At 41.7% G+C, this 144,179-nt stretch overlaps 1 protein-coding gene across 2 annotated transcripts; it reads left to right on the top strand.

The window, feature by feature from the left end:
• The first annotated feature begins 29,641 nt into the window (after window positions 1-29,641).
• Window positions 29,642-137,907, top strand: GRM3 (glutamate metabotropic receptor 3). Of its 2 annotated transcripts, XM_068400996.1 has the most exons (7): window positions 29,642-29,721; window positions 30,401-30,521; window positions 91,271-91,874; window positions 104,255-105,110; window positions 125,288-126,354; window positions 132,325-132,499; window positions 137,834-137,907. In XM_068400996.1, exons 3-7 carry the CDS (start codon window positions 91,377-91,379, stop codon window positions 137,905-137,907), a joined length of 2,670 nt encoding a protein of 889 aa, XP_068257097.1. In that variant the 5' UTR covers window positions 29,642-29,721; window positions 30,401-30,521; window positions 91,271-91,376. The 2 variants fall into 2 exon arrangements, with proteins under 2 accessions (XP_068257097.1, XP_068257098.1); XM_068400997.1 differs by lacking the exons at window positions 29,642-29,721; window positions 30,401-30,521; window positions 125,288-126,354 and having other exon boundaries at window positions 91,407-91,874; window positions 137,834-137,843.
• The last annotated feature ends 6,272 nt before the right edge of the window (window positions 137,908-144,179 follow it).

Here is a 144,179-nt window from a genome sequence, read left to right as displayed (position 1 = left end):
TTTGTAGCTCTTACTACTGCTGTGGAACTGACACTGTCAGGCAGACACCTTGTAGGCTTAGTCCCACCTTGCATCAGACTAAGTCCTAAATAAGAAGAAAGACTAAAAAAAAAAAGTGAAAGGAGGAAAAAAGTTACTTTTGAAGCAGAATTTCACTGGCTGCAGCACTCCCTAGTGGGACTGAGGGTCTGAATCAAACCCCTGTGGAGGTGGTCTTTTACCCCATAGTCTGGAAAGTGTATATGGAGATACAAAAGATACCTCAACACAAATCCCGTTTCTTTGTGAATAGAAATTGATCCCCATCCGCAAAGTAAGCTTTAAGCATCACTCTGAGGCAAGTAGGGAGAGCGCTTCAGTCGAGAACTGCTTTACCTGCCTGAGTCAAAGACTCCTCCCAACTTTTTATTTCCATATCAGTCATCCATCAATGGTCCCATGAGGAACCTTCAGAACTTCAGAAGATACCTTTCCTGATACTTCTCTCCTCTGCCTCTGAAGGTATGGTGGTAGTATATATTCCTCATACATGACAGCTGCAAGTTCATCTCTCTCAGAGAGTGGAGGCATTCGAGCCTAAACAGCCTTTCTACACTTCATCTGAATACAATCAAGTTATTGGGAAACAAGAAACACTCCATTCTTGCTGCTTATCTGTATATTGGGGGTGCATAAGGACTGCTGCCACACTGGGCTAGGTTAGAGATAGGTGCCAAGATTCGGTGTTCTTCCCAGCACTGTTTTTTTGTATGCTGAGTACCACAAACACATGGGCTTGACAGACTCTTCCAGTAGGAAGCTGAGCTATCAATGACTTCAGTCATCCACTGGTTTAAGAACATGAGATCTTAAGGTTAATATCTTTGTCATAGATACCAGAGCATCTAATAGTTTTACATCTAGGCACATGTGCCGTTTTGGAAATTAACTTCTGGATGACCTAAATCTTACTGAAAGCCACTGAGGTTTGTTTTCCTAAATGCTTCGGTCACATTTAAATACACTCTACACTTCTAAATTGTGTTGGCAGGTCTAAAAATTTTGCTGAGGAGCTCTGCAAAAATATGTGATGTGTATTTAAAAATGGCAGTGTGGAAGAGTTTGCTGAAGATATAAATCTGTCCAGGTTTCAGAAGCTAAAAACATTGTTATTGACTAGCTAGGCAGAATAAAATTTAAATGCCAACTTTCCTCCACAAAAATCAAGACACCTTCAAATCCAGCTATTACAGTTAATTCCAGATGTGTTCTGTTGAGAATAAAGTTGGAAAGGAGACAAATCCCATATATAGGTCACCATTTGCTTGCAGCTGTTTGTCAAAATGAGAATGCTGGTTTTCACATGTAGCATTAAATTTAAATAAATATATTGATCACAGGACTGCAGTATAACCAGAAGAATATGCTGATTTCCCCTGTGGAGAGGAGTTAGCTAGTACTGCAGAATTTCTCCTCTTAGTCTAAAGATATTACAAATCTCTTCTTGGCAGCAATACTGTGAACCATCAAGTGAATCCATTGCTCAAGGAGATTACTTGGATTCAGAGCAGTCCCAGAAGGAGCCATGCAATTTCAAGACGTACTCTTGCGGCTTCACAGCTCTAAGAGAAAAGCTGGTACTGGTCAGTCCTCTCAGGCGACACTTAGAGTATTTATTTATTGAACAGCTAGATATTTCCGTATCCCCACTCTTACAACTAGTATCAGATTCAATCAGTATAAGCACAAATGGCCTAATAAAACACTTCATGGCACATGGAGAATTGAGCATGGTTATCCTAACAGAGATGTCAAAAGGTCATAAATACAAAACAGGGTTCATAAAATAGAATGAAAATCAATCCTGCAAGCAGTAATATGTTTGTTTTCACTATCATAATAATCATTTCCCATGACTGAGCATTTTATTTCTCTTTGTTTTGTACTCTGGGATTTTCATTTTCTAACCCCCCCCTCCTTAGTCTGCTCCCCTGATGTGTAGTGCTCTAAATTCAATCTGTTTTCATTCATTTTAACTACGTGGGAAGTCTGTAGAATTCCTGAATTTAATTGCTTTGCTGATGCTGCAGCTCTGGAATAATGGACCCTTACTCACTTGGGCTGAGAGGAACAGTCTGGCTCCATCAGACACGCCAGCTCCCATTCGCCTCTTGCTTGCACCAGGAATTTGTCAGCATAATCCCATTGGTCTGACTTTTTTCTGTTTTACACAGATGCAAATTAGTATTACCCAGAGGGAAAAAAAAAAAAAAAAGAAAAGAAAATAATAGACAGCCCTAGCAAATCACTTATTTGTCCTACACAAAAGAGGTTTTCAGGAATCCAAACCATCACTTTTACAACACTCATGACTGGAAAGAAAAAACCTCTTGAACATTGAAATATTTTGTTTTGACATTTTCACAATAGTACGTTATTATCTGGGAGGCAAGATCTAGAAAAATACGTACTAATAACAAAACTGGAGTCTATTTGCACAGTACACTTCAGATACTGGAATATCCTGCAGTGTGTGGAAAGCCCACATCCAAACTGCTTCCTACCTGACTTGGAGCATGGACAGGACCTCTCTGGATCTCAGTTTACACTACTCAAGCCTCAAAGAAATTTGACCCTTTACTTCTTGGATAAACATGTTTTCTACTGCAAGACACAAAAAAACTCATTTGGCACAACTAATGGCATCAAAGTTCCTGTATTCAGCCTAAGATTTTGCCTTTTTTTTTTGTCTTTTTATCTTATTTTTTTAGACAATGACCTACACAGCCAACAATTTGCACAATTTTAATTGGGACTAACTACAAGGAAGCCAGAGGGCAGAAAGAAGCGTGTTAAATGAATTCAGTGAAGTTACTCCTGATTAACACTGACATAAGTGAGAAGAAAATCAGGCACTCAGCTTTCAACACTTCTGTCATTTGCATCCATATATTAAAAAATTTCAAGTACCAATAGCCAGATCCCCTGTTTCTGTAATTCAGCAAATCTCCACTGAGCTTTGTAAATCTGCACCACCTGTGGTTCTGGACCAACTGTCTAAACCAGTTAGCACCATGCTATGTGGGCTTGTTTTTCCATGGTCTTCACTTTTGATTGATTCATTCTAGGAAGTGATGTGCCACACATCTGCCCTGAGAACGTCCTCTGGCAATGGCCCTTCTTCTGTTTGAACCACCAATATGTTTCACCTGACCCTTCCATTCATTTTTAAGTAAATGTTTTATCCTGAAGTGTTCGAATCTCTGGATAAAATTTCTAGTGTGACAATGTTTGCTTGATCTTTTATATTCAATGACTATTCTAAGAAGCCATGGTGTTATTTTGTTCTCTTTCTTACATGGTTTCAATTATTTTCAATTAAATTATTAGGCATAAGGCTATCAAATATTCACATAGAGCTTTCCTAAATGAAACTTTCACTTAGTCTTAAAGTATGTTTCTCTATGTAACCCATCATGTATATGGATGATTTATTAGACATCTATGACTTTTAAAAAATTTATATGTGAGCTATCTTATTAAAAACAATACAGCACAGAAAGGATTATAATTCAAATTCTCAAATAAAAGCAGTCATCCTTTAGCAAGTCACTTCCACACCCTGGCTGGGTACCCAGAAGGCAGATTCTTCTCTGTACACAGTTTCTGCTCAGTGCAGCAAAGGGAAAAAGTCACTGCAGGGCAGTCACAGCCCTCTGCCTGAACGGATTGGTCTCAGCTAGCATGAACTAAGAATCACCAATAGACTCTTAAACCAGCTAAAAATATGGTGAAGATTCATATTGTGCCCATCTCTTACCTCCACCCCTCCCATCAAATTGTGAGGACAGGAAGCAACTCTATGCCAGTTGAAAGCTGGCCATAATGTAAGAATTCCTTGTAGGTCAGCAAGAATCAGAATCCATCTCTCTTCCTGCATTTAAGCAAGGAAATATCTGCAAAGCTTTATGAGCCGAGGTGTTCATTTCAGAACTTATGTTTGTCCTAACCTCTCCTCTCTGGGCGGTACCCTCTTCCACAGGGGATTTCAGTCCATTTAAAATAAGGGCAACAGTATCAAGCCCCAGCTGAGGATGGGTCAGACTCTGGGTCTTATGAGGATATACAGTACTATTTTCTTTGCGTAGAAGCGTGGGAGAATTGCAGTCCCCAAGTTCAAGCAGATTTATGAACCTCTCCTTCCTTCACCCAGGAAGCCAAAAAAGAAAAAAGTGGAGAAGGACCATCTATCAGCCTAGACCAAGATGAACTACTCCTAGGCAGGAAGCCTAGAAGAAAAAGTGCCAGACTAGACATACAAGATGTGAAGAGGCAATATACAGGAGGGGAGAAAGCTCCCTTTTTACTACCCCTTCCTTGCAAATGTCACATCTTAAGTCTTATGAAATATTACTCTTCCTTAATGATAAAGATATCTCCCCAGATCTCAATCCACCATTTCAAATGGGGTTACTCCTAACTTAAAAATGGTGTGGATAAGGTCAGAACAAGGCCAGGTTTATTACACTTGCTTAAGTCTGGAGTATAGTTGGGATAAGCTCAAAGACCTTTGCTGCTTCTTAACTTTTCTTTCCTCTTCAAGTAATTTCCTTTTATGTTCCTTGCACACTCCTCTCCTTCCAAGTTTTCAAGCTTTGGCCAGAATAACAGTAATTGATGGGTGTATGTCCTGGTTTGGACTAGGACAGACTTTTCAGTTAAGTTCCTTTCAAGTGACTACTTTTCTGAAGTTGACTACACATGCCTATTGCACCAGGAACTAGCGTCCTTGTTGGGTCTCTTTGTCTCACAGAGGAAGGGACCGTAGAGTGCCCCACCTGTGGGGAGGGGCGGACGGGACAGGTGACCCAAACTGACTAATGGGGTATTCCATCCCACCCATGTGATATACTCAGTTAAAAGCTGGGGGACCACGAGAGTCACGCTTTCTTCCCCTACTGCCAACATCCTGAGAGGACTCTGCCGTCGCTCCTGCCATCACTCCTGAACCCAGTTCCCGCTGCTGCCGCGTGTGCTTCAGGACTGTCCAGTGACTGCCCTGCAGCGTCAGCGGGGACATGGGCGTCATCGGGAGGAGATCAGTACCAGTTTTGTATACAGTTCATTATTTATTGTGCTCCTTCTTTTCCTTCTTACTGTTCATTAAAGCTTTTAACTTTCCATCCGTCTCTCTCCCTTTTCTCTTTTCCTTTCCCCTCTGGAGAAGGAGGAGATTAACAGAGAGCGTCTGCCGTCCGTTTAACCACCCATTCAGCCTTAAATGGTGACAGCGTAAAAACAAAAGCAGACATAGCTCACTTGTAGTTCAAAAACATAACCAATAGGTAACTAAATACTAGTCTAAATGATGCAGACAGGTGTATTGGGTCTGGCTGAGACAGAGCTAATTTTCCCCATAGCAGCCCTCATAGTGCTGTGCTTTGTATCGACAGCTAGAAAGGTGTTGATAACACAACCAGTGTTTTGGCTACTGCTGAGCAGTGCTCCATAGCGTCAAGGCTGTCTCTCCAACATCCCCCGCCTCCCCCCATGAGCAGGCTGGGGTTGGGCAAAATCTTGGGAGGAGACAGCCAGGACAGCTGACCCAAACTGACCAAAGAGATATTCCATAACATATGGCATCTGATCAGCAATAAAAAGCTAAAAGAAAGGAGGAAGAAGGGGGGGCATTTTTTATTTACGACACTTGTCTTCCAGAGCAACTGCTACCTCTACTCAAGCCCTGCTTCCTGGGAAGCAGCTGGACATCGCCTGTTGATGGGAAGTAGAGAATAAATCTGTTGTTTTCCTTTGCTTCCATGCATGGCCTTTGCTTTTTCTTCATTAAACTGCCTTCATATTGACCTACAAGGTTTTTTTCCATCTTATTTTTCTCCTTCCTTATCCTGCTGAGGAAGGTAATGATGGGCACCTGGCATCCAGCCAAAGCCAACCCACCACACAGGTAAAGGCACTGTATCCAGACACAGCACTGGGAAGTGAATACAGATCATCCCAAGAAGCACATTGATGTGCACATCACCCAAATGTCTGTTACAGAGGTAGCACAGTCAGATTTCAGAAACGAAAACGATAAAGCTACGTTTATTTTGTTCTTATCCCTATTACGGTTTGTTCCGCATCAACAATAACCGCCTATTGCTTTTGTGTTCCAGATGCAATAAAGCATTTTTACGAGAGATTAGTACCTCAACTTTGCTTCTGCATTTGATCAGCCAGAGCAGCTGTTCATTATTTTGTGTATTTCAAGGCAGCAGAGATTATCACTTAAATAGACATTAAAACTTGTGGTGGGGTGAGTAATCACTTCAGCTGTTGGAAAACAGATTTGTTTGCTCTCTTAAAATATTGTAAAGTGTTCAAATGTTTCTTTGACAAATGTGCTGTTTTGACAGCACACTCTATCACTTTGGTTTAGTGTATAGGCAGTAGCTACCACCCTTCTGATGGTCTGGTAGGTGTCAGAGGCTTGTGGGAAAACCCAGATGTTGGTTTTAATAGAAGTCAAGACTCCTGCCATAGAACACTATACTAGGACTCCAAAATCTGGATTTAATTCCTGGCTCTTTGTGTTACTTTGCACGAGTCACGCAGGTCCAGCTATCCTAACATATTGAGCAATAAAAGGAATTTTGGAGAATCTAAAGTTTAATCTCACTGTGCACCATATCTCTCCAAAACAGGGTAACAGATTCCTTTAAGAGCTAGCTGCAGACTTTGAACTTGAAAATCAGCATCGTTTACTGGTTGAAATACCATGACCTCTCTTATATAGGAAAGCAAATTAGATGATCATGATGAAAACTTCTGGGTTTGAAATCTGTTCATCATCTATTCATTCCCAGTGAAGTGTTTAGATACTGAGACAGTTATTTGTCTTCCCAGCCATAACATTAAAGAACATAAATTCATAAAAATGCAAGTTTGCCATCAGATGTGCCTAGAGAATGAAAACAAAGCCCTACTCCATAAATGTTTTCAAAAGTTAAGGGTCTGCTGTGTTCTGGTTCCAGAATTCACTAAGGTCACAGATCTCCAAATGAGAGGAATCTCTTCATTTCCAATTCATGAAGGCTGAAAGTGCAGTTGAAAACACGTGTTTAGAAATTGTGTTGATTGGAGACAATCTTCTTGCTCCCAAATCTTATGGTCATCCAATCAATTGCAGAAACATTGTTCACTTTTATTACAGAAGTCCTGTTGCCTCCTTGTGCTGTCCTGCCTGCACATGTATATAAAAAGAGAAAGATAGTTTCTACTCTGCTAATTTTCTAAAGACTAAGATCATCTAAAGACAGGTGTTTTATTGAGAAATTAAGGGCAAAGCAGTCTGATAAAGATAGGCATTTTGTGATATTTTCAGTTGTGCATATATATAAGCATCTAAAGTATATAAGTCTGAGTGAAATCATGGAGGCAAAAGTACTTTAAGCTAGTAGACTTGAAAATCTTGCTGGAACGTATACTTACTTTCAGGGGTCTGAATACCTTTGAAGATCTGGTCCAAGACTAGGTTTGCAAAAGAACAATCACAGAATCAACCAGGTTGGAAGAGACCTCAGGGATCATCGAGTCCAAACACTGCCCTGACACCACCATGGCAACTAGACCATGGCACTAAGTGCCATGTCCAGTCTTTTCTTAAACACATCCAGAGATGGTGACTCCACCACCTCCCTGGGCAGCCCATTCCAATGTCTTTTCTGTAAAGAAATTCTTCCTGATGTCCAACCTGAACCTCCCCTGGCAAAGCTTGAGGCTGTGTCCTCTTGTCCTATCGCTAGTTGCCCGGGAGAAGAGGCCAACTCCCACTTCACTACAACCTCCCTTCAGGTAGTTGTAGACTGCAATAAGGTCACCTCGGAGCCTTCTCTTCTCCAAGCTAAACAACCCCAGCTCCCTCAGCCATTCCTCGTAGGTCAGACCCTCCAGACCCTTCACCAGCTTGGTCGCCCTCCTCTGGACTCGCTCCAACACCTCAACATCTTTCTTGAAGTGCGGGGCCCAGAACTGGACACAGTACTCAAGATGCGGCCTCACCAGTGCCGAGTACAGAGGGACGATCACTTCCCTAGACCGGCTGGCTACACTATTCCTAATAGAGGCCAGGATGCCATTGGCCTTCTTGGCCACCTGGGCACACTGCTGGCTCATGTTTAGCTGGCTGTCGATTAGCACCCCCAGGTCTCTTTCCACAGGGCCGCTTTCTAACCACTCTTCCCCCAGCCTGTAGAGCTGCATGGGGTTGTTGTGGCCGAAGTGTAAGACCCGGCACTTGTTCTTGCTGAACCTCATGCCGTTGGTCTCGGCCCATCTATCTAACCTGTCCAAATCCCTCTGTAGGGCCTTCCTACCCTCCAGCAGATCGACACTCCCACCCAGCTTGGTGTCATCTGTAAATTTACTGAGGGTGCACTCAATCCCTATGTCTAGATCATCTATAAAGATATTGAACAGCAACTGAACAGCAATGGCCACGTGTCTCCTGTGTCATATCAAGCATTTTACCCACAGGACTATCAAGCAATGACTATAAGGCGCAATATTTTGTAAAAGGAGGCTATGAAAGTGTCATGAAGAAAAAGGGAAAAATAAAGTTCTTGTTAAAATGCAAATCCTCATTGATCACTTTCCTGGGTGAGAAAGTCTAAAGGAAGCTACTCGGAAAATCTGGCAACATCCACATGAGCCTTCCTAGCTCTCAGAAGCTGGGGATCAGAAATGCTCTCTTTGGTAGGTTTCCTTCTAACAGCTTCCTTGTCCCTGTGCATAAACTACCAGCTGAGGGGCAGGGATAACACATCCAAATCTTGATCCTTTCTGGCAGCATGGTGTAATGAGGTGAAATCAATTGAATTTAACACACATCTCTCTATTTTTCTTCTCTTGCTTATATGGAGAGGCAGCTGAGCTTGCAGATGTCACCCTTTGTGTGCTAGCATATGGCTGGAAAACCAGCAGAAAGTCCCTGCTGGACTTTTGTTCTGGCATAACTAACCTTCAAAGGCATAGGGAATCTCATAATATAGAACATTACAAGTCAGACTGGGCATTGTGTCACCTGGGCAAAATAACTTTGCGGACCGCCCATCTTTTTGTCTCTTCCTTCTCTAAGATTGTAAATCACAGACTTCTACTCCTGTCCCTGAGTAATATGTTAGGACCTGTTTTAAAATACATTGAGCATTTTTATTCATGAGGGGATTGAAATTTGGTCAATGTAAATTATAAATTCTCAAAGAATGTTATTTCCCATCTTATCACATTGCTATATCTCTGAGCAGATTTCATGGCACAGTTCCTTTCAGAGCTCTTTAATTTACATTCCATGAGCGTAATGCATCCTTCCATTCAGTGCACCCTCTAGGTTCAACGTACCTTGAAAAGTCCAAGTCCATCCTAACACGTAATTAATTTCTCACCACAGTAAGGTATTGTTTATTTAAGTACAATTTAAATTTCTGTATCATTCTGGAGTCATCAGGTTATCTTTATCTGAAAAAATTGTGAGCTTGCAATGAAGTATTAGTAGCTATCCTATAATTAATACAGTTTCATCAACATAGGAGCTGACAGGAATGTTTTTCCTCCAATGTCAATCTTATTTCCCCTTTTTTTTTAAAAAATAAAAATCATTAATTCAGAACCTCATATCTGAATAATCCCTGGTGCATAGGATGCTAATCTGAAAATACAGCAAATTAAACTTTTTTTTTCCCATTTATTGGTTGGTTTGTTGCATTAAAAAGAAAACTGATAAGTTTAATTACTTTTATGAAAATGAAAGGGAACTATCATTATTTTGCTAAAGCGCTAATGGTAGTGCCACTTTAAACTAAACTAAAGCATACCACAGGCTAAGTGACATGCTTGGTAGGGAGCATATCAAGCAATGGAAGAGAATTCTTATTTATTAGGACAACATTAGCATTTTATGGTACAGAGATTGATTACCCAACACTGATTTGTTTGCTTCTTGCCTGCCATGCAGTGTTCTCCTTTAGGCTCTTGTATAATTCCCTGTTTCCCAACAGTAATAGTTTATTTGATTCAATGACAGATTATGTAGTCTGTCTGTAATCAAGAGGTGGTAGCAATTACATTCCAAATGTAAAGACTTTTGAAAAGGTGTTTACATGGCAGATTTAAAATAATATAAATTAAATGTCATGGTTTTCCTCCTTGAGAACAGAGTGAGGGATTCTTGTTTGTGTTTTGATTCTGTAAAGAATCCACTGTCATTCATATCATGCACATTTTATTGATGAATTATTAAACCAGCTTCTCCCTTGTTAAAATTGCAGGGTTTTTACCCTCATTCACATTGTCCAGGTGTGAATTAGGAAGTCATTCTGCCTAGGGTACACTCCCACATAAACGTAACTCACTTGTGTAATTCCATTAACGTCTCAAGGGTTACTTCTGACTTCACACTGGTAGAAGTTAGAGGGGAATTCATTCCAGAGACTTCACTGAGTAGGTCATCTGTCACCAAAAACTCCATTGTTCCTCCACGACAACTTCAATTTCCACAACAGATCAAGAGGAGGGAAAAATCAAAAGCATCATATTACAGCCTAAAATAAATTTGAAGGCCGTTTTGAATTTGGGTCATGAGCAGCAGTTGGGGCTTTAACCATCTCTGAACATTTTTAATGGCACAACTTTTCTTTGTCACTGCAAGAGTTAATTTAGTATTTAAGGTTGAAAGATATAGATGCAGTCCTTGTCTTCTTATATTTTCTCTAAGTGACCTGGTTAGTCTTTGGGCATATCCACACCAAGTCAACTGGCATGATTTCATTGATTTTTGACCAAAGGCATAGTAGTTTATATAGCTGAAGATGAAGCCAAGAGATAGGCCTTAGATAGAAGGAGGTGGGCAAGATCTTTTCTCCTTTGGTTGCCTGGGATTTTTTGAACAACTTTTCAGAAACAAAGCAAAAGCATCCATACTTTCCATCACTAACAGGACTGCAAAAGTTAATTTTTGTAATTATTTATATCAAAGTGCTATCCAGCAGAGAGATGGGGTAGGATTCCTCTTGACTAAGTTCAAGATAAGGGGTTCCTGCAGTATAGGGGTGCAAAACAGCCGTCTGAATACAGGTTTCTGTAGTATTCTGACTGGCCTGTAGCTGCTGCTCCAAAAAGGTATGGGTCTCCAGTAGTTCCTGTGTCTTACAGACATGAAGGTAGCTCAGATGTTCTAGAGTATCTCAAATGATACTCTATGCCTTCATTTGGGTGACTGACATACCCCAGATACCTACATTCAGTCAGATGCCTACATTCAAGGCAGATGTCTATTTCCTGTTCTAGTCGAAGAAGGTCAAATCAAAATAGTCCATAATGTCAAGGGAACGAGTCCTCCCACTGTTACATTCTGCAAAAGGTCAGAAAAATGCTGTTCAAGAGCTTACTTCCTCCCTATAAACAGACTGCACAGTCAGGCGTAGCCATCCATGCTGTAGGCACTGTAAGCTCCCACCTTTCCCGCCTGGGATGTTGCTGACTGTAAGTATAGCAATTTCGACCTCTGGTAGTACAGTTCATCTCAAGAGTAAAGGAGCTGATGTAGTCTCACAGTGGTGAGTGCTTAGAGAAATAATACTTCAGGCTTTGGAATAAAACTCAGGAAATAACATTTTAGGTCCTGGCTCTGTCAGAGACTTTGTATGAAATCTCTTCAACAGAATAGGGGATTATTCATACACAAAAATTTAGAGTCAAAACTGTCAAGAAACAATTTTATAGATAAACTGGTGTGCTGGTTTTTACACACAGCCCTTTTTCTGCTGAGCAGCATGGGCAACAGCTGCCACTAAGAGCCATTAACTACAAATTAAGCAGAAGGAAGAACAAAGTCGAAATATTTTGTAATTTGAAGTTGCATGGTTTGTGGTCATGGCCTGAGTCGAGGTGGTGTGACCTCTCCATTCTGGCAATAGGATCAAAAAAAAGGTCCTGAAATAGGGTGAAGGAGTGCAGTAACCTCCTCCTCATCTTGTTCCTTGATTAGGTGTTATTTTTAAGTTGCCTCATTTGATTTAAACACAGTAGATCCTATCTGAAGACAGAAATAGGGACCAATGAACTTCTGAGGTCACTTTGGAGCTTTTTCTCCATGGTTTGGTGGTCATACTCCCAGTTTCCTTTCATACTAGAAAGATATGGATAATTTAGTCTCCTTGGGATGCCTTCCTGTCTGACTTACTTTCATAGACGGTTGTGTCTAAAAGGCTGAGGTGAACTTTTCTTACATGTGAAAACTGAAAGTCAGGCCGCATCTGTGCAACAGCACCTAAAGACTATTTACTTACAAAATACCTAGGTGAGTAAATGGTATATGTACTTTGAAAGTCTTCTGCTTAGCCTCTGGGCCAAACCTAGGAAAATGTTTAGATGACTACATTCCCTCTGAGAGAAATATAAATTAAGCATGCAAGTACTTTGATGTATCCACCTCTGTGCCTAATCCACTAGTTTATATAAAGGAACAATTTCTTTATTGTTCTTCCATCTTTTGTCTCCCTTAGATAGAAGTCTGATAACTGTGTTCTCAGGCAATCCACAGGGAATTGAACCACAGGCATCCAAGGCTTAAAAGCAAACTACTAGAACTTGAAGGCACAAGCAGAACTTCTAGGTCAAGTTGGATCATCCTGGGACAGACAAGAAAGGATAACTAGCCCCAGGTAATTTAGTAAGGTAATTGTTCTCTGCACTTGTTTTTTCTGTGTGGTCCTATTATAATGTCTCACTCAAATAGAGCTGTCATTTTAATGTGGCTTCTCTACACCTTACCAAAATGCACATAATAAGAAATTACAGCTCTTCTCTCTGTCTGCTATGCTTGTTATCAATGGTCCGGCTGATTAGCAGTGTGAACTTGCACAGCAGAGAAAATATGCTGGTTGCACTTCTTTCTGGGAAGAAAACAACTGTTTGGAAACATGTCAGCTTGTAAATTTTATGTTTCATGTGTACAACTTTATATTGCTATTCAAAGAAGGAAAGAACAGAAGGGGGAACAGGAGGGTCTCCTCTTATCCCCTAAAACACTAAAGAAACAAGTTGTATAGAATTTTCAAATACCATTAAGCAAAGCATTGGGTATCTGCGGATTCATCAATTACACCGGCTCATTAATCAAACTGAAATGAGGTGTCACCTCAAGAGCACTCCTATTTTCAAGTATTTGTGGTGCTAATCTCCCCATCCAAACAAAAGCATGGGATGGAAAAAAGACTGAGAAGCTTTTCTGCCATAGTAATATAAGAAAAGGTGATTGTTCCCAGCATCAAAATGAGCTTTTGAGACCCGTTACTAAGGTTTGTTCTTCTACATCCTTTTATGTACAAGTAAATGTACCGCAGATGAAGACTGTTGATTTAAATACATGCTTGGAGAGAATGATTTTCTATAGAATAGTCTCCGTGAAAATGAGACAAATGAACCTTCGGCAAGAGGAGAAGCATGAAGAAGTAAGGCTTAGTGGAGAACAGGAAAGTTATTATAACAAACCTGCCTCAGGCTTTCCAAAACCAGGAGGCCAAGCTCAAACATTTTATGATTAAGAAATACTGAGTTCTTTTGCAGTTGCCTCCTGATCTCAGAGCTGCTAAAGAGGACATCAAGGTCCAAGACATCTATTCAGGCACTGAAGTATAGTGACATCTGAAAATTCAGCAGCTATTCTAACTAGGTATCTAGGCTTTCTATGCAGCCACTCAGAGCAAGGAAGGTGACTCTGAAGAGTGATACAGAGAATTAACATGCTGAATGGAGCCACAGAAAAAGACCCAACCAAACCCCAAACCCTCAAAACCCAGCCAACCAATCAAAACAAAACAAAATAACCCAGAAGGCATTATTGGAATGATTAGATAATAATTTTCTGCAGGTTGATTCCTGACCAAGACTAGCCCTCAGCAATGCCTCCACTCAGGGTTCAGCCCAGTTCAGAGGTTTCACACCCACACTATGGGACGCTCCATCATACTGCTAAAATGATGTTTCAAAGGTGGGGAAGGCATAACAAAAGGTGGCTTTATAGTTAAACAGTGGTGGCACTCAGCTGAAAAGGAGCCACCTCCACTACTTCTTTGTCAGTTCTTTGGGGCAGGAAATGTATTTTGATCTGATTATGAACAGGTCCTAGCTGAAGCGACTCAGGGCTACTAAGATATAGTTAATCTACAGAGCGAGGGCAAATAATTGAAATATTAAAAAAAAAATAAAAAATGGCAAGTGACTGATGCATAGCAAGACATAAATTCAGGAAATAAATATTTTGGGGATGAAGGCCAGAGGCTTTTTAAAGTCATGGAATGACTTTGAAGTAATTTAAAGTCATGCCAATGAACCTGAAAAGGCAGTCAGTAGGAAGGATGGGGAGCCTTGCAGAGGCTAAGGGAACATAAAAGTCCTACCCCAGAGGTAAAAGGATGGAAGAAAGGGGAAAGTGACAGAGCCTAAAAATATGGCAAATCCTCTAAATGACTGTTTCTGTATAACTTGTCTAAGACAAATAATAATTTTCAGTGTGACAAGGCCTGAAATGATCACTACACACTGCTTTTCTGTCTTTCGTGTGTCCTATTGCAAATTAATATATGATCTATATATATGGTCTATATCCTGTAATGGGAAAGTTATCAGTTATTTTCCAGAAGAAAGTGGAAGTACCACAAGCCTGAACACAGTATGAGTGAGTCCATTTCTAGAGATAAGGGCAGACCTGTCTGCCTGCTTCTGCAGGCTGCACCCATGGAGGAAGCATGGGTGCATATGCGTAACCCTGCAAATGTGAGCAGCCCCGTAGCATATCCCATACATAAGCGTTTGGAGGAACAAACTATCGTTACTGGGGATGGAGTCAATCTCTCCTAATTCTACAGGATAGACATCTTCACCTGAGCTGGTTGCCGGAGGCTGCCTTCGGAGGCAGTGGAGAGGAAAAGGCACCTTCAGAAGCCACCTCACCTCATCCTAAGGTAGAGATATGGAAGGTAATCTCAGGGCGAGCAGCTCAGAAAAATATGTCTACATGATCAATATCTGTCTTTAATCAGATGAATCCCACCTATTCTGTCAGTGTCCTCAGATAGAAGCTCACAAACCAGAGATCCAAGGGGAAATCAGGGATTGCACCTGTCAACGGTGCAGGAGCTGCTGTCTCGATGTCTGCAGGATTTGCAGATGCAGAGGAAGCACGTCACAAGCTCCCTGTAATATGCATCGGTCATGATAGGCTCTGGAGCAATGGCTTTGCAAGAGGTCACAAACAAAGCAGGTTTGGATCAGGCTTCACAGCTAATGGAGAGAATGTTTAGCAAATGGATATTATTTCACTGGTGCCAACAGAACTCAAGCAAGAGGTGGGTGCTGGGTTGATCCACACCGGGCAGCCACTACAGCACTGCAGATTCCAGAGTTCCTTGCAGACACATTCAAAATTAGGGATTTTTAGGTGCAGTGAGATGAGGTTTTATGAATACCAAGGGAATCTACATTAATGTCTCAGTATATCTTCAAACACTTAATTTCCATTTGCAAATCTCACCTCCAAACCCCCAAAATACCTAAAATAAGTCTTCTTTGAATAAGTCAAGGCCATAAAAACTGAAATACTTAGAAATCTCCTATACTAACATAAGTGGTAAGTCTTATCAGAAAGCTGTAAGTGTCTTTCTCACAGTACAAACTTCCCTTCCACCTTAAAAAGAGACATTAATTCTGAAAATAGAACGATCAGGGTAGGGGACCATGTGTAAAACAACATAATGAAGGTAGAATGTGGTTCCTGTTGGATCTTGCTTTTTCTAGGTTTGAGACAAGAGAAATTCCAAGGACAGAGAAAAAAAGTGAAAAGTCTTCATTTAAAAGAAAGCCGCTTTTGTGTTTAGTTGAGTTAATTTGAGTTTTATTTTGCAGTGTTTGTTACGTTTCTATTAGGACCATCTCAGAGGTTTACAGTACTAGTGTCTGAGCAAAATGGTTTAGGAAACAGCACAAGTGAAAGACTGCAAAGTTCATTTTATATGCAGTCACCAAATGGCTTTGCAATATATCCCATTCATATTGTATCACAGGTATGTATTTGACATTGGTATATATGCAGAATTTTTAGCACTATAAGAAATAACATAGATAAGCAGAGTTTGTCCACAAAAATGTGTTTTTACTGAAAGAATAGCTGTTGCCAACATTAAAATTTGAACACAGATGTGTCATTCAGAGCAAAACAGTACAAAAATATTTACTACTCCATTCCTAAGGCGAACAGGACATAAATGAAAAATAAAACCTGTACAATCTGTAGTTTTTATTTCCCCCTTCAATGTTATTTCCTCACATTTGCTGAAGGAATGCCTTCAGTTACATGGAAATGAATTTTAGGTTTAGAGTAGGTGAGGTTTTACAAATCCTAAAAAGGACGGCTTTTTTTTTTTTTTACCTCCTTTTTTTAATAAGCCTTATAAATGTATAATTAAAATTTGCAGCCCAGACTTTTGAACTTCCTGCTGGCACAAAAGGATTAAATACATGAGACTGACTAGGAAGCCACTCTATAAATCAAGGTGATCCTGGCGTGTCCGTTACTGCGGTCCTCTGCTGCCCCAAGGCAAAAAAACAGTAGGGATTTTCTTTATTTGTGTTTTTCCTAATCCTCTCAGTTTCAGTAAGTGACAGTGCTAATAACACTGCAGGGGAAGGGAATGGTTTTGTGGCCGTGCTGTGGCCATGGGAGCTGCAGGGCTGAGTATCACAGGGCGGCTGCTGCGTGATGTGAAGGGAGGATGCGGACCTTCCCTCCTTCACGGCGAGATGCAGACCCCTCTGAGCACCTCGCCATGTACATCCCCACATCTGTCAGGGCTTATTTTAGGGTTCAGACACAGACATCAACTACAGCATTTATAGAGGTGTTCATCTGGTCAAGCGTCTAGAGTCCAACTCTATTTGAGTCAACCCCCAAGACTCATTTTACAATTAGCAGAGGGAAACGGGCAATTTAAGATGTGAATCATCTAACACTACTTCTAAAAAGATGTCTAAAATGGGTAAGATTGATTACACTCCTTAAATAAAAAAAAAGGAAAAAAAAAAGTGTTGTTTCTATCTGTCAGCTATATAGTGATCCAAAACTGTCTAGTCCACTGCACCCATTTACGCCATAGATGTTCCAGACTCTTGAGGTCTAATTCTCAGTGCTATAATTCACAGCTGATGTGTCAACTGGGTTTCTAACCTTTTCATTCTGTCTCAGTCTCTTGGATTGTAATCTATGACAAATCAAATCTTTGCCTGTCTCATCTGCTTCATCGGTGGCAGTGTTTATCTCTTCCTGCACCTACGGCCTCTGCAGTGCCAACCTGAGGCAGCTGCACCTCAGCCATTCACTTTGACTTATCGCCACTCAGATAGGAGATGCTACATGTGATTTGATGCCTGCATTTTCACATTGTTCTTCCTCGTGTGTGCAGTAATCGCCTCTGGAGCCAAGAGCTGTGGTTCTCAACATTACCGTAAAGTTCATGACTTGGGTGACAGTTTTTAGAAGGAGCAAAAGGGAACCTTGGAAAGCATGTGGAAGATTAGCATGACTTACTGTAGGGGTACAAACAAGCATCAGCATATATTGAGAGGTTGTGATACTAGTTATGGAGTTACACTCACATGTTTTGCATCCTGTCCCTCTTTGGAGCCATCCAATTTGAAATACAAGCACCACTACATTGTACAAGCAATTGTATTTGTGTGTTTTGACACAATATAACTGCAGAAAAGACGAGTCCCAGTAACATATAAAGCATTTATTGTGATGGTGCCACATCTCAGCTAAGGCTTCTATCCACCATGTTTGTGCATTATGTGTAACATATACATAACATATATTATCCATACATTTGGAAGTGTTCGAGGCCAGGCTGAAAGTGTTCAAGGCCAGGCTGGATGGGGCTTTGAGCAACGTGGTCTAGTGTAAAGGTATCCCTGCCCATGGCAGGGAGGTTGGAACTAGATGATCATTAAGGTCCCTACCAACACAAACCATTCTATGATTCTATGATTAATTATGCATAATCTTAGTTATAACAATCTTTGTAATAACATAAGCTTGAGAACTATTATAAACCGTAGCCTTAGGATTACATCAGCTGCAGCTCTGACTCCAGCTTTGTCCCTCAACATGCTTTCCTTCTAAAGCAATGTCATCTCTTTGACATACATTGCCACTTGGAGATATTCTGGTTGCCTGTGGGAGCATCAGCAAGTCCTTCAGAAATACCTTTTCTTGGTTTCCTTGTGTTCATATGTGTTTATATGTTTGACTAGCTTTTTATTACTTTGTGACTAGCAAGTTAGAAAAGTTAAAATTATTCTGACAGTCACCTCTGATCATAGGGTTGTCTCAAGTACTTAGGAATATGTGCTTATATGTTATATAGAGGTAGTTGTGAGTTGATGTTTGTAATAAATCTGCCAGGCCTTTTGCAAGCACTTAGTGTCAGTTTTCCTCTTTCTCTAGTTGAGCTATGTCAACAAGACTCATTATGTTGGAACCAGAGGGAAGCGCCTTTTCTCTGCAGATGTCCTCAAGCCTTTTTATTCATTAGCATGCACAGGTTTCCTTTGGGTCTGCCTAGCCTGAAGTAAAAAAAGTTAGTTGCAAGCTATGAAACCAACTAAGCCAACTTCATCTTTCTACTGTAGTGAAAAAAAAAGACATATATTGATCAGTCCAGTGTAATAAGTTAGACATTTCACTTCCCATTCTCCTTTTCTGCTCTCATAAAAGCAATTCAGGAAATATGAAACAGAGACAGAAGAAAAAAGGTCTTTTTTGCTGCTAGGGTAATATCTCTGACACTCTTAATGTTTAGAAGTATGACCAGAAAGTTGAGGGAGTCAGAAATGAAACAGACAGTCCAAAGAATGACCATTCTTTTGAGCAGGGTCAGCAAAGTATTTCCCATTTATTTCTTTGCAAGGCTTACTGTAGAAAGATAAGAATTGATGAAGTAAACCTGTGTTGCTGGACCAATGGAAGAGGTAGCTGGAAGTGTACTTTGACATTCCACTAAACTGGCCTTAGGAGTCCTGGCATCTACCTCACACTTGTACAAGTCACTTCAGATGCCATCCAAATAGCCACAAATATCCCTGCCTTCACGAATAGTTGGGAAGCTCATCCTCAGCATAGCTTAGTTGCATTTTTCCCTCTTCTGCAGTGGATTACCTATTGGTCTTAAAGATAGGATTTAGGTAGTTGCTTTATGATATATAAAACCTTCAGTGTCATACATTAAACAGAAAAAGCATTTGAGGTGCAATGTGCAAAAAAAAGCATAAAGGTAAACAGCTTTTTTTTTTTTACTACGTCAGAAAAAAGCTGCCAGAGTCAAGGGGTCAATAAATAGTCCAGGTACAGAAGAAGCACCAAAGGATGTTAAGACTATAACAGAAAACACAAATGATTTTTTTGCATCAGTGTTCACCATAGCCTTTCTTTACAGGTAACAAGTCTGAAGGACTCTCTCAAATCTAGTTGTCAAGAGCAGGGATATATAAAAAAATGATAAAATGAACAATAAAAATTTGCCAGACCCAAGTGATAAAGGGATTCAGATATGAAACTGCTGACCTGCTGCCTGTGGTCTGTAACCTATTTATTAAATCAGCCCTGTTACCAAAGGAATAGAATAGGTCAGGAGTTGTTTAAAAGGATTTTGGGGGTGATCTGAAGAAATACAGACGTATAAATCTGTCTGTCATAGCAGAAAATTGCTAAAACTATGGTAAGGAATGGTATTAACTAATGTGTGGAAAAATCTATTGGGAATAGGTTCTTGATATGGAGAAAGCCATGCTGCACATGGCTGCAAGGGCACGTCAGAGCTCATAAGCAAACAGATACAGGTGACCTATATCTGGATTTTTGCAACATTTTTGACAAATTTCCACATAAAAGATGCTCAAGGAAACTTAGCGAATACAAGAGGAGGTGGAGGTGCCTGAAAATGAGGAAGCAAAGGGCAGGGATTCATGTTCACTTCTCATTACGAAGAAGAACCTCCACACTGAGATCCCCAAATGTCTGTTCTGGGATCTATATTGCTTAACACAGTCTGGAAAGATCTGGAAAATGATTGACTAACGAGACATGAGACTGTTACTCATATACAGAGTTATTCATAATAGTAAAATGTAAAACTAACAGCTAGCAGGCACAAAAGGATCTCACAATATTGACTGACTGGACAATAAAATTGCAGATGAAAGTCACTGTCGATGAATGTGAAAAAATGCAGATAAGACAAAAAATAACTCGAGCTATGCATACGTTACAATGGACTCTAAATTAGCTATTACTGCTTAGGATAGTTCTCTGAAAATGCCAGCTCAGCTGTCAAAATGACAAAGAAAATGTTAGAAATTATTAGGAAGGAACAGCAAAAAAATAAAGAAAACCAGTATCATCATTATGATACTGTCATAATAGGTTTGTCCCAAACTTTAAGGGCTCCAAATGGTGGTCTGCTGATCTCAGAAAAAGGTACTGTGAAGCTAAAAAGAGAATAGGTGGTCAGAAAATGTGATCAGAAGCAGATCTTGAGAAAGGAAAACTAGCCAGCCTAGAATTCTTCAACTTCCATGCAGAGGAGGGATATGGCAAATCTCTGAAGCCATAAACAGTGTGAAGAGGATGAGGAAGGAAAAAGCATTCATGGATTCTTAGAATACAGTAAATCAAGGTTCTCACTGAGGCAGATTTAAAATGCAAAAAATGGAAGTGCTTTTCACGTACTACCTAATTCAGTGAGGGAATTCCCCGCAGCAGGGTTTTGTAAAGGCAAACAGAATAATGGTATCAAAAGAAGATTAAAGTCCCTAAAGCACAGGTTACTGGAAGCCATAAGTGGTGTATCAAGAGAAAAATTTTCTGCTTTGTCCAGTTCCCATGTTTTTCTAAGCGTGTGCTACTGACCATGACTAGACAGAAAATACTGTCCTGGATGGATATTTGGCATGATCCCATCATACTGTTCTTAGAAAGTTAGTTCTGTTCCCAGGACAGGCTCTGATGACTGTCACCACATGAGGTGATTCTTCCACATCATAGGAAAGATACCAGGGCATAATCCATCTAGGACCTGTACTTTGGGAATCTTCTAACTCTTCATTTCTTTTCCCTCCCAAAACCCTTCCTCCACAATAGTCCGAAGTCCAGACCTTTTAGACCATGCTGTAAAGTTAACCAGGTGACATAAGGACATACTAGCGTGAGATGTTTTGATGTTGGTTGCCATTTATTACTTGGAAAATTAATGGGTTTTCCTTCATTAAGGCTTTACATGGTAAATTAGGATGTGTAAACGGAATTACTGTCATGTATCTGCAGTCAGACTGATGCACAGCTTGGGCCTTATAGCTACATAACAGCCAGCACAGGCAGCTCCCTCTAACAGGAAGTCTGAACAAAGTCCACCATCTCTAGCAACTATCTGCAGATGATCTCAGCCTTCCCTTATTTGGGGACCCACAGAGATACGTCCTGATAAAGCTTGAAAATAACATATATTTGTCAAAGCACCTGTAAGAGACAGAGACCAATAAAAGAGCAAGCTGCCTGCCCCCCGGCCATCTCACAGGACTCCTGAAATTGGCTTTGCAGAGTGAAGGTATCAATAAGCTTTGTATAATGTATGATCATTACCTCAATGATGCCAATTGGTATTTTAAACCAAATTCTCTTAATTATTTAATGCCAAGTTATTGGAGTTAGAATTCGAGGATTAATACCAAGTGGTAGTCTAACTACTGAGCTTTTCCCGTCATGAACCTCTGATTATAATGGCTTATTCCTTTGCCAAAATTTAGTTGTCGGCATGGATTTTTCCATGTTGATTGTCTGTCTCTATGTGTAATTTCATACAAAAAGACTTTGTCACTTATGAGATTGAATCTAAGAAAACTATATTGTTCTTCCAGCCAAGCTGTAGAACCCCATAAAACCCAAAAACTGGGAATACAGACTTAAAATAAGGTAAGCAACAGCCATAGTTTCAAGATATAATGTAAATTATTTATGAAGTGTATACCTCCTAAACGTGAAAAATCAGGCACTCAGAAGTCACGAACACTGTCAGGTTTTAATGCCTATGTCCCATCTGTGAAATGGAAAACCAAAGTACCAGCCCTTACCTCAGGAAAGTAGTAAAACTAAATTAAAAAAGAAAAAAATGTTTGTAAAACACTTGAATGCTTTTCTGGAGAAGAGATGGACCATTCTCTCTGTAACACAGGGTAAGAATAGTGCGTATTATACAAGGCAGAGTCACTGAGCAGTGCAAAGAAATCAAACTATAGACAAAGTCCTGTTTCTTTAGGGTGCTGAATGTGTCAGGATTTTCTGAAAAAGCAATTAACCAGTATTAAACCAATTAAAGAGTGTATCAACATGCACATGCACAAGGGAGCTGAATTAAGATTCCACCGTCAATGCTAATTCTCATATTTCCTAAATTTGGATTGCTTTGCAACCTTAAGTTATTCTCCTAACCACATTTACTGGTGTACAATTTAAACAGAACAAGACAAAAAAAAAAATACAGCTCTCTCAATTTTCCTGTATTTCCTCTCTTTTCTTAAATTATAGGGGACAACAGTGTTCTGATTAAAAAAAAAAAAAAAAAAAGAGGTATTCAATAAAAGGCTTTAAAACAACCCAAGTTCTATTTTCGTCACCATCTGCTCAATTATATTTTGTGCTATTAGCAGTTTTCCAAGCACAGGTATGTCTTCCTTGTTGGCAAATGGTTTGTCTTTGTTAAGGGAAAGTTGAGATCCTTCACTTGTGACTGGTTTGGTTTTTTTTTTTCCTTTTTTTTTTTCCCAGTCTCATTTCCAGGAACTTCATTCCTTTTATTTCAGCTTTCTAACTCCGGACTTACTGTTCCTTTCAGGAGTGCTAGTAAAATGAAATGGTTGGGATAGAGAAAAAAAAAAAAACACAATAACAAAAAAACACCACCAAGAAAAATCCCAGCCAAGATAAAATCCAGAATATCTTTTTTCAGACAAACACAATAAACTTCCTGTTTATAAATTTAGCCATTCATTTTTAACTAGTGGCAAAGCAGAATCTCAGCAGGACATTTAGACAGTAGTATATCCAGATGGACTCTCAGTGTGAAGGGAGTCTGAAATACACTCACTGACATAATAAAAATAGGGTTTTCAGCCTTGGAAAGCAGTGGCACAGGGGGTCTGAGTAAATTTATTGCACAGGAAGCCCGTATCTTGAGCTAATGGGAAAATGTAGGTCTTTTGCCTTGCTCTGTATGTGGTAGGTCACAGATATGGTACGATTAAAAAGGAAATGGATCTACGTGCCACAGCCCCTGACAGCGCTGTGCTACATTTCTTGGCCCGTGCCCTAATTCAGAGCCACAAGCAATCCCTTCTATCAGCCAGTCAATGCTTTAAGTGGCTCACAGCTTGCCTGTGTCGCATAACCCCTCAGGGGCAAAGCAAACTTGTCAATAATTCCTAAGCACCTTAAACAAAATATGTAAATGCAGTAATTCCTACAGAGAAGAGAGATGGGGGAAGGGAAAGTGTTTCAGAAGAGAAGAAATGTTGTTAGGGGATTTTTCAAGGGGGAGGAAGGAGTAGTTTGAAGAAGCCAGATTGCTAGCAGCTGAAATACTAATAAAGATAATAATAATGCACAGAAACGTAAAGGTTATTTAAGTCAAAAGCAAAATGTGTTAGGTGATTCCGGTATCTGATACCCAATTATTCACGTTAGGAAAAAGAGGTAACAGTTGGGATTTTGTAGAATGGGGTCATCTGCACGTGTTAATTTAAAGAATATGGTAGAGGCTGGAACTTGCTACTGTGCCATGCCCTGTCCCCTTATGAGGAAGACCCCTGCTCCTTCTGGGAAAGACTAGTCTCCTCTCAGAAGACAAATATCACCTCCTACATCACAGATTTAGGGGAGGATGGAGTGCTGATGCAGGCTAATGGTGGAACTTGGCTCCAGAGTAATGAGCAATGGAAATCAGAGGTGGCTCAAAGCGTGTTGCACATACCATGCATACAACAGGCAGAGCCTGAGTGATGCTCATCCCTGCACCTGCACAAACTGAGGTAGGATTTTGGTTAGGGAAGGGTTGTGGGGTGCAAGTGGAGTGTGGATGTTTGCATGTCTGACAGGGACCTGGAAAGAGCCTTGCTTGTTCATGGATTTTTATGAAGAAGCCCCACTTGGACGACAGCTGGGTGTTGTGTGTGTCCCCAGCAGTATGTTGAGAAACCTGATTTCTGAGTAGGAAGCAGAGGTGGAAAGAGGGCAGCTAGCTCCCACAGTGAAGCCAGACCTTTTTGCCTGTTGTAGCTGATGAAGATGAACAACAGCTGCTGGGTTTTTTCCATGGAAAGAGGTCTCTTTGCTGAGAAGGGGCAAGGAAACCTGGGGTTAACTAGAGACATGGCCAACAAGCATGAGTAGGCAGCCAACTGTCTAAAGAGTCAAAGGGAAGAAGGTGAGAAAGGCAAAGGGAAACTGAAGGAAATGGGAAAATTGGCTGGAGAAAGGGGAGCTAAGGAGAAGGAGCAGATAGATACACTGATGGTGATGGGAGGTGGAGGCAGAAGGGAGGATGCTACTGCATGTGCACAGACGGTGTTGAATGCAGCTTTCCTTCCATGTGCCATACCGCACCACATGAAGCCCAGGGTTTTGTTGTGTTGAGCCTTGTAGTCAGAGTTTCCACAGTCCTTGTGGCTGAGAAAGGCTCAGGCTATCCAAGAAATGCCTGAGCACGTCATGGTGTATTCTCCGTGTTGGTGCTAAGCCAATATCCCCTCAATCAGCTGAAAAAGTCATCACTGGACCTCTGACAGGAAATAGCAACATGGCTGAAGTCCCAATGGGTGCCACACGAATCAGCTGTAAGAGGGTAAGCATTGTTAGTAGTAACGTACATGAGGACTTTTTCCACTATGTGTATTATAGTGGTGGACTTGGCAGTGCTAGGATAACGGCTGGACTTGATGATCTTAAAGGTCTTTTCCAATCAAAATGATTCTCTGATTCTACGACCTAAAATCTCTTCAAAACCACTTAGCAATAAGAAAAGAAGACATTCCATTTTGATGATGAGCTTCATAATGAAGTTAATCAACCATCAGTGTTGTTAAGAGAGAAGAAAGTATCTATTTGTCCCAGGAGAAACTCACTAGATTGCCACTTCTTGGTACAGTCCATAATTTTCCACAGCGATCCATGAGGCCCTTGAGTATGACAGAGTGACACCCCTTACACTTTTCATAGCTGTGGATCTCCTCTAGGAATTACCTGATGGGGACACATGTTCCCCTGAAAGTCCTGTGCCTTTGGGCTGTTCCTTTGGAGTATGTCAGTGTCACCTACAATTGACAGGTAGGGATAAGCCAGACAGTGTGGGGCTTTGTAGATCTCTGCATCAGCCAGTACGAACTTTTTGCCTTTGTATCTCCAAAGATGGACACTGCCATGGCCACAGTGTGGTGAAGACACATCTAGACCCCTGTGGCTACCCAAAATTGGGAGAGTAGCCATTCTGTTCCATCCAACTGCTGTTTTGCACCCTGAGATTGGCAGACTCCCAGGAGAACATGGTATTAACTCTAGGTGCTGCTGATATGTGCCCCAAACCACTGAGATGTGCTAGGCTTGTCCTGTGGTGATGATGACAACTGTGTTAGCTCAGGACAACTGCCGCAGAATGGGATTATGCCCAGTCACACACAAAGGAAGCAGCTGCAGAGCTGTTGGAAATCAGGTGGTAGGGAGCAATTTGCTGGAAAAAACTCATTGATCCATGGCCCTATTCCCTGTCCATTTCTGTAAGGTCCCCAGGAAAGGAGGAAAGATCACAGGCCTCATGAATTATTCAGATAGGCTGGTCCCAATCCATAGATCACTCACTGGCTGTGCATGCACCCTTGCAATTTTTCTAAAGCATCGCTTTAGGCTTTAATCTGCAAATAACTTGAGTGTGTTTCAAAACAGCTGCTTATAGCAAGTCAGGGAATCCTACAAAGTGTTTTGCTGGAACAGTATCTTGCCATCAAATGTAAAACTGGAAAGTTCCCACATGTGTATTCTTGAAGTTTATGCTAAAATTCCATGCAAGAGAAAGATGCGCATCTGTTTATTTGTGGTTGTGAGCCTGTTAATTAATCACTTTCATAAATTTTATAAAAACAAATTCTTCTGCTCATCAAAGCTTTCTATGAAGTCAGTTTGGTGTGATGTGGGAACTCAATTTGAAAGGAATCTATTTTTTAACTAGCTATAACTGTTATTTCACTAACAGATAATTCACAAAGGCAAAATATTCCTATTTCAGAAAATTTTAATGCTGCTTTAATATCTTTGCATTAGAGACAATAATTAAATAAATAAATAAATTTCAAATTAAGACTCCTTCTTTGGATCCAGGTCAAAGACATTGAGGGCTGTTGATTGTTTTCTCAAAGCTGTCCCCTGGCAGAACTTATACTGCCTGATTGCTCTGCCTAACCGTGGGTATACCTACAATCAAGCGTCGCGTAAGGTGCACAATTTAGCCTCAAGTGAGTAATTTGCCTAGTAACGCCCAAACACAGCTTATGACAGAGCTTCACTGAGATCTTTGGGTAGCCCTGCATTGCACCACTGTGTGTACCTGTAAGTCTTAGCATCTGACTGACTGAAAACACACGCTCAGTATGGGACTGCATCTTCACAACACCCTCTGGATGTAGCATGTGCTAGCCCAATAGGGAATTGAGGGACAGTTGTTTTCCCTGTAAAAATAAAGATAGTTCTGCCAGAGTCATACACTGAAATAAGGTCTCCAGAATCCTGCTTTGGAAAGACTGGGGTAAGTGCTCTCGTTGCTAAAAGGAGACTCCATTGTGCTAGGAGAATCAACTGAGGAAGAGCACTGGCAGAAAGTGGGACTGAAACCCTTGTGCCTTTGACTACAGTTTGGTCAGCTGGTCAGGCTTGTTTCCATTCTTCTCACCATAAATCAGGTGTAAATGCAAGTAGTAGTAGTAGTGTTAGGGACCGTTATCAGGCATTGCACAGCAGCAGGCATGGAAAAAGAGTGAACCATCAATGCCAAGGATGCTTCCTGAAGCAAAGGCATGAATGACCAGGTCACCTTCTTGCCCCTTAAGTGGCCTGCTGCAAATCATACAACATGTCTCAGCCAAATTCCACTTGGTGCCTGTGGTGACCAATTTCATACACAGTGGGTTTTATATCCTACAGAACCAAGAAGTTACTTTCATAGTCACTTTGAGCCATGACTGCTGTGTACAAGGCAATGCAGAATCAGATCCTTCCTTCCACTAGTCTCTCCTGACAATCAGCCTGCAAGACCATGAAAAGAAGTATTCCAGACCTGTTTGTCAAATTGTGCTATGATTTAAAAGACATGGGACTGATTTCCCATTCATTCCAGTTTACCCTGTTTTTATTGCAATGTGTCATGTACATTTTAATCCAACTTACAGTAGGGTAACCCTGGGAGGAACTAGACTCTCTCATTTTGCTCCCTGCTTAACTTTGAAGTCCTTAATGAAACAGTTTAACATGCACATCTTAGTAAATGTCCTTGGCTTCCAAGAAAAAAAACTCATAAAATTAGCCAAGAAGCTCAAATATAATGGGTAGATCACAAAAGTAAGCAGACATTAAATAACTTAACATAAAATATTAAAAAGCAGAAACAGATTTTTTAATTTTATTTCATTTTACTTTGGCTTAATTCGTCACTGGAATCAGGGCTGCTGAAGCGATAGTGGCCCCATGTGAGTTGCTGGACTGCAGCTCCTGACTGCAGTGCCTCTTTCTTTGCTTTACCCGAGTACTGATGGTACACAAGTGGGGAGCTGGGCTGAGGGCAAGTCTGAAGGTGGGGGAAGCATTCAGGGAGAAGTGGATGGTGGTTTTTTCCCTGCTGAAGAGTCAGAGGTGAGAAATTCACAGTGTCCCAACCAGAGCAGTGATGGAAAAGGGAGGTATTGCGATTTTATGGACACCTTCTCCATACTACCTTCACCCAGCAGGAAGCAGCTGCTCGCAGTTCCCCATAGCAGAGAATGAGCAATGAAGCCGCATGTAGTACCAGCGGTGCCCCATGCAGCACAGCTTAAACTCACCCTCTCTGAAGTCAGAGCATCCACCCTCACTGACTGTTACAGCACACTCACCTCACGGTGTTTAATTCTCTCTTTAGGAACACGACCTCCTGTTAACCTTTGGTTTTCAAACGTGTGTAACACAAAAAGTAGCTTTCTTTTTCCTTTTGCGTCCAGCTTTGCTTCACTCTGGAGTGATCTTTCCCCAGTAACTATTTTTCTTCTGTCGTCCCATATGGGGGAGTTAGAATATAGAGATATAAAGTAAAGAATATAGATAATACAGATAGCATGTATAGAATATATATGTTTACTTATATAAATATATATATAAACACATAGATTTGTATAATTTATAACTATATAGATACACAAATACATTATTTTTCTAGGAGATGCAGAAGCAAATTGATCAAGCCAGGGAAGAGAGAAGGCAGGAGGATGGTGACACACCACCCTGAACTGCCTCGGCTCTCCCTCCTGCTCTCAGTCCCCCCTGCCCGCTCCCGGCTTTTTGAGGCTGCGACAAGTCGCAGTGCCAGAGCGCAGCATCCTCGGAGGGGCGTCGTCCGTCCCCTCGTCTGCGCCCCGCCCCCCCCCCCCCCCGGCCCCTGGCCCGTCCAATCCGGGCGCTGAGGGAGGGATGCTCGGGGGAGGGATGCAGCGTTGCCAGGCGACAGCAGCGTCCCCGTGTCCCGTCCCCCCCTCCCTCCTTCCTCCGTGTCCTCCCCCCGGGGCCGCGCTGCGCTCCTGCCCGCGCTGCCGGCGCAGTTAAACCGCGGCGGGGAGCGCCGCGCCGCGCAGCCCCGCGGCATGGGGGCAGCGGCTCGCCTCCGTCCGAGGGCTCCCTGCCACAGCCCTCCGCTCCCGGACGTGCCAAGAGCAATAGCCAGCTTCAAAGTTACAACTAGAAACGCAGTAAAAGAATAAAGGGTAGGAACAAGGCTCGGCCAGCCCCTCCGCGCAGCGCCGGCTGCGGAGCCACCGCAAGCCCCGAGAGCCGGGAGAGGCAGCCTGCAAATGCCAGCCGGCTCTCCCTCCTTGTCTTTGCAACTCTAGGTCGCCTCCTAATTTAAAGCTTTGCACCAATCCCCTTTGCCCGGAAAGGAGAGGAAATCTAGAAAGATGCCAGGCTGCGAAAGGGGACCCCAATTAACAGCGCTGGTACCAGGCGCTGCCTGGCCAAGGAGAGCCAAAGTTGCTCAGAGGAACGGGAAGCGGGTGCTCCAGAAAAGAGGGGAAGGGAAGGGGACCATTGCTTCGTGATCGCAGTCACTCCCTCCTGTTCTCCCCCTCTCCTTCTCCTCCTTCCCAGCCTTACCCCTGACTGCTTAGGAGGGCCTTGATGAGTTTCCATCGGGATCAGATCCAAGGTGGGGGGGAGAAAGTGTGACTGTTCCCAGAGGAAGCAGCTCACACAAGTTTGGGGGGTGAGGCTCCCCAGTGGATGTTTAACGAGCACATCGGGAGGCCCGCGATGCCCGGAAGCGGCTGGAGACCTTCGCTGGGACCTACCTTCATTGCACGGTAAGGAGCTGGGCACTGGTATCCCGCGTTCTCATCCCTGCATCCCACATGCCGGTCCCTGCATCCTGCATTTCGGATCTGTGCATCCCGGTCCTCACATCCGTGCATCCTGCATCCCAGTCCTCGCATCCCACACCCTGCAGCCTTGATCCCTACATCTCGGATCCCTGAAACCCGCATCCCGCATCCTGCCCTCCCGCGGAGATGCAGCCACTGCCCGGGGGGCTGCGGGTTGTGCAGCCGGGGAAAAAGTTTATAGTGGGGGGTTTGCAGAGTCAGGGGCCAAGAGAAGGGGGGCAGGAGGTGGGGGGCAAGGGCTTTCACACCTGCAGAGGGCAGGTAGAGTGTAGGGGGACCCCCGTAGTCCTCAGCTGGGAGGGAAGAGGGCGGGCAGAAAGAGGGTTGCTCGCCCAGGGCAGAGCAGTTCTGTCCAGAGGTTGCCCAGAGGTTCCTGCTCCTGCAGAGGCAGGCTTTGGGGGTGAATGGAGGAGAACTTAAGCTTGCTGTCTTCTACCCTTCCTTAAGCTGAGGTGGAAAGTGCCAAGCCAGCATATGGGCAAGCCGTGCTGGGTACCCAGCTCATCTCCCTGGATCTGTTGCTGGGAGAGAGTGGGAGAAAGGTGGGGAACATTAAAGAAACTGGAAGTGCTTTGTTCCTCCTGAGGTATCTCCCCTGCAGAGACCTGGCTCACTCCAGGATCCTAACATTGGAAGGCTTCAAAAAGAAAGGAGAAATTAGCAGGGATCATAGAGCCAAAATAAACTCTCCCTCATGTATGCCTGTATATCTATCTGTCCATGTGAGTATGCATCCAGCTGTACAGGTATTTGTGTGTGCTTCTAGAGTTGTTTGTGCCTATGTATGTGCCTTGCCTACGTTCCTATGTCTCTGGGTGTGTATGTGTGTATGTCTGTGCTTGTGTTTGCTTGGATGCATATAGATGTATTACATGTATAGATTTATAGGAATGTGTTTTTATTTAGACAGTGTTTATCTAACTGTGTGTGTAGTCCTAGAGGTGTGTGGGTACACACCTTTCATCTGTGTGTGTGTCAGGCACACATGTCTGCTGAGATATGCATGTGGGTGTGAGAAATTGTACCTCTATGCCAGTGTGTAGGTAGGATTTGGGGAGTGTGATGGATTTGGGGTCCCCCCCCCGAGTTACTGTAGCGTTTCCATGGATAATTTTATGCATACATCCCTGTATTTCAGCAATCTTTATAAAACCCAGGCAATTCTTGAAAAACTAGACGTCTTACTGATACTGCATTGAACTGAGCTAAGGATTTGATGGTAGTTTCTGAGTTATTTGGCTTTTTCTCAGTTTATGCCACCTGCTGAAGATTATTTTAATTCTTTTTTTTTAAATAAATAATTCAGCTTTAAAAAAATCTCCATCTGTGAAACAGAACAGCCTGGGACACAGACTGGTACCTACTTCAGCTTGCATAAGTATTTGTCTCAGGTTGATTAAATATGCATGAAAACAATTTGAAAAGCACACAACCCACCTGATCAAATACGTATTTTAGGAAAATGACTTTTTTAATTTTCTTCAAATATACCTAAATCATTATGATTACTTCTGCTGTTGTTTATGTTGATAAATGCAGGTATTACTAGGAAATGTAATTTCACCAGTTATATTGGGGAAAAAATGCACATTAAGCTACTTTTATTCACAATTAGAGTAATAGAAAAATTGTACTTTTGTAATGTTCACTCTTTGAGTGAAATCAGTAACAACCCATGCAAATCCTTCTTAATAAACTGATTACTTGAAGAGCAATGCAAGCTAATTTGTCCCCTGCTAGAATATTTCATACTTTAATTTCTGTTCCTTTTTTTTTTTGTTGCCTTTTCTTAAAGAATGATGCCATTCACCGCTACTCTCAATATTTCTGGAGTCCCGCATTATATATAAAACATAAAACACACTTCAAAATAGAAAATCCACCAATTGTATTACTGTTCTATAACTTAAAAACATGTAAAATGGCACCGGTATCAAGTACACTAAAACAAGACTTTCGTCCCAGAGCCTAGATGCTTTTCTAATTGCTGTTGATGTTTGTCTGGGTTACTTGTGATGTTGACCTACTTAGGAGCTTCTACAAATAAAGTTTTTTAGGCAAATGTTGACACTTTCTCTAGGAGAAAGATTCTGATTTTATCATTGAAAGAGTGAATCTAAAGCAAGATGCAGGGGTAAAGTATCTTTCTGGATTTACTTAACGTTTTTATACTTAATTAAATTGTGATGAAGCAAAGTACTAAATAAGATAGGAAAGCCAAAAGAAAATAAATACATTTCAAATAGTGGTATAATTCAGTTCAGTTGTATGCATTACATGAGCAGAGCTGAATCTGGAAATGAAGGAAGTGTAAGGAGATGCACTGGCATTTAAAAAAAGAGTTATTCAGATGTTTTGATCAAACACAATGCTCCCCTGTAAGTGTCCTACAGAACTCAAATTATTCTGAAGCTTTCAGAGTCCTATATAGAATATTATAAGACCTGAATGACCTGGTTCTAATGTCATTTATGCTGGGGTCACATCGCAATTGTTCTTTTAAACCTGGTGGGCTGAATTGTCTACAAGAACTCAGCAGGGTCACATGAAGTGTACACCAACGAAGAGTCTGGTTTAGCAGTGTGATTTGAGAATCCAGCCTAAAGCTTTTACAGGGTGCAAGATCCTGTCTATGAGACTGTTGAACTTGCCAATGGTGTCCTGCAGAAGGGACTTCACTCCCTGTTCAGTTTTTGAAAGCTGTCTCCAAAGCCCTATAAAGTGTTTATCAGGATTTGTGTACCTTGTTTCTTACAACTTGTTGTACTATAGTTATTGATCAGTTAGTATGAATTTTTCTGGTTGATAAAATTTTAGGCGTCGTATCACTCTCAGGATGCCACAGAACAACACAGAGATGTTTGACACACTCCAGGATCAGACAGCTTTACTGCTTGTGTGTGAATACTTACAACTACAGAAACTACATAAGCTCTTGTGAAGAAAATCATGTAATATTGACTGGCTTTTTGTCAACTTGTTGATATAAAACTGACAGCTGGCTTAAAGCTTACTCAGGAACTTAGCCCAAGTCAGAGAGTTAAAGAGAAGATTGTCTTCTTGCTCTCCACTATTGTGGAGAATAAGCTTGTGCTTTAATCCCTGGATGTGTTGCATTTGCAATGGAGGGGTATCCACAGCCAGCAAGAAGGGGTGACCAGAAGGACGATTAGACACCCTGTCCCTGCACCCAGTGCTGAATGTCCAGACCACGGTAGTGGTGGCCCTGGGCTCCAAAGGTGGCAGGGAAGGAGCATAGTCTTCGGCTGGTACCATCTTCCTAAATCTCTGCCTGTGACTGTTCTTGGCTATAAACTTAATAAGGCCAACTTTCACTGTGATAATCTAGCCCTAAACTGGCAGGAAAATCTGGGGCACATTTCATTTTATGAAAATACAGATTAACTTGAAAATCGTGAGTTTATTTTAGTAGTAGGAGTAAAATGACAAAAAAATAAGAATTCCTCCTGGGCACAATGATGTCTGGGAACAGCCTCACTGTAATTGTCAGATACTTCCACTGAGACAAAAACTCAGTTCATTGTTAGAAGTGTTTTAACTATTACAGATTAGTGCAACTGGTTCTTTTTTCAGGTAAGCCCAGAATCTAACGTGTGACCTAAATGAATTTCCTGCTTTATCTATTGTCTTATGAGGTTAATGAACATTTTATTTCATGGATGTTCAGTTTTTCAAAAATACTGCAAGGAATATGCCGTCTTGTTTCTAGCTGTCTTTCCAAAGCAATGCAGCAAATTCTCATAGAGGGTAAATCACTATAAACCTATTAAAGTCAAAAATAAGAGAATTTACTAGAGCTATACCATATTACACAAAAAAAATGCTGTAGAACTATACTGCTTTTATCTTATATTGGCCCTCATATATAAAATGAGGTAGTTGGAACTATTATCATGTTATTGTTCACAGCTATGCTGAGATTATTGGAGCATTTATGTAGTTAGCAATTGCATTGCTTATATAGGAACTTATGAGCTCCTCATGTAAACCAATAGATTGCCTCAAAAACCTAAGCAGCAGTGTAGACGTTTTTCCAAACCTTCTAAGACCCAACTTATCCACATCCAAAAGCATGGTTTTAACCCCAATTACTTAGGCAGCCTTCCTTCAGAGTGCTTTAAAGTCTAACCAGTGGCTTGACCTTGATAGTACAGATGACCTTGACCTTGAAAGTTCCTTTCCCAGTACATCCAAAAGGATACAGGTTGGTCGCCAAGTATAGAAACTATATTAAATAAAGCATGAAGCAAGGTGTGTACAGAGGGAATGGTTGATGAACATTTCATGGATGAAATGGGAACTTGGAGCAGACTTCTGGTGGATGCTGTGAGATCTTGAAAATCTCCCTTAGAAAAGTGAATAGAGAAGAAAAAAGTTATAAAGACAAAAAAAAAGTTGAGGAAAAGAGATCTGTAGGAGACAAGATGGGAAAAATAAAGAGAAGAAAATAGCTTGATAGGAAGGGAAAGAAAGAGCAGTAAAGACAGAGTATTCAAACTAGAAGAAAAGTCAATGGAATGGTAAAATAGTTGTGAGATTAAGAGATTGTAAAACTGGTGAAGGTGGTGAAGAAAACACTCTCATTAAAGAGATCAGAAATTATCCTGTGATGCAACTAGGAGGGCAAAAATATTTCACGTGTTATGGAAGTGGTAACTGCAAAATTTAGCCAGGCAGAGGATTGCATTCAGGCATACTGACAAAAGAAGGGAACAGCACCCGAGACGTAGGAAAGGGTGAGCTAGTAGAGAATATGTCATAAAGCTGATTTTTTTCCCATGGTAATTTGAAGTAATAAGAAAGATAAAGAAGCTGGGAGGAGAGGTAGAATGTAAGAGAATTTTAAAGTTCATGGTGACCACAAATCTTACCAGGTATCAGCACACAGTGAGCACACATCAACAAATTAAGCATATCTTTGAGAAAAGGAAGGAGGGGAAACTTGTAGTCATGCATGTGCTTTGGGAAAAATCCAGAGACAGTGCAGTAAAAACAAAGGAGGAAGAAGCAGATTGATGTGGTCTCTTAGGAAAGTAAATGGAGAGATAGTCAGATTCCAGAGGAAAACCAAGCAAGTGCACACAAGGGAGGATGGAGTCAAAAGCTCAGTGGGTGACCACAAAATTCGTAAGTCAGAACTGTGTTAGGAGAATTAGTGTGTTAAAAGGAAGGTATTCGTGGGAAGAAGGATGAATATGTTAGCTTAGAGTACCCCTTAAGGAACAGGGCATTTGAGAGGAGGGATGATGAGAAGGGGAGGCAGAGTATGCAGGTGAGAAGAAAACAGGACTGCTGTTGAGAAAATAAGGGGTGCTTGAGGAGAGGACAAAGGGAAGAATAAAATAGGGAAGGAAAAATGAAAGGGTTGGGACTGAGATGAAATCAGAGAAAAAGCACAGACAAAGGCTGGAAGCAGAGACTGCCAAAAAAAGGAAAGAAAAGAGGAGCAGAGGGGGTGGGTGGTACGGGGAAGTCACCTCCCACTGGTACAAAGAAGGAGACAGGCCCTGGGCTAGCCAGGAGGAAGGAGATGAAGGGAACCTGAAAACCGTGAAAAACCTTTGTCTAGAAGATGACAGGCTGGTGGAAAACAGAGCAAAACAAAAAGCATGCAGGATGTAGCAACTGCGTGCACCTTCAGCTGAGAAATATAGTAAGACTTATACATTAGCTTCTATTCTCATGGAAAGCTCCACTAACAGATCCACACTCAAATCAGAGACAATTTTTGTGCAAAGAGGATGGCTGAGATAAGCGGCCAACAAGGGGCTGCCTGATTGTATGGTGCATCTCTGCAAACCTCTTCCAGCAAAACTAGTTTGTCAGATTTAGCACTTTGGGATACCAGTGGTTTGCAACAGTCATTAAATACTGTGTGGTCAAACCAACGACCATTACACGAACCTATGAAGTATAGGATAGGACACCATTTGAAAAGGATTTAAAAATCTTACAAAATATTTTTTATCCCTAAATTCCTAAAATTTATCCCTAAATTTATTAATAAAAATTTTCATCCCTAAAAATCCCTACATATTGTTTCACCAGTGGTGTAGCTCCCTGCTCCACTGACATGTAACAGCAGGGCTGAGATGATGCAGGAGCTGCCAGGCAACCCCAGTCCTATGTTATGGGAATAAAGGGATACTGCGGGCTAGATACATTCCTCCTCTCTGGTGAGGAATGGAGCCCTACAGAAAGCTAGTCTGTTCTCTGAGATGCTCCTAGACCATTCTTGACCTTGCTGACCTTGGCTGTCTGATGTAGGGTATGCATTGCAGTTCTTGACCATTTTAATGTACAGCTCAAAGCATCAGGATTGTTGGGGTTTTTTTTTATAACGTGGCTGTGATTAAGGCTCCTTAGATCCCATACCGGCTCCACCTTGTATGTGCCATGCCTTCTTGGTAGGAGACTTGCAGCTGTGCTTGGGTGAACATTTCTATATGTACATTTTATAGGAGGTCTTTGGTTGAGCTATTTTTTGATCCAGAACTTATTTCCTAGCCATTTCTGTATTATTCTATATTTGTACGGTTATTATTAATTTCACTCACAGTGGTTGCATCATCCAGTGAAGAAATTATTAGGAAAGCATGAGAAGACATTGTTCTGCTAGTGTTTGAAAATGTTACATTACATTTGCGATTCTTAGCAGAAATTGGCTACCCTGCAGTTAGAATCGCATAGCCAAAGAGATCTGATAAAAATCAAGAAGTAAATTTTGGGGATATTTCCAGAACTCAAAGAATGATTTTTTTTTTCCTCACTTCTGTGTATTTTCATGAGAAGAGAAAACAGATAAGCAGACAAAAGGATGAAGGCAAAAAGAAAGATAAAGATATCATGCAATAAGACATGTAGAGTTTGGTTCTGAGGTGTTAAAACAGTTTGATTGCTTGGGTCAGCTCACATGGTTAAGAAATGTCAAAAATTATCTGCAAGGACATTTAAAAATTGATGTTTTATGCAGAAATATAATAGGTTTTGCTATGATGAGGGAGTTTTCAAAAAGCCTCATGATTTTTGGTGAGATTATGTATTTCTTTGAGTGTTGAGTGTCACTAACTGAGAATGTGGTCATATATTTTTTGGCTTTTTATCATAGTTTTCTAATGGCGTTCTTACTAATGCTCAGTCAGAAAGACATCTTCACTGTAGGTGAAGTGTGTGTCAACTGACACCTAGTTTGTTTCCACTGTAAAAGATTACAGATGCTTCAGTATACAACAGATGAAAGTTCTCAATTTTACCTGCTAACAGATTTATTTTGACAGTATTTAATTCTTTTCCTTGTAAAAAGTGAAAAAAACCCCACATGGGGCATCAATGTAGTAACACTGGATTAAACTTTAGCAAAATTGTGTGAAAAGGATACCTTACAATGCCTATCTGTACAGTACATTATTTGCATAGGCAGCAAAAAGGGTCTGCTTTTCCTTATTCTGAAATACTTGTCCACAAAGTGCTACCACAGAATGACATTTTATTAGAAAATTTACAAAGTTTATAGGAATCTTCTTAGCATTTTTTCCCAAACACTATAAGAACACACTAAAGTACACTTGTCAAATTTAGCTTGCAACTGTTTTCAGTGTATCCCCTTGAGCTCTCTTAATTGTGTTTGTTCATTTTCTTCCTTGCAACCATCAGGGCTTTAGAAGAGCTCTGACAATAAGAGACAATGAGATTAACAGGCAATGCACTTTCTTGAAAAGGTGCAAGCCCATCCTAAGTGGGACTGATGTACAAGACTGAGTTATGAGGCTAGTCTTAGCTCTCAAAAGTTGAGAAAAGGGTAGCAATTGTCTGTGTGGGAATGGTAGATCAACACTGAAGTCTGTTTCAGCCAAATACTCTCAAACCATCCAGCATACGCTTCTTTATCTTACCATTATTACAGGATACATTTACCTTGAAAAAGAGTGTTTTCTTCATAACCAAGAAATAAGCTGTCTGCTTCAGGGTCTTGAAAGCAGAACAAAAATGACTGCTGTTCTAGCAAAAGCAACATGCAGTCCATGCCCTTTTTCATCCATTCACTTGTCAATATGGTCATCAATAAGAAGGTATTTACATATGGCTAATCCCACAGTCCATTCATTAAGATGATTTTATGACTGAAAAGGGAAGATGACCTAATTGGGTAGCTCCAGGAATACAAATAAAGGGAGATAACTTTCAGAGAATAATAATTTTGCTTTCTGAAGTGGATTTTAAATCTCCAAGAAGGGAATAGCCCTGCTTAAAACAACCTTTTCTTCTTCTCTCAGAAGTAATCTCCAATTAATTGTGCAGTTTAGCTGAACTTTGCTTTCCTTGGTATCCTAGGAGAAAAGCTCTGACAGACTGGGAATTTTAACTTGTTTGTAATGTAAACTCAGTATATTGGTGGTGCTTTTTAACACTTCAGAAACTATTTGGGAGGAAAAAGAAATAAAAAAGCTTTGATCCTCTAAGCAAAGAAAGAGGGGAGAAGGAGGTTAAAAGAACCATCATTTGTGAAAGGCAGAGAAGGAAAATGTGGGAAAGGTGTCTTTATCTTAACAGTTTCAGAGACTATTTGAAAGACTGTTGGAAATATCAGGTACTTCAACAGCATTAGAGCCCTCTGATGAATAGGGAAAGATTTACTTCTTTTTATTGTTTCGTTGACAATTTTCAAGATTTCTAAGGACTATGAATTTCTCAATGATATTAGTCATCTGACCAAGATTTTTCCCAGAAGCAGATATCCAGGATAAAGCTTTGAGATTAATGTTAATAACTTGAGTATCAAGCTCAGATAAACATATTCCTAGCGGCATTATTCAGTTTGAAGAAAGGAAGACAACTCTTTTCTGGAAGTAATGCCAGCTCCTGGGAGCTGGGAGACAACTTGAAGCCCAGGTTTCTTGACCAAAGGGTGAAAAGTAAATTGAAGCATCCAGTTGTAGCAGCAGGGAGTAGTGTGACCCAGCAACGCCCTGTGGTCTGCTTATCTGTGGGAGGCATTGCTGCTCCCTAAAATGTCGCTGATCCAGGTATTTTGGCCAGTAGGTTACAAGGTGGAGCCAAGTCTCCACATACTCCTTTCAGCCAGCCCGTCTATTCCACATTCACCAGTTTTAAGGAAGGAAGCAGACAAATAGCTCTGTTTAGACCTAAATACCTTAAATCAATGTCCGTGGAGCAGCTGCAGAGAATGATAGGGTTTCTTAGTCCCTGTGATATCCTGGCGAGGACACAAGGTCCCAATTAGAACTTATCCTGAAAGGGTGCCGTATCCATTAGGGTCGAAATGGATAGAAAGAGGCCTTTTTTTATGTAAGCTTCTTCATTTTCAAAGGTTGTACACAATGTTCCATTTTCCCGAATGCAGCATTTATAGTTCCAGAGATAATGACACCAGTAAGGACTTCATCTGATCCATCTCCTCCTCTAAAGACGGCATAAACTATCTCTAAGTCTTTATTAACTAATACTTGCTGAATGATTCCATTAAAATCTGCAACAGCAGAGATTTCACAGCCTCCTGCAACAGCACATGCGTGTGCTTCACTGTTCTTATGGAAAGAAGGTCTCCAAAAGTTTAACTAAATCTCACTTTTTGCAAGCAAGCCTATCACTCTTGTCCTCTCTGCTACAGAAATTAGAAGCAGTTTAATACTTGCCTTTCCATTCCAGCCTTTTATATAGCAAAGGGATTAGATTTTGGCTTTTTAACATTCATTTATATAATGTTCCCTTCAGTTGTCTCCTCTTGACTCAATGGAATAACTGTTTTTCTTCTAGCCATGTGCTTTTTTTAGAATCTTATTATTCTTGCTGTTTTGCTTTGGATCTTCTCCAGTTGCCCATTTGGACCTGTACCCAAAAGATGAGTACAGCTGACGAATGGCTTGACTTCACTTGTCCTGAATACAACATTCCTCAAATAAATCCTTTGCACCATTTCTTTGTTCTATGCCCCAAGCCTCACTCCAGCCACCATTTTGCCCAAAGACCCCTCAGGAGCCTCACAAGACCATATTAATGTCGTTGTCCTGTCACCTTCCAATTTGCTACATTTTTTCTTGACTGCTTCTTGTCATTTTTAGTTCGCAAATACATACAACTCCAACCAAACAATTGTCAGCCCTCACATCCACATTCATATTTCAGAAGAAAATTTCTCAGGTAATTCGAACAAGCTGTTGCTTTGTCTTTGGCAGAGGGATCTATATGGATGATGGCTTCTGTTGGTTCAATCATTACTAAACAGAGGGATGCTTAACTGCTGCGTCAGCTAGCATGAATCATGTTTAGCATGAAACACGTTTAGCATGTTTAGTATGAAGTGACCATCATGACCACTATGTTCAGCTAGCAGCCTGATATTCCACAGGTCAGAGAAAATCTCCCTGGGAGCATTTGTAGAAGGGAAGCCGCTGGGCCAACTCCAAGCATAAAATATACCAGTGAATATGGCAGACTTAAGTGATGGATACAAATATGGTATCAATATTCATTTGGGTATTCTAGCTATAGGTCCAGGAAAAGGCAGAAGCTGCTCATGCTTTCAGGACCATAACTGCAGAGCAATGCATCAGGAAGTCTTGGATGAGAAGTTAGACTTTGCTGCTGGAAAACCCGTACAGAGTTCATCTACATTGAGCCCGTTGAATGTGGCATTAGGCAAGAATTCAGAACTTCATGCCCCCTAGACACTCTTTCTACCTCTCTTGTTTAATTTCTCTTCTTTTATTAAGACTCAGACTTTTCCCTGGCCAGACTAGAACATATTCCAAACTGGCTAGGACACGGATAACATTAGAGGGGTCCTAATGGAGCTGCCGCAGGTACCTGCCCCAAAGGCTCCTTACAGAACGCTTTGCAGCTGTTAGGTCCATGCATATGAGAGTAGCAATTACTACCAAAAAAAAAAAAAAAAAAAAAAAAAAAAGCAAGCCTCAGAAAGGAAGAAAAACGTAAAAAGCGTTCACTCAAGTATCTGCAGCAATTTTTGGAGCACCTCAGCATTGCAACAAAAAATGTCCCCTCTAGCTTTCAAACCAATTAACATGATGTTTTACTATATCTCAGTAAATTAAAACACATTCACTCCACCTAATTAGTTCCTCACCATTAACTTCCAAGCCTTGAATTGCCACTGAACAGGTAAACAGTTGCTCTGAAGATTTAACTGGCCTGACTCTACCAGAACACAAGCTACCATTATGCATGACAGTAGTCCCTTTCTTCCAGCCTCTGTATAACTTGGTCACATTGGGACTGCTAAACAAACGCTACTTGGATGCACTAAGTGAAGGGGAAGGTTGGTCTCCATGTGAGAGAGAACTTTTTTACGGTGTGGGATACAAAGACACAGGGGGGAACATTCAGAAAACCAGTGGGATGCAGCTTGGTGCTTTTTCCCTCCACTGGTAATATACAGAATCAGAGTTTAACAATCCCAAATACTCATATGACATGTTGTCTCTTGAACCCAGATTATGCTAATTTAAGTACCTAAGACACACTGTCTGATCATGGTCATCAGAGCCTAGCATTGTAATGCTAATTATTGGTTGATCAACGGTCTGTTCCCAAGGCCGTCCATGTAAAGAGTCACCTATATTTAATCAACAGTAGCCATCTCAGTCCTCTTTTAGAGTGCTGCAACTTTTTTGCAACACTTTTTTTAAAGCATCAAGTAATAGGTTATCTAGCATGTCCCATTTTTGTCCATTCCCATTTATAGCATGGTTTCCATGCCAATGATTACAATGTAATAGTAATATGTGTAGTTTCAAAAACAAAAGAACATTTGGAATCATCTGTGTTTATCTTTAGAGAGTAAGAGCTGCAAAAACTAATGGATCGAGGGGGATTAAGTACTAGGCTAATTGTTCATTAGGCAGCCTAAAACCAATTAAGTGTGCTAATCCATTTATTATTTTTTTAATTTGTTTCCATTATTATCCCTGCCAAAATTCTTTTGCATGTATGAATTCACCTATATTTATTAATAAAGGAATTCACTTGAAATGCAGGTCTTGAGTCCTATAGTGCTTTCTCAAGCAAAACTTCCATGACAGCAGTAGCAGAAGGACTTCAAGATGTGACTGGAACTCTCGGTACTGCTCTTTTCTTAAAATAAAACTTACACTCTTTCAATAAGATTAATGTGAATGCATTCTTCATCTGTATTGATTCCAGATATTCTCCATGTTTAATTAAGACATATTATTCTGCAAAATTATACATAGTTCTATGTAATGTCCTATGAAAGTGGTCCTGATTGTACCTGACCCAAAAGAATTGTTCTAAAATTGATTGCTGATTGCTGACTACAATTGTGTTTTAATTTTTACGTTATTTTGCTGTGTAATTGACTATCTTTTTGCCAGATAAGTAGAGGACAGAGAGTTATTGATAGGTAACTTGATTATCATGTCTTCCAAGTTCCAGAAAGCAATGGTTTTTTCAGATCAGCTACACTTTAGTATTGCCAGATACTGTCTCCCAAAATAACCCTTGGAGGAAAGTAGACTCACCATAAAATTATTCACATAGGTATTACCACAAATATGGGAAGATGAGTAACAGGCCAGGTAGCAGTTCAACAGAAATGTATCTAAGGCTATGGAAGGCCAGAAGCAATGCATGACTTAACACCATGGTTTCATATAGTTGTGAAAAAGGGAAATAACTTACTGGGATTAATAAATAGGAATATTGTCTGCAACATATGGCATGTAAACATTATTCTCTACTCAACACTACTAGGGACACATTTGTAGTATGGTGCCTAATTTTGAGCATTATGTTTTAAGAAATATAAATCATTGAGACAGAGTCCAGAGGATATCAACAAGAAGAATTAGAGGTGTGGAAAAAAATGGATTTATCACAGGTAGTAACAGGCTTAAATTGTCACACAGAAGACTAGACCCCAGGAAAAGCTTTTAATGGTAAGGAGAGTGAAGCAACAGAATAAACTGCTGGGAAGTCTAGGAAGTTCCTGTCACAAAAGGTGTTTAAAAACAAGCTAACCAAGGCATGAGTTAGATAAGACTTAAGTAGAGTTGATCCTGACTTGAGTAATAACAAAGGGAGATCAAGATCTTTCAGGGTCCCTTCCAACCTTCTTCTCTAAGTGACTTGAACACCATTCAAGGTTCCTACCCCAGGATCTTACAACATAGCACTCCGTATTGCAAACATCTACCTCCCTAGGAGGCAACCTAGACATCTGCTAGCAAAGCAGAGCTTCCACTGCTCCCTTTATGAGGTGAAGCAGAGGCAGTATGAGCAGAGAGAAACATGCTTATCTTGGGCAAGAGGGAAAAAATGGACAAATTTCAGGAACAAACAAGGTTGTCCTGCAAGACATGAAGAAGCAGGTCATGTGTGCATGCAGGAAGGCAACACATGACAAGTCTCTGCTTAATTCACACACAGACTTTTTATGGGTGTCTATTCAGTCCCTGCACTACTCTAGGAGCAGCAGCATGCTGCATTGTCTTCAGTATAGATGGCAATGTGGCCTGTCATGTGAAGACCGTTAGCAGTCCTGCCTCTTACTGTAGGGACTGTGCAGAAGTGTACGTCTACAAAATCCAACATTAAATGAGCTCTAACATTAGGGCAACAGGGAACCAAGAAAGGAAGGAACAACACGACTTGCACTGAAAATTTTAAAGCCTACTCTGCATGTTCATAGGCTTTGATACTCTCATGTGTAGGCAATATGCTATATAAGGTTCTAAAGTAATGTATGCTTTTGGAATATTTGCATAAGGAAATGAATGCAGTACATCTACTGATGTCATCAATGCAGAACTACTGCTACTCTAATGCTTTCTGCACTGCAGTGATGATCATGAAACTAGTAGGTATTTTATGTTATTAACTCAAGACTTCATCTTTAATAAATACACATAAAACACATCATTGGCAAAAACATAAACTGCAGAAACATAAGTAAAAAATTTGTGATATGTTCCCTATCATAGACAAATTGTTAATACTATTACCCAGTATTTATTTAATCAAAAGTATACTTAAAGAAAATCTGAAATAACTGAGATATTTCAGTTGTTAGAAATAAGGGTCCTATCTTCATGTTAATTACTGAAGCAGGGTTAGAGTATATTTTAATAAAAGTGTGAGACAGTATCGAAATTCAAATAACTCCTTGGAGATTTTATGGCTCATACAAAATGCAAAGAAATTCAGAAAGAAGATTTTTTTCAAAATTAATAACTCTTTTTTAAAGAGAGATAAAGAATTATATGTCATCTTCTAAAAGGACATTATGTTTTGTCGTGATTTTGTGAAAAAATGTATTATTCATGTCATTGATAGAAAAGATATTTAGCCTAAATTACACTCTTTCCTTTCTACCCCGAAATTTTTCTTCCATTCAAAAATTACTGTATCTTTCATCATTCAAGGTCCCTCTGCATTGACCCTGGAGAATACTGAAATATTCATTTTATCCATCCTAAATCAGGTGAACAATAAAAAGGTATTGATTCGTCATACAGTGTAAATAGTTCACAAATATACAAAAATTTAATTTAGGATTCAGTGGGTCAAATCCTAGACTGTAATAAATAAGCAACAAAGTCAACGGAGCTGCTCCGTGTTACACCAATTGGCAATGTTGTTCAATTTGTCAGGGGTACTGCATTTCAATCACTTAATAGCTTCAAGAGATCAATAAGATCTGCAGTTTCAGGTTTTCAAATGTCAGCCTGCTTGCTTCCCATACGCTTACTCAAGCAGTAGAGAGGACTTCCCAGCAAAATCCTCGCATTGCAATAAAGTATTACTTTCAGGCATGCTCACTAGCCTGTCAGACTGAGACTGGACGCTGCACTCTGACTCTGAGCTCGGTTGTCACCAGTGGGAAGCTGCTGAGGAGTTGACAGCATGAGAACATGAGTCATGAACATGTTATCCCAACCCGCCAACTAGAGTAAATCAGTGTAACTGCACTGTTACAAGCTCCAAGGACAGAGGCAGCTTATAAACATGGGAAATACGGGCATTGTGCAACATATATAAGGCTGGAAGAGACAACAGGAGGTCATTCAGTCTATCTCCTTCCCCAAAACAGAGTAAGGATTCCTGTGTCATTTCTGACAAAAGTCTGATTAATTTTTTCTTGAAAATTTCTGATGGTGGAGACTCCACAGATTTCCCAGGCAACATGTCCCAGTGCCACATTTCCTTTATGATCAGAACATTTTCCCTAGTATCCAGCCTAAACATTTATTTTTTTGCAGTTGAGTTCATTTCTGCTTTAGCTAATGACTGCAGCCAAAGTTCTTCTTTCATCCTAGTTAATTTCTCACCTCCTGAACATGACGCAGCTTTGCTTGCAATATGGGCTGGCCACATCTATGATGAACCTGAGATTGCTGCTGTGATCTGGAAAACTGTGAGTCTCAAGTTAGTCTGTCTGTGCTTTCGCTAGTCTTCTGAAAGTGGCCCACTTCTCAGACTGAGACAGCTTCCAGTCTGGCGAAGTGGCCATCAAGCCATGAAACATTTATTGCCACTGGAAGGACTCAAAGTAATGCTTGTGGAACAACTAGAGTCCTAAGATTGGGGGTTTTTTTGTCAGCTATTACAGAGACATTTTTTTATGGTTTTTAGTATAAGAAATAGAAACCAAGACATGTTTTAGACTTTTTGTGCAGTTAAGTGTGGTGTGTTCCAAAGAAAAACATTTCCTTCTGATTTTTGGCATGATCTCATCAGTGGCATAATGTTTCCTTTCTAAGTTGTAGCACCAAATAATCTTATGCTCCTTAGTGAGATGACAAACTTCAGCCCATGCATTAAGCGTTTTTTAAATGGCACCAACTTCTTGTGGCATGATGGTTCCAACAAATGATTAACATGATTCATTGTCATCTCTTATGCCCATTAAAGAAAGTATTTAGATTCTAATAGAGTAAAGGACTCAGCATTTGGTGAAGAAAAAATATTGACTTGAAAAGAAAATAACGTGTAAGTAAAAGAAAGAGATATTGCTGGTGAAAAGGGTTTGATGAAAAAGGTATTCAGAGTGGCAGAGGTGTCTATTTTTCTCTGATGATTTTTTCTCTGTCAATAAACTATTCTGCTATGATCAATAAAACCTCTCGGACTGACTCATATGGTTTAAGAGTCACTGGGCTTCCTAAGTTGATTATTGAAAAGTAAACAAATCAGTTCAAAACCTTTCCTGAGTAAACAGTTACTGGTAATGTTTCATCCTCCTTGTCCATTATTCTTCGCTAGGGCTTGGTCTTCTCTAGCAAAGCTACTTGGAGGCAGCAGCCTTGGCTAAACCTCAGGCTGGTGGGTATTTCTTCACTGAGGAGATTCACTACAGTATTCTCCTGGCCCATGCTCAGCCTCCACTAGGTGCCAGGGCCACTTCACTTCCCTTCTGCTGAGAGGGAGGGAAGGAACTTTGCACTGTCTGGTGGCCAGAGACATGTACATACTTTTCCATGCCTGTTGTCCTCATTGCTGACTGTCAGCCATGCTCAAGGGCCTGAAGCTCTTCCTCTGTTTGTTTAATCCTCCTATTTCACTGCAGAATCCAGGCACACAGATTAATGATATCCTTCAGATGCTTCCAAGACACTTTCCTCCCTGAAATTTTCAAAGAGCCCCCAGACTATGGACAGATTGTCTACCGAGTTGCTATCTGCCTCCATCGTCTTCAGGAGCTGGTCCTCTCTAGCCATGATGAGTTTTTCAGAATGTCAGCAGAGAAGAATACCTGAAATTGTAAAAAGGGCTTATTTTCTCAGCTCAGACACATTACTCTGGAGTAAAACCACAATGTGCAGGAGGACCTTTGGGCCTGCAGAGAGTACAATAAGATCTGGATCTGTGCCTGGCACGTAGGCAGTTGTCTCCTTGCTCTTGCCCACAAGCCTCCTGCTGCCTGTCGCACTGGGAACCTTGTGCCCTGAGCCCTTAGGGTCATGTGTGACTCCAGCCCAACCGAGTGTGTGGAGAGCAACTGTAAAGGCTCAGTTGATTGCACAACTATGCTAATTGTTTTGCCTTTAGGTCTGAGCTTCATACCATTTAATCTCTGTATGAGTTCCTTGCAGTTAACCAAATAGTTGCATTTCATCTCAGACACTTCAGACTAACTTCGCGTAAAAATATTTTCTGAGAAAGCAAGAAGTCCTTTCCACTTCTAATCAAATACATGTATTTATGTTGAATCCTTCTGCTTGTGATTAATACCAACAGAGAAGGTAATATTTAATTTGCCTCACATCCCTCATAAAGACCAAAACTGCCTTGACTCCCACTCGGATATCTGGAAGAACAAGCAGCCTCTTATTAATTGCCCTTATGAGAGATAATCTCCCTTTTACCAGGTCAGAAAGAGCTTCTGGACTTGGGGGGGGGGGGGGGGGGGAAAAGGGAGTATCTGTAGCAAATCATTGCACTTTTCACCACTGCTGTGACTACCCAGGAATTGGGACTTCTTTTGGTCGTTTCACTCTGCAACTTCATTCTTTGTTCAAATCAAGGAAAAGCAGCATCTGAGGGTGGGATTTATCTCAGCAGACATAGCATGAAGACAGAGACAGCCACAGTGTGGAGGTCTACATCTTTAGAAAATCTTATTTCATGATAAAAAGAAAAATAACATTTTTAAGGAGTGATTCACCTGTCCTATTTTAGACTTCTACTATAGGAAGAGAGCAATCAAGTCCAAAAAATGTGGGTTTTTTTTTCCTATAAACTGACTATAAAGGGACCTTTGAATAACCAGATCACATGCAGGAACATATAATCTGCCTGTTTGCTTAGAAGTACCTACCTAAATGTCTAGCGTAGGACTCCAGCAGACCAGGCTTAGTGTTATCCATGTTTCTTCCATGATTGAAATTTTAGTTATAATTTTAGTCAGAGCCTTCTCTGTGACTGACCTCTAACAAAATGCCATGTCAGCAAGAGAGGAAAACCTGGTGCTGCTGTTTTTTCTCTGGTCTTTGCCAGGTTGTCCTCCCTCATTTATTTCCACAAGACTCTGCTCTTCATCTCTTCCAAAAAAGAAATCTCTGTGCAACACAAGATCCTCAGTAAGAGGAAGGCAAAATGTGTCTGAAACCCTAAGATACCGTCTATTGTTTGGAGATAAACTTATCTTGCAAAGGGAATTTTCTCTCCCAGAATTCAGGGTTTGCCTTTCCACTGAGATTTAACTTTTTTACCACATGCAAAAGCAATAACTTATTTATTCTGATGGGGATTTTTTTCCATCTGAAACTTTTAGAGAGGCAAAGTTTTTAAAACCTTGTATGAAAGGATGTTACCAAGAGGATCACTCTATACATGTATTGTTATACCTATGTTTCCCTAAGTGTACAGTGATGACTGCTGTCAGAGACTGAATATTGACAGACACGGGCTACAGAGACATTTGCTTTAACCTTTAACCTAAGAACCTTTAACCCAGTCCAAAGGTTCTTAGGTTCTTAAGTTACTAGTGCTAAACTGTTAGACTTGAAATGAGAAGTCCTTTTGATTGCTTTATATGAAAGATCAAGCTGGAAGGTTATTATAGCCCCTATGCCTTCAAAGTCAGTAAATGTCTGAATTAGCTATTCATAACCTTCAGGGATGCCAAATTAAAATTGTGCTAAAGTGAGGAAAAAAATATTATTAGAAAACCTGGCAAGCATTCAAGCTTAGGCTCACTGTTGATCTTGTTGATTTGAAAGATTTGCATTTCAGACTTTTCTGAAAATATAAAGTTATTCTTCCAGTCATCTCATAGTGTCAACACTCTGGTCCAATATTAAAGTATTCAAATATGCAAACTTTTCGCAGTTTACATACCATGCATATGTGATAAATTTCATCTAGGTTATAATAAGGACTGAACCAACAATTTCCTAAGCCAAAAACATAACATTCTTAAACTAAAACACTTCTTCCTGTTCATAAAGCTGAATTAGGCTCAGAGCTTCTGCAGTTTCAGTGTGGAGGAGGTTACACTGCACAAATTAAAGCAAATATACTTCCTTCCAAGTGATGCTGTCAGAAAGTGACTTCTGCTAGACTCTAGGTTTTCATATAGAGGCGTTAGCTGTATCATAAATACCTGCTCTTCCTCCTCGAGTCAAGAGTTCCTGAGATCTCAAGTCCCCTGATTTCCTTTTTAAGCCCAGATTCCCTGACAGGGTTCACCAGTTCAGTTTAGTTTAAATTCAGTGACTGGTGGGTTGAGTTCTCTTCTTTCTTTTCTTTCTTTCGCCTTTGCTGTCTTCTGTTAAAAGCTGTCATGCATTTGAAGCTCTCTGATAAAAGGCTAGACTTTGCCCCTTCTGCATGAAACAGCACAAATCTGAGTCTTATAGCCCCCAGGAGTGGATTCTCCTGATTTCCCTCGTGGACTCCTTTCTCCTCCTCAAAGCTACCTTTTATTCCTCTTCCCCTGCTGCACTTTGCAGTGTCTCTCATTCTGAGGTTGGTTCAATTAGAGCTAAGGGAAGTCTTTCCTGGGGCTGTCAAAACTTCCTGGAGATTCCCATGTACCGTAATCTTGCAAAGATTTCCCCACCCGCTTGATTTTCTCCTCTCGGAGTCACCTGACTTTAAGACCCGAAGACGGGACTATTAACAGGATCAGGACAAGCCCATTATAACATCCATCACCTGTTAGATCGGTCTTCACCGTTGTCAGAAATAGAATCGCTTCCCTGGTATGATTTGAGTTAATATGGTTCATTCCTTTACATGTTCAAATTGTCCTACTTATTAGTTCAAGATGGTCCTTCTGACTTTGAGTGGCATAACCAGGTAACAGCAACAATTACACAGGTACATTCCCTCGATGAACTTCAAGAGGATGCTCTGCCTGCATTGCTCAGTCCTTATAGCCTGGGTTGTATTTATGCTTTGTGGTTCAGGGATTTGGGGAAACTTTTCCATTTTTTCACCACTTTATGTCCTGTCCTTGTATCAAGGGTCTATAATCCCACACAAATACACCCTTCTGTCAGTATCTGTTAAGGCAGCAGAGGATTAATTACAATACAAGCAGCCACGGGACCTGCACTGAGACTGCATGCAGAGCTGCCCTACTCATACTGGTCCCCAGTACTGACCTTTCAGGATGATGCTGTTACACTGGTGATTTTGATGATTTGGTTTTCCTTCTCTAGGACTGCATTACAAAAACTGGAATTTAGTGTTAGCATATTCCTGCTGTGTTTAGGAATGTCCATTTTTGCTAATGTCTTTACAGCTGAAAATGTCTCTGCAGCATGAAATTGAAGGATCTCCACCGATTTTCACTGAATAACTTTTGAGGTACAACACCACAAACATCAGGGAAGCAGACCAAGTTTTCCTTTTGCAGCATTTGAATTTCAATCCAGCAGCACTAATTTTCTTGTGGTTATAGATGTAGCTAAATAGATTAAGGGTGCTGTTTTCATAGATAAACCTTTGTTTATGTCTCAACAGGCTGTGTATTTACTGCTTAAATCAGTCAAAAAATACAGAACAAGGAAATAATTCTCCTTATGACTCAGATATTACTACATGCAAACTGTTCTTAAACTGCTCCAGTCCAGAGTTAACATATTTTTAAAATAAATCCCAACTGTCAATGGATGACTAGAGCTACAGAACTCATATCTAAAAATTATGTAGTTCTAATGTCATGTCATGTTAAAAAAAAATGTGTGATATTAGGCTAGACATTTCATGGTACTGGGCATCTGTCTTTGACAAATAAATACGTCATATTCAAGGAAAATAGCTCTAGGAGAATATTAAGAATGTTATCGATCTTTTTAAAAAGAGAAAAGCTTAATGATTTGAAAGAGTTAAAGCCATGTTCTCCACAAATACAGAAGAGCAAGCAGCTAAAGATTATTAAGATGACATCAAAGACTGTAATTTCATGAAGTTTTATCCGTAGCTGGTATCATACACCTAAGCTCTATGATTTACTCAAAGATGTGGATTTTGCCTAGTTGTTCTGGCAGATCATGGGTTTTATCCTGACAATTAACATTCTTTTTCCTGGATGATTTTTTGGTCTGGTTTGGTTCTGAGAGTTGAGAAATGCCGCATATATTAAGCAGAGCAGACAACCTTTGATCTCCAATCCACCTGCTAATTCTCCATTGAATATTCAACATAAATTCCTTGCACAGACCTGCCACAGAAACGAACAGCAGCTCAACATGCAGCAAGTGAGGGATACAGACAATGCTGAAGAGAAAGCTGGCTGTTGTTCACCACTGACTGGCTATTTTTAGCTCACAGACTGTTATTCCACTGAGTAAACTCAAGTCAGGTAAAAGAAAATGCACTTTGCAGGCTCATCTGCATAGAGCGCTGGATCAATCGGAATTCGCAATACCTTTAATGTGCTCATATTTTTAACACTTGGCTGGTGATGTTGTGTCTGGTAGATTGCTGTGACAAATCCAGCAGGACTACTTCTATAGACCAGTCATCCTGCTGTATAATGAAATACCCCCAAAATTTACACTGTGCTGAAATAAATGCCATGATCATCTAAAAAACAACTGGCTAGCAACTTGCAGAGGCCCGTGCTACGTTTATATTGTTTCAATAAAAATGGCTGCCGGCACTTTCTCTTTCCTAACTGCCTCTTGCTGGCCCCCTGGCTTCTTTCTCCTGTCTGAAGGGTGTTGATAAGATTTCAGGTCTCCCATTTCTCAGAGCAAAGGGCCGTGACTCATGCACCAGGTTGGAGATTTAGGCCACAGTCTAAACCTCCAATTCCCAGTGATCAATTTAGCAAATCTGACTTCAGTTCAGCACTTTCTCTGTTACTTTCTTTGGGCAATGACAGTGTCATTGTGGTTGACAGTGTCATTGTCGTTGACAGTGTCAATGTTCCATGTTCCATGTTCAATGTTGCATGTTCCATCCATGTTCTCTGCATTTCAGTCTTTCTTGATACAAGTGTAGGTGGTCCTCCATTAACCACAGTGTTTCCATTTTAAAAAAAAGGCCACGGGAATCTTGATCCCTTTTCTCTTGTGTTGAGTTCAAAAATATTCCTTTTGTACTAGTGGTTTTCATTCTTTTTCTCATTGTTAAACCCTTCTTATTTCTCCCTGCGGATGCAGATTCTGCTGTAAGTGTATTGTCATTAGGGTTGCTTTTCTCAGAAAAGTAGAAAAACAACAATGTTGGGAAATTAATCCTGGACCCACACAGATTCACAGACCACAGGCTACAAACTGCAATTTTAATGGTATTGGGAAATAGTATTTTTTAAATAATCAAATTCCTTACTTTAAAAGCCATCTCTGGGCTACCAGATCACACAGTGAAAAACAGTGTTTCAGACAGATTTCTGGCTAAGGCTTTGGAAGAGCAGACAATTATATGGATTAAGTTTTCTTCACCTAAGCGCTTTTCCACAGTACTGTATTCTACATTATCCCATTGAAGTGGGATTTTGCACTCTTGGCTCCATAGCAATTCACCTCTAACCCAAGGATTTACCCAATTCTTCTTTATGTTATCATTCCTAAAAACATCAATACTATTTATGCTGAAATATATTAGTAGAACATACCTCACCATGACGACAAACCCTATCTGTGTTCTTAGTTCAGCAGGTAGCTCTCATCATTTTCCCATCATCCTGGCAGCTACATCTCCACAATGCCTGTGTCCTGACACAAAAGGTATTCTGGTTTGTGATTGCTGAGCGGGATGTCCTACATATTTGTCCAGTTGATGCTCTAAAGAAGGTGTCCATCTCTCATTCTGTTGGTTCGTTACTGTGAAGCAGATTTCCCTTTTCATATCAGTGTGACTACTTCCCACATCACTTCTTGTCAGCTCTTTTCAACCTGCTAAAGTAGAACGATAAACCGTTCATGACAGAGCAAAGCTTCTCCAGTTTGTTTGCCTGCTTGAAGATCTGTGGCAGCTCTTCTTAAACTCCTCTGTGATATTAGCTTACACAGGTAACTTCCCCTTAGGCTCATGCAGGTACAGAAATTGTTTACAAAGATGATATATTGGTTGTTGGGCATCCTGAGCATCTGGTACAACTGTGTAGCTCTGCTTCCAACACCTTGCACCTGGCAGAGACTTTCCAGTGCATCTAGCGAAATCCATGAGCTGCCTCTGAGTTATTAAACAAATAGAAATGGTCTTACCTCTTTTTCAGAATATCAGAAACCACAAATAGTTCTGCTAATCCTAGTCACACCATAGTGACCTTAGGCCATTTTTTTAAAATGTCTTTGAGAAAGAGGAAGCTCCCAAGTGCAGCTGTTGGAAGGGTTAGACATCCTGTCAACGTAAGACTAGATTAATTAGTCTTCTCCAGTTAAGCGAGAGGCAGGGTCTTCAGTTCCCCCTTTTTAAGCATTTTTCCTGGGTTGGGATGAATCGATCTCTCTTGAGATCTCTGCCTCTCTGCACTAATGGGAGAGGGAACTCTGTTGATGTGCATGGCTAGGCTCCAGTGCTTTAGATGATTAAAATTAAATAGGATTAAACTCACCCATTTTGCTTATTATTTTCACCTATTATAGCAACTGGGAATAATTTGCCTAACCTTCCTTCTTCTCCGTAGCAGTTTGGAGGCATTAATTTTTTATCACTTTTTAAGTTTCAGATTTTTTAGCACAAACTACTATGTATATTACCAGTGGAAATATTATGATATAGTAGGGGCTTCACCACATGCTTCAGTTGTTTTTAGACCCGCTCTTGCTGTGCCATCTTAATGCAATTTTCCACAGACTCCCATGTTATTAACCTGCATTCATCATTTATATTCCTCTCCCGAGGCTTGTTGTAAGGCTCTGTAGAAGAAAATAAAAAAATTACAGATACGGAAATTAATTGTTGCCTCATTGGAGCACCCCAGTCAAGGGATTTTAGAAACATTGGTTGGAGTGAAGCAGCCCATAGGCCACACTGATGGGAATGATAGGAAGAAGGGTTGAACAGAACTGGAGAAAAAGGTAAAAAAGAAAATGCGCAGATTAGGGCAGACAGGAAAATGGAATCCAGGGAAAGTGATAAAATGACTGTAGACCTCTGAGGAATGAGGCTTTGCAAGCCAGGTGTTAAATATTCCTTCCAGCAAGGTTTGCTCCAAGTTGCTCATACAGCCTTTTCTACAAGCCATGTCACCTCTGCCAAGCTCATTAGACAGCTCTGCCCCTTCTTTCTCTTTATTTGCCTGCCCACTTAGGATCGGGCATAGAAATCCCCACTCCTTCCAAAGGGAAAGGGGTCAAATTCGCTCGATCCTTTCTGGAAGACCCTTACTGGCCCCCAGTCCCAGCCCCATCACCCCAGGACAGCTGCCCAAGTCTTGACAGCTGGAGGAGGGCAAGAAGAGGGTGGGGAAAAGAAAGAAAGATGACAGTGCCAAAAAGGAAGATGGTGTTAAAAGAACAGTAGACAGGAGGAAAGAGGGACAGAAGGGCAAAATTAGTTCAGAGAAATGTGAGGGCACATCAAAATGACTGTGTATATTAAAGAAGCACATGGTGCCTTGAACCACAGGGGAGCTGTGTTGTGCTACAGTGGGTAATGACACAGAGTAAGACTGTCCCTTTGCCCTGAAAATTGTGTGGTTGAAATGGATAAAAAACATCAGAAGAGAGAGAAGTGACTAGCGCAGTGTCCAACAGGACCTCTATATCAGAGCCACCAGGTAACACCCAGGCTCACCCCAGCCAGATGTGCTAGCAGCGAGGTGCTGCTGCCCTCCAGGAGCATGGCAAGACAGAGGAAAACCCAGGAAACAGAAGACAGAAAACTGTGATGAGGCAGAGGCTATAAAAAGGGCAAGGGAATGATACAAAGTTTGGCTCAGAGAGAGTCAGGTTTGCTAGCCTGACCTCAAGTGTACACAGAGCCCATGTGAGGGTGAGAGCATGACTGAGTTCTTTGCTTGGAGCAAAAATAGTGACTGTGAAAGAAATGGGAAAGAGGCAGGCAGACACGAAAGAGAACAAAGCTGGGGAAGAAAGGAAAATAACATGAAAACACTATCCTCAAAACCAAGGCAGACATGCCAACCATATTCATTTCCAGTGCAAATGCCCTTCCTCTGCTGCAGCTCAATGAGGGATCTGACCACAGTTAAGTTTAAGTTCTGTTTTTTTAATAATAATAATAACAACAAAAAAGCCAATGTCAAGAAATAAAAGTTAAAGGCTCAGCCTAATTCTGCAAGAGGAACATAAGGACAAACTTTGTATGGAGGTGAATGTGTTATTCTCTGTCTAAAGAAGAGATTTGTGGGTAGTTTCAAGAAATTTCAGTGGTGGAGCTGATAATCCTAAAAAGCAATCTCTTCTGTTATGTTCTATGGTTAGTTTTTAGCCACAGCTATCAACCACTCCACTTTTCAAAGAAGACAAGTGTCAGTATCATAGAATTATAGAATGGTTTGGGTTGGAAGGGACCTTAAAGATCATCTAGTTCCAACCCCATTGCCACTGGCAGGGACACCTTCCACTAGACCAGGTTGCTCAAAGCCCCATCCAACCCGGCCTTGAACAGTGCCAGGGAGGGGGCAGCCACAACTTCTCTGGGCAACATGTTCCAGTGTCTCACCACCCTCACAGGAAAGGATTTCTTCCTAATATCTAGTCTAAATTTACTCTCAGTTCAAAACCGAAAATCACTACATGCCCTTGTAAAAAGTCCCTCTCCTGCTTTCCTGTAGGCCCCCTTCAGGTACTGGGAGGCTGCTAGAAGGTCTCCTTGGAGCCTTCTCTTCTCTAGGTTGAACAGCCCCAACTCTTTCAGCCTGTCTTCATAGCAGAGGTGCTCCAGCCCTCTGATCATCTTCGTGGCTCTCCTCTGGACTCGCTCCAACATCTCTATGTCCTTTTTATGTTGGGGGCCCCAGAGCTGGACACAGTACTCCCAGTGAGGTCTCATGAGAGCAGAGTAGAGGGAGAGAATCACCTCCCTCAACCTGCTGGTCACGCTTCTTTTGCTGCAGCCCAGGATAAGGTTGGCTTTCTGGGCTGCAAGCGCACTTTGCCGGGTCATCTCTGCTTTGTAGAGGCAGCACAGAGAGGGGAAACAACATGCCCATAGGCAGCTAGTACCAGTAAGGATCCCCATCAACAGGGTCCCAGACTGGCCCACGCCTCCTCTGTGTCCCCTCTACAAGGGATGGAGGGGTTTGGCATTGATCTGCTGGTGTATCAGTCAGAAAAAGGCCTCCACCTCGTTCAACACCACAGGGTAAATTCCCATTTGCCTTGACTGCTGTTGGCCAAAGGAAAGTGGTCATTTCTATGCCAGTGAGCTGAAGCAAGTTATGGGAATGTATATTGGACCCATGCACTAGGATAACTAACTGCATCGGTGGAATTCAGGTTTTTGGCTTGTTTATAGTCATTCAGTGTATGACTGGGAGGAAGAATTTTATGCTTTGGACAATACTATCTAAAGTCTGAAATTGGTACTTCTCTGTTTAATTTTTGTCTTATAGATAGAAATTAAATCTACACATAATAGCAGCAAAAATAACTGGAAATTAGGAAGATGTTTCCCCCACTTGTAAAAACATAACTGCTACAAATTCTCTTGTATCTTCCCCTGCAGCATATGGTGCTGGCCACTTGCTGACACAAGATGCTGGATTAGATTGGACTTGGGTGCAGTCCAGCCTGCAAATGTCTGTGTTCCTAAAGAAATTGTGAAGTATTCTCACATTCTGCTTCTCAGCCTGTATAGAAAAGCCCAAATAAAGCATAATCTTCTCCTTCGAGAAATCTCACATTACATACTTTCTTATATTCTGAAGCAAAATTCCTTTCAATGCTCTCTTCAAAGCGCTTGTACTCCTGACAATTGCTTTGTAATGTGCTTATCAAAGCTTCACTTTCCCAGCGGAGAGCCACAGTTAATTACTACAGTCACGGAGTGTTTGCAGTGGTGGTTCTTAAACACCCTGCCGTCCTCAAAGGTGTCCAATTGGTTCATTCTTGAAATGACCACCTAAAATAATGGAGCGGATAGAGATGCTCCAATTGAGGGGTGACTTCATTAATGTTTATAAATATGTAAAGGGCAAGTGTCATGAGGATGGAGCCAGGCTCTTCTCAGTGACATCCCTTGACAGGACAAGGGGCAGTGGGTGCAAGCTGGAACACAGGAGGTTCCACATAAATATGAGGAAAAATTTCTTTACGGTGAGGGTAACTGAACACTGGAACAGGCTGCCCAGATAGGTTGTGGAGTCTCCTTCTCTGGAGACATTCAAAACCCGCCTGGACACATTCCTGTGTGACATGATCTAGGTAATCCTGCTCCAGCAGGGGGATTGGACTAGATGATCTTTCGAGGTCCCTTCCAATCCCTAACATTCTGTGATTCTGTGATTCTGTGATTGCTTTGCAGATGTTAGTATGGGATTATTTATCACTTTTCCTACTTCAAATTTGCAGTTTGTTAAACCAGAAATGCAGAAAAAGGAGACGAAAACATAGCTTTTGAACCTGAATTCCAGGGTCCCATGGGAAAATGAGGTTTTTGTGCTACAAATGGAGGATAAATGAATTTATTTGTTTAGAAACCAGAGGGGCCAGATTGGTGCATAGATGAAATTGCTCATTTTCATTATCTCTTTGAATTCAGACCAGTGTTCTTTTAACATACTTTTTGCAATTTTTTCTTATACGCATGTAGTTTGCTTAGCAGAAGGGAAATGTCTATGTTCTTTGACTGGAACTGTTTCAAACAAAATACGTAACAAATAATCAGCACGCACACTTCATTGTGGAAAAATGCACTGTCCCATGGCTCCAGCAGGCAGAATCCAGGATCTTAACCACAACATCTAAAGAGTTAATGGGAACCGATGTGGCTGGTTATCTTGAGGGTCAGGCACAGAGCCATTGCCCTATATAAGAAACTGGTAGATAATGGATCCAACCTTGCAAACAGTGGTAAGCAGACTGAGCTTTCAGATAGTTTTCTGTAAATGATGAGGGAAAAATCAAGTCCACATAACCAATAGTCTTAAGCAGAAATAACTTTAAGGAAATCCTTAAGCCGTGGATTTCCAGAAGCTGGGAGCTTTATTAGAAAAAAAAAGTCACTAAATGTTTCCCTGTTCTTGTATTTTGTGTGCTTCCATGCCATTTAAGGATTTATGTAACATACAAAGGAACAGGACAAAGAAAAACAACCAAGCCTCTAAATCCATATAACAAGACACCGTAGAGAAAGCAATCAGCTGGATTCATCATCTTCAGTTCATCCAATTTACACCTGCTGTAGAGCTGACCCTTGTAGGAAAAGAAATACCTGGCAGCTATTGTCCAGTCACATTAGGCATTACATTCCCTCCTCACAGACCACCAGTGGCCAATACATTGATTTTACAATCAGTCCGAAAGCAACATCTTTAACATCGTGCTGGATTATTGCCCCGGCTCTGACTCAGGGAACATTTGCTGTAGTTCTTGCGTTTTCCTTGGAGGCCTCTCCATCTAAACACTGACCAAGTTCAACCTGCTTTAGCATTTGAAATATGACGGGATAATAAATCACGCCTGCGGGTGAGCGGGGTGGCTGTGTTATTGTAGTTTAGCAGGAAGGCTGCCATACAGTGCCTTGACAGCTTCCCACTTTGCTCTCCATGGGCAGCAGTGTGTATGCCCAAATCGTACCCTGAGGTCAATAGAAAGGATCCGTCCTGTGTGTCCACACCCCAGGGGGTGATGGGGAAGGTATACAAGCAGCAGGGACACAGCTGCAGTAACAGATTTTCAAAACTAACCTGGACGTTGCAGACTTCTCAAACAGGCCCTAAGACTCTACAGACACCACCCTACACAGATAAGCCCTTGTCTCAGGTGTTGGTAACATGTCTCCAACCCTGTGATCCTCCAGGCTGGAGGCAAGCCAGCAGTAAATCCCAGTGTTCAACAGCACTGCACTGCAGCAGTGGGCAAACCCTGTGAAGCAGTCCCCTTGTCCTAAGATGCTACAGCAGGTACATCTACTGTCCACCCCATCAGTTTTTTCTCTCCCATATAACGCAGTATGCGTTGTGCTCCCAGCACTCCTGACCATCACACTCTTGTTGAGAAATAAGAAACTTCGGAGATTTGGTGCCAGACACTGAAGGAGTCATTGGGTGACCTTCAGATGAGTTTAGAGGAATTTTATCCAGCAGAAAAGATATAGCGGAGATCTGGCTCACAGCTTGCTCCTCACAGCAAGGCTGGGGACTCGTTTTCTAGCTGGCAGACCCCTGCTTGACAGACCAGCTCCCTGCTGAAAAGAGGAATCCTCTTCCAGGCACTTGCAGCCAGCACACAGCTGCTGCAAGAGTTTCAAGGGAAATCCGGCCCTCTACTGCCAGCAGCAATTTGTGCACATTTGCGGGTGTGACACATTTGCTTCACACGACCTCTGGGAAGGCAAAAGCATTGCCTTGAAAGTGTGTCAGTGATACCACTTAGCACTTACATTTTCTACTTCAAAGTGTTCTACCAACATTAATGAAGTGAGATTAAAAATAAGAGCTGAAAACACCCTAATAACAGGAAAATATTGCCCTGGAACAAGTATATAAGCAAGAAGGCAAGAAAGCCATTGTAAAATGAGGACATTATTTTTTTTTTCTTTAATGAGCTGGCTTTACCCAATCTATTTTAAATGTAGCTCATCTGCTTAGCTGAAACCCTCCAGCCACTTCTTGATAGCACTGTGCTGTGGAATATAGCAACTAGGGATGTACAGTTTCAGTTCCTGTGACCCTTGTGGCCTGGGAGAATACAATACTCAATTTAGGAAGATCTTAAATTGCTTCACTTGTCACTCCAGACTATTTTTCAAGATATATGTAAATGTATAGTACAGAGTCCCTCAAAGAAAGATTCAGCCTCTGTTTTGAAGCTCTGGGACTGAGGGACTCAGATGAGATTTGATCAGGAGCTATAGACAGTCGGAGGTGCAATTTTCTTCTGAAAGCATCATCAGGACACATGTAACTGTGAACAGATGAGATAGGTTTGAAAAAAGCAGGCAAAATTGCCAAATTCAGACATCTCTTAAATTAGTCTCCCATTGCTTTTAATGGGGTTCGGATTTTGCCTGCTGGACAGAATTCCAAGCTCTACACTGAATTTACTGTAGTAGAAATCCCTTAATCTCTCTGTGCTTCCTTCTCTCTGTGCTCTTGCCTATACCCTCATCTGCAGATAAGGATGATACTAATGTCTGTCTCTATGGGTGTTATGAGAACTAATTAACTGAGCTTTCAGGGAAACTTCAGCAGCAAAGGCAAATTTCTCACGTATAGATATAGATATTTGTATGTATAGAGCTACATGTATATACACATATATAAGCTATACCTATCACCTGCCAGACCTTTCTCAATGTCAAGGCTCTTCTCTTTGCTCTTTCTGTTGCAATCCCACTATTTTTAAATGTTGGGCTTTATTCCAAGTCAGTGTGGGAATGTCAGGCAGGTAGTTGTTAAAAAAAAAAAAAAAAAAAAAAGAAAAGCCTTTCCCTTCTCTTTTTTAAATAGCATTTTTATTCTGTAACCATTGTTCCTGCCAGTCAGAAAAACTGCTTGGTTTTTAATGAATAATCCAAACACCAACAAATTGCAACCCACCCTTTCAACACAGACGTGCCCTTTGAATTTAATTATGCCTCAGGCAATGCATTATAACAGGCATGTGATAAGTGACACCAAAAATCTTACAACAAACACAGCAAATATCCCCCATTGGGCAAAAATAACTCAGTACCAGATTGCCTGTTTTGCTACCGAGTCACTTAGGGCCAGAATCTGCCTGATTTGCCCCATCTGGGCTGGGCTGTCGCAGCTTGGCCCCACTGATGCCAGGGGAGCTGAACCCTTTTATGGCCACTGAGGGGCAACTCACTGCACGCCCCTCCATCCCCTGCTCTCTCGGGAGGGGATGGCAGTAGGAAAAAGTTAACCACGAAAAAGGGGTGGAGGACCCCGCTCTGGGGCAGGGACATTCCTGGTGGGGTGATTCAGAGAACCCAGCCGGACCCGAAAGGAGCCCGGGGCAAAGGAAGTGGAGGAGTTTGGGAGGTTTCCTTTCCTCCCAGAATAATTTCTCACAAGCTGTGTCAACTATCTGCAGTTAAACAAATACTTGAAATATCAACATTTCCCATTTGGAGGGAGAGGCAGCACCAGTTATCTTTGGTTTTGTTGTCTTGGGAGCCGCAACAGTCAGGGAGAGGAGACTGCCTGGGATTTTTCTGAATGTTCACAGAAGAAAATTTCCTTTGAAAACAAACACCCACAGCCCTGCCTGTAATTCAACACTAGGGTCAAACTCAGTCCTTTGCATCCTTCTGGATGCTAACATGGGATAATACAATGCCCCCGTGTTATTTAGATCCTCTGTGGTGGCCAGTAACTCCCAAGCAGCAGTAGATCTATGTTTGCTATCTCTTTGGCAGTGCAATGATGGATCTGCTTATTATCAGGATGCAAAGTATTCCTACGTATGGGCAGACAACCATCGCAGATGCCTCCTGACTGCTGGTGGGCAAATATCAAGACAAATTCCATCTAACCTCAAAAGCCATACAGCTATAAACACAAAATGAAGCAATTGCAATCCTGCCAGAGAGATTCATTCTTTCAAAGCGGCTACATTTGACCTGGTCTCTGCCTTTCATTCCCTTTCTCTGCTGTACAGGTGCCTTGGCTCACTGACATTTTAAGAGAGGCAATTTTTTTAATTGTGTCTCAGATATCGCTGCTCTGGGCCTGAAGACCCTTGCTTGTGTCAGGGGACTGCTTCCCTGCAGTGGTGCAGCTGCCTCACGAGCTTCTGCAGCAATTGTTTTCATTGAAGTCTTAAAGATGAAAGACACATAGTGCTTTATAGAAGAGAGACCTGGGACCACAATCAAGTTATTGTGGTTTAATGCATTTCTGTGCAGCAGCTGAGCCATACTATCCGGCTGGGTTCACACCTTCGGCTTGCGGTAAATGCAGGGTTTAAACTACGTGTTACCATGGCCTGAGTATGTCTCTGGTCAGATATTCATGATAAATCATTTACTTTCTTGAGCACCATAACTGTGTCCTCCAGACACTTAAATGTTTAATTCCTGATTTAACCACTTACTTGCCCTGCAACCATGGGTCATATCTCTTCCTTAGGTTTCAAACTTCAAGTGCAAAGTGGATATAACCGGAGTGCTTACTCAAAAGCGTATTATAAGGACAAATACAATAAAGCCTGTGAGGTGTTGAGATATCCTGAATACCTCAGCTGGCCTGGGGGACATTTTACACACACCATTCTTCTAATAGGAATTGCAACAGCGGTGCTTTGCTTTTAGTCATTCTCAGTGCTCCTCGCTATTCATACAGCTGTGGAGCTGACAAATGATTTAGAGTCTTGTCTTTCGCTGCAGTAAATGGAAGTCAACAGGGCTGCCTTGCTCTACAGGAGCTGAGAAGCTGTACCACTTTGCTACATGCTTTAGTGCGAACCCGCAAGTCACAATTCTTGTAAAAAAATATTTCCAAGTGTATCTCCTTTGAAAGATGAAGTTTTGGGAGCTGCTGTCATATATCCTGCATAAACAATGTGAAGGATAACATCAAACATTTGGAAAGTGTGCAAGTGCACCAAAGCGAAATATGGTGATTTACTGAACTTTAATCAGTTCAATATAATTCCATGAATTTTACACCTAAAGGACTCAGATTGCTGTAACCATTACCTGTGAATAAAGCTTGCTTCTGGCAAGTGATAATTCTTAAATCTTGGAAACTTCTGAGTTTCAGAGACCCCTGAGCACATTTGTGTGAAGATTAGACATTGTTTCTTTTCTCCTCTTTTCTTTGAAGTCTTTTCTTCAAAGATTGCAGCTCGCTGTTCAGACTGCATAAACCCTCTCTTGACAGAGAGACAGAGACCGCTTTTCTCTGCGCTCGCGGAGTCTTTGGGTCTGACTCTGTGCTCCCTTACTCTGCTCTGCACCCCACCGAAGCATAGAGAGAGATGTCAGCATCACATCGCTGCGGACGAGGAGGAGAATCAAGCCCTTTGCCAAATATGCCAAGTGAATCGCTCACCCCCTGCGGGGAAAATGTACTACATAACAACGCAGTAATTGATATTGATGGTGCATGTTGTTCACATTTCATTTTTTTAGACACTTGTTTTCAGGGTTGTGAGAAGCCAGGTTACAGTGATCAAAGGGCGAAGCCTTAAGTCCCCTGTAAAACAACTTCCCTGGGGCTATGCTTAATGTGGGAAGAAATTAGTGGTGAGATTTATACAAGGCATGTTCCTAAGCTAAAAAAGACCAAAGATGCTAAATTACAAGAGTGAGATTTTCTTCTTATTTACATCCCTATGAATTGCAAGCAACTGCTCTGATGCTGGAGGAATGACCTTCTCCCCATTTATAGTTGGAGTAGGAAGTGTTTGGTCCATAGCAAATGCAACTGAACTCTTATGTTCACATCTTAGATGAACTTCTTACTTCTCTCTCCTCAAGCTGTGCTCTTCTTGATCTTGTCATGAAAAAATATTTTGCAATTTTTTTTCAAACAAAAAAACCCCAACTGTTCAGTCAAAGAGAAATGGGTTTGTTTTTTTTCTATTCTGGGGAACTGCTTTCTGTCAGCTCATTATAGGGGAAAGGAAAGGCAAGGAAAAAGGCAAGGGAAAAGGAAGGGAAAGGAAAGGAAAGAGGGAAGGGAAGGGAAGGGAAGGGAAGGGAAGGGAAGGGAAGGGAAGGGAAGGGAAGGGAAGGGAAGGGAAGGGAAGGGAAGGGAAGGGAAGGGAAGGGAGGGAGAGAGAGAGGGAGAGGGAGAGGGAGAGGGAGAGGGAGAGGGAGAGGGAGAGGGAGAGGGAGAGGAGAGGATTCGTATAATCCAGGAATTCTTTTTTTTACAGCTTCAGATAAACGACTCTTATTAGTGAGAAACTAGAAAACCAGGGTTCCACCTTTATAATTCAGAAACCATAAGGATGGTTCAGTTATATGTACAGCTGGACTCCAGGGTCTTAGTGTTAAATAATACAAGTCTTCAAATATTCCTACTGCTGCCAGTATTCTCAGCTGTCCTCCCTCCCTAAGGACTACTTACGCCCCATAACTTGTGTGAGGAAGTCACTGCCGAGGTGAATAAAGGTTGCACCATCCAGATAAATTCTTGCAGATTAATTTTCTACTCAATTTAATCACAGTAATGACCCAGGGCACTGGGAAAGAGCAGACAATGTTCTGACCAAAATCGACACCTTTCCATTCGGCAGCAACATGGTTTTAGCTAAATCACTGCAAGTCACTGCAGAAGCCTTCTCACTGAAAATACATGGCTGTATGTTCAGTGATGCAACTAATACTTAATTCACACAGTGTCTTGCTCATTAGCAGATGTCTTTAAAAAAAGGTCATCATTAAACCTCTATTAGGCGTGAGAAAATACAAGTACCAGAGATGTGGAGTGTCTTGCTCAAGACATCAGGGACAATGACAGAATCAGGAGTAGAGCCTGGAGCACTCACATATCCCATCTTCAAACCATCCCTTACGTTACATTGCTTCCCAATTTAGTGTCCTAACTGGTTTATTTCTGCTCAGTCCTTCTAAGTACTCCAGAGAGTTTGCTCTCTTGTCATTTTGTAGCGCAGCCTAGTGAAGGAAATGTTTCTAACGCTTTTTATGAGTATCTTTTTTTTTCCCAAAAATTCAATGCATGGACCACTTCTTGAAATTGGCACTGCAGGACCCATATGCCTCCATCACCCACCCTGAGCACACACAGAACTGCCCTGTGGTGGCCAATCATGCCAGACCTGCAAGTGCAACTGCACCAGGAGGGCTCTCTCCAGGGGCCACAGGCCAGATGACAAAACGCCAAGAGAGGAGGTTTGTAGCTGAATATCTTTGCCCAAGGGAAAGCAGGCCAAAGAATACAAAATGTCAGTAGAGGGCATGTTGCCCTTGATTGAGTGGAGAAGGGCCCCCACTGGCTGGAAACCCAGAATTAACAACAACAACAACAACAAGAAAATTAGTAAGGCTTGCCAGCTGGGGAGAGACATCTGGCTAGTGATCAGAGGGGCCTGTGAGTCAATTAATCCATCTCCGAGCTGGATTAGCACATTGAAATATGCTTCCCTTCACTGCTGCAGAGGGACCTGTTGAATGAGCTGTAAAGATGAATGGAACTAAAGAAATTTCATTTAGATGAAGAAAAATGGCTCTGAAGTAGTGGGTGGGTGGTTTTTACATGCCTCATGTGCTGCAAGAATTAAGCACAACTCAGAGAATTTAAGGCATGAAACAGCCATTTGGATAAAAAAGCTCTTGAATTTAAGATATGATGGATTTAAAATTTGTATCTAGATATCTGCGTATTTATTTCTCATGCTTATAGCATACCCCAGACAGAAGATAGTGCAAACACAGATTAGGATAAATAACTCTTTCAATCCATTCTTCCCCAATCATGTTAAATCAAGTTACTGTGTGTATCTCTGCAAAAGCTATTCCCAGGCTCTTCTGCTGTTATATGGGATGGCAGGACTGTTGCTCAAGGACATCATCCTGCATTTAGCTCTGGAAAGACTGAGATTAGATTCAGTCTCCACCTTCGCTGTCATTGCAGATCAATGGGACATGGTGTTCTTAGATACTTTTCAGATCATCAGAGATAGGACTTGAAGGGACCTCTTTGGTCACCAAATTCAGTTCCTGCTGTCATAAGCCATCAGGTCATATAATCCCTTCTAAAGATTTCTTAAGCTCCCTCTTCAGTTTTGTTTTTTTGGCTGTTACTCCTGCTGTTGGAAGACTTTTCCAAAACTTCATTCCTCTGCTGTTTAGAAATTTCTTTGTAATTTCCAATATCTGTTTATTCAGGAGCAGTTTATAGTCATCTGTTTTTGTGCCAGAAATGCCTTTTAGTCTCCTTCCTCCTGAGTACTCAGCTACCTGAGGTGCCTATGGATAGCTGTCAAAAACTTCAGCTTTCCTTTTACTCAGCTAAATGAGTGAAGCCACATTGCTCTTTTTCCTTAAAACAGGCTCACCAGTCCCCTGGTTATTATTCTGCACCTATTCCTATTTCAGTTTTTATTTTCACAATAATACATGGATTATACACAAGTTTTAAATGGTATCCTGTGTAATGGCACCAACACTGCCTTGCATCTACAGAAAATACCCGTTCTGTCTATACCCTGGAAGTTGTATTCACTGATTGGGTGCTGCATGCACCCAAGCAGTTTCCTCTGTTGTTTTCAGCAAAGGAGCTTCCAGCTTTAGGAAAGTATGAGGAGTTTCTGTTAGCACCTGGAAGTTTCTACAGGATACCTCTTAGGAAGACACATGAGTTTTCTCATCCAAGAGAGGATGCCCAGGAACAGTCTTGATGCAGCTATTAGCAAAGCATATTCAGTGCTAGGATGCATCAGGCAAGATTTCTTTAGCAGAAGTAGTGAGGACTGTCTTTGTGTGTTACTAATAAGCTAAACAGTCCCAGTGAGAAGTCCTAGACAATATAATCTGCCTATACTGAGAAATTGCTGCGACAGTCCCTGGCATAGTTCTGACCTGAGCCACGGACTTCTTTTGGGACATGGCACTGTCCCAAATATTTCTAGACATAGCTTGGAACTTAGCACATAGTGGGGACCATTCACCATATACATCTTCAATGTGGGCACCCTGTTTCAGAGGCTGAGAGAGATCAGCTGTATGGGTGCGCATAGAGCACCACTGTGCCTGAGAATGTTCCCACGTAAATTTAATTTGTGAAACTAGGCATAGCTATTGGCACTAGTGTACAGCTCCTTGTCTGAATGAGTGTGCACAGTTCTGGTCATCCATATTCATGACAGAGGAGCTTGAAGGTTGTAAGTACAGCTCTTAAACAGTGATAGATGCCAGAATATCATAGAATCATAGAATGGTTTGGGTTGGAAGGGACCTTAAAGATCATCTAGTTCCAACCCCCCTGCCATGGACAGAGACACCTTTCCACTAGACCAGGTTGCTCAAAACCCCATCCAACCTGGCCTTGAACAGTGCCAGGGAGGGGGCAGCCACAACTTCTCTGGGCAACCTGTTCCAGTGTCTCACCACCCTCACAGACAAGAATTTCTTCCTAATATCTAATCTAAATCTACCCTCTTTCAGTTTAAAACCCTTACTCCTCGTCTTGTCACTACAGGCCCTTGTAAAAAGTCCCTCTCTCAATTTCCTGTAGGCCCCCTTCAGGTACTGGGAGGCTGCTAGAAGGTCTCCCTGGAGCCTTCTCTTCTAGAGGCTGAACAAGCCCAACTCTTTCAGCCTGTCTTCATAGGAGAGGTGCTCCAGCCCTCTGATCATCTTTGTGGCCCTCCTCTGGACTTGCTCCAACCAATATGATCATCCATACCACTTAATTGCTAACACAGTCCCTGGCCCTTGAGTTTTGGTCGAGATAACTCTCCCAAGACAACTCCTGGGAGGAGGCTGGAGACTGTCTCAGCCCCAGTAGCATTCACAAAAGACCCCTGGGATGTGACCATCCAGTTCTGGAGTGCCAAACATTTTAGCTGCAAGGGCAGAGCACAGCTGTGCCAGATGGTATCTGGATCAGAGAGTGGTCCATGACCCATCCTATTTTCTAAGATAGTTGCAGCCAAACTGGATTAGATGTAGTGAAGGGTTATTTGGGTGATTAAGAGAATGCAGAATTAACTCTATGGGAGCAGGTAAAACAAATTTTAAATGCTTTTGAAAAATCCCCTTTATACTCAAAGAGAGTTTATGTGCAGCAACTGTTCACAGCCCCTGGGAATTTGGTCCTCGATTCCTTTAACTGGAGCATCCCAAATGATTTCAGCTGTCATATGTCATGTCTGAGAGACAGTGAGCTTTGGCACAATATGTACCTTCAAATGGATGCAGCACTTCTCTGGGATGCAATGACAATGGCTGAGCATGATTTCCTTCCCAATAAATAAGAAAACTCCACAGGCAGCAGTCAAAAGAAATTTACTGTCCTTTAAGACATTTCATATAAATCCTCTTCTTTCCTCTGTCCCTCTGCTATCTGTCTCCTCTCTCAAGGAAAGTGTCAAAGTGGATAAATTTGGGGTTTATTCCTCTGAAAAACAAAGGGTCCTAGAGTAATGAAAACCCAAACCCATGAACATCTCTACATAACTAGGGTCATATCAGGTTTGCAGATATCTAGTCCCTATTGCTACTGTGTCACACAATGTCCATTGCCAGGTATTGACTGTTATCCAACACAGACAGTCCCAGAGATAAAGAGGAAAGGACTCCTTCTTGGCATGTGTATAAAGCCTACTGCATTGAGTGTTTTGCCTTGTTAGGACTCCTAGTTATACTTACACAATGCTTAATTGACAATATTTGTCACAAATTCAGGTATCTCCTCTGAGGAACCAGGGAGGGGATGAGAAGCACCTATCTGTCTTTAAGCTCAAAGGAAAGACTCAAACCTGGGACATGTCCAGACCAGAGGTCCAACAGTGCAAAACCATCTTTGTCTGGGGACCACCATCAGTTCTTCCTCCTCTGATGGTGTCTGAGAAGAAGCAAGTGAGGTACTTGCAAGATTTTTGGAGAGGAGAGAATACATGCAGAAAGGGATCAATGTCACGGACTACGAGGGTGCAGAAGTGCCTACATCCACTTCCCTACAGCTCTGAGGAAGGCATCTTGGGACTAACCCTGCTGGCATCTTGTCCCTGCCCACCAGCTGCAGGCACCCCTTGCTCAGTATGCCACCAGTCTGGCTTCTCTTCTAGGGCTTCTGGTTTTTGCTCTGCCCATGTGCAGTGACACATTGAGCACTGTGAACCAAGAACCAGTGGTTTAGGACTATTGTTACAGGAGCTTCTCAAACGTGTTTATCCACTAATTTCCGCCCACCCCAATTAGCAGCCAAATGTTGCTAATTTTTACAATTTTGAGATAATCTATATACTCCTCAATTAAGTCATTTTGCAGTTGTGTTCTAAGCAGTGTATCTTCTAAAATCTTTTGATCCATAAATCAGAAAGTAAACTAATGAAACAAGTGATCATAAATAGATATGTATGCTTGAAAATAAGAATTTTAACATGCAATGCAGGTAGATATAAATAGAAGAAAATCTCAATTTATGGACTTTATAAATATACCCAAACTTACTCTCACAGCCCATCAGAGTGATGAAAGGACTTCAACTTGTCTCATATCATCAGTGGGGAATATGGAACTTACACGGATGGAGAAATGTGCCTACAGTCACACTTGACATAGAACAGTGAATTCAGTTGAGATTTCCTGATCATCAGCTCATAAGTTAATCATAGTGAGAGAAAAGAGTCAATTAGGACAGCTCTAGGAGCATGAAATAGCTCTAAATATCCCTTTATAGCCATTAAGCCATGTTCCTTCAATATGGAACAGCAAAAGACAAGGGGAAAGGACCAAGGAAAGACAAGCCTGGTCAAGATGATTGTCACCCATCTAATCTCTGTCAACTGTAATCTTGTAGGTGTTTGCTGCCAGCAAACACAAACCACCAGCAGTGGCCGTCTCAGAAACAAGCAGTCCCTCATTCAAGAAGGAAAAGCGAATGGGTGTTTTAAACCTACCTGCAAACTGCTCTGACCTTACACTGAAGTATAAAAGAGCCTGTGTATGATAAAAAGCAAGTGTTCTTTAAAGAGAGATTATTCGCTTGTTTAAGAGCATGTCCAACAGAAACTCTGGGAATAATAAGGAAGTGTTTAAAGCAGATTGCCTGCTTCATTCAGATGTGTCAAAGAGCTGATCCAAAGACACCCAGCAACTTTAAAAAGCACTGGAGCAGGCCCTTCAGTTTCTAGTGCTAATAGGAGCCGAGCTGTTAGTGCTTTCACATGACATCCCGTAAGAAAAAGCACTGGCATTTGGCTTACTCAGGAGAGATTTCACCATCTGTTATTGTAGAGACCAAATAACAATACAAAAAAACAAATAAGCGAAAAACCCTAACACTGTCACCATTTCAAATTTAGTGAGGTCTTAAAATATTCCTGCACAGGTAGAGGATTTTGCTGGAGGAGAATCAACACAACAAAGGGCTCAATTACATCTGAGTTTCCTATGTAAGATCTGTCAAGCAACTCCTACCATCACGTCTGTAAGTGAGTGTGAGTAATGGGTTTTATTTAAATTCTCATGGTATTTACTACCTACACCTAGACAGATAATGGACAGATAGCAGAACAGTGATCAGCAAGCGGCTACCACTTAATTCTTGTTTTATTCTGCAGCTCGCCTGCCTTCATCTGTCTTCTCTTCTGAAGAAGTAAGCACGTTCCTTCTGTCTCAGATGGAAATGCAATGGCCTATTATGAATTCATTGCAAGTTTTCCATTTTCCATTCAAAATCATGTCAGTGATAAAAAATACAATCCCACAGTATTTGTTTCCAAAAGAATTCAGCTCCATGCATGTATGTTTAGATTGGATTTCTTATCCCCAAAAAGACACAGTCAACAACTGAACTTTCTAAGTAGCAAATATAACATTTCAGGAGTCTATTTGCCTTACCAAAACCAATAGGTACTAAGTATGGTGGTAAGGGCAGAGCACCCTAAGAAATATTGACATGATCTGTTGACTTGCTGCAGTTCTATTGATTTCAGAAACACAAAGAGAATATGCTGAACAGGAGGAAAAAAAATAAGTAGCATCACGTGAATGCGGTAGTAAAACATTCTACATGCTCTCATCACTGTCAGCTTCCTGTAGAAAGAAAATGTGTGTTCAGCCCTGAAAACTACCTGCTTTCAATACAAGTATTGGTACACATTCATTTGCTCTAGCTATCTGAATTCCTTTGGGTTTAGTGAAGCTGTCAAAACCTTACAAGTGCGAATGCTGTTGTGTAAGTAAAATTAATGACTCTTTTTCTGCTTCTCATATTTTAAAGCTTTAAATGAGTCTTATTGCTGGGGGCAAGGGGGAGAGGAATGGAGGGGCTGTCCAAATACAATTGTAAATCTTTTGGCATTTAAAATCTTAGACCTGATTGACCTCATGACGATGTTTCAGACTGCAATTTATCTTGGTGTTGTAAAGCAAGCAAACTATCTGTATCCAAGCATGAATCCCCCTTTGCAATCTGTTGTAACTAACTAGGGTATGAGGCTCAAGTGGAATGCTCCAGTCAAGCAAGTAAACATCAAAAAACAAACAAAAGCATTTGCATTTATGAAAGTATTAAATGTATTTATAGCCTGCCCTTTGAGTGTGTGTAAGCGTTGGAGTAAGAGGACAGTAATGAGAACATAGTTGTAAGCCAATTATGAAATAATATTGAAATATATGAATAATTAATATCAATAATAACTAGTGCTTGTCAGCTTGGTGTGTGCTGAGGTTTTATTTGATGCTTGTCATGATATGGGGTCATAGACTAAGGGTTATCTGGGGAGAGGGCTTCCTCGGTGTCCAGATTCCCCAGCACATTGTGGGCTGCAACCCCAAGCTGTAGGCTGGCTATTTTCGGTACAGCGAAGAAGACTTCCCAGCAACACCCTGCTTACGGCTGCAAGATGAAGGCTGGCTTCAGAAAGCAGTGTCAGCCTGCTAAGCACCACTGCCTACATGCTGTCTGTATACACTAGTGGCTCTATCCCAGGGCAATTTAGACTCAACTCAATAGAGGTTATTGACACCCTCATATTTCTGCTGGCTGCCCTACACTCCCCCACGGTCATTAGAAAGGCTCTGCAGAAAACACTTTGGAGCAGGAGCCAGACCCAGATGCTCTGAACATACCATGGGATTTTCCTAAGGAACTTGCATGTGCCCAGAAAGGAGAAGGAGCCCTGGGAAGATGGCTAGCGTATGACTTTTTCTCTACATGCTAGCAGCAGAGATGATCCCACATGCCTTATTTAATTGTTCTTCCATCAATCCTTTCAGAGGGTGCAGGTAATGTAATTCTCTGGAGAGTATCTCCTGTTTTACCAGAGCATGTGGACGTAGTTCTTGCTCAACCTATCAACATACTCTCTCACAACCCAGAAAAAAATCTTTCCTTGCAAGATATGTCACAATGTTGAAGTTAGGTCTGAGGCATGTCGCCAGATGAATGAAATCTGGCTGAAGCCTGGAGAAGAGGGAATTCTTGTTGCTATCCAATGGGGCCAAATTTCTACTGCCATTAGAGGCATACCTAATTTACCTCCATGCAAAGAAGACCGAGTGTACTCACTGACTAGACTACTATTCACTGGAGGAGTGTGTAGCACATTACAACATTAATTCTTAGGACACAACCGCAAGGTCAGAAAGTAATATTATCCCTATTTTATATAGGCACAAAGAGGTGTGCCAAAGACAGAGATGAGACTGGAAACAAGTTTCAGTGTGCTGTTTTACTTACCAGACTGGAGCCCTTCTCCCCTCCCTGGAAGGGGATTTTGTATATTATATTGTGAGCCCAAAGCTAAAAAAAATATTCTCATGGGTTTTAATGAGTTGACTGCAGGAAATATGGGGTGTACAAGAGTTTTCTTAAGAGATTTGGGGAAGGCAGTCTTTAAATTAGAGATTGTCATGAAGTCAAAAAGTGCTGAAGGACACCTTCATAGAAAATGACAGGATTCTCTCCTTCTCATGAACAAAAAACTGAATATTCAGGGCACTTTGAGTGGTTCTGTTCTAATGTTGTAGAGCTCTTTTCTCTTGGTTCTGCTGCTGGCTATGCAGTCACTTCCCCATTGAAATTCATCACATAGCTTTGTAAAGTGTTAGTGTTGTGGCCATAGTTGTCTAGTTTAAGCAAGGCAACATTTGTAAAAAGAAATGGGAATTCAGTTAATGTTTTTGAGGAGAAACAAATAAGCTTTGTCTAATGAAGCTCTGAAAAAGAATTTTGATACTCTAAACCGCATCTGCTTTTTGCAGCCTTATCAGTCTTATAACAGGAACCACTTCTCGTGTATGGACTGGGCTGTGCTGAAGGGAATACCCCATTGCCTCTAGCTTCTTGTTCTCTTCATTGTTCTTAGGCACTGATGATCTCTGAGAGTTAGATCCTGGCAATGGGAAAGAAGTGATCTTTGCTGCTTCTGACATTGATTCATGCCATACTTTGTTTTCTCCACAGCTTCTCATTGGTAAAATATCGGGATGGTGCTTATCCCCAGTCATAAAGGGATTTGTATGAGGTGGAGAAGTACAAAATATTCATGTTTATTAGCTCAGCTAGTGAAAATGAGAGAGCTGTTCACAACTCCATGAAAAAATATTTCTGAGTATAAGGGTTAGGTGTTCAAAACAGAGAAGTAATGAAAAGACAATGAGGTGTGTTGCAGGTTTACTTCCCTGTTGCCTTGCTGAGCCATCCGGGATACTAATAGTCCCCGAGTGAAGATCACACCATTACTTTAGACTCACGGTATGCACTGAAGCACAGCTAATGCTCTTCTGTAATTGTTTCCTGAATGCTGAAAGCAGCCAGAAAGCCCACATGCATGCATACATATATATCCTCATTGCTACTCTTAGGCTGATGGAAATTTTATAAATTGCTAACCCTGTCTGGAACTGTATTGCTTCCAACCAAACATCAGCACATTGATTTGAGCAGCAGATCTAGGAGTTGAAAATGGGTTCTCTGAAACAGCAGGCTTAACAGCTGAAAACATCAAAGCTCCGAGCCTCCATGCTGACCAGCTGATGAGTTTTTAATTTCTTCTCTGCGGCTCCTGAGATGCAACAGATAAACAGGAACAAACCCACAAGTTAGTCCCCTTGACCTTTAAGTATCAATGGAGGAAGTTTGCACCTTCTATCAGAAACTAAAATAATCAGTTGATGTACTTATATGGACCTCTAATATCATGTTAATATGGTCCATGCACTCATTTTGCAGATCTGTTTGTTCCTTTACTCAATATGTTTACAATGAGGACCTACCCACACCTTAGAGCAGTCACTCAGGGGCACTAGCATGCATCTGGCAAAACTGAGTAGTTCACTTGCATGTATGTCAGGTAAACTGCTGCCCCAGACAGTGAATGCAGGTATGTCCACATACTCGAGGACAATTCCAGCTCTACATCACATGCAGATATCTACTAAAGCTCTCTGCCTTTCTTACTACACCTATTCAAATTCCATACGCTTTGTACTACATCCATCAAATACAAGAGGGAAGGAGGGAGGAATTTAATTTTTCCATTTGAAAAATTACAAATATTTCATTTCTATGCCTTCCCACATTACACTTACATTTAATTTAAGAACTTAAGTGGTTCTAAATAAGCTCCTAAGACTCAGTTTAAGCACAAAATATTCATTCAGGATGAATGAATAATTCTGAATAGCTGGAACAAGATAACGAAAAGGTTTTAATGTTAACAATGGGCCAGATCCATCAGCCAGATAACTATGATGACACAAATGGAGTCTCTTTCACCAGCACTTAATTTGGCCATTGCATTGCACAGTGTTTTACTCCCCATGATTACAGCCCTAGCTCAAAACAGTCTGTTGGTACAAAAGAACTCACGGTTCAAGTTTATGATGCTCCTGACTCAATGAACCAATGGAGCCAGTCAAAGGTCTCATGTTGACTTTAATGGACGTTGATGCAGCAACTGACACAAATGCTTGAATTCAGCTTGAAAAACGTACAAGTATTCTCTCAGTGTAAGAGACCCTTTCAGTGGTGCCTGTTGCTAAATTTATTACACATTTCCCATCATGTGGCTCTCCCGAGCCCTTGTTAAATGGAAATGTAGGGTGTGGTCTGCTTGAAGGCCAATTTAAGATGAGCTGAGAGTGGGCTGAGGGTGAGGAAGTTTCAGCCAGGAATTGTGTAAGAGGTACAAATTGAGATGGAAGGACAGCTGCTTTGACATTTAAAAAAATTCTAGCAATCTTTTCTTTGAAAAGCAATTGCAGTTGCTTATGCTCTGAAGCAGGACACTGAGAGTGAGCACAAGAGTCATTTGGTCGAGACTTTTGCTAAACCTCTGAGAATATCCTGAAGTTGGGCTGTTACCAGCCCTTCAACATAATCACTGCTTACACATACTCAGAAAAATCTTTTTAAGAGACCAGTAGCTGAAGCCTTTAAAGGGTTTGTCCTTGCTGAAAACACTTGAGCCTCTCAGCACTTCTAGTGCCATCCAGAATAATCCCACATAACAGAGAAGGAGGCTGTGTTGCTTCACTGTGTCTGCTTGGGACCAGCTTATCCATGCAAAGAATGACAAAAGTGCAGGGGCAAACTGGGATTTTATGGCAATTGCTGTTCTCAGCAGCCAGCCATGGTAGGGCTGACCACCAGAAAAGTGTTTTCTCCATTGTCAGTGCAGTCAGGTAGAATGAAAGGAAAAAAACATGCCACTGAAATGTTAAGGGCATCCAAAGTGTCTTGCAGTGTACAAATAACTTAGGAGAAAGAGTCTGCTAGCATGGAGGGGTAAGGCTTGGAAGAGGAACACAAGGAGATGGCAATTGGGAACAAGGAGTGAGATATGTCTGAGAGCTGATGAGGGACTGAGCTGAGCAGTGATCAATGAAGGGAACAGTTCACAGACTGAAGAAATTGAACTTTTAGCATTTTCAATCCTATTGTAAAAAGCAAACTTCCTACGTGCAAGCACCTTAACTGTAGCATATGAACTTACCAAGTTCATGCTGGACTAACTGGGGCATGCTATAAAGATAATAAGAGCATTTATCTGTCATGAATGCAAGCTTATAGAATGATAGATCATTTGATCTGTATGACTGTATTATGGATTTACCATTAGCTTTCAACTTTAGCCATGCTGACAGAATCAAAAAATATATTTATTACACTCAGTGGGTTTTAATCGATTTTGTGTTTTCCTGTGAGTAGAGTTGGAACACAGATAATCTGCAAAAGACACTGACAATCTTCCAGTTTATTCTGGTTTATTAATATTTTTCCAAGAAACAAGCCAAAGAGCATATCACAGATGTATTCGCCTGTAAAAGCTTTACTTAAGATTTGAAGGAGAATAAGTTAACATTAGCCATAGAAGAGGGGAAGATGCAGTGCAAAAAAAAAGCTTATCCTCTGGGCTTGGTGAAGAAGAGACCTCGAAGCCAGCAAATCAATGATCCCAGAATGAAACTGAAACACTGCCCATAGAGAGAATGGATTTGCAAAATGTGAGTTCTTCCTATTTCATATGGTGTTGCTCCTACTCACAGAGGGGGATTTTTTTAGTACTAAGGCGCAAGGTCTGATGCTATCAAGGTCTGATAGTAACGTACAAATAATGTGACAGAGGGACTGGTCTTTAGCTACATCAAAAAGCTAAGAGTGCATGAAGAGAAATCCATCTTACCTAGACATCTTTGTTGTAGATGTCTGCATGTGAACTGACTGACTTAACGTGGACTTCACCAATATAGTCAATAGGGTGTAGGGTGTGATTCAGGCTAAAATAGATGTCTCTGGTGACATGAATTGCATGCCAACCTCTTTTGGCTACGCTGACCTCATTGACTAAATGAGAGTCTAAAGAGTTCACTCAATGCAGAAAACTCCATTGTCTGGCTCCACAGGCCCTGTTTGCTCTCAGTGGAGAGAAATAGATACGGTTGGGTGCAATTTATTTCATCCTATTCCAATGTCTAAAATATATTAGATGAATCACACCCTATAATTGACTAATTCCAGGAGTAAAACTGTGCTATCGGCTTACATAACAACAGGAGAGATTTAAATGTTAGAGCGTGGATATCGCAAGGATAAAGGAGTGCTCATAGCATGCTCTGATCTTTTGAAGGCTGATTTCCTAAGGAAATAGGGCTTATACAAGTGCATTAACTGTCAATTTCAATAAAATTTAAATGCTAGCCAATTTCAACAAAATTGTACAAAATACAGACCTCAAAGACATTAATTTGCTACAGGTTTCCTTTTGAGGAAAGGGAGGTCGCTGAGTAAAGAAATGGAGAACAAGATTAAAACCCCACTGAAAAAGAAAGGCTGAAGAGTGAGCTCAGCCATAATGGCAGACACTGGAGAATCTCCCCTGGAGAAAAACACAGGAAAAGAGACTTTCCATAAGGTCCTTCTCTCGGATAGGCTATATCACTGTTGTAACCTATCTTACATCATCTGGAAACTGCCAGAAAATGTATGTCTTGGAAAAAATTAAATATCCAGCTGTATACAATATCAGAAAGAAAACACACAAACTGGGACTCAAGTGTCATCTAAGGATAGCCTGTGTTTGAGTGAAATCAGTGGAAGTTTGGCTCTCAATTCAGTAAACCCCGATTTCACACCTTGCAGCCTTGTTCTAGAGAGGAAAGGTACAGGCAGGACACACTAAAGCATTCAGTAGCTTATCCAAGCCAGCGAGAAATCCTTATGTCAGGATGACTGACCATCTCTGACACCTGTTACTTCTGCATGAGACACCTTCGTATTGCAGATGAAGGTGTCTGTTCTGCAACCGACTAGAATATACTGAAAACGTGCAGCCTGTGATGAAATGTAGGCTGTTACTCAAGTATTGTCTTTGTTTGATATTGGAGAGACGCCATAGGATTTACCATTCTAAACATTGTCACCTGCCTTCACAGGACTCCCCCATTTTGCATATACGTTTTTCATTCCTGTGTGTCACAGGAAAAGGCAGAGGATTTTGACCATGCTGATTTTGCTTTCTTGACAAAAAGTGTGCCAGCACCCTCCAAAGCCAGTCAGTTGGGCCTGCACCTTGAAGGGAGGGTATTTCACTGCTTGTTGCCAAACTGAGTGTGATAGTCCTAAAAGCACATAACGTCATTTAGTTTAAAACCCTGTGAACTTGCAGTTCTTCCCCCTTGCAAACTGTTTTGTAGCTTAAAAGTCTAGGATTTTGTCAAAACTACCATTCTGCCCTAGAAAACGAATTTCAAGCTTTCCCCTCAGAATTCCTTCACATTTCCATGCTTGTTCTCCCATAATTCCCCTCTGCCCAGGCGTTGTCAGTGAGACCCCCAGCATTTGTCCCCAGGCTCAGCAACAGCCTGACCTGCTGCTGAGCTACTGCTGGAGCAGAGCCACTTCCAGGGCTGCCATTTGCTTCCTGATTTCTCTCCTTGCTCGAAGACATCTCCACAGTCCATCACCTGTGATGTAGGGTCCTCCTTCTCTCAGAGCCATGGGCCCAGCACAGGGGACAACACCACAGATCAAGCCTCCCCCCACCCATTCGCTCCCCACACATCTGCATAATGGGAAGAACAGATGATCTGCAGAGATCACTCTTCTCCATTATCTTCCTGCCCCGTGAAACAAGCCATGGATCTGGAAGAATATGCCCTTGAGAGGAATGCAGCCTGGATCACAATCTGGCACATACAATTCCTAACCTACTTTCTTCACATGCACCTGGTCTTGTGGTTTCTCAGCTCACATTTTTCAATCACTGTTTGACAGGAGAATTTGGGGCAATTATCACAGAATAACATTCATTGCATGCCTGCTGCCGCGTGGATGGTTCTGCTGGCATTCCTGTGGTCAGTAGAAATGTTGGCAGACATGGAGCTCCTCCCCGATGAAAGCCAGAAAGTGCAAGCAAAGCAATGAAATCCCCACCTCTGGTTCAGTTTTGTTAACAAATACAAGTAGTGACTCTTGGCCAGTTCCTGAATTCTTTAATGGGATTATTATTCATTCATGCTGGCCTCAGTGAAATTTAGGATACAAGTATTAATCTTAAATTGCGATGAGAATTGTAATAACAAGAAATCTTGTTATTACAAGGCACTCAGGCCACACAGAAAGAATATTCAGCCCTGGCCCTCCCAAATAAATCAGATCTAACTCCTTCTGGAGTGAGAGAGGAGTACATCCCTAATGTGGATTGTACCTTCCAAGAAATAATAAACCTCTATACAAACAGCCACACAAAACAGTTTTAATTCTTCCTTGACCAAAACTCTCTGTCTGGTTCCAGTAAGGGATGAAAGGAGCACAGTTAGGAGTTAGATTCATCCTGCTTAGCATTAGGCTTCTGATGGAGGCAATGAAGTTATGGTTGTTTCCACCCTAAGCTCCTGCTTTCCACAGTAGAGGCAGAACCTGTAGAGAGTATTTCATCCCACTCAGGATAGGAGATGCCATTTGGAGGTTCCGATCTCCACCCATCCATTGTAATGGAAACCAAATAAGGAACCTCACTTTAGAAGTCTAAAATTAGATATGAACATTTACCTTAGCAGACAACTTTGGAAGTTGCCTTATCTCTCCTAATTTTCATCCAGACACATTACCTTTCCAGTAATGAGAGGACACAGACAAAGATAGAAGGGGGCAGAATTAAACAAGGAGGTGTGTTTTTACCATGAAAATGAGGTGTTTTTCCTAGCTAAGCTCCAGAATCCCATTTCAAAGCTCGGAGGTTATTTGGAGGATACTAACAGTTTCACAGGTTCAAAGGGAAAATATACAAATAAATCTATTGCTGGTTAATAAATTCACAAGAAATCACAACCAGCAGGAAACCCCTAAACTGTAAGTTGCTGGAGACTGGAAGCATGTTCATGGGAAGTAACACAATGCACTTGACAATTTTTCCTCACTTTCGCAGGCACCAGCTTTAACCACTGCCAGAGGAGGATATAAAGAAGGTGGACTGCTGGTCTCACGCAGTGCAGCTGTTCCTAATCCCTTTACAAATTAAGGTCCAGATTCTCTCTGCCAGTGCCCTCATGTTTTCCCAGTGAAGTCAATTGGGAGACACCAGTTTCCACAAACTGCAAAGCAAGTCCTAATTGAGTAAAGTCTCACAGCCGTGTGCTTTGTCAACAGTGACTATGAGGTATAGAGAGCTTAAATTGCTCTCCCACACCTTGCAGCAGTCCATAGGGCTAGAGAAAACCTGCAGTGCAGCCTATGACCAGAGTGAACTCACAGCCTGCCTTTCCTAGGCAGGGAATTCCTTGGGAAAACATGAGGTCTTCACGCTTAGTAGTCTGGGATGAATTTCTCCCCCATGAACTTTTCCAGTGACCCTGACCCTATGCAGATATTTAGCATCCACACTGGCCATCAGCAAGCGCTGGGCAGCTGTTGAACAGCTCAGCAGTGTCTTGGCAGGAGAACCCCCTGCCTTCATCAGTTCTGAGTATGCAACCTACTGCCTACCCGTGTACACCCTTCCTCCTGTAGCAGAGGAGACAGTGAATGGTCACCACCCACACCCTGCCTGTGTCCACCATGAAAACAGATTATCAACAACACAGCTTTCAGCTCTTGCCAGCCAGCAATGAATGGTTCAAACCTGCATGCCTACCTCCTAGTCATTCTAGTTTTTACCCTAGATTAGGGAGCCACCTCACTGATTTCGTCTTAGAAGCAGTTTTACTCTATTCATCCCCAGATTGAATCTTCTTGTACCATTAGAAGGATCCAAAACATATATAACCTCCACCTTCCCAAGAGTAAATCCGTTCCTGGGTGGCTGAGCTGCAAACAGAGATTTTCTTCTGTCCATAAGTGCCCACTCTTCCAGCCGCTTTCAGGTCCTAGTAGCTCTGGCATTTTTGCATTAGTTGTCTGACTGGAGTTCAGGAAAAGATTTCCCAATGATTTTTTTATGAAGACAGAGCCCGGTAGCCAATATATCTCCTTCTGAATAGTTTTTATCAATTAGTGTTCTTCTTCCAAAGAGTAAAAGATGAATAAGGACATTTTCATCCTGCCTTATATGAGATGTGGCCATACATAAGAACAGAGGACAAAGTTTGCATAGGTTTGGAAATAATTGTAGAATAGTTTGAGTTGGAAGGGTCCTTTAAAGGTCATCTAGTCCAACCCCCAAGAAGTAAGTGAAGGACTGAATTACCAGCTACCTCCCAAATGCACTAGGATTTGTTGAGGTGTTATGTGCTGGCCCTTCCTCTGCTCTATCATCAAGTCTGAAATTTGGCATCATGGAATGACTCCTCGCAAGGAGAAGTGTCACAGACATGCAGTGTGCTTTGTCCCGTGGCTCAGCCGGGCCCTTCATCTGCCACCAGGCACGCTGATGCAGAACGCTAGTACTGTTCAAGAGACTCTAAATAGGGACTGTGTCTTTCCTTGCCTTCATTAGCAAGGAATTCCCCCCTCGCACTATCAGACCATGAAGTATTCTGGCAGAGGTATTGAGGAGCAGGCTGAGTGGACTGAGAATTCAGTCTGTGGCTGATCAGATGGCTGAAATGCCATTTGCTGTCAGCACAGAGAAGAATAAGGACAAAGACAGCGTTAGAGAAAGCTGTTTCCTGCACCATGCTGAGCAGAAGGTGCCAGACCACAGGTGGCAAGGTCCCTGGGGTGTCCTGGAGCAAATGGCGACTGGAGCCTCGGCAGGCCATCGAACCATGGCTTTACGCAAAACGCTGCCACATCTCTTCTTTCATAATTTGTGCTAAGTGCCTCTCTAAATTTTGAATTAAGCAGTTGTTGCCATAGCGATGGCCATTTAGAGTGAGAGAAGGCAGCGAGCGTATTGGGGGTGTGAGGTTCTGTCTCTTCACATAAAAATATATATGCATGTACGTACACTGCTGTGGACCTGCATGAAAGGAGCCAAGCAAACAGCTTACACCAGATCTGAGGGATGGACAGAGGACATGGAAAAAGGAGTGGCTTGCCGCAGGTTGGAGGTGTTTGTTCCAGGATGCACCTTCACCTACAAATAGCTGGTACCAAAATACAAATGAGCCTGAGTGGTGACTGACTTATATTTGGTTTCGTACCAGTAGAAGTCACTCCCTCGGTCAGAATGAGGTGTGTTTGTTACTGGCTTTGTGGGACACATCTTTGCAGAAACAGTAAAAATTTGCTTTCACATGTTTATTTTTATTTTAAAAACCCCTGACTGCTAGCTCTTTAGCAGGAAATGCTTTTCAGCAATCTACTCCCAGTGTTTATACTAGTTTATTTGCCAGGGCACAGGCTGCCAAAAAGTCAATAAATAATGCAGGTTTTGTATTACCTCATTTTAGATCCTCTTCTAAGATTTTTCTGTACTCCTAGCTCTAGCATTTCTGGTGGCCACAGCAAGAGTCAGAACTCCTCGGTTTTATTCCTCACTTTACGCCACCTCTCTGTGGGATGAGAAAACTGTATGAGCTTAAATACCTACAGCTAGAGCAAGATCCTGCCCACATACCTGAGCAAACATATTTCCCTGGGGACTTTGGCAGAGTTTAGTCTTCCTCTGACTAAATTTGGCTAAGAAGTGGAGTGAGGTGTCACCTTGATCAGCAAACGGAGGCAGTGCCTGAAGATAAGCGCTTTGGGAATTCTCAGCCTGAGAATGAGTTTTAGGTCCCCTCACTGATGCAGAAGAGCAGGCAGTTTGCATCACTGACTGAGACCCAAATTCTGTCAAAGTCCCAAATTAGACTGATTGTGAATGGCCTTTTTAAAGTCCATAAATTCAAAGCAGGACATGCAAATTCGAAAAATGTAGCCATAAACTTACTGTGGCATACCTTGTCCATCCGTGATCCCAGACAAGGTCATGGATCAGAATTAAACATTACTGGCTTCCTGTAAGAAATCACGATTTAAGGTTTGAAAATAATTTTGGGACCAAAAGAGAGAAATAAATGTATTTTCTAAGTATAGCTCTGTATTGTTGCTTGTTTCTCAGCAAATAGAAACTGCCAGCTCCTGTTCCCTATCAGTGACATTACCTGCTTCTAAGGGCAAGCTGAGTGAATGACAGGTCTGCGAGATGGCGGATATTGTTTCCATCAAGTTCTCAGTGGTACTTTCTGACAGAGGCAAGGCAGTCTCGCACCTTTCTTTGCTGACAGGAAAAGAAAACCGCAAAGAGGATCTCTAAGTCAGCAAAACCCACAGGTTTCAGTAGTTTATTGATTTACAACAGCTGCAAATCAAGTTCAGTAAAATTTTTAGAACAATCCAGTTCCTGTAGATAGCTGAGGGCAGCTTTTGTTTCCAGTAAACTTCTGTGACATTTGTGATTAAAACTATAAAAGCAGTAAGCACAATTCACAATCAATTATGTTTTATTAATGGTTTTTTAATACACGCCACAGCCCAGTAATCATGAAGCTGTTCAACAGCGTTGTTCTAAAATCAGCTAATAGCAGGATGTAATTTGCAGCCGTCTCTGCTCACTTACAAAACACTTGCTCCGTTAATTGTGATTTCACACTCCGCTGAATGCTGTAGCCTGGAGGTAACATTCATGTGATGGAAGAGTTACCAGTTTGGGCTCTGGTGGGGGGGGCAGATCATTTCGTGAGAGGCTACTGTTGTTAAATTTTTAATCCTTTTGTGTTAAAAAAAGAAACAAGCAGCAACTCAGCAACAAAAAGTTACAATCCACTGCTAAACAATTCTTTCCTTTCTTCATAAACCTGAACAGCCCTTCCCCATTTTGATCCTGTTCTATTGCTTTGTGTTGTTATCAAGAACACAACAAAACATATGACTGGTAGGTGAGACCCTATTCGTGTAATCGGGCACCTACCTTGATCTCATATTGTAGATGATAAGTCAACTAGTCTGCCCAAAGCAAGTGCCTAAGTATTCATTAGAAAGATTTTTGTGCCCTTGGAGGTGTCCATAGACACCTTGTGCCTTTCTTAAGTCAGGATAGGCAGGAGATTCTCCTAGGGGAGGTCAAAGGTGCCTAAAACGCTGCCATATGCTAAGTATGCAAGTTAGGCAGATTGAATCTCATCAGTAAATGGTCGGTGGTGAGAGACAGAGTTCAGCACTGAACAGCCATGGGCAAGGCAACAGCTCCTGCTCTGAAGTGCTTCCAGTGCGTGTGTCAGAGAGAGAAATATTGCCTCCTTTGACAAATGAGAGAAACCATCTTAACCTGGAAAATTCCCAGCTGAGTGTTTTGCGCTGCTGTGGCAAGCTGGGACATACAGGGCAGACCAGGCAGGGCTGGGAGCACCAACCTGGACAGGCTTTTATTTGACTTATGACTAAGTCTTGCGGGGACAACAAGGAGCCATGGAGGGTGCTTTGCCCACTGCTGGCCGCCGCCTTTACTATTCCAGGAACGTTTCTCCTATCCTGACCAGTGATGTGGAGGGCACTGGGCCATGTTTGGATGTCACTACTTGGGGGGTCCTGGCCAGGATTGAGTCCCATTAGAGCAGACTAGGTGGCATCAGAAGCCATCCCATATACGGATGGAGAAAAGAAAGTGTGCACACTTAGCTGCTTTGCAAGGACTATATGACTCTAAGGCTGGCTGTGCTGGCAGCCAGACTGAATCTCAACAGAAGCAGCAGTGAGAAAGGACTCTCTGCCCTCCACATATGCAGCAGCTCAGCCATATTTTGGCGGTGTTGCTGCAGGGTGAAGAAAATGTCTTGGCAGACGAGTGATGAGAGTGAAACCTGGCAGCTTTCACCGATGCCATTTGGAGGGAGCCAAGAACGCACAGGCAGAGCACCTCGGCTGGAGCACAAGCAGAAACTCGCAGAGAGATCTGGGCCCAAGAAAAACCCTGAAGATTTTGCAGAGGGCTGAAAAGTGATTACGAGCACAAGAAAGAAATGAGCTCTGGGAGGGCAGAAAAGAATATATGTTTAAGAATCAAATAAGAGGGAAAGCTAAATACTTGTCTAAAGACTAAATGCACAGAAACTCCTTGGGGGGCTATACTTAGGTTGGTCTTAACTTCACATAGTTAAGCTTCACTTGCATTAAGCACAAGTGTTAAAGCTCCCCTTAGCTAGAAGTTTCATCCCAGGACATGATGCTGAAAATGTCACTGTTCACTTTGTGCAGGATGACTCTACATTTATGCCGTTATCTCCCTCACCCAGCCTTTGACATTGCTGACCTTAGCATGGCGATGGCGTCCCTCCACCACCTAGCAGGCATAATTGCTGTGACATCCACGGGTCACAGAAGCCAGCTGCTCCCTTGTCCCCAGAGTCTTTATACTCCCACTTTTCCTCTTCCATGTCTTTCTGGGACCACACAGGGAGACTGAGACTGAAGTCGACTAAAACGCAATAAATAAGCAGACAGCACTTGTCTGTTCGTTGCTGTCCCTGCTGGTGTGCTTTCAGCTGTCACCAATGCCTGGAAGAAATAAGCAGATGGATAAAAAGCAGTAGGATTCAGCTCAATCCAAAAAAGACAGACGGGAAGATGGTGGGACTTTCAAAGGTCTAACCCTGCATTACATCAAGATCATTACACCACAAATTGTCCAGATGGTGCAAAGCCTCAGGCTCATGGCTGGACTTCTCAATACACTTGAATATACTTATTGTCAAAGTACGGAAGAAACTGTAACGAGTTAGGAGACTGCATGGCCTGACCCAGATCTCTGGCTCTGGTGGTCTGCTCATTGCAGCTCTCTCTCCTGATACCAAACTTACTACAGAAGGACACAGTCAGTGCCAAATGCACTTATTTGATGTAACAAGTAACAAAGGCCCATATTTTTACACCACATTAATGTCCAGTAATCTCCAGGAGCTCCTTGCTCCTCACCAGGCTAAATTAATAAATCTTGCTCTAATCTATAGAGTCCTTTAATATCTAGAAACTTCAAGAGTATCACATCAGAGACATCTCTTTTCCTGTGTGATTAATGTTTTAAATTCTCTTTTTGAAACACGATGAATATATCATAGACTTCTGAGGACAGGGCTGGGCATCTGTTGTATGTTGACATTGTAGAAAAAATAAAGCATCACTTGTTGATGCTAACACAGTACAAACAGAAATGCAGTGTTCTGATTTTCTTTCTTCTCATCTTAATGCAACAGAACATAAGTTTGTATTTTGAGAGGTATGGTCTCCTTCTACACTGACATATTATCTCTTGCTTTATATGCCATTCTTTATATTGAAATTGCCCCTAAATTTTTAGGACTTTTCAAACTCTTCTACAATATGCTAGGCATGAGATGAACTTGTATGGCTTGTACTCTCATGCTGCTGGCAGTGGTAATTTTATCAATTGATATTTTTCATGTATGGATTTCCAAGTTGAAATGAAAGGCAAGAAATCACCTAGCTGTAAAGACATTTTTGTCATTTTTCCCGAGGAAAGAAAAAAAAAAATCTGAGATATAACAGCCAGCAATTGAAATTTAAAGCACTTTGATTCATTTTCAGCAAATTTATATGACAACATCTGATTAACATTTCATGAAGGAAATTTCTCCATTTCCATGGAAAAAATTTACTTGTTTTCTCTACCTCACCACATTTTCTGCAACTTTTTCCTCTTTTTTTTACTTCCTGATTTAAGCTATCAGATTTCAGCCAGCCAGAATCAGGATGTGAGAAATTTGTGTACTTGGCACATATCTGTCACTGTAAGACTTGGGTTCCTTTACAAATATTTCTCTTCCAGAGGTGACAGCATCTCTAATTATAATTGGTAAGGAGACTCAAGCTTGTCCATCACTTTTTTCCAATGAAGTGAGACATCTTATCTTCCATTGCTGTTCTCATCAGGCATTAAGGTCAAGTTCTGGCAGAGCATGTATAAATGTGCCAAACATGTTGGATGAGCAATGCTGCTGTGCAAGTTATCCATGATCTCTGAGAGAAAGCAATTGTGGCATTTAACTTGTTGTGTCAGTCTCGAAAGATATGACAGAATTTTGAGCCAAAATTGGAATTGTTTTAGAAATCTGCTTCCATAGGGTAAGATTTGTAAGGCATAGCAAGGGCTCGGGGAAAGATATCTTTCTGATGGGGTGTCCTTGGAGATAAATATATTGATGGAACTATTAAATTCAATTTGTAATATACGATAAGAGCACAGGCATGGGGAACCTCCCTTGTGACCTTTCACTGAGTACAGTCCTCCTCCAAAGAAAGTTTACTAAGGGTGGTAGGAGATACCAAGTTGACATATGGCTCCAGGCACTACAATATCACATTATAGTCCTGAATAATGCAGTAAAAATCCATGACTGCCAAGAAGGAGCCACCCACAATAAAACTAAACATAATCTTCTCCAGCACCCACGTCAGCTCTTGTTGCATCCTTTCTCAGGAATCTGGGTAAACGGATGAGCCCTGCAAAATACTGCAAAGGGGAACAAATGTGGGGGAATTTAAGATATAGCACATGGTAGGGATCAGGGGTAAACCCTCCAGAGTTTGAGCTCAGTCATGTAGATTGTCCCATTTGCTACTTAATGGTGTTGAAAAATAGCTAGGAGATCTGAGGTGCCTCAGCTCTCAGTAAAGTTTCTCATTCCAGCCTTAGCCTTATAAGTGGAAAATTGGAAAGTTTACAATGTTGGATAGACTGTCAATGCCAGCCATTGGTGTTGATATGGTGGAAGGTATCAGCAAAATTGTCATTGTTGTATCAAAAATCATACACCATTTACAAGCCACCTGCCTAAATGAAAGATTCAACTGCACTTCTTGTTAGAGTTTGACACCTAGAAAAATAGACTGACAAGAGACTTAGCCTGATAAGAATTTACCCCTGAACTGATAGCAGAGGGGGAGATACTCTGTGAGCTGCAAACAGAAAGCCTACGGAAGACCAGAGCTGTCACGTGAATATAGCCCTGGAAGAAAGCCACGAAAGACAGATTTAGTTTCAGAACAGTATCAGTGGGATACAGAAAGTGGAAAACCCAAACATCCTCTTTCTCTTTCTGGTTGCTTTCACAGAAATGTGAACAAGAATGTGCACATCCTTAGTAAATAAGCAGACTTGCACCAAGAAATACTGGATTTGTGCAATCAACTTTTTACAGGCACAGAAATAGTCCACCAAAACTGGTTATTCAGACCAAGAGGAAAGAGTATTTTCAACAAGAGTGGCACAGCTGCCATTTAACACAAGTGAGTGAGTTGCTTTTACTGAGGGAAGTGTTGACAGTGTTCCCCGAGAGCAGATGTAGCTGTCCAACGTGGACCTTTGCTGGTGGAAAGAGAAGGGGCTCCAGGGTGCCAAGTGAAGGTGTTTCACAAGCTGAGTGCTGCTGGCTAAAGTTCACATAGGGAAGGGCTGGCAGAAGGCTTCTGATCCAGGCATGGAAACCTTTCTCCTTCTGCCTGTTTCTGTTAATTTTTCATTTCTATATTTGGATAGCTGCTATACCTAAGCTCTACCTGTATTTCCACCAGGGAACCAAAGCCTGTAGGGCTGGAGTGTACATATTTTTAATATTAACAGAACACCTTGAACAGTATAACCCTGTCCGTAGCTAGAGTTAAAACTTTAAATAAAAACGAAAAATTAAAGAATTGCAGCTTGATCAACAGGTACTTCTTTTTGAAACACCCCAGAAACACGCTTTTATTAGAAGAGGGTACTACAAAGTCAAATCAGCGTGGTTAGTGTAGTAACCACTTTGGGTAAGAAATGGCAAACCTTGACTCTGGAGTGGTACCTTCACCAAGGTTAAGGAGAGGAATATGGGCTCTATTAGCCTGGAATAGGTACAAAATGTTTGTATATATAGTTGTGAGTTATGCAAGCTGCAGAGAAAGCATGTGGGAGGTGCATGCCAGAAAGAACAGGAAAGAAACTGAGTTGCTAGCCCATCTTTGCGAGCTGCTTTAAAATAACCTCCCTTCTTCACACCAAGCTGTCTGTTCAGTGTCACCATAGTGACGCTGCTCACCGGCCACCCAAATCTGCCTTGCAGCTTCCTCCAGGAGTCCCACCGACGAGAAGCCGTTGCTCCTGGAAGCCTCCCTCCCTCACAGCCCGAAGGGGAACCCTCGCCTGACAAACCAGCCTTCATACTAACGCCTCTGCTCACAGCCCGCGCACAGCACCCGTGTTCCTTAGCAGGACACTGCAATGCCGCTACATGGGCAGCAGTGCACAGGCTACCGAGTCTGCAGACAGAGAGAAGCACATTTACTACCCGAAGCTGTGTTCTTGGTAACTGTCTCCCATTTATAAACAAAGGATTTGAACACACTGTATAGGACGATCACGTTTTCCTGGAAAGCAGGACTCTTCATGCGTGATGTCTCCCTACAGTTTCAAAGCCTTTGTGAAAAGCTCAGAGTTTCACAAGAATTGCCAGTGGGGAGGCTAGGACAGTTGGTGTGGGTGTGTGTCCCCAACCCATGGGCACCCCTTACCAAGCAGTGTGACCCCAGATAGAGCGGGATCATGGGGCTGAGTCATCTCCAACCCAGATGGGGTTCCCACCATCTCCTCTCCTCATATACCTGGACACCTTCAGACTGGTGCTCTCAACACAAAGTAGCAAGGAAGAAGCAGAGAAATGGTCATGCCTATTCCCAGTCCTCACCATCTCCAGTCGCTCCTTGACTTCTGCTGGGACTGACGCTCTGCTCTGCCATGACCAATTTTGGTTTCCCTCAGCAAGGCCACTGTAACAAGCCTAAGTGATAAAATATAGAAATATTTTGCATTCTTTGCAAGGAAAAACAGTTCTGTCTATAGCATCATTCATTTTACATAGATACTTTTTATGTGCAACGTCGAAATAATTTTCGGTACCTTTCTAGCCTTTATTGCTGATGTATCAGAGACACATAGACCCCTGAGATACAGATGTGATGCAATGTGGAGGGTGATGCCATTTGTAGAAACCAGCAGCTATGAAGGAGTCAGGGAGGCGAGAACAGCCTCCTTGCTGTTCAGGGCAAATCCACTGTAGCTCTAGGCATGTCCCAGGTAGGTTTTAGAAAACCTTATGGTGGACCCCATTACAAGCCTTTTCTTAGGCAAAATTAGTTGTTCTTGGTAGTTTTGAAGAGCTGTTGACAACAGGCTGGTTTTAATATGACTTTATAAAAGACTCACACAAAAGCCAGAAGGACAAAGGGAAACAAAGGAGGTTTATTGCTAAGGTATCAGAGGAGCACTAGAAAAGATCAACATTTGATTCTTGGCTGTGCTGATGACGTTAGGTAAACCATTCAAGATTGGGCTTGGAAGAGAGACCAGCATGCTTGGGAAGTTGACTCAATGGGAACCAGGGCGTGCAGGGCACAGCTGAAAGCATGTTCTTCAATTCCTAGAGGGAAGAAGACACCTTTTCAAAGTTTGATAGTGATTGTGAGTGCTGAGCAAATCAAATTCTGAACTTAGGCTCTTCTGAGAATCTGATTTCATCTTCCTGTGCCTCTTTTTCCCCAAGTGTAAAACAGGGAAAATATTTTACCCGTGTTGTAAGGATAAATGTATGAATACTTGCTGAGATACAGTGGTGACAGAAGCTACAGAAGGAAATAGGAAGGATATTGCATTAAAAAAATATCCCAAGTCCTGTTTTAATCCAAAAGGTGGATTAGTGATGAGAACAACGAAAGTCAGACCAACTGAATTATTAACCGCACAACCATTTTTGTGACAAATGTCACCTTTTTGCCTGATAATTTTTCGCAATGAGATAATATCACCATTTTATATGCCCTGTATATGCTTGAATAGTATTTGGTAAACTGTAGTACTAAGTCTGACACAGAAAGCACTGCTAAATAGTTACTTCATTACTCCTCATAACATTACCAGAAAATATATTTTCTGGATCTGCTTAATAAACCACATGTGATCAGCAAACTAGCTTACTTATAGATCACTAAGTGATGATGAAGCTTGTTTTCCATTGACATATCACTTATTTCTGAATCGAAAATTCTGCTGAGACAGCCTGCAGCTCAGACTACACACGTTACTAGGATTGCAGAGAAAGACTTTTAACATCTGACACTTTACTGATTTATGAGAGAACAGTGTTGGACTAAATATGAATAAAAATCTATCCTTTCACACAATTTGTTACAGCAACTTTGAAATTGTACCAGGATAAACAACTGCCTTGCAATAAGTTGCAATAGAGGTAAAGCCCCAAGAGGTTTCTCCCATCCTCTCATTGCCTGCACCAGGTGAGCAGGCTAGCAAAGGAACGCAGGGCAGGTGGACTTCAGCAAGAGACTTTGGATCTGAAGGTCAAATGTTGAGTTCAGCAAAAATTAACAGCAAGGAGATAACACTGTGACAGTGCTATAGCTGAAGGAATAGTAAGTAGAGTGCAATCAACCAAAAAAAGAGAAAAATTTATTAAGGGAAGGCTGGAAGCAGCTGGAGACACAATGAGAATGTCAATAAGAGTCTGAGTCCAGAAGACAGGATGGAATAAGAGAGGATGGTATGAGAAAAATATCAGGAGTGGTCTGTGTCCTTACAAAACATAAAACATTGAGCAGTGGTCAACATCAGATATATTGCCCCATACATTTGTGGTCTTTGTGCATAGCTGTCATACTAGATGCTTAGCCTGTAATCAGTTACGAAGCAAACGGAATAAGCTGCTCTATAAGAACACAAGACAAATGTATTTCTTACTTTCTATGCTACCCAGCAATCCTACTGTTCTTGAATGTTTTATTGATAAAAGGTCTGAAACGGCTCACATCTCCTATTGCCTTTTCTAATTCCTTTCATCTCTTCTTTAGAGGTCCAGTGGAAACACTTGTTGGCTTGTTCTTCAGTGGCTTGTGGAACAGCACTTCAAATTTGACAATGTATCAGAAGGACTGAAGAGCACTTTTGCTCCAACCAATGTTTTTTAGAGTTGCTAAAACAGGACCAATGAAGATGTTCACCAGACTCCAAGTCCTTGCGCTAGCTTTATTTTCCAAAGGAGTTTTCCTTTCCCTAAGTGACCACAGCTTTGTAAGGAAGGAAATTAAGATAGAAGGAGACCTGGTCTTAGGTGGCTTATTCCCAATCAATGAAAAAGGCACCGGGATAGAAGAATGTGGGAGAATCAATGAAGACCGAGGCATCCAGCGCTTGGAGGCCATGTTGTTTGCCATTGATGAAATCAACAGAGACAACTACTTGCTGCCAGGAATTAAGCTTGGAGTTCACATCTTGGACACATGTTCCAGGGATACTTATGCCTTAGAACAGTCTTTGGAGTTCGTCAGGGCATCTTTGACTAAAGTGGATGAAACAGAGTATATGTGCCCTGATGGCTCATATGCCATTCAAGAGAATTTACCATTACTCATTGCAGGAGTCATAGGAGGTTCCTATAGCAGCGTCTCCATACAGGTAAGTCACAGGAGTCCCATCAGGTGAGAATCATTCATCTGCAATTCCTGGGAGAGAACCACTCTTTACATAAGTGTGTCAATAAAGCAAGTCTTAGCTCAATCACTTTACCCTAGGGTTCAATCTAGCATATAATTTTTACTAAAATTATATTAGTTTGATTCACTCTTTAAAACACTTGTAGTTTGAACCTCTGGCAACTGTCCACTTCCTCTAGTTATGGTATATCCTGAGGGCATCTGAAGTTTCCAGAAGTCTTAGTATTTATTTTGAACTTTGGATTTCATGAGACTTTTACAACTCTAAGTCCAGATCTCTGCTTTCACATCAATAATAAATTATACCACCTATATTTCTGAATATATGTGTGCCTGCCATGCTGCATGTACATGACATTTGTTATTTAAACAATAGAGATTTAAAATGAAAGAAGAAATCCTTATCTTACTTCCAGGCTGAAATAAAGTAAAAATGGCATACTAGCCAGAAACTTAAATTACACCTGACCAAACAATTGCAGGTTTTTAGTGCCTAATTAAGCACACAGAAGCCAATGAAAATTATTCTGCTGACTTCAGTGAGCAAGGTCCCAAATATCCCGTGCAGGCAGTACAATTTCTGAATGGATTCTAAATTTGCTGTCTTTCCTTTTGTTTCCGTATATAGTTCATACCAAGACAGTTTTTGCAAGGAAATGTTGCCAGGCAGAGTGCAGTGTAAGCACTGTCAGAAGTCCAGCACAGAAGACAGATGCCCTCAGTATATCTTGCTCCCTCCTTCTGGCATATTGTAACTGTAGCTTTTGGTTTTACAGTATTGGTCCCAAATAGAGTCTTAGTAGGGTGTTGGAGAGTACTTTAATGGCTTGAAAAGGTGTAAAGTTACAGGTGGGTTCAATGCTTCATATTTCCTTCCAACTATGGTTTTATTGCATACTTGGTTTCAGTTGCAAGGGGCTAAACGTAATGTTGATTCCTTTTGGTCTTGGCTTCCCATTTTTTATAATTTGGTGATAAGTCTTTGTCATTTTTTCCATTAAATGGACATGAAGTACATATATATCCTCTTTTTTTAGCAGGAATTCTGTACTTCTCCCCTTCAGAGTAGGTACTCCTATGGCAGTTCAGCCTTGGAGGTTCTAAAGGTACACACCACTGCCAGTGTGCACTATCCACAAGCAAAAATGCCCCCTAGCTTCACTGAAGTTGCCAAATCTACATATATCTCATTATTTTGGGTTAAATTAAATAAACCAGTCCACATCACTCATAACCACAAGTGAGTGGTGCCTTAGGCCCAGATTCAGGTAGGCTAAGACCCTGCATCTAGTATTTCCTAGTGGTCAGGTGTAGGTTTCCAAAGACACCAAGCCTTGACAGTGCTGCACATGACTGAAAGAGGCCACTGGACTCCTATAAGCAATGTGATTTTTCCAGACTGAGTACAGGCCCTAATTACTGCATCAGTGTCAAAGGAGAAAAATGTACTTCTGTACTACAGACGTCCTCAGCAGTGACAGAAAGCTCAGGGAGCTTCATTAACCTGTTTCATAAACAGGCCAAGAGTTCATCCAGTGCTTGTTTCAGTCACAGTTACACTGGGGAACTGGCTCCTGCTCCTGTCAAGGCATTAAATCCCATTAGCTTGGGAGCAAGGCCAGTTTCCATCAGACATGCAAGAGCACAGAAGCAGCATTTCAACAAATTACATTTTATTCCCTTTTGTGTTCCAGTGTGTGGCTTGTCTGTGTATTCATAGCAGGGAATACATGGGCAAATGGTTATCCATACCACAGGACAATAGTTTCTGCAAAGCAGAACCTCAGTTATCTCTCATACTAGGAGTGGTTTTGTCCCACTGTAGACCAGCTAGCACAGCAGGGATGTATCCTTCACCAGGAAGGGTCTGATCATTTGGAGCACAAAGAACAAGTAAGTTCCAGGGCTGGAAAAGAGACATCTGAAGTGGAGAAATGATAGCTACAAAACCTTGGGCAACACAAACTGTTATGGAAATAATTATTCATTGTCTCTTCCAATCAGACAAAGAGTACATCAAGTGAAACCAGCAAATGGCAGGTGGTTGTGGATGCTAAAAACTAAATGAGTTGAAGAAGCGACTAGAAAAAAATCAGGAAATTCTGTACAGGTACCACCTCTGTCTCAGCAATTCCCAGAGCTGCAAGTATCTCAAGGCTGGTAAAATATTTTGAAACATCATATGCTTAGCCTATGTCACTGGTGGAGAGACAGCAAAGGCTTTGCAGTACCTTTGGTCTAGTTGCTTGTGGTCAGTCTCTTTCTCAGTCCACGCTCAATTCAAGTGTGTCCAAAGGACATGAAGTAGCCTAAAAGCCACATCCATAAAAGTAGTTGCAGCTGAGGAAATGGTACAGATATTTCCTTCCCTCCCAGAAACCCTGAGGCAGGTATGCCACGCTCCTAAAATGGCCTGAGGCCTCTTGCACAACATCTGTCAATCTGTCCCTTTGAAGCCAGTCTCTGATGATCACTAAGACTAAATCCATATCTGAGGCAGCAGGTTGGATGCAGTACACATTGAATATACATAGTATATACAGATGCTTCATATTCCAAAAGCTTGGGTTTGGACCAGCTGGCAGATGGAAATCAGAAGTCTTGATAAGAGACATGTGAAAAATGGCAATATACCTGTATGCATATCTGTATGTTGCCCAATTTTCAAAACTTATGAGGGATGGTGAAACAATAGTTATATCTTATATTACTCTATACAGCTTCCCTATAGCTGCCAATAGTTGTTCAAACGTAAGATCTTTCTTACACAGTTCTTCAGAAAAATAAAGATATAGGTTCACAGATCACTCAATGTGTCATTAAGCATTTTCCAGCTAGAAAAGAAGTATTCAGTTGATTACTTTCCCTTGACATAGGTTGGATTGGCCTTCCTTCAGTCTCTCTTTTCTAGCTTTCCTCTAGATGTCACACTATCTAGAAAAGATATAATTAAGCAATTCACTCCTCCTGCTCATCTTGTTAAGATAGCCAGTCATGACTTCTGTTTCAAAAGAAAATCCCTGTCAAGAATAATAGACATTGCAGGCTCAAGCCTGAAGATGTGAGGACTTCAAAGCATTAAAGCCACACATTTTGGTGCCACACCAGAAGAAGAGACTACCAAATTTCAGAGACAGTCACCTGTACAGAGTATCTCCAATAGCAACTGGAATCGCACCACCACCAAGCATCAAACCCCTTTGGCAGGCACATGTGAAAGGCTGAGCATCCCCGTTCCCCATGCTTTCAAGCACCACTCAGGGCACTGGGTTCTTCCAGATGTAGCCCTGTCAAGCATTTCTCTTCTGTCTGAGAGCTGTAAACATCATAAAGTCCACAGCGCAGTTTCTTAGCCTTAAAATAAACCATGCTGAGCTCTTCAGATGAGAAATTATTTTTGCCTTTTTTTAACTCCTGTGAATTTGTCATTGTATTTCAATACCTTCTCTCCTCCTTTCACTCTCCCTTTCCAGATTTTTGTCTGGACAGCTGTCTGCCAAATCACTTCCTGATGCTCCTGCTGTCAGGTTTCTGCTTCTTTCATTATCCTTCCACCAAGGAAAAAAGAATTTGCTTCTAAATTAGCAATGAACACCTTCCCCACTGAGTCAGTATGCGCAATAGGCACTTTTTGCAGAGACTAACAACAAGAGAATGCAGAATGCTTAATTATTTTCTGGTCACACTAGGCTATTATCGTTAATGATGATCTGGATAATTAGTTTTTAGATGTTGTGTTTAAATTAGCAGTGAGCCCAATCTGCACAGCATTTGATCCCTCAAAACCCAAGCCAGGGCTCTCAGTCAATGGAAGAGCTCATGTTAAAAAAAAAAAAAAAGCTGTTTTCATGAAATAAAATTCTGACCTGAGCTGAATCTAGGATCAGAAGGTGAATTCTCCAGAGTTTGGAGGACTTTGTTTTGGATTCATGGCTTTTCTTTTGAGCCAGGTTATCCACTCTCTCCTAGTTTACAGCAAAAATTTCAGACATATTTTCCTTGGAGATGTTCAATGACATTATTCTTCATTTGCACAGGGAAGCACCTGCACAGCTAATCCAAATGCCATGCTTAAAGTACTTAGGTTAGCTCTGTCAGGAATATGCACATGTAAGCAGGAATACAGCTACTGAAGTGCTGGATTTGTTCTTCTCTGTTTCTGAAAACTGGACCCATCTTCTGAAAATGAAGATTGAGGTCCATTGACTGCAGTGAACTCTCTTAGAAACTTTAAGACATTCCCTTAGGTGGGCTGGGCTTTGCATTTCCTTATCCACTGTATTCATGTTGATATAGGGATTTAGCCCTGTGTAAAGTTTCCTTTATGCTACCAACCCTCAAGACCTCCAGATTATGGTCATGAAAGTTATCGCCAAGTTAGAGCCTCATCCAGAAAAAAATGGCATAATAGAAACCAGCACCCAGATGTCTTCTCTTGAATTCCTTGCTGTGTCTTAAGTAAACTGTAGCAAAACCACTGGAGAAGGTTTAAAGGTACATTACTGCTTTCACAAATGCTAAGGCCTCTCTCCCAAGTGAGAGACCATCTGGCATAAAATTCAGAATATGTACTCATTTACCGGCAATCTCTTCCTGGCTGGCATTTCTCCTTAGCCACACAAGTCTGCCAAGGGCTCATGGAATCTGAAAAATAATGATCAGCTCCATTTCGTTCCTCCAGGGATAAACCATCTTCCAACCAATGAGTCTTAACAGCAGCTTGTGACTTCCATAACGAATAAAAATAATGCGGAATCCTTAGAAGAACTACATGCAAAAAAGAAAAAAAAACATAACATATAGGGCTCTGACCCCCTGTGCATGGACCCAACAGGGATATAGGCAGGAGACACACGCTGGGGACTGCAAGGGTTCACGAGGCACCACAGACCATGTATGCCATTTATGCTGTGCTTGCAGAGGAGCTTTGCATTCAACTGTGCATCAACAGCCTCTGGTGATTTTGTGCTTGTAAAACTAAACCAGATCCTTATTAAAAGATCTGTTCTGTGAGATGGGCCACCTACCACTAGCATTTAAGCTACATATGCACTTGCTGACTTCCTGTTGCCTCCTTTAAACTCTTTCATCTCTGTTCTTTCTCTCCTTCTGCTACCTCTCAGCCAGATTCTTGCTGTTTGTTCCTCTTTTTGTTTCTATCCCACATTCAGAAACTGAACAGTCACTAAGTTGAGATTTTCAAAATGCCTAAACAGCACTGGACGTGTCTTTCCTAGAGTTTTCAAAGAAATGTCTGTACCTCTCTCTGGCTAGGTTCTTTGAAAATCCCAAGGCAACTGATTCCTTTGTAGGATTTTTTTTGTTTGGGATTTTCTTTTCCTGTGTTATCATTTTCTTCTTTTGCCAAAGGGAGATAATACAATTTTACAGGGATGGGTAAATAATCCATGAGATCACAGGTAAGAAGGAAGGAGCCCTACCGTGTTAGAAGTGGGAAAGGATGCAACTGCAAGAGAAAGTGGCCAAGAGTAGGAACTAGTGAGGGACACCTTGAGATCATCCACACTCATTCTGTCCCTTCTGACTAGGACTTATGCATCAGGTAATGAGTTTCAAATAACCATATTTATCGATGATGACTCTTTTAACTCCAGAAGATATTTTGTGCTTTTGGAAACATCAACCAGATTGGATGCGACTTTGAGCAACCTGGTCTAGTGGAAAGGAGTCCTTACCCATGGCAGGGGGATTGGAACTAGATGATCTTTAAGGTCCCTTCCAACCCAAACCATTCTATGATTCTATGTACCCCAGTTTTAGTCCCTTTTCTCATCATGTGTAAATGTGACAGTCAGGTTTACTGAGTCTCAAAGAAGAGTCGCACTCCTGGTGTAAAGCAAGGTCTTCTGCACAGATCTCTTCTCAGTGTGCCAAATTAGTGCTTAGCTAGCTTCACTTCAACAGTTAATGCTGTATGGAGACAGAGTGCATATGCGATAGCTCACTGTGCTATCCCCCACAGGAAAAAAGAAAAAAAGGTTTCCAAACAATTCTTCTCTCAGAGTACAATATTTCTCTGTGTGTCCTTTGTGGTTTATTTTTGATTACTCAGGACATGCACATAAAAAGAAATTCCTGGGTCTTCTGCAGAAGTCCTAGATGTTATTCTGATGTTCATTTCACAGATGCAATTATTTCAGTGTTCAAATACTGCTTCTCTGGGTGTGACAACTATTGAGCCCACTGAAAATATTTAGCTATATTTTTCCAGCTTCATTGCCAAAATTTTCAGGAGAAGAGCAAGGCTAAAAACAATGTTGTCTTCTCCCATCCCCCTGCTAACAAAAAACTGCAGACATTTTTATTTGTTTGATAATGAATTGTTTTTTTTTCCTGAGTTACCTTTTGGAAGGAATTTTGTTAAGGAAAAACACTCACTAACTAGTAAACAGCCCTCTTAATACCAAAGAGAGAGAAAGCTGATGGAAACCACTGCTTCAGTCCTGCAATGTGTCAGAAGATTACACAGAAGTACAAGCCAGGCTGGGACTCCTAAATAACTTCACTGCTTCTGGCCTAGCTCCTTGCAAGTGACCTTTAATGATTAAAAGGATGGGAATGTTAGCATAGCTGATGTGTTCCTGGGGTCAGAGCTTGAAGTCCAGCTGAATCCAAATGGGTATTTTCTCTTGCAGGTGGTGACATAACCCCTGTGTAGAGACTGTCTTCCATAGTGCTTATTATACTACCCCAGACATAATACCCACAGTTTTAAAATGGGCTATGGAGAGAGGACGTTCCAGACTGATAGAGGTATTTTAAGTCTGGAACAAGTAAGGAGCTTAAGCTCCTAATTTCCCTTTGAAAACAAAACAGAGTTTAGAGTGAAGTATTTTCTTTGGTCTGAGCAGAGCAGCTGCATTTGCATCACTGAGATCTCCTCCTCAAATACTCCCAAACCATATGAGTGTGTCAGAAGTGGCCGAGCCGAGTCACACTGCATCACACTGTCCCCAAGGTGAGAGCCATACTTTTGAGCTTACTGAGTCCCAAGAGGACAGGGAAAGTTATGTTGGAGCCCGTCTCTTTAGTATTGTTCATATTTATTGCCAACGATGCAATCTGGCAGCACTGTAGGCTCACAGCATGGGCTGTATCTACAAAAACATAGCCAGTAAATAGTAGGAAATTATTCTTATTTATTCTATCTATTTCTATTAATTCTGTTCTCATTGGACCACATCTGGATACTATGTCCGGCTTTGGGTCCCCCAACAAAAGGAAGATTTAATAAATACAGAGATGATTGAGGGGAGGAGAGTCTGAAGAACATACACTACTAGAAGAGATGGAGGGAACTGGGTGTGTGTAGCCTGGAGAATAGAAGGTTTGGTGAGAACCTAATATCACCTTTTCAGTATGTATGGGTTTGTTGTCAAGAAGACAAAGCAAGTGTCTTTACCGAGATGCATGCCAAGAGGATGGAAGCAAATGGTTATAAACTGAAAGAAGGGAGGTTTTAACCTGACATAAAATGTACAAGCCAAGAGCTGGGAGCATAGGGAGGGTGTACAGGCCAGTGCAGGCAGTTGACTAGAGACAGGTACCTCATTTACTCTTTACATTAGGTTTACGTCCACCATTTATCACACACCCACACTCTAGCTCATTCAGAACCAATGTTTCTTTCCTGCCTTTCTTGAATGACACTTTCTGCCAAAATTTGGTTAAAATGGTTTGGTTTTTAAGAAAAAAAAGAAAAAGCCAAATAAGCAATTAAAAAAAAAATAATTAATTGGAGCAAATGTTTTAGCTGCAGTTTGACCTGCCATTGCCCAAATAATAACAAAAAACCCACACTGTAGATTACCGGCGTCTAGGAACCTGATAGAACATACACTGGCACATGTCTTTGAAGTGAAAGCGCAGTTCCTGTGCCATAGCAATGATCTAGACATTAGGAAATCGTGGGGTCATGGCTTTATCACTGTCTTGCTGTGGGAAACTGGACAAGAAACTTACCACCAGGAACAGAAAGACTTTTTCAGGACATCAAAGGCAGTGACTGACTCTCCATTAGGACAGATTGCATCTCAGAGACACAGGGTTTTCTCCAGTTTCTCATCAGAGACAAACCTCCTTTACCTCAGTCCCACTCTACTCAGCAGCCTAATTTACTGTCTGTTCAAAACATCCACAGGAATTCTCGCCTCTCCCAAAGGAGCTCTGTGAAATTAGATTCATTAAGCTGTGTTAAGTGCCATGAGATTCTTGCATGGTAAAATTTTAGAAGCGCAGACAGCACTGTCATCTAACAAGGGGCCTCCTCTGTCCAAGAGATGTGTGATACACACTTGTGTACTGTGTTGAAGAAACCCTGTCTGTTCTAACATTTGTGAGATTTTTTTTTTTCCGACGTGTTTCCTCTGCTTCCCACCCCTGTACACATTCAAACAACCCATGTAACAGTCTCTAGGCTGTTAAGAAGGGAAATTTTAACCAAAACCATCAGAATAAATCCTACTGCCAGCAAAGAAAGTCCTATGGAGGATAGGCAAAATGCTTGATGGTATTCAATACGGGATTCAATAAATCCATATGAGTTTCCGACATGTGTGGATGTTACCTACCTGACCGCATCTATCATCAGGAATCTTGAATGGCCAGAAATACCCTCGGAAACCAGATTCACAGGTTTGATAGCTGTACCTAATTCACTGCTTCTTGCAGAAAGGTATTAGGAAGCCCTTTTCAGTGTTATAAACTATATCGACAATTTCCCACAAGTATTTGTATTGCCCCTGATGCATAGAGGAGTAGAAGTAACAGATGTGGCTCCAGCACCATGAGAGGACATCAGTCTCCTCTGGCACTGCCCTGGCCATCCATTTGTAGGATTTGCTGGTGCAGTCTGTCCCATAGGAGGGGCGTGGCTCACACTGGACTTTCTGCCGTGCTCACTTTGGGCAGCTCCTTATGAATCACTGTCTGTCCTAGCAGCTGGGTGAGAGCCAGGTTTGCTTGGGAAGTGGACACTTTAGCACAGGACAGTGGCTACACTAATAAACCCGTCAGTGTGAGGGCAGATAAAGGATTCCCATCACGCTGGAAGCTGACTATATCAACACGCTTTGTTCAGAGCAAGCTGTGCAAGGCAGTTGTTTTAGGTTGCAGATACAGAACACTCAGCCTTATTTTCAAAGGTGCTAAGCATCTGCAAAACCCACTGGTTCTGATGGCAAAAAAAAACAGGCTACTACTGCTACTTAAGTGCCAACATATGGATTTCAGGCTCTAATTGCATGCACCATGGCTTGATTAAATTGCTGCCTGGAGCTTTGCCAAAATAGATTATTTCACTCAGCAAAAGCTGCATCTACACTGCAATTTTGAAGCTCTAGCACACATCCCAAGGCAGCATGGAACTACGGTGCAGGTGTGCCTCAGGTGGTTCAGTCTCAGTGCACATAAGTCTGGTTCACATTGCACTGTCCTCTACGATACTTAGCCACTGAAGAATAGACATAGCCTTAGATATCAGCTCCTCTCCAGAACCTGTTACCTGTGCCTTTATCTTGTTGCTCGTTTCATCAGGATCTGATTTTCAGAATCAGATGTTCAGATCGCCATGGAAATGGCTGGAAAAAAGGACTGTTCTGAAACTGGCTGCACCAGCTAAGAGCCTGAGACCTGAGCTGTTTTGAAAAATCAGACCCTAAAATCAAGATGTTACAATATTCCAGAAAATGTCCAATTTCTGAATTTCCAGAAGAGTGTCCTGAGCTGAATTAATAAAAGATACGACTTCACTGAGCTCCATGATCAGTCGCAGCTCTCAGGTACAATTGAGTCACTGTCCTCTATGATTAATCAGACTTTCTTAAATATTTTTAATTTTTGGTTTATGAAAACCCTACCATCTGGACAGCATTGTAGTGAAGAGCGTTACCGCAAACAGCATTGCCCCAAGAAAGCTTTCTTCTCCCCATATCGCAGGAAGCAGAATTACAGGCTATTTGCAGTGGTCGTTGAAGCATGGTGACCTCTAAGGCTCAGGGCCCCCTTCTGAAATGAGGGTGTAGTTCTGTTTCCCTGCACATGGATGCTTCTGCTGCTTAGATTAAAAGAAATAAAAACCAACAGGAAAGCTGCTATATTTGGTAGGAGTATCTTCTGTGAGCTGAAGGCTTGACTACACACTGAATACACCACTTTAGCTAGAAAATAGACTTCTTTAGGAGATTTAGGGGGGGGAAATGCAGAATGATATGTGTGCATATCCTTATTATGGTTTAGCTCAAATAAAATAATTCCCGCTAGAATAAACTGAGACAAGAATAGCAATTCCATCCCACATGGTTTTTCAATAAATGTTCCAGAATAGCTACACCGAGGACATTCTTATTACCAAATCGAAGTGCTCTTTTTGAGTGAGGTCACGTGCACCAAAGCATGTGGATATGTGGGCAAGTAATCAAAAGTTACGCAGCCACAGAGGCTTAACGATGCTCAGAGCATCCATTGCACCTTGTTGGCAAAACAAGCCTCTCAGCCTACCCCGTTGTTTTAAAGATGTTCATTTAAATCACCACAGTGGAAGTTAAATCTCACATTTCCAGCATAAGGCAGTTTAATGCAAGTTACCCCCTAGCAGGGTGGTTAAGGACGCATCGGCTGTTTCCTGAGGGACAGTAACTTGTTTAGCCACAGCACTTTCTGGCCACATGCCTATACCCATAGGCAAAACCGCAGGGCGTTAGCCAAAGCTCCCTGTCAGGTTACTCCTTCCAAGTAGTGTAGAAGAGTCTTTATGTTGGTTTAAATGAAAATAAACCACTGTGAGTGGTTTATTTTATGAAGACATGCTTCAGCTCCCCAGATACAGGCACCGAGAGACCTGAGATGCCAGGGCATCCCGCCTCCTCTTCCCTGGTGCCGCAGAAGGACAGAAGGACAAGGGTCTCCTTAAGTCCCCTGTTTCAGATAGCTCAGAGGGCTGTGAAAGGCACTGTGCACGTGTGGTTAGGCAGCAGAGTCCAGCCCAGACAAGAGATTACACCAGTTTACAGTGGGAGACGAACCACAGCAAGACACTGGTCCAGTGTCTGCATTAAAGAAGAAACAGAATCTATATCTATAAAATCCCAAGATATAAGGATTGACAAAAAACAGTAAAATTCTTTTGGATTTTTTTTTTTTTTACAAGACTGTCTATTTTGCTACTGACGTCAGAGCCTCTAAAATTTGCCTTGTTCCACAACATTTTTTTCAAAACAGTCCGTTGCCTTTGAATTCTCACAGACAAAGTCTGTGGTCAGAGAAATATTTGGGGAAAAACTGAAAAATGAATTGGTTGGGCAATTTTTAATAAGTTTCCCTTAGGAATCTCTAGTACACCATTGCTTTTCAGATGGTTTTATCAGGCTGTACTCCAAGATCAACTTTAAATTTAATTTACTGGACACAACTTCCCATCACCAAGAGCAGAACTCCAAAGTCTTCCCTCTGTCTTTCAAGAAGGAATCAAAGGAAAAAAACACCATAACCTTTCTTAATTTCTTTCCAGATATTATCAGGAGCTACACTTCTCTGAGAGTAAGAGAGTAGATTTGGGAATATTTAAGCAAGGGACATAGCAAGATATGAAAAAAAACCCACAAAAACCACGGCTTTGGAAAACATAAATCACACAAGAAGGGCGATTAGAGATTATTAAAAGCTTATATTATTTATGAAAAGCTGTAGGTCAACATGCCATTGCGCAGCACTTGAGGAGTACTAACACGCAACAAATATGCCATCTCAGGAGGACTGCAGTCAGAACAGCTCAGAAAAAAGAGAGCAAAAGAGTAAAAAGTAGGAGATGAGGGGACTCAGATCTTGAATAAGTAGGCCAGAAAGTTCTATGAAAGGCCTGTACATGTATGTCTGTGATATTAGCATAAAAAAAAATATGTCTTATTAGTGCATTTGGTTATCAAATACAATGAGTCTTGGAGAAGATGGATCACACTATGAACAGCAAAGGCATGCAAATCCCCACACCTTAGTAAGCAGCACAGGCTGGGACTGAAGTATATCATCCATTTGTGTCAAATTCTCTGTTGGTTTAAAAAGACTCAGTTTGACAGAAATAAAAGGTCCATTACAGTCCCAGTAGGACCCTGGGAATTAACTGGGCAGCAGAACAGCTACTGTGCATATGCACAGTGCACTGCTCTCACCAGAGTATGTTATCAACATCCTCTATCAACACCCTTAATCTGCGACTGTCAGAACACCTCTTATCAAAAAACACTGTTTATGCCTTTCGCTAGTTTTTTCTCTTCAGTTTTATAAATACCACCCTTTAAAAATCTGTGTTCTCCCCCTTCTCTCTAGGTGGCAAATTTGCTCAGACTCTTCCAGATCCCCCAGATAAGCTATGCCTCCACCAGTGCCAAGCTAAGCGACAAATCCCGTTACGACTATTTTGCGCGGACAGTGCCCCCGGACTTTTACCAAGCGAAAGCCATGGCTGAAATCCTACGGTACTTCAACTGGACTTATGTGTCAACAGTTGCTTCAGAAGGAGACTACGGGGAGACAGGGATTGAAGCCTTCGAGCAGGAAGCTCGCCTCCGCAACATCTGCATTGCCACCTCTGAGAAAGTGGGCCGGTCCAACATCAGGAAGTCCTACGACGGCGTGATCAGAGAGCTGCTCCAGAAACCCAATGCCAGAGTGGTGGTGCTCTTCATGCGAGGTGATGACTCCCGGGAGCTCATCGCAGCTGCCAACCGCTTCAATGTTTCCTTTACTTGGATTGCCAGTGATGGATGGGGAGCACAAGAGAGTATTGTCAAGGGCAATGAGCACATAGCCTCGGGGGCAATAACCTTGGAACTTGCTTCCCATCCAGTTAAAGAGTTTGACAGATATTTCCAAAGCCTCAGCCCTTACAATAACAGACGCAACCCCTGGTTCAAGGACTTCTGGGAGCAAAAATTCCAGTGTAATCTCCAGAACCGAAAACCACATAAAAAGGCTTGTGACAAGCACTTCACCATCAACAGTTCCAACTACGAGCAAGAATCCAAGATCATGTTTGTTGTGAATGCCGTGTATGCGATGGCCCATGCCTTGCATAAAATGCAGCGGACCCTGTGTCCAAACACGACCAAACTCTGTGACGCCATGAAGAATCTGGATGGCAGGAAGCTGTACAAAGATTATCTTCTGAAAGTAAACTTTACAGGTAATAACTTCTCTTTTGGTACGTACAGAATGTCACTGAAATTAATGAAATGTTCATTGGTCACAGTGAGAGCTAGATGAATTTCCAGTAGCACCTATTGTCAAAGTTCAGACCAGGGTGGTACCCAGGCAAGGCCACTCCCGTCATAGAAAGGGAGAAAGAAGAAGAGGGACAGGGAGCGTGGTGAGAACCCTAAAAAAAAAACAAACTTGATGCTCCTCCTGTTTCCAGCAGAAGGAAGAGGTGGAGGTGTCAGCAGCTGGTATTGGAAATGTTACCTACTTCCACACATCAACTTTCATTTCATTCACAGCCAGTTTGGCTTCAGCTGGGCATGTCTGGAAGCCAATGGTCATTTCACCACCTGCTACACTAGGTAATCGCCTACTATGCCTATGCCAAGACTTGGCCTTCTCTTACTCACTTTTTTATGAATTTACATAATAGCTGGACCCTGGTCAATGGCTAATAACCTTGCAAGAGTAAAGCAATAATTCCTGCCGTAGAAACAGATCAGTATAAAATATTTAAACATGCAGGATAGTGCCATTACCTATGTTAAAGGTGTTCAGGCTGATGACAAAGTATAAAAAGCTAGATTATACATGTGCAGGAGGCTTGTGGCAAGAGAGTGGATAATCTGGCAATGAAATAAGCAAACTTCGTGGGGACTGGTTGCGCAGCACGACCTCTCTGGTTTTGCCATCACATACGGCTGAGCTTAGGTTTGTTATTGATATTACACCATAGCAAGGCTAAATGGATCTACCGGGGAAACAAGTGTAGAGCATCATGCCTTTTTGTTGTTACATGTCTAAATTTCTTCTGAAGCATCTAGGTTGAGCTTGCATTTCTATGTATTATTAAACTGATATTCTCAGCTGACTGAGTTAACTGTAAGGAAACATCATGCTGTGCCTTGTATGAGAACTAGCTCCAAGAGGAATTGAAGGATAAATATGTGTATGTTACAACATGCTCCATCCCAAGAGACCCTCAATAATGGTACAACATTAACAACACTGGAAACTATGTGAAACTGTCAGATTGGAGCTTGAACTTTTCCCTCCTTCAGACATCTTCTCAGCATTTAGTTCAGACCATCTCTAGATACTACCGACTACATCCCTAGAGCTTCTTTCATTTAGATACAGCCAGAAAAGTTAATTTTCATTTTGATTGAAATATCTTTTATACTTTTTATGAATTGGAAGTTGAAGCAGTTCAAGCTAAAAAAATAATACAAAAACTGTCATTTTGCAGTTTTGAAAACAGAAGGCTCCTTTTGGAATCAAATTAATTTGTTTTAAAATCAACATGGAAATCTTTGAAACTCTGAAGAGCTTTAGTTTGAGTTAATTTTCATTTCCAATTTAAAACATTCAAAAACCTATCGAGTTCTTATCCAATGGCTTTGTTCTGTATATATTTTTCCTAGCTTACAGCATGATTTGCTCATCTCCTGTTTCTTTGTTATCAGTTCTTCCATTATAATGTGAATTCATGTTTTGATGTCAGTGATTTTTGAAAGCAGATGAGTGATTTTTATGCAGTGAGAGAATCAGCAAATCTCCCATGCCTTCTTCCTTTCAGAAAGGTGTGAAATTTTAATACATACAAGTCTTGTCATTGATTTCCATGGGACCAAGTATTTGCCTTTGCTCTTTTCTGGTTGAAGAAAGCCTCTGGGTTGTTGTTAATGCAGTTTCAGGACCCTGCAGCATGGTACATTTGATCAGTGATGCTGTCATATTTCCAGCTCCAAATCTGAGAACATATCCCCAGTGCAGAGAGAGGATGGCATGGAGGACACTAGCCCATCAGGTACACTGCAAACAAGTCAGATTGGTTATTTTCTTACTTCTTTAGCCTAGGTAATGACCCACACCCACCAAAAGGAATCAGACAAGAAACAGAACAAGAGTGATCATCACGTTCGCACACACACAAACAGCTATTTAAGCAACATCTCCTCTGCTGAAAGGCAGAGGTGCAGATAGATGAGCACTGCATGCATAAACCTGCAGCTTGCCATGAAAAAAAACCCGACAAATGGCTCTGAATGTATTCTTCCAGCTTCCAGGAACAGGTGATGGTGCATTTCAAACACACCAGTCTGAGTAAATGACGGGGTGCATTTCTATGACTGGAGTGGGACTGTGCAATTTTAGAAATTTACCCTACGCGCTTGAATTAATTTTGGTTAGTCTCTGATTACAGTTAATGGAGGGGATCATCACTTTTACACACTGCGGTTCAGCCCATGTGAGGCAGCCCAGGTGAGATATGATTTGCCCCTACATCTCTTGCTATTGACTACACATGGAGCGTAGAGCAACTGAGATTTTCACTTGCCATTTAGCTGAAAGCCTGAAGTGAGACTCTCAGGCACAGCAATAATGGCATCCGCAGAGAAATACTCAGGGGCCAGCTAACAGCAGGGTTGGAGTAGAGGACTGGTCAGGATTTGTGCACTCTCATGCTGCCACTGCCACTGCCACGCTGTGTAACAGGTAATTCATTAATATCTCTGGCGTCCTACTTATTTCTCCCTTTTCATTAAATTGAAGTAACTCCATAGGACTGAAGCGTGTCACAAGGCAGGGTGAGATTTCATTCCTTATTGTCTGCGAGACACACCAAGTATCTTGCAATTTTCTTGCAAGTCAGTAAGATGCACATGACAAACGTCATGATATCCTGAATCTTTTCAGTAAGGGAGAAAAGAGACACTTATGTCTGACTCCCACCTCCAGCAGCAGGATCTGAGAATGCAAAGCCCAGCCCATAGATAAACACACTCATTCCATCTGAGTGCTTGTTTGGCCTTTCAAAGACATACAGGCTGGTTCATTTTCTTGATCTTCCCATGCTCTGAATTCCCTCCTGAGGGTACAAGTGCAGCACTTGATGTTCTGAATAGTGATGCTCTTCTGCTGATAAAGAGATGCTGGTTCAAGAGGCTGTTAGCTTGTATTACCAGAACAACAAAGAAGTGCTGAAAAGCAAAGAGCTCCATGGCAGAGTGCACAGAGTAAATACACAACTCCTCGCCAGCACCCGGACATTGCTTGGTGGAGGACAGCATGTGGAGGAGACTCTCTGGAGGGCTATGAATCCAGGGATGAACCCCAACACAAGGCAGAACTCCACGTATCCAGAAGCCTCCCTTCCTCTGGTGGATGGAGGGGCCAGTGCAGCACCAGCTCTGCTAACTGTTTTAGATCCTTTAAACCACTGGGATGAAACAGAAAAACAGTGTTATCTTTGCCCACAGCTGCTATCACAAGCCTCACAACATTTGACGTGTGCCAGGACAGTGAATGTTAGCACAGGCAGTGTGAAAGGAGCATCCATCACCTGGGATAAAGCAGCAGGGTCCTGCTTAGCTGTGCTGCACAAGTAGCTAACTGGTGTAGCTGCTCCTCTGGGACATCAGGATCCAGGTTGGCCAAGGGTGAGGAAGGACAGCAAGGACATTCAAGGACCAGCATTAGCCCTGTCTGGCCCATGGTTGCTGAGCCAGCTATGCAGGATTACAGCCTTGTCACCCAAGGGCATGGGACTGGGCTCCGCCTTTTCCCACTGCACAGTTAACAAGGCTGATGGTATCGCACGGCTAAGCCTGCCACAAGTCTGGTGTGGGAGTGTGTGGGAAGCTGGATTTAGGGATGTATGCATGTCCACCTGTCTTCTGCAGCTTCCTGAATCTCCACAGTAAACGGTAGGAGGAATTTGGCTAAAGCAGTAAACCTAGAAAATAGATCATTTAAAATTTTAGGCAACACACATGTTTATAGCAATGACTGTCCTACCCCTATCTTCCTCCACAGCTACAACAGTCATTGTCATGTCCCTCCCTGTATTATGTTCAGAAAACCATCTCTTCTATAGCAAAGCTTATATTATCAAACGTATCTTATACTGGGCAAAATAATCTCCCATGGCTAACCAGAGTGACTATTCAAAATGAGAAAGGTGGTGTAAGCCAGATCTGATTTTTCCCTTTTCATCCACTGGATTTCATGACAAAACTTTATTCTTGCCTGGTCCTAAGTTTCTGTGTGGTTTATTTTCTTTCTTTTCTTCCTTCCCACTCTGCCCCAGTTAACACTCAAATAATATGAATCTGAAACACAAATGCACCTTCTCATTTAGTCTCGGACACTGGTGGCTTCTGTGGTGGGAACACATTTTCATGGACCATTTCTATAGTAACTGTTCCACCCAAGCAGGAAAGAGCTTAAAAGTCACGGTCTGCAACAGGCAGATGTCACCTCACTTCTGAGCACAACAGCATTGCATGGTCCCTGCTTTGAGATTTAGCCATAAATATTTCCTGTCAAAAGTCCACTCCGAAGCTCAGTGTCCTGCCAGGCTTGCATGGAGCACAGACCAATAAATGATGCATCTGCAGATTACAAATGCAGAAACTTGAAAGGCCAGGTATAAGTTTACAGCAGGGAGTACCCATCAGTAGACAAGCAGGCTAAAGCTGGAGCTCATATCCCAGGCTCTGCAGCAGATGGCCCTGCTACTCTGTCATCTCACCCAATGAGCTCCTGCTCATCAGGTCAGATGCTCTTCATCTCCAGCACTCAAACAGTCAGTTGTAAGGTCTTCCTGGCCTTCCTTGTGATGCTTATTTGTAAAATAAACCAGAACATCACTTTCAGCTGGAGGTAAAACTTTCATCAGCAGAAGGCATCTAATACGTTGTTAATCATCAAAGTTTTAAAAGTGCAATTCATGATGGAGTTATGGCCAACAGAACCAAGGAAAATACAGAGTTAATTCCCCAAGATGTTCATTAAAAATATACATTAAAAATATAAATGTCTAGGTTTTACAGGAGAAATTACTGTCTTTTTCCTGGGATAACAAATGTGTCATAGCATTTAAAACCTTGAAAGCAGCTAAGAGACAGTCTCTGAAAGCACACTCGAGACTTCCTATTTCAGAGCAGAGGAACAGTTGAACCTGCACAGTATTTTCCCATATTTCTTTCTATAATAGAGCTACATTGGTATATGTACACACAGAGCTGTAGCACGATTTTGAGAGCCCGGTTTTCCTGACGACCCCCTCTACTTTCTCCTTCCTCCAGCTGCCTCTTTGCAGACCTAGCTGATGGTGGGGATCTGCAGTTTCTTTCGTTTGGGCAAATTTACCCCTCCAAGAGTTTCCCGGGCAGAAATCTCTGCTTAGCCCTTCCTGAAGATTTTAATATGTGTGTATATTCATATATTTATGTACTTCATTTATATACATGCGTATTTTCATACATATACATTTAATTGTGTATAATAGAGATTCATATTATATAGAGTCATTAAGTTAAAGAATAAATCAGGTTGGAAGGGCCCTCAGGAGGTCTCTAGTCCAACCTCCTGCTGAAAGCAGGGTCAGCTGCGAGATCAGACCAAGTTGCTAAGGGCTTTATAGATGTAATCTGGCTGAAATTAAAATCCTATGGAACCTTTTCATCCTTTAGTTTAGGTTTGAGGTATCATGACAGCAAACAGTCCGATCTGCACCCTGGATGTGTAGTGTATCACACACTGCAACATGTAAGCTGGGTACTTGGGCTGGCAGCAGGACACAGCCATTGTCATCTCTAGAGCACAACTTCCAAATAAAATTTTCATTAAAGCTTCTCTTGTTGTGAAGGCAGATCGGTGACCTACCTGTTAGTGGTGTCTGTTATCTAGCTGGAGATCGTCATAAAATGCTGCCTTTTCATGCTTTCATTTGGTATTAATTAACACTAATTGGCTTGAATGAGCAGGAGCAGAAGTTGAATTGTGTTTTTACCTCCTGAGATAAGCTCTAGTAGCAGAGGCCAAGGTGTGCTGGACCATTGCTTCCCATCTAACTCTGGCACAAGGTACTTCTGCCTGCTGCCACCACTGCCTGCTGCTACCAGTCTTCTGCCTGACCTGGGCACTGTGGGCACTGAGTTCCCACAGACAAAAAGATGGGAAATGTAGCATTAGCAAGACACAGAGCAACAACAACTTTTTTCATAGTCCTCAGGAAGACTCTGGGAGTATGTTGCCTTTGGCCTGTACCCAGCTGGGTGTCATTCCTGGAAAGTCTGCAGAAACCACAGGCTGGCAATGGCCCCAAAATTGTTATAGCCACATATTTAAGTGAAGGTGCTTTGACATCCCTAAAATAGCAAATAGCTCTCCATCTCAGTTTCCTCTACTTGAATATTTATACAAACCACAACTCCAGCTGATGTATGAAAAAACTGAATACAAAGCTATATAGTCCATGCCTTGTATGTAATTTATAGTCAGCTGCTTTGGTGATATTAATAATGTGGCCTTTAAGCATCTTATAAATCCCTAGATTGCACAGCACCCATGCGGGTGTGTAAACGAGGATGAGATTAGACACTCCGTGTTTATGGAGAAACACATGACTGAAAAACTGAACAATGATTTTCTTTCAGATCACATATTTAAGAGACAGAAGGCTCAGTAACCTAATTTCTCTAAATCACAAACTTCTGTGTATGCCTCCTGCTTGTTTTATACTAGTTGTTATTTCATCTTTTGTTTCACTGGCAAATGTCATGTGAATACCAAACACCAAGGATCTGCACAGTCAAAGTGCTTGGAGGAGCAGGAGGACTCGTACAACCTTTTCATCCCCCAACCGTGAACTCTCACTTTTCCAGTCCCACCGGTCTCTACAACAGGGGGACAACTCAGGACATTCCATGGGATTATATTCTTATTCTTCATGCAGATTTACCTGTGAGAGACACCCACACATAACTGAAAATATGTAAGGTCTGCTTCTTTTTCCTTGTAACCTGGAAGGACAACACATGTGAGAAAATAATTCAGTTCAGGATTCCCATCCTTTACATTTTAGCATCTAATTTGGCTCTGCAAAGCCAATGGGAGGACCCGATTCTTCTCTATTACCTCCTATAAAAGAGCACTTTAGCACTTCCAGAAGCAATCTCAGTTAGTCTGACTTGCAGGCTGAGGTGTTATTTTAGGAGATGAAAAAGGCAGAGGCTGTGCTGAGAACAAGACCACAGCAGTGTTAATGAGGATGAGAACAAGGACATGAGAAGGAGATTGCACAGGGACACACTGGGATACTGTGACACACTGGGAAAATAAATCACTCTTTTGAGTAATCCAGGTGTGTCCTGGACTTCCAGTGAGTCCCCAAGAAAATGATGTTTTCAAAAGGTGATGAAGGAAACCACAGAAAGTCACAAACCCAGATGTTTAATCCCAAAGATAACTAAACATTAAATTATTTTTTACCAAACCTCTATTTTTGTTGGCAGCTAATAATTATACTAGAAAGGCAGAAAAGTATCGTTTCTCCTGAAATAACCTTAATATCACTACATATCTGGAAGACATGTTTGCTTCACCCAATAGAGCACAGTGCAAAGGTACTCCCAGGCTAACACTGACTAAATGGGATCCGGTACCAAACCAATTAATGTGACACTAACCTTCAGCCCAGCCTGGTGCTGCAGTCTAGACATGGATTTTGGTCTGAATCCTACATCACCTCCATGTAGCACATTTCCAGGCAAACCTGCCACAGGCTGACTGCTGTACTTGTTAAACTTCAGCCCAGACAAGCATGTCAATCTATTTCAGCTTTCTGTGAAGCCTGAACTACTTCCTTCAAACTTGTCTCTGCCCATTTCTCACTCCCAGTGCGGAAGGAACAAGATTAGTGATAGTCATGTTTCTCTGTCTCAAAGGGAGAAAGGAACTCAACGCAACCTCAAAACATCCCTTGTGTAAATTTTTGCACTAACACGCATTTTTCCCAAATATTCACAACCTTTGTGTAAATGGTCTCATGAACCAAGCAAACTACTTCGGGCAAAAGTTTCAGAGCAATGACTGAAAGTATTTGCAGATCTTATGAGAAATTTACCTTTCTTATTCATGCAAGTGTTAGTGAGTATTTTTATCAAAAGAAATTACTCAGGCCCCTAGGTCACATTTACCTTCTAAAAGAGAATTCAAAAAACAAACAGCTCTGCACTTTCATGGAGCAGAAACACCTTTTACATACAAGCACTCTTCATAAACTGACCTCCTACACAATTCCCATCAACTGCAAACTGGATGGACCTGGCAGACAACTGTGTTAAAGGGTGACTTTCATTTCCTCATCTGTTAGAGCCATGTTTCTAAACACCTCTAAAAGCATCTCAGAGAGTATATGCTTTGGCATCACTGTAATATTTATGGCTATTTTGTTAGCAGATACAGAATATAATGTAAAAAGATATTTCATTGCTGTTATCTGGGTGAGTCATTTCCTTTTGTTTCCTTCTTCCTGCCATGAAAGTGTATTTTGTCTGAGGATATAACCAGTGAACACAAGGAATGCTAAAATTCTTCAAGGCAGGGGGAAGAACACATGTATTCCTGCACAGGGGTATCAGAAGCAGAGAAATTTCTAACAAAAACATCTACAAAATCCTAGCAGCAGCATGGCTCAGGCAGAGGAGTCATCCTTTGATTTGCTTTCTCACCCCTTGCTCCAGCCAGGAAGCGGTAAGTCAACATCAACTCACCTGCTCACTCTTGGGATGCAAAAGGGTTCAGCACTAAGCCAGAAATGATGTTATCTCCAGATATAAGTCCTTAAACTTGAGGCAGGTAAATCATAAAATAATTACTAATATCATTAAGTTGGCCCGTAGGGTCTCTACACCAAAACTCACTATCTCTGTAGTGCATAGGAAGAACAGCACAGAGCCAAAAGTGGTGGTGATATGAATGGTGGTTGCAAACACCCAGTAAATAGAAAGCAGAGGTTAGTGCACCTCACAGCATGAAGGTCCCTGCCCCCTCAGTCTTGCATCCACTTTTCATCTCCTACAGTTTTGCTTTTCTTGTTACAAGCCCATCTTTCTACTTGCCAATAAGTGAATCATCTCATCTCTTCTAGACTAATAGCACATATCTATCTAACACTTTTCCTACAGAAGAAATTCAAGAGCACTTCTGAAGGCTGAGAGATATTCACTTTCTAAATGCGTATGTGCAATTGCTCCTCAATTCAATACAGGTTTCTTGCACTACATTTTTCTATTTGCTGCTATACACAGATTCCAGACAATTTGATGGACAGCAGAATAAGCTAATGCAGCAATTCCTTTGTACCTATGAAATATTTACCACTTCTGAGGCTGAAAAACAATGCTCAGCTAAGGAAACACCGTAGTTTTAGTCAGGGAAGGAATTGCACCATGATTAGTAGAAAAAGCAAAACTATTAGTGTCAGAAAGCTGAGCAAAGCACATCCTTGAATGAAGTCCTCACACAGAATGTATGTGCCACAGAAATCCCATGTAACTCTAGCTGAGAGCGTACAGGCTTTCAGGGTGGACTGTGATTCCTAATGTCTGCATCTGACACCACTATGGCTCTGCGACTCAGTATCAACCACACTGTCATGTGGGAAGTTTGGATCAGAAAACACACACACAGGCATGCACACTCACACATGCACACACACACAAGACCACTCGCTGTTCTTTCTTTAAAATTCAAATTTACTTGACCCAGTTCTACAGTAAAATATATTACTTGATGTATGATTGTTGAGTTCGCATTTGCAAAAAGTGAACAACAAGTCAAAAAGCAGCAATCTCTTTCTACCAAAGGGGAGGAAGAACCTCCTGGTGTTTAGGTAGCAGCACTGATGTTCAGTGAGCAGCACTGCTCACTGATGTGAGCAGCAGCATCCACAACCAGGGGAGAGCCCCAGAGTGATTCTTCTCTCTTTTCCCTTTGTTCCTTTTCTTGCAGAGGCTCTTACTGTCCTTGTACCTTCTTGTCATCTCTTTTATCTTTTCACCATACACAGGATGTTTTGCATAGGCTGTATACATTCTCTTCTTTCTATTGATTATGCCCTAAAAACAATCCCACCTTGTTGCCAAGGTTGAATTTCTTTAGTGATCAGTAGCTGACTGTTTGTGTGTAGCTCTGGAGCCTCAAGCATCTTCCTGTGCTTCAGCTACAGAACTCTCCTGCTCTGTTTCTGTGGGAACACTTTCTCTGTGGCTCTTTATCTTTCACAGTAGGTATTAAATTACCTACAAAACGCTAGAAAATGCTTGCTCATATGCAGAAGTGTATGGAGTGGGTTTGCTGGACTCTTCTAGTCTAAGCAGCAATGACATAGCTGCCTGTAACAGCAGAAGGTTGTGCTCTTGTGGTCCCTCCCCTTGCCATAAATAACAATACACCGTGTGCACCTATAAATAAATTTTACCTATAGTTTCACTAATAATAGAATTTTTCCATGACATTTATCTATGGTCCTGATGGATGGAGTAGCTGATCACTGCTCCAAGATCTTGATGCCACCTTGGCACTGGTGATTGGCCTGCGGTGCAAGTGCAGATCTCCACTAGACAGTGGCAAATAAGACACTGTATGAAGCTGCTGTTGAGAACCAACAAAAATGTACTGAAAAAGTATGTCAAACTTCCTCTATTACATTTGCACATCTATTTGAATAAATAGCTAATGGCTAGTTAATGGTCCAGTAACTGAAAGAATAAAAAGAACATCTTTAAAGGCTCTTTAGGGAAGAAAATATCTCAAGTCAGATGAAGGTTTGAGGCAGTGCCGTTAATGTCCTTTCTAGATCTCTGAAATGCTTTATCAGTCTAAGCCTATCAATGTGTCTCTGCTTCCACCATTAAACAGGCAAATAAATCAACATTTTCTTTTTACATTTTCCCCTGAGGTTCAGTGATTGCTGTTGCTGTTGCTGAACTGATTCAGTGGAGCAAAACATTAGCAAAAATCATTCCGTGCTCTCAGCTTTATCTTTTCTTCCAGAGAGCAGAAGAATTTGCAAGTATTAACAGGACATGCAGCTTGCATGTTGTAAGATAATGCACGCCAACGAACACTGATGGTGTCAGGAGAGGTGACGTGCTACCTTTGTAGCTGGTGTGTGATATGTATGAATAACCTTAAAAGCCAGGAGTTCTTATCCTCTATCTCACTATCTTTTTACTGAAATTCATTGTCGTGAGTAGCCCACTTTCACCTCTCAATTGGCTGACTCAGCATTTGGTCATTCATGAGAAATACTTTATTGGCTACTGACTTAACCTGTCATTTTAGTAGATGTGCATTTCTAGCCATTGCATTATTGCATGGAAATGAGTAAAAAGAAAATCCAGACTCAAACCTTTACAAAGGGAGATGAGTCACATTTAATGCACGTGGTGGGCCTTACTGAAAGCATTAGTTCGATGATTTCTCCATCAGTGGCCAAAATTCATCAAATCCAGCTTTCATATTGTTGTGGTTTAACCCCAGCTGGCAACTAAGCACAACACAGCCACTCGCTCTCTCTCCCCCCGTAGTGGGAAGAGGGACAGAATCAGAAGAGTAAAAGTGAGAAAACTCATGGGTTGAGATAAAAACAGGTAAAGCAAAACCCGTGTGCATAAACAAAGCAAAACAAGGAATCCATTCACTACTTCCCATCTGTAGACAGGTGTTCAGACATCTCCAGGAAAGCAGGGCTCCATCGCGTGTAATGGTTCCCTGGGAAGACAAACGCCATCACTCCAAACGTCCTCCCCTTCCTTCTTCCCCCAGGTTTACATGCTGAGCATGACGTCATATGGCATGGGATATCCCTTTGGTCAGTTGGGGTCAGCTGTCCCGGCTGTGTCCCCTCCCAACTTCTTGTGCACCCCCAGCCTACTCGCTGGTGGGGTGGTGTGAGGAGCAGAAAAGGCCTTGACTCTGTGTAAGCACTGCTCAGCAATAGTGAAAACATCCCTGTGCTATCAACACTGTTTCCAGCACAAATCCAAAACACAGCCCCACACCAGCTACTATGAAGAAAATCAACTCTACCCCAGCCAAAACCAGCACACATATTTTCTTTGATACAACTCATTTTGTAGTCTAATAACTGGAGAGCTATCGACGGAGGAGGGTACCCACCTTCCTGACAGCAACTCACTTTAGCCAGAGCCCGCCCTTGGAGGTGTCTATTTCTCTTCACTGACTATAGGAACTCTGTAAGAAAACTACACTCCTAGTGTAGACACCCTAATTAAGTTTAGGCTAAAGAAATATAGGCCACTTTTTTCATGCATATTTTACATTCACAGAGAAAACTGAATCTTACGCCATAATATGTGTGAAACTTTTATATTTCCAGCTGAACTCCAAGTCTCGTCTTCCACCAACATTGTCAGATGTACCAAATACTATAACTGAGCTGCATAATACTTCTGAGCATAAAAGTTCCTATATGTGTTTCAACATAGCATTGTGTCTTTATTCCAGCTCTAAAGCATCATACAACTCCTTTTTTTTCCACAAAGTTTCAATAAATTTGAGCTTCATTTATTTGAAAAAGGTGCTTTCCTTAGAATTCACTACTTATGGTTTTATTTTCCTACTGGAAATACAATCTCATTTTGCAAACTACTTCATTATTAGCAATTTGTAGGGTGATTGCTGAGAGTTTTCAGTAGCTTCTTAACAAAAATAATAGCAATAAAGTCATACGATTTGTAGGAAGAGGCAATATCTTTATTAGACTGCCCACATATCTGGAAAAAATAGAGAAGCTTTTGGCATAACAGCTCTTTGCTGTATCTTGTCTTGCGTCTTGATCAGACCTTGTGTTTCTAAACTATATACTTTTAAAGAAGTGAACTAAAAGCTCTCAGCAATCGCTCTGCAAATGGACAGTAATGAGGCTATTTGCAAAGTGAAATTGCGTTTCCAGGAGGAAATAAAAACCTGATATACTGAACTCCAAGCAGAGCTGTTCCTTTAGAAGGACTGAAGGTCAAATTTATTGAGCAATTTCTCTGATGACCTGATGAAGTGACCTTGTGCCTGAAAGCTAGTACACTTCTTCCTTCTATAGACTAGTCTAATAAAAAATACTGCCTTCCTTATGAGCTTGAAATTTCTTGAATCTTAGACCATCACAGCTATAGTTTTACTACTACTAAATAATAGTATTGCATTATAAGTAACTAAATCTGTGTCAGCCACCTGATTTGGGAGTGTCTGCATATCAAGCCAATTAGGAAATAACAGCCAGAGGGTCTATTTCAAGGTTCATTTGGTTCTGATCTCTAAGGGTAAACTATCTTACTAAATTATTCAGAGCACTGTCTGGAAACACCTCTCTAATCCTCAAGTCCCCACAGACGAGAGAATGTTTTAACCAACTTCCTTTAATATCTTAATATCTGAAACTATTCATATTTCCTTCAGGCTGACAAAGAAGGACAAAAAAATATTGTTAGGTATTCAAAGTTTCCTTAGCCATCAGCTACTATGTGCAATTGGAGGGTGGAATCAGCTCATCATGGAATGGTGTCTCTATTTTCTCCATAAAGAGAAAGATTCATGCCCCTGTGACATAACCAAGTACCTCACTTAGTCCAAAAGTGAATTTTAACAAAATTAAAACACATCTTCAACCTCCTTCAGCTGCACCCCAGATGTATTGAGAAGAGAGAGGTAAGGCACTGCACCAGTTCCCAGGACCGAGGTTAAGTGAGAATATCCCTCAACCAGAAGTCCAAATTGGACACGGGGAACTCATAACCCTGGGACTAGCAGAAAGTCCCAAACAAAGTCCCAAGCTCTGAAAGCAATGTTAATGTCCAGCAACTGGCAGATAGCTCATCAGCAAACTCATTTTTTTCCTCAGATCAGAACATTTCAAGAGATATCAAAGGCCAGCCCAGAACTTAGAGTTCGAACTCCTGAGCTTTTGTGTTGTCACCCTAACAGTGACCATAATTCTTCATAATGGCATTGGGTTCCCCTTGTTTCTGTTTACAAAATAACTAGTTGGCCTGAGGGAGGAGTTAAGCAGTTTAAAGTCATGGTTTAATTTCCTTTGTAATTGCAAGTTGATTGCTAGCATAAATTACCTTACATGCGTTTTGCCTCTTGTGCCAGCCATTTCCTAAAGTGGATAATCTTAAATTAAAAGAATGGTATCAATTGAAAGGCTTTGCTATGTTGGAATCTCACAAATCGTTCCTATCAATTATCAATCAAGCAGACTTATTAAAAAAAAGAGTAACACCTTGGATGCTTTTACACGAATGTTTGATTTATTTTAAAGTTGGACTAGTGCAACCTTAGCTAAAAAACTTCAGGAAATTTTCTTAATTTCAGGAAATATGTTTTGTATTTTTAAGGAGAAATATAATGACTGCAAAACATTTACATGCTTTCTGCCTTCTACATCTCAAAATCACAATCCTTTAAGAAATCAGAAATTCCCTTTTTAATTCCTCAAATTTCTTTAAAACAGTAAGAGTGATTTCATAATTTCTTTGATGAAGGGTTGTACCTTAGCATTTAATTGATTCTCCCCAAGTCCGGAAGACCACACATATGCCCAAGGGCCACACAAGTAAGGGGACAACACACACCTGAAAATGTAAAACATTATGCTCAAGGCAAGTGTTTCACAGGAAATGTAGCCAGGGAGTTCTGCACTCAGCCAGGCTGAGGAGAATGACAAGCTGAATGAATTCGTATAATCTTTTGGATCCTTCTTAGCTCATTTTGCCAGTGTCCCTATGACTTTTCTGCTGGACTGTTCTCTCCGACAGCCTCCGCAGCAGTCACAGCAGCCTATGCAGACAGCGTGCAAGAGACACCCCTTCGCAGGTACATTGCAGAGAGCTTGTACAAGTTGCTGTCACTTGGCGCTCCAGCTGTGAGCCTTTCTGTTCCAGCTACCTGGGTGATACTCATCTCACCTCACTTCAGGTACCTATACCGTAGATGTATCTTCCCCACACCTTTTCAACTAGGCATGGGGAAACATTTGTGTCTCTGACTACTGCAAACCCTGTGGAGATCTATGACATGTTAAAATTCCCTACAGCAAGTGAGTTTCTAACCTAAGAGAAGAGGCACAGAGCTGAATGGAAAATATGTAGACATAAATAGGAAAATTACATTTGTAGAAGACTAATCAGGAGTGGTCGTAATCAGGTGTGACCCTGTGCCTCTCCCACAAAATGGCTTTACACCACTCAAGATTCTACACATTTGCATGTACCAGACCTCTCCATCATACCTTGCCTAAGCTGGTTTTGGGTAAAGCTGAGCTTAGGGATAAGGCATTCACGGGTTTGCACATGTTTCTTGAATAAGAAGAAAATACTGACCCAAACACATCCAGAAACAATGGTGCAGAGGTTCAAAGTGACTACTTGTCTCTGTGAAAACTGATATTTTAAGCCATTCATTATCTATTAATTAGTGAGAGGTACAATTTAGTAACACTTCACTCTGAGCATTCCCTACGCTAACTTTCAAATTGCCAAATTTCCTGCCAGTCAGGTGTGAAACCAGATGCGCTATGCTGAGATAGAAACAAAAGTGGGTGCATCAGGTCTCCACTATTCAGTCTGAATGTTCAGCCAAGCAGAAATAAGTCACTTTGACCTCAACAAACCATATCTACCTAAAAATAAAAGAAAATTAAAAGATATATGCATTTTCAGGGTCCTTTGTGATACTTTTCAAGATAAGGCATTTTACATGCAGGTGAGCCTGTTGGACAAACACACCATATCCTGTTGTTATATTATTATCAAGGCTCTTCCTTGCAGTGCTTTAATAAGACATTGCCCAGGATATGTAACAGGAAGGAGTAGGGGGTGTTAAAAAAAACTATATTTTTTTCCATTACATAAACAAATGCCTTGTTTTTCAGTCTTAAATCAGAACTCCAGAGTTTTTGCAGCACCATCTAGTGAGACCAAAGGGATTCTGCTCAACTTTTCAAAAACTCCAGCCTGTTCCCTCTTTCTATTTGCATTTGTTTTTAATCATAATCTCCTTATAGTTTATTGGCTGAAAGTCTTTGAGGCCAACAAGCTGTTGAAGAAGGTGCCTTTGGTGCACACAATAGTCCCTTTTTACATTTCTTTCTGAACCACATGAAATCCCACAGCTTTGCAAACTGCCGAGCTGAAAAACTGCAGAGCTTTCATCAAGCCTTGTTATTAATGAATTGCCTCCTAGGTAGTGAGCTGTGCCTCTGATCTGTATCTTGTTTTGAAAGAATACACTCTGCAAGCGAAGAACAGATGCATGTTTTATTGGAGATGAAGGATGTTCTCAGATGTAGGCATACCTGTCATCATTCCTACCAGGAAGCGTTACAGATGATATTTTCTATGAGACAACATCTATACACTCAGCTCTGTGCCAGACACATGTAAGACTGTATGCAAAATAACCTTCCTGGCCCAAAGATGTTGCTGGCAAACAAAACTCAGCTGATTCCAAGCCAGTTAAGGTGACGCTCATCTTTTCCTAGGCTACCTTGTCTCTTAAAAGCTTCCTTGTGCCTAATGAGGATTAAAACTGCTTTGTTTTCTTCATCTACTCATCCCTGGTTAAAAAATCCTGGAGTACTTTCACCCAATTGAGCCAATGTGCAGAATCAGAAGCATTTTAAAAAAGATTTCCCCTACCATCTCTTAAAATAATGCTTTTGACCCATAAGAAAATAAATCCCCCTTCAGAACTTTTTTTTCTGAATTCTTTCATGTCACTGAGAGCTGTACACCACTGACACCAAAAATAATAAATATTTCCAAATGAAAGCAACTCATCTGCTTCTAACAGCACATAAGCACATACTAGCAGGTTATGTGATTGTAGAAAAACATGATCCCACTGTAGGAAGATGGAAACAAAATGACATAATTCACTATATAAAAACTGTGATGTTATTTTATGTTCTTACCCATATCTGCTACTAAAACAGTCATAAAACTACACAGTCTTTCCTCTCTTATCTGAAGCTGAAGGAGTTTGTCCTCCACTTACACAGTGGTATCCTCTCCTCCGATAGGATTTCTTTTGTGAGATGACAGAGGTGGGCTGCCTGCACCATGGCTCCATAGGTTTCTGTGTTCTGCACTCTGTGTACCTGAGTGTTTCTCCTGTTCTCATAAATGTCACTGCTGTCACATCTTCATTGCTGAACTGCTGCAAGCTGGAGCACAAAGCATCACTGGTTTATCTTTAAGTCTCTTTTAATTATCCTTTCTTTTCCTTGATATCTTCTTTTATAGAATTTCTCTTGGATAACTGCTTTGCATAAGGATAATTCATTTCATGAAGTGCAAGGGAAGGAGAAGATTCAAAGATACTGCTCAAAGGAGACAAAGTTTGTATTGTGATTCAGATAGCCTCTTAGCTAACAGCATGGGTAGACCCACAGTCTTGTCTCTTGTCTCCCAAGAAAAGAATCCAAAACAGCTTAGCTATAACTCTGAAAAAGACCTACCAGAAATACCTGTTATAAAGATTGCAGGTTTACTCTCAAAACTAAAATTTAACTACAACAAAAATTCCCAGAGTGACTTATGACATGGCCGGATGTCATCTCTGGGAAAATCATCTACCAATATGCAAAACTTATTCTTTTTACTCTAAAAAACAAAGTCCTGCTTTCTTATGATGTTACAGTCTTGCCTATAAGCATGTTATTTTATTATTATTTTTACATCATATTTTCTGAAAACATGACTTTTTGGAAGTGGTTCTACAGGATCTAGAATATGTTCATAAATATCAGTTAAAATGCCTTAGTAATTTTATATGTAATCAGTGGTGTATTAATTGCTGCCACCCAGTGGGCTCATTTGTAGACTTTGGCTCACCATACTATAATTTAGTACATCATTGTTTGGTTAAATGATTTCATTCTCTCCATCTGAAAGGGTGTGATTTATTTTCCTCTATCAGCAGCCACTAAAAACGAATGCTTCAAGCTACAAGCTGTGGTTAACTTAAAACGTATTGTCCTACAAAAACCTTTTCTTCATATTTGTGGGAACAGCCCCATGGAAGGCAACATACACACGAGCTTCAAGCTAACTATACGTGAGATTACCAGCTTTGCCTTCTGGACCTACCTGGAAAGTCCAAGGCAAATACTTTGCTCTGTTTAAATGATAAATATTCCATCAATCAGAGCTGTTAAACATGTTACACAGGGGGAACTCTTTCCCGAAATGTGTTGATACTTCTGACCCTCACGTAACTTGCGCTGGAGTACTCGTGCACTTAAGTTATGCACTTGACAGAAGATAAGCCATGCAACCAGTTTGCAGTTTGTCTTGCTTACCTGCAGCTCCACTGGTGCCAGTAGAAGTCACAGGCTCTCAGCACACCTCAGGAGCTGGTCTATATAACACTGAAGTGAATAAATTGGCTCTTAAAACTGGGCTGCTCTGTTAACAGCTTTTACAATCTGTGTAAGTGTTATGAATAATGAAATAAGACACTGAAAATGACAACACATTATTGAAGAGCTGTTAAGTGCTGCATTATGATTTCATTTTAATGCTGTTCCTGGAGGAGAGCTTGCATGCCTGTGCATGAGGAGGAGGAGGGAGAGAAGCGAAACTGCTTAATATTCTTCTTGTTGACCTATATTTTGAACTTAGCTACCTGTTTAATTTAGAGCATGTTATTTACAGGAGGACTGGCCATTTGGGGGAGTATTATGCTACCCTTAGTTTTTGCACACTCAGAGGTCTTGTTGGGCTAGACAACAGTACAACTAGATGTCAACAGTGAAGAAAAAGAGAAAATAACCCTCTTACACATTCCTGGGTTATCTGAACCTAGTCTGTAATCCTGCAAACCAAGGCTGTCCACCACTGTAGTTGACACAGGTAAGGTGGTAAAGCACAGGAGAGGGCAGGAATAAGAACATGCAGAGTCTTGGCTCAAACCCAGAAGAGACTATAGCTAGAAATAAATTATCTTCCAACCTTGCCCTAAGATAAGAAGAAAGTTGGGAAAGAAATGGATTCCAAGACCAGCACCTGGGCAGGTGCAGGTTATGCATCAACCCTCCAATCAGGGCTTCTGTGCCAAAAACCACTGTCCCTTTTACTCACATTAATGGGAGTACTACAAAATAAGGTAAAACTCTGCAGGAATAAAGGTGAAAGATTTTGGCCTCAGTGCTTTATAGAAGCTAAACAAATCTACTGCAAGATATCCAAAGTATCTGGAGGTTGAAATGGAGGAAGATATTACATCCTCATACGATATTGCTCATGTTCAAGCACAGCATGGGCACAGATGCAGGGAAAAAGATTTATTCCAGCAATGACAGTGGAACCACTTCTGTAACCAAAGACACTGAGGAATGAAATCACCTTTATTGCTCATCAATGGCAAAAAAAAAAACCCTTTTGCTTCCTACCTATAAAGCTATTCACCTTTGATGCTACAGCAAAGGACCAATAAATCACATGGTAAATGAAATTTCCTCCTACATTTTTAATATTTCTTCATTCCCTGCATGAGCCTCAGCTGGAGGAAGAAACAAAAACTCTCCAGATTTTACCAGTTGGAAGTGTTACAATATTGATTTCACAGAAGGTCACAGATACAGTTTGTGTTTTTTTTCATCTATTCCTCAAACAAGATATAGGACCAAAGCAGCACATGCTGGGAACCTCGGACCAGACAAGAAATATCAGGAACTGGTAAAATTGGAGCAAAATAGAATGAATTCAAAGCTTCCTACAACACAGGGAGAAGTGAAAAAGACATAGCAAATTGTTGAGGACTTCATAGTTACATCTCCATCATCCTCAAAATGAATTCTCTAGTCAACCACATTCCAGACTGTTGGCCTCAAAACTGATGTTTATTGATCTGATCATTTAAGTTTCTTTATATCATGACAGCCAGATTTCACCAAATAATAGAGTCTCAGTTAGAAGCAGAACTCTTTCTTTCAAGAGAAAATGTGAAAGGTAGCAGTTGAGCATACTGGGGGAAATAATGGAAGAATTCGTTTGTATCCAGGGCAAAAAAAGTAAGGACATTGGTAATTTAACATAACTCTCCACATCCACAAATATTTCTCATGCAGTAAAATGAAATAGAGTTCTATTATCTGAGTTCTTTTCTTTTTCCGAGTTCAAAGAAGGGAATAACATTTCAAAAATGAGACAGATATAGGCCTCTCAACTTACCTGTTGGCGCTTGAATTGGTTTCTATAAGCTGTCAGATGTCTGTGCTTGCCAAAAGGATGAAAAATGTTATCTGCTGTTTTGATAATAACATTATTTATTTTTTTTCCACAGCTCCATTCAACCCTCCCAATGCCGCGGACAGTACGGTCAAATTTGATGCCTATGGAGATGGGATAGGAAGATACAATGTGTTCAATTTCCAGTACACGGGAGGCAGATACTCCTATGTGAAGGTTGGTCACTGGGCAGAAACCTTGTCACTTGAGGTAGACTCTATCCACTGGTCCAGGAACTCTGTCCCCATCTCCCAGTGCAGTGACCCCTGTGCTCCTAATGAGATGAAGAATATGCAACCAGGAGATGTCTGCTGTTGGATTTGTATTCCCTGTGAAACCTATGAGTACCTGGCTGATGAATTTACCTGTGCAGACTGTGGGCCTGGAAAATGGCCCACGGCTGACCTGACTGGCTGTTACGACCTACCAGAAGACTACATCAAGTGGGAAGATGCTTGGGCAATAGGTCCTGTTACCATTGCATGCCTGGGCTTTATTTGTACTTTTATGGTCATTGCAGTGTTCATCAAGCACAACAATACCCCCCTGGTCAAAGCCTCTGGCCGTGAACTGTGCTACATATTGCTTTTTGGGGTCTTCCTGTCTTACAGCATGACTTTCTTCTTCATAGCCAAGCCTTCTCCAGCTATCTGCACCTTGCGTCGTCTGGGGCTAGGAAGTTCCTTTGCTGTCTGCTACTCTGCCCTTCTGACAAAAACAAACTGCATAGCCAGAATATTTGATGGTGTAAAGAACGGTGCTCAAAGGCCTAAGTTCATCAGCCCCAGCTCTCAGGTCTTCATCTGCCTGAGTCTCATTTTGGTACAGATTGTGGTGGTGTCCGTGTGGCTTATCTTGGAGGCCCCTGGCACCAGGCGGTACACTCTTCCTGAGAAGAGAGAGACTGTCATATTGAAATGCAATGTCAAAGATTCCAGTATGTTAATCTCCTTAACATATGATGTAATCCTCGTAGTCTTATGCACTGTATATGCCTTCAAAACAAGGAAATGTCCAGAGAACTTCAATGAAGCCAAGTTTATCGGTTTCACAATGTACACAACGTGCATCATTTGGCTGGCCTTTCTCCCAATATTTTATGTGACATCCAGTGACTACAGAGTAAGTCTTTGGATACCTGTTTCCATAAATCATGTGCATCACTTTAAAGGACCCTGTCGTCATTCACTTAAAAGCTTCTTTCACATCTTTTGTCTTCTGGATCCCTTGCAAACAAGCTCTGTCTCAATGTTCATGTCCACCTAAGCATATTACCAAATTTTAGCTTATTTTTGAGAAAGATGATGGTCTCATTTCAAACTGAGCATGTACAGTTAGAGGTGGAAGGGATTAATACTATCAGTCTGATTATGATAGAGGCATAGCGTATGGATTAAGTATTCGTACTGGTACATCAGTATGTGAAGTCGCAGTTCTAACAGAAAAACTTACTAGATCATGAACTAGGATGAGTCACAATGACTTATTTGGTGGAGGTAGCCCTTAAATTAAAAACTGAACTAACTAGACTCCTTCTGCAAAAGAATCTGCCATTCAAACACAGTATTTTCTTCCAAATAAAAAAAAAAAGATAAGGAAATAATGTCAAAATTTCCTATGAAACAGGGTTGTTTAAAAAAAAAATCCAACAAATGTTATGCTTGAATATAGAACTTTCTATTCTTTCTCCACTTTGTAGGGGATAAAGCACATACCTCGTTGAGAAGAAAATATTGGTCAGCCTTCACCAACAAATTTAGAAACATTGAATTGTTTAAATTGTCACATAGTTTTGCAAAGTTTCAAGTTCAATAAAATCATATTTTTGGACAGAAAAAGATTAAGATCTGCTCCACTGGAAATCTCACAGTTATTATGATGTGAGAAGTGGCTGCTGGAGCTGGCCCTTACAGCAGTTTGTAGCGAATTAATTCAACTTTCTGCCCAGAAGAAAGGTAGAAGATTAGCTTAGGGTGGTATTATTACCAGTAGTATGTACATGAAATAGCATGTAAAACTGTGGAGCTATAATGTCACTTAACATAGTTTTGGTGTGACCACCCTGGAGCAGTAAATTTAGTACTGTTTTTCTCAGCTTAGGAAAGGTACTGAAAACCTCGAGAAAACAAGGATAGATAACAAACAAAGCAATAAGACATGCAGAGTGACAGTAAAAGAGCTAAATATATTTAGTCTAGACAAGAGTAAACCCAGGGAGACGTGATCACAGACTATAAATAATTTCAAGGCAACAAAAAGAGAGAAAGGGATTATTCAGTCTCAGGAGAAGTTAGAATAGAGAGTAATGGATTGAAGCTAATGAAGGAAAAGTTTAAGGAAGGCACTGGGGAACAGCTCCGGACACCCAAAGTAATCAGGATGATAGACACAGAAGGAGGGTAATATCAGTGCAGGCAGACACATGAGTGGGCAGCACAGACACTAATGGTCAAGAGGAGCATGACTTGATTGTTCAAGCAGCATTTTTCAGCCTTATCTCCTGAGTGGGATTTTCAAAACCACCTGTAGGCATTTAATTCAAATACAGGGTTCCAAATAAGCCAGCTCGAGTCCTACCAAATTGACAGCAAATGCTTTTAACATCTTTTTTGATACTTTCATGTCATCTCATGAGGCTTTCGAAAATTCCATCCTAGATGTGTACACTTCTGGGGTTCCTTTGAAAAGCCCATATTTCATTTCCGTGCAGTGTTACTTTTTGACTCTGAATCAACCTGTGCCATCCTAATGTAGACCAATACTGGTGGCATCACCAATAAACAACCTCAGAAACATAATAGTAGCAATGAAAAAAAATGAATGTTGGCTGGCTTGAGATTTTATCATTAAGCACAAACATAGAATCATAGAATCATAGAATATTTTGGGTTGGAAGGTATCTTTAAACGTCATCCAGTCCAAAACCCCTGCAATGGGCAGGGACATCTTCAACTAGATCAGGTTGCTCAGAGCCCCTTCCAACCTGGCCTGGAATGTTTCCAGAGATGGGGCATCTACCACCTCTCTGGGCAACCTGTTCCAGTGTTTCACCACTCTCATCATAAAAAATTTCTTCCTTATATCTAGTCTGAATCTACCCTCTTTCAGTTTAAAACCACTACCCCTTGTCCTATCACAACAGGCCTTGCTAAAAAGTTTGTCCCCATCTTTCTTATAGGCCCCTTCAGGTACTGGAAGGCTGCTAGAAGGTCTCCCCAGAGCCTTCTCTTCTCCAGACTGAACAACCCCAACTCTCTCAGCCTGTATTCACAGGAGAGGTGCTCCAGCCCCCTGATCATTTTTGTGGCCTTCCTCTGGACCCATTCCAACAGATCCAAGTCTTTCCTGTGCTGGACTCTAGAGCTGGACACAGTACTGAAGGTGGGGTCTCATGAGAGCAGAGCAGAGGGGCAGAATCACGTTCCTCGATGTGCTGGCCACACTGCTTGTGATGCAGCCAAGGATACAGTTGGCCTTCAGGGCTGTGAGCGCATGTTGCCAGTTTATGTCCAGCTTTTCATCCACCAGTACCCCCAAGTCCTTCTTGGCAGGGCTGCTCTCAATCCCTTCAAAGGCAGCTTTCCCTGCCTATCATATCCCTGATAAGTTCTTGCTTGTTTGAAAGTACCGGGAAGAAGCATCTTCCTTCATCAGTTCCTCAATCACCTGTTTTAGGAAGTTGACCTCAGTGTGCTCCAAAAACCTCCTGTGTTGCCTCTGCCCTGCTGTGTTTTCCCTCCAGTGAGTATCAGGGTGGTTGAACTGCCCCAAGAAGACCAGGGCCTGCAAACATGAGACTTCTTCCAGTTCTCTGAAAAATGCCTCATCTACTTCTTCCTGATGATGTGGTCTATAGCAGACACCCACCACAATGTTGCCAACTTTGTTCTGCCCACTAATCCTGACTCGTAATCTATCAGCTGGCTCAAGACCCATTGCCAGGCAGAGCTCCATTCACTCTTGCTGCTCTCTTACACAGAGTGCGACTCCCTCTCCTCACCCTGCTACCAAGGTACTGACCTGTGCTGTAATTGCAGATCTGTAAGTAGAGCAGGAGCCATCTGCCTTCTGCCACAAGTCACAGACTTCCAGCCTTCATTGTCATGGAAGTCTCCATTTCACAACTCAACAAACACAGGCTGCCTAGTTCTTCTCTAGTACAGGCCAGGCTCTTGTACCTGCAGAGTGTCAAAGGAGATCCAGTCCACTTTTTTCTCTTCATGTCTGATGCTGCAAAGTCTACTGACCTCCTCCTGTAGCTCCATAACTTGGCAACAGAAATCCTCAACGTCTCCTTTAGAAAAGGAGAATAACTCCCCCAGCTCCCATGAGAGGTCTCAGGCATCCCTGCAGCCCCAAAGCTGCAGAGCTGCATCTTCCCTTGGGAGCTCAGTCTGGGTCAATCCTGATGTGCCAGGGATAGTTGCCTCTGCAGGCACTGGGGACCATGCACTGTGGCATCCCTCTTGCTCTGCACACAAACACAGCCTTCAGTAAAGTTTCCAGCCCTCTTCTGTGCACAATTCTGCATGCTGCTGAACCTGTTAGCTGCCAGCAACTACAAAGGGCTCTTCTCAGCACCTGCAATAAGAGTGCCCAACCTTACCTAATCAAGAGTCAGCTCAGACAAAATCTCCAAGCTGGTCAAGGACAGCTGACAGAGCTTCTTAGGAGCTGCTGGAGGTTGATAGAATCATAGAATCATAGGATGGTTTGGGTTGGAAGGGACCTTAAAGATCATCTAGTTCCAACCCCCCTGCCACAGGCAGGGACACCTTTCCTCTAGAAGTCACAGCCTTCTGCAGCAGTCCTCTCCCAGCAGCAGTAAGGAACCTTGACATTCCTTGAAGTGTTCCCAAGAGTCCTCCAGTGTTTCCAGATGTTCCCAGAAGGTCTACAAGATCCCAAAGCAGAGGCCAGAAACTGCTTTGCAAACTGCTGCATTTGGTGGCTGACTCTGTTAGCTGCACTGTCAAAAGTTTAAAGGAGAGCTGCTGGAAACGATAGATTTCTCTGATGCCATTGATTTTCATGCATAGATCCACACTGATTTCAGAATCAAAGGTACAATGACACCTGACACAATTAAATAAACATACATAACATAAATTCACAGCAGCCCATTATCTAGCACATTTAAGGGAATTTTCAACCTAATCACCATAGACAAAAGAAATGCACCAATAACACAGGAAGAGAAAAGTTTGGGTGTTAAACTGGTTATAACAAAATCCGGTGTCAAAAGTTCCTACTGTTTAGATAGTTTCTCCTTGCATTTTCTTTAGAGGTCATTCTGGCTCAAGGAGCTTGCCCCCGCCACCAGTCGTTCCTACCCAGTCTAGCAGGATTGCCTCCATTCTGCCAGCACACCGATGTCCATGAGGATGGCTTACCCATTGAACTACTGAAGTGACCTGGGTTAAAAGGAACCCCGTGGGATGGGGCTATTTTTAACCCAAGTCTTTTCATTGATTGAGTGTATAGTTGTGTCAGCACAGCTGAGCTGCTCCAGGAGGCACAAACCTTAGCAGAGCAGGCTCGGAGAGAGGGCATTGTTAGTGAAGAGAACTTTCCTTGAAACTACTTGTTGGACATTAGGAAGAATTTCTTTTCAGAAAGGATTATTAGACACTGGAATGGGCTGCCCAGGGAGGTGGTGGAGTCACCATCTCTGGATGTGTTTAAGAAAAGACTGGACATGGCACTTAGTGCCATGGTCTAGTCGACAGGGTGGTGTCAGGGCAACGGTTGGACTCGATGATCCCTGAGGTCTCTTCCAACCTGGTTGGTTGATTCTGTGATTCTGTGATACTGCCTTCATTTATTCTTCTTTTGTAAGAAAACTCACAGTCCTGTTTTACCAGTTCAAGACCCACCCAGAACCAATTGCAGAGCCCTGTGAACAAAATAGGGAGAAGTGAAGGAGAAAGTGCAGCTGGAAACACTGAGGTGTCCCTTTCTCATGCTGCCCCTGTAAGCTTTTCCATGTTCACTCATCCTCTGAAAGCTGAGCACCTTTTCGTGGTGCTTGCTGCATCTACTTTGGATAAAGAGTGATTATTATATGATCACATTAATTATCCTCACTGCTGACAAAGCACTTGGTGCTATGTATACATATAATGTAACAAAGTCCATTCCCTACTCTATTTTTCATTTTGCACCAATTATTTCTGACAAGGAGATATGAGAAGCATTCCCATGGAAGAAGGCTAATCTCCAAGGACTGCGGGAGTGTAACTAAGGAAAAACGAGCCACGGATGTATAATCATTCATATTAAACAGTAGAGTTTAAAGCAGTTTAATTCAACATCTTAATTAAGGAATCTGCTTGGAATAAAAGAATAAAAACTGAAAATGAGGCAGTAAACTGGCACCTAGTTATACCATTGAACAAAAAGGAAGAAAGATAGACAGTGCCAACAAATTTACACTAACAAATGCCCCAAGGCAACTACTCTAAAACCCTGCAGCCTTGCAAGCAATTCATTTCCGAGCCTAAAAACTTATGTCTCAAAGTCAGGGCACATTTCAGGCCCAGTCTGACAAATGTCACCAGCTCTTTGTTTACTCCAATTTACACCTATATTCCTGCAAGGGATTGTTCAAGTTCTCTGATTAGGACTGAGGCTGGAGACTAAACTGGTTTTCAAATGGCTGCTTTGCATGAGGCATCTAATGTAAACCCACATACAGTACAGTACGTGCAAGCTGGTTTCCTCTGCGGCCAGCTTTGCTCAGATATTGCATGATAAGCATTAGAGCGGATTTCCTGATAAATTTAGAAATCAGGGGCTTGAGCGATGAGAGAAAGAGAGCAGAACTATCCTTTCTGCACTAAACTGAGGGAGAACAGACTCAGTCAATCTCCCCCTGGTATGCAGAGACACAGGGCACCATCGGTACTGTGCACCTCACTCACGTGATCCTGGGATTGTGGAAGATAAGGGTGCAACATATGTTCAAGCCAGCTTTTACCAGTGCAAATCCCCGGGACTGTGGTTCCTGCTGTTGTATGAGAATGCTTCTAATATTCTGCATTTCAGAGCTTTCCATACTGAAACACACGCTTTGCGCCCACTCTCTCCTAGGTGCAGACCACCACCATGTGCATCTCTGTGAGTCTGAGCGGCTTTGTTGTGCTGGGCTGCTTGTTTGCGCCCAAGGTGCACATCATCCTTTTCCAGCCCCAGAAGAACGTGGTCACTCACAGGCTCCATCTCAACAGGTTCAGTGTCAGTGGGACCGGGACCACTTACTCCCAGTGTAAGTAACAAAGCTGCCACGTTTCTATAAGGATGTGGGGTTGCGGTGACTTTAGGTAAAGATAAAATGGGGTTTTCACCAGCAACAAAAAGACCTTTATAGGCTGGGCTGTGTACCCCATGGAAGTATCACTTCATTTGTGTCTGGGGAGAAAAACTCATCCCCCTCCCATGGGAATCAGCTCAGAGCCTGCTCTGAAGCTCACTGAAATCAGCAGAAAGCTTTCAGTGAGCTCTGACTCCATCCTGCTGCACAAAGCAAGTAGAGCCTGTCACTTGCTGTCACTCTCACAACAGTGACAGGAACAGATTGCCCTGGAGTATTCCTGTCACAATGACATGCCGACAGAACCTGGGCCACAATGCAGTGTGCTCTCAATGGCTCTTATTGCCTGCATGATAAGGAAGGGCTCCAAGTCTGCAGCAAATGCATACAAGGCATGCCATAAACTCTATCTGTATGCTGAGCGTGAGCAATACCCTTTGTAAGAGTCACAGCTGGGAGAAGCAATCAGTGCTCTGCTGCAAGGACAGCTCATTGCTCTGCCTCCCTCCTTTCCTTCATCTTCAGTCTCTTCATCCCAAGCAGATTCACACCTGTGGTTTTGATTTGGGGCTGTTGCTCCTCTTCTGGGTGAGTTGCTTAGACATTTTTTTTGGATTAAAAACAAAAAAATCACCTGTATGTTTTTTTTTCCCCTGTCAAGCTTAACTAGTCAAGGATGGGAGCACACAGCACCTTGCTCATGGGGCTCTGCAGACAGCATGTCCAACCTGGAAAGCTAATTGAAAAAGCACACCACAACTAGAAGGAAGCAAGGAATGAGAAACAGTGGAAAGGGGGGACACAGAGCAAGGCTTGCCAGCAAGTTCACGTTAACCTAGCCTCAGGTTTTTGAGTATGACCTAAATTTCAAAATTGGCTAGAAACCTTTGGCACTTCAGATTTCAGACAGAACATGGAAGGAATGTAAGACCCTGCTGTGTATCGCATTGACAGGGATTAGGAGGTAAAGGGGTCCCAGCCATCTCTGGGTCTCCCACCCCAAACCACACTGTGTCATGAATGCCCATGGTCCCTTAACAAGAGAGAGGCCATGTGGCTCTACATGTTCCCCATCTCATCAGAGTCAGGTCTGCATCCAGCCCTGACACCAGAAACCAAAATCTCCTTGCTCTTTTGGAAAACTTAAACCAAGAGAGATGAGGTGCTCCTGAGTGCTGAGCACTACCAAAAGGGCTGGATTTGCAAGACCAATGGATTCCCAATAACCTTTAGAGATTCGGTCCCTTGATGAAACGGTAAGTCCCATGAATTCATCAACAACCTCTTGTTACTTTATTATTTAGAAAGGTGGCCACAGTCATTTACTTTTCCTGCTTACACCTAGCTGAATAAGGGCTGCTTGTCTCTATTGATCTTTTCGGACCACAAAAAGACATGGACCTGGAAGTAGGACTAAAAGGTCCATCACATACAATGGAAAAAGCCCTATAGTTTCCATCTAGGACAATTATTTGGGAAAATAATACTGAGAATTCACTGTCTATCACAGCATCAGTATTTTTAAGAAGGAAAATTTTCTCTTACTCCCTTCCATTTATTTGTAAATGATTTTAAATATTTTTTTTAACTGTATAGTCATTTATAAACCCCCAAAAAGACTGTCATCCAAACTGATTCTAATCCATGTCGAAAATATTCCTCTCACCAGTCCCAGGGTTGTCAGCTGGTTTTTAATTTGATCTTGATGGTATTTTCAACAGTAAGAAACAGCTTAATATGAGACTGATCAAAATTAGCTCCATGGCATTCTAGTAACAAAAACATCCAAAAAGCCAGTTCTTATTATCAGAACTTTAGAGGACAGGAGTACCCAAGTTGCTCGAATGGGCAGTGTGTTTCCTACCTCTAGAGATTCCCACCTCCATGGCATCCTAGGGCTGCCACCACCTCTTCACTCCATCAGTCATTAATGCCATGAGCATAGTGGGTCATGAACAGCAACTGACTCTCAGACAGTTTTTAACACTGTTCCTTGAACCGTGAAAACTGGCCAAATGCTATGAGAAAAGGCGAGTGACACTCATGATGCTCTTGGGTAAAGTTAAGTGTTAGCTCTAAATGTGTATTGCAATTACATCCCTAAACTGAGCAGTGGAGGGAGGGCCTGAGTCAATGGTCAACCACATAAGCTGCAGTGTGGTAGTGGTCATGAGAGCTAACCTGAGCACCTCATGTAGTCATCTGAATACCGCTCCTCATCTTTGCTACATGCTCTGCAGAAAGCTGGTAGAGGTGAACACCTGACTGCTAAGCAAGGAAACTTGTTTTAGAGGCACTGAGCTTTGATCATTTTGACAGCTGAAGTCTGGACTACAAACAAATACAGATTTAAGCTGAAGAGAGGCAGGATATATGTGTACCTAGGTATGTGACAGGTTTTGAAACATATACATCGTGTGCACATTTACTTGCATCTGAAAACCCGCCTTTGGCAGAGTGCTGCATAGGTTCTGCTTCCCCTGCAGTGCTTCCCCCATGGGATGTTCCTCACTTTTCCTGTGGCTTGTTTTATGGGCTTGGCAGAAGTATCCCCAAAAGGTAGGAGATGATTAGCACTCATAAAACTTCCCAGAATGCTCAAGGACAGATGTAAGCACCTACATGATTCAGGCTGAGCTTTTACACCCAGAAGGCATCATTCATCCAAGTTATGTCCACATGGAGAGCAGCACACAGACTTGAGCTCCTCCAGGTGTCCTCCACAGGGGTCAGAAAAAGAACTGAAGCTACTGTTTATATCCAGGCTGGTAAATTTGCTATCTCAGAATTTATTTTCCCAGCCCTTGCTCCAAGCTGGCCCTGATATATGTCTTTTATACATTATTAACTCAGTTGTCCAGCTGTGAGCATGAGTAGAGGAAGCGGCACACAGACAGCAAGTTGGAATCTGCTTGTTCCTGACTATGTAGGCATGCTTCAAGGTGCCCACGGCAGTGCTGGGCTCTTGCATTTTACCTCTGGCTCTTTGCCTTGGATTATCTAAGCAAAATGAGGGGCTGCCAGGAAAGAGATCAAAGCATGAATTGCAGACAAATCAAGACTTCTGGTCATGTCACACATTTTTCCTTGGCCTCAACACAAGGCAAAATGGAGGTGAAGTGACTCTAGCAGGACCAGCAATATTTCAGGAAACCTCTTGGCTGCTGCTATAAGACACAACGTGAAACTGGGAACCCTGCAGGGCCAGCTATTAACATTGCCGAGGTCTGTAAGGAAAAGCAAGATCTTTTGTTCAGTCTCAGAGAGAGATGGATACTCATTGTGAACACTTTACTCCACCCAGAAGAATTAATAAGTGCCTCCCACCACTACAAGAGAGGCATGTGCTGTGGAGGAAGCCTGGGAACTCAAAAGGCAAGGCCACTTATTTCTCGCCTACCACCATGTTTCTCTGTCCAACTTTGACATCCTTCTGACCCAGTTACTGTAGTATTTGAGCTATTCATGCTCTTCAGTGTGTTGGACTTAAAAAAATCCCTGAAGCTAAGAAGTTCTGAGTGGGTGGCTGATGTTCACAGAAACAAAATGCTTTTGCCTGTAGTCATACTGCAATAGAGCAGGGATTTGAATCAGGTCTCCTAAGCAGTACTGATTTTTCTATTTATTTGCCAACAGTAAGTAGAAATAAAAATAACAACAATAATAAAAATTTCAGGTCAATGTGTTGCCGTATTATACCCAGTTAAAAACTGAATACAAAACCTGATAGTTCATTTTCACAAATTCATAGACATGATGCCATGTGCCCTTTTATCTACAAATGGCTGTTTTCACATACGTGACTCACATATCCAGGCTGTGACAGATCAAACTCCATCTACCTAATTCAGAGCAGGGGCTCATTCTTGGCTCTCCTGTTTATCAGGAGTATGTCCTGCCCTCTGAGTAGCACGTTAGTCCAATAGGTGCCTCTAAATTTCTCTTGTTAAAACAGTTCTGTTTTCCATTAATATTTATTCAGCTAATTAAAGAATTAGAAATAGTAGCTGATTTGAAGAAAGAGTGATCTGTTCTGAAAATTATGCTGAGTGTCTTTAGAGAACCAATCTGCAACTGAAAGAGTAGCCAGCACCTGTTTTGGAAGACTGAGCATGCCCTTGTCAGCTGCATAAATTGCTTTTTACACTGGATGATTGAGTTTACTAAGTCATTGCTTGCTGTGTGTTTTCTTTGATGAAGGCATCACATTTCTCTGGGTCACTGTTATCATTAACCTAATGTATCTTTCAAAAAACAGCTTTATGGTGTCATGAGCAGAGATGTCACGGAGTATCTGAAAACACATTCCTGATGCCCAATGGATAATTTTAACAAAGATAGACAAACCAGCTTGCTTCTAAATCCAAATCCACAAAGCTTTAGCAGAATGGTAATATATCCTACAGTCAAAATATAAATACATTTAGAAACAGATTCTGATACTCAGATTCCATTGTCATCTTATATCACTGAAGCAATGAAAATCTGTTGTACAAAATATAAGGCAATGTAGACAAGGGTCTCAGAATCTGGCCCTCACCTCTGGATGCCTATTGAATCCTGATCCAGAGCTCCTAGAAATGAAGGGTATTATGGCCAGAAAATATTACGGGATTAGGTGAGAAATAATCTTGCTTTCAAATTCAGTTATTCAAAAATTTCTTCACTCCATTCAACACGTACTTCAAATTTTTATTTTTTTTTTAATTAAAAAGTAGATCAGCACAAAGCCCTAATATGCAGAGGTGAATTCTCTCCTGAATTTAAAAATGCATATATTTTATTTCAGGAATGTCCATTCCAATTATGTGAAAGCTCAAAGGATCAGACCTTAGCATTTCTTGCCAATAAAACACAAAAAAAATCCAAAGGTTCACTTTTTATTCTACAGGGATATCTTAGCACCACTCTAGCTATATTAATTCACACTACCACGAAAAGTGCTATAAAGTGAGACCCAGTGGCCCAGAATCATCAAAAAAAATTTCATGTATTTTATTCAGACACTTCTTGGAGAAGCTTAGTCACCCTAAGCCCTCTCAATAGTCAGCAAAGAGAAATCAGGTTCCTCCAGAGAGTGCTTGCACCTCAGATCTGAATTACCTTGTAGAGGTGCAAGCAGTACCTCCATCAGCTCCACTGCTGACACTGTCACATACAGTGACTTTTCATTGGGCATCTTGGTTAAACTGGGTGAGATGGTCCAGACCAACATAAATTCTAATCCTGCGTGTTGTAATTTTTTGCTGCCCTGTAGTCGGTTGATTTTCCCTTCTCTTTCTCTTTCAGCGTCTGCTAGTATGTATGTACCAACCGTCTGCAACGGAAGGGAAGTTCTGGACTCCACCACTTCATCTCTGTGATTGTGACTTGCAGTTCCGTTCTTGAGTTTTTAGACTGTTAGGCAAAATTTTGCACATGTTGTGCACTCCGGAAAACACCAGAAAACAAAAGAATTCAAAACAAAACTAGTACCTTTTTTAGAAACAGTGTAATAAATTATTTTTGAGGATTGTACAGTATATAGTGATGTTCTGGAACTTTTTAGACTGATTTTAGCCCTTCTGTTGTTAACGGTCGTAAGGGACATGTAAATAACCATGGTTCACAATGTGCATAGTCCTGCAGTAAGGGAGTGATTTGTTGCAAGCACAGTTGCAATGTTAGATGACTTCTTTCCTACGAAATTTTTTTGTAGCCCCTTGTTGTAATTAACTTAGACTGCATTTCTATGTTGTATATTACAGTTACCTTACGTGTAACAGATTGGTTTTCTCAGCACAAAACAGCAGTATTAATGTAAAGGCACCAATAATAAAAAGATAAAAGATTTTCAGCATGGTTTTTTGTTTCTTCCTCCATCAAGGTCATTACATTTTCCCAGACATCAGGATAGGTGAAAAGGATTAAAAGTCTGCAGTACTAGTGTGTGTACACACATATCTGTGTATGGGCCTGTGCCTGTGTTACAAAATCCTGTCACATAATATGTGCTTATTGTCCAGGTCAACTATACATTCTCTCTCCTTAAAAAAATGCACATTATTGAAGCATCTCAAGTGCTCTTTTTGTTTTTGAAATGTAGGGCAATTTTCAAAAGTGAAAATGTCTAATTGCGTCTCAATGAGATATTAGCAAAAAATTTTTGATCGCTGGTTCACTCATTTGGCATGACTTAATGCTGTCATGCACACAATAGATTAGCAGCATATAAAAAACAAAGAGATTTTACATTAGGTTGGCAAAGAGATGGAAGAAAATCTGTCAGAAAATTAACTAAGACTGTTTTATACCTCCAGCCAAATCAAGGCTCGTTCTGTTTGTCTGCATCAACAGTGTCGTGAAAGGTAATTGGAGCACCGCAGAAACACAGAGGACAAAAAAAGTCATAAAAGAGAAATACAGAAGACATTTACACGTCTCTGGGGTGACCTTTGCATTCAAACCAAACTGCTCAAGACACACATACCGGCTATTTAGACAATTGCAAAATACCTTTAAAGTCTGGCTTTTATAACTGCACTCTTAAAGCTGCCCTCACTCTATTGAAACAATCTGAAATCCTCCCTTCTGCTGGGTCCAACAAATCATTAAGGAAACAAACGCACCTTTGATTAATGTGTCTGGGCATATTTACCTAAGGGCTTGTTCCTGTTGATCTCGTTCCAGCTGAGGTCAATAGCAAAATTCTTATTGACTTCAAAGGCAACACCACTGAGGCTTGAAAGGCAGACTCTACAGATACATGCTGTTGGACATAAAAGTTCTCTGGAGCCCAGTTCTCCTGCACTTGCAGAATTTTTTACACGTTACTGGGAAGATGCAAGTCATTAGGACGGAACTGGCAAAGGAAGTGGCTGTTATTTTGAATGCAAAAATTAAAGATGCAGGTTCTTAAAATTCCTACTCACAGATGGATCCCTGTTTTCTTTGGAAATCCACCTGTCCACCAGCAAAGACCTCTTGATGTCTACACTTTGCAACTAGCCACACAGGCAGCTATTTTAGTCTCTGCATCATGGAGCTGTCTAGTAAAAAAACCCTGTGACTTTCCCCAAAATAGGCATTGCTCAGCCTGCATTACATGCAGAGCCCTGCATGCAGCTTCTTTCTCTCCACAAGCTCTGGAGTGCCTCATGTTTTGGGCTTGGTTCCCACAGGGGTCAAGCTTTGACAGGTTGAGAGTCTTGCTTTCTAAATCAAGACCACTTAATGCATCTCAAGTTGGGCAGCTACATTCATTTGACTTTTGCATGCTCTTGTGGATTAAGAGGTTGTTCACAGTATGGCAAAAGGTCAGAATATCTGACCATAATGTCAATGTCCCCACATCTACATTATCTTTATGGAGCTCTTAAAAATACCTAAGCCAATGAGAATGTCTTCTCAATTTTTATGGAAAGCAACAATCAGGGTCAAATCCACCTTACCTAACATTCATTAGTATGAATAGCTACATATGAGATTGTCAGCCTCTCCTCCCTTTGTATTCAGTGGAGAGAAGTAGGCACAATTCCCCTGGCTCGTCTCCGACTGCTACTTTAGGCTGAGATGAATCTTTCCAAAGGTTAGTACAGCTTGCTCAGATCACAAAGTTTGCACTGAAAATAAAGGCATTGTGTCAGATGAATTCCACCACTAGAATCTAAATTGGCATCACTGGAGCTAATTTATAGCAGGTGAGGATCTTAGAGTCCCCGAGTTTTCATTCATTTCGATAGCACTATTGAGAAAATGACCCAACGTCTGTGTCTGAACAAGTGTTATGAATACTTAGGTGATTTGAAAGCCACTTCCATGTGGATTTTTCATACAAAAAAAACCCACTTGGAGCTCTGGAGTTCCAGTCCCACCTAATGTTTCTGACATTCTTGTGCTTTACTTGGTTTTGTCTTGAAAGCTTTTCATTACTTTCCGTTGGTTGTCCAGGGATGCAGATTATCTGGTGTTGCCTGGTGACTCAAGTAATTCAGTTACAAAACACGGAAAAAAAAAAAAAAAAAAAAAAAAAAGGAAAATGTCAAAGTTTGGCAAAGGCTTTGCACACCATACTGGCATAAAAATCTCTTGAGAAAGGGATTTTTTTTTTTTGCTGTTTTCTCACATCATCGTTTTAGTTTCTCTATTTAAAACAATTTATAGGTTTTACTCCCATTTGTGTAAAACTTGGCTTTAGAGTATAAGCCTCTTCTGGTCTCTTTATTGCTCCCATCATATATGAAGATTTGAGTAATTCACCTCAAAGCACAGTGGGTCCTGTCACGGTTCCTTGCATGGTGGAGGGGAGCCCCAAGAGCCTTGGCTGTGAGTCTGAAGAGTCGTCACACTGCTCTGAGCCCTACATGCAGCCAACCAGGGGGAAATGCTGGGGGCAAGAGCAAGGCTTAACCCACCGTTTACAGTGCCTTACTGGAGACTGCAGAAAAGCTTAGTTTTTCATTCAGAAGCCATCACTTCAGAGTACTTGAGCTCTCTGATAAAAATCAAGAGTGAAGAAAGGTTTGTGAAAAACTGATCATTTTTTATTTATTGGCTGAGCAGAAAAACAGGCCTCAAAAAAATCATCGCAGGTCAATCTGAAGTAAACAAGGTTTGGGTGGGGCTTTTTTGGTTTTGTTCTTGGTTTTGGGTTTTTTTTTTTTTTGGTAGGAGTAGTGTTTCAAGTCTTGAGTGAAGTTTGAAAGCAAAACCAAAATCTATTGTGGTAAAGCAAAACCAAAATCTCTTGTGGTAAATCAAAACATTTTATTTTGTCTTTAAGTAATTGTTTTTCCTGAATTAATTGAACACAACTGACTTCAGTCATAGCCAAAGAAATTTCAAAAGGAATTGTCTTTTCAAATTGAAAAATGGTCAAAACCTATTTAAAAAATATCATGCTCTACCTAAACAAAACACATGCCAAAAATCAGTCAAAAATGTCCAAAATATCCTGGCTCCACCCAGAAATCTCAGCTCAGGTTAAAGAGGTTTCCACTGCAACCCTTCACCCAATTCGTACACTTAGAGTAAGGGAGACCAAAAAAAACCCTTAACGCATCACCAAACACAGTCCGATGTCCGTGATGTCATTGCCTACTCATTAATGCTTGCAGTCCGCAAGATGAAAGGCAGAAGCTGTTTATCCAGAGCCATCTCAAAGCTTCTCGGCAACACAGGCAAAGCTGAGTTTTGTCACTGCAAGAAGAAAAGAGGCCAAGGCCAGGCTGGGCCGTTTTTGCAATAGGAATGGGATGGGTAGGAAGCAAAGGCTGGGGGAGACCTGGAGCGCCAATCTTCTCACTTCTGCCTCTAAGGAAATGGCAGGGTCAGGAAGGGGCTTCTCTCTCCCCAGCAGTGCCACTCTCCTACACCCACCAACACCTGCTTTAGAGGCAACAACAGGAAGACGGATAATGACTTCACCACTGCCTACAACCAGCTGGAAAACAGAGTATATTACCCCTAAAAAAGAGTGACTTCCTAGTACGTTGCCATTTTAAATACAGAAGAAGTCAAGGACAGAACAGGCTGTATATAACACCAAAGCTCTCAGAGGTCACTCTTGCATGTCTTTTATTGAAGCAAACACATATCCACACAACCTCGCTTTGGCTTTTCGGCGCTGTTAGAGCACCAGGCTCACAGCACGTGGGACCTTAGAGTTTTCTTCCTGATGAGGTCCAACTCTGTACATCCAGAGGAATAACCAAACCATGCTGGCAGTTTATGATCCACTCACTTCTCATGTCTCCCTTGTTCCTGCTGCATGTATTCAGTGTGGGCACATCCAACCAGGTGGCTGGGGATGTCACCATACGTTGTGACACACACTGTATATGTTAGGATGAGCCTGACCTCCTTTTATTTCTGTTCCTATCTCCTTACAGTCTTGACAAAGAAGCTGTTGCTGTTTAACCCCAGCCAGCAACTAAGCACCACAGAACTGCTTGCTTACTCCCCTCCAGTGGGATGGGGGACAGAATCAGAATTTTCTTTCCCCAGCTTTATATGCTGAGCATGATGTCATATGGTATGGAATATCCCTTTGGTCATTTGGGGTCAGCTGTCCCAGCTGTGTCTCCTCACAACTTCTTGTGCACCCCCAGCCTACTTGCTGGTGGGATGGCGTGAGGAGCAGAAAAAGCCTTGACTCTGTGTAAGCACTGCTCAGCAGTAACTAGAACATCCCTGTGCTATCAACATTATTTTCAGCACAAATCAAAAACACAGCCCCATAGTAGGTACTATGAAGAAAATTAACCCTATCCCAGCCAAAACCAGCACAGAAGAACAGTTCACAAGCATTCAAAAGCAGCAAGAAATAGAAACAAGGGGATTCAGTGAAAGAAACATACAAGGGGAAAGACTAAGAGAGAACACCATCAAAGATAAGCAGAACTTCCCAAGATTTCTCTTGAAGTTATCATTCCTTGTTACATTACCTAGAATAGCTACTTAAGGCCTCCACGCTTCGCTGGTGGATGAAGGGATGGAGAGCAGCCCTGAGAAGGACTTGGGGGTATTGGTGGATGAAAAGCTGAACGTGAGCTGGCAACGTGTGCAGAGGAGGGTCCAGAGGAGGACCAGAAAACGGGTCCAGAGGAGGGCCACAAAAATGATCAGGGGGCTGGAGCACCTCTCCTGTGAAGACAGGCTGAGAGAGTTGAGGTTGTTCAGCCTGGAGTAGAGAAGGCTCTGGGGAGAACTTATTGCGGCCTCTCAGTACTTAAAGGGGGTTCATAAAAAAGATGGGGACAAACTTTTTAGTAGGGTCTGTTGGGATAGTACAAGGGGTAATAGTTTTAAACTGAAAGAGGGTAGATTTAGACTAGCTATAAGGAAGAAATTTTTTACAATGTGGGTGCTGAAACACTGGAACAGGTTGCCCAGAGAGGTGGTAGATGCCCCATCCCTGGAAATATTCAAGGCCAGGCTGGACAGGGCTCTGAGCAACCTGATCTAGTTGAAGATGTCCCTGCCCATTGCAGGGAGGTTGGACTAGATGACCTTTAAGGTCCCTTCCAACCCAAAGTATTCTATGATTCTATGATTCTATGATGTGGACCAACTAGCAGCATTCCTTGCTTAGGAAGAAATGTCATTTAGGTTGGACATTAGGAAGAATTTCTTTACAGAAAGGGTTATTAGACATTGGAATGGGCTGCCCAGAGAGGTGGTGGAGTCACCATCTCTGGATGTGTTTAAGAAAAGACTGGACATGGCACTTAGTGCCATGGTCTAGTCGACAGGGTGGTGTCAGGGCAACGGTTGGACTCGATGATCCCAGAGGTCTCTTCCAACCTGGTTGATTCTGTGATTCTGTCATGCTCTTTGGCGTGTCAGCACCAACGGTAGCTGCTTTTACTCTTACATTGAAGCATTTGTGTTGGCCACTGCTGGAGACAAGTCAACAACTGCTGGCTCCTAAATGACAACATCTGCTGCTACCTTGTCTGATTATAACCAAGGTTCTCCATTTTATGGGTACTACTGGCTCTGGCATGACAGACAAACCAAAAACTGCAAACTTTACTAACAAAGAGTTCCAGAACCGCTTTTTCAAGAGCCAACATTCAAATCCTTTCTTTGAACAAAGATGACAGCTCCTTGAAGCTACTCAGTAACTTCTTATTGTGGCTCTAAGACACTTAAT

This window comes from Nyctibius grandis, chromosome 5 (genome assembly GCF_013368605.1).
Source record: "Nyctibius grandis isolate bNycGra1 chromosome 5, bNycGra1.pri, whole genome shotgun sequence".
Taxonomy (NCBI): domain Eukaryota; kingdom Metazoa; phylum Chordata; class Aves; order Nyctibiiformes; family Nyctibiidae; genus Nyctibius; species Nyctibius grandis.
The sequence above is the reverse complement of the archived record's forward strand: the minus strand, read 5'-3'. Positions and strand labels throughout refer to the sequence as shown.

Excerpts from the sequence above, each read along its gene's own strand:
- GRM3 (XM_068400996.1), top strand. The coding sequence starts at position 91,377 with ATGTTTTTTAGAGTTGCTAAAACAGGACCAATGAAGATGTTCACCAGA. Across the intron at positions 91,875-104,254 it reads ATAGCAGCGTCTCCATACAG|GTGGCAAATTTGCTCAGACT; the intron begins GTAAGTCACAGG and ends CCTTCTCTCTAG. Across the intron at positions 132,500-137,833 it reads CGGGACCACTTACTCCCAGT|CGTCTGCTAGTATGTATGTA; the intron begins GTAAGTAACAAA and ends TTTCTCTTTCAG.